Source organism: Brienomyrus brachyistius, chromosome 14 (genome assembly GCF_023856365.1).
Source record: "Brienomyrus brachyistius isolate T26 chromosome 14, BBRACH_0.4, whole genome shotgun sequence".
Classification (NCBI taxonomy): Eukaryota; Metazoa; Chordata; class Actinopteri; order Osteoglossiformes; family Mormyridae; genus Brienomyrus; species Brienomyrus brachyistius.
Genome location: NC_064546.1, coordinates 2,079,844 through 2,214,403, shown reverse-complemented (window position 1 = coordinate 2,214,403; position 134,560 = coordinate 2,079,844). Strand labels below are relative to the sequence as shown.

Sequence of the window (134,560 nt, the reverse complement as noted above, 5' to 3'; positions counted from 1 at the left end):
GGCTCTGCAGCCACTCTCTCCGTTTTCCTGCCGAGCGATTTTTCTACGACCTCATTTCAGGAATCTCATAAACAGCTCAATAAGGGGAGTATAACAAAAGGAGAGGACAGTAGCTTTTAACATAATATAAACTCTGGATGACCCCTTTTCTGGAAAACATCGGCACTGATGCACAGCGCCCCCTCTGGTGTGGAGGACACACTGCATGGAGCCAGGGCTGGCAGCAGAGTCCCACAATGAGGAGTGTCGCTGCTGTGTGTCTACTCTATCCACCACTGGGGTGGAGATCTGGAGGAAAAGGGGGCGCTCCATGCACCCCGGCTGACAGAAAGACGGGGAAACGGGAGGCCCGTTTGTTCTGGGAAACAAAGGGCTGACGCCGCTATCAAGCTGCCATTAGATACGGGGAATTGAGCTTGCAGGCTGCACAGCGCTTCGGAAGGCGAGGTGATAACAGGCCGCAAAGGCAGGCCAGGCCGCTAATTGCATGCCGAATATTTATAGACCAGACAATTAGCAACTGGCTTTTATATGCAAAATAACAACAGTGACAGAGAGGGGGAAAAAAGTAATTAAGATGCTCAAAACAGGACAGGGACATGCTGTCTGTTGTGCTGTGATTTGTTGCTCACAAACACAATAATTAGTCTGTCATTGTGGGATAATGAAGTCGCCTTTTTTTTGTTTTATTTTTTTCCTGTTTTTTTTCCTGCTGAGTGGCATTTTGCCCAAGGGCACGTGGCCGCCCACATGCCGACGTCAGGCCCATGGGGTCACGGACTACCCCATGTGTGGGGCTTCTCTTATGAGCGGCCCACTCCCCTTGGGCACGCCGGGTACCGGTGCCTGTTGTCAGGGCCATTTGGGATGGTGCTGTGCTCTGTGTGAGTCCCCCTCCCACCACTCAGTTGAACCCCGGCACCGTTTACTCTTCTCCCTCGGGGGGAGAACCGGTGTGGCACCAGCAACGTCCCTATGAAAGGGGGCATGTCATAGGCGACATGTCACCGGGGCTGGCCGTTTGTAAACAAGCCTGCTGGTTGGAGGCCTGTTATTGATGCAGTGGCTGACGACTCAATACCAGGCTGTGTGAGATGCCAGGGAGGCGGGAAGGAAGTGGTGTGGGTTTGTCACACGGCTAAAGGACGACCGTGCAAGTTAACGGTCGGCCCAGAAACAGCTCGCTGCCTTCATTCCTTGCGTGTGTCCGTGTACGTGTGTGCGTGTGTTAGCTTGACGGGCTTCGCGGAAACCCCAGGTCCACTGAATCAACAGCACAGTTTAGGGGGATTAGGTGCATGGAGCCGATTTGATATTTGCAGCCGATAGTGCTTGTAAGTGCGCCTTTGTTCCTCGCCATTGTCGACGAGATTAAGGCAAAAGCCCCTTCATTTTACGGCTTCGGCAAAGTAATAACTCAGATAAAGCAGCACTTTGATAGAATCATCTCTGCCCGTGCTCTGCCCCCCCCGATCCCCATCAGCTGTCACTTGTGAATCGGCCGCTTTTATTCACTGGCGTTCCCTCTGATTATTTCACTCTTTTTGCTCACACATTGTATTTTCTTTATGCACTGCGTCCCCTCATATAGTCTTAATACTTGTCAATCAGCTCCCTGAAGCCTAATGAGGCTGTTTGAGATTGTTGTCCTGTTTGTTTTTTCCCGTCAGAGCGGCACTGGGAGCTGCTGTCTCTGTTTGAACGTTCTGTCAGCAGTCAGCCGTCGGCTTTCGGTCATGCGGGGAGCTCCGTCTCGCTCACAGCGTTAACTTTACACACCGTGCTCCGTAACGCATCACATGTCCGCCTTGTTATCCAGATATTGAATAACGAGGCCGTGTTTATATGAGTATTAGTTTTAATGTTGATGCTCTGAGGGGAAGATAACAGCCTCTTGTGGGGGGTGGGGGGGCAAGGAATAACTCCTGGTAAGACCCCCCCAGTGTAACATGAGACACACACAAGAGTCAGCTGAAAACACGCAGCAGCAGAGCTGTGTGCCCGCCTGCAAGTGAGTATGCAGGTCCCCCCACCCCCCACCTGTTAGCAGGTATTGTCTTAGATGAGCCCTGCTCTCCAAAAGCTGTTTTGGTTCAGTTCCAGTCTTCAAACCCCGCAGCTGAGATCACATGGTACGTCTGAGCTGGCGATGCACATTTGGAGCCATCCACTGGGTCTCTCATTTTCTCGAGTGTTTGGACCAGTGGGGTGTTTTTTTTCATTTTTTTTTCTTTTTTAAAGAACAGGGCTGCAGGTGATCTGGCGGTTTAAGAATGTGCCTGTATGAACTGAGAGGTCCGGCTGTCGTGCTGCAGCAGGAGGTATTAAATACGAATGGTTGCAGTGAAGTTTTATTAATGGGCAAAATGGTAAACTGCTATGGGTGAAGGTGTCAGCTAAACAACTAAGTGTCACGCAGAGAGGCTGCCTGTCTGTGAGCGCGCAGTGTGTGACAGATTCACTCAGCGACACACACACATGCACACACACACGCCATCTTCACCGCCATGGGTTGTCACGCGACATCAGACGCCCAAAGTCATTTATTTGATTGTGTATCTTTCCTCCCTCTCTGTCTCTCTCTCCGTTCGCCTCTGTCTTTCTCTCACACTAATCTCTGCAGGTATTTCTCCTCGGCTGTATTATTAGAATGCAGCGACTGCTCTCTATTGATGCATGTCAGAGCCCCATTCTTTCATCTCCAACATTTAATTTACCATCCTGTTGTGCCGCTAATCCCGTGTCGTGCCATTTCCTCCGCTCCTCAGATTGCTCTCTCAAAGCCCCTTCTCTGGCTGATAAAGAGGAAGGTAATCGCCATTGTCCGCCACAGATACACCGCTCCCCTCCCCCCACTTCTCCCGCCCAAAATTAAAGGGCCACCCTGCCCTCGCGCCCCCTTAATCACTGGCCCCACCACTCCGTGCGGGGGGACCCGGGGCCGGCTCACTTTCATCGACAGATGAGCTTCTGCCGGGGGTCCGGTAGCGCCATTCCTTAGGAGTTGCCCAGGGGCCCCCTATGCCAGTGATTTCTATTTCGCGCACGAGAACCGGGCGTTTCAGTCTGTATTGCTCTCCTGAACTTGATTTCAGGCAACTGGACCTTTGTCAAGGAGGGCACAGTTTATTTTTTGACATTCCCAGAAAAGATCTGATCTCATTTTGTATGTATATAGAGTTTTGTTCTTCAAACCACTTATGGTCAGGAATCCAGTTTTGCCATTTCATTTCAAGATTCTTCTAACATACTCTTAGACTGTGCTTCCTTTCTAAGCTGTATTCAGCTAGTCTGCTTTGCTGAGCAAATGGCTTCCATGCTAGCAGGTATCATACTTGTATGTGGGATGCAGCAGCAGGTTGTTAGCTCCAATACCGTGCCCTCTGTCCCTCCATCCCTTTGTGATTAGGGAGGGAGTTGTAACCGTTCTCTGCTCTTACTTGGTGTCCTTTTTCTGTTTCACATGCCTCTGTTAGGTTGTATGAGCTCAGACCCAATGTCCATCAGAGTCAGGATCATGGTTGGGTGATGGTGCTCAGTTATCTTCATATCTTTTTATTTTAGTTGGAGTTTCCATCTGTGGTTGAATCTCTAATTTACAACTCGCCTTAGATTTATAGCAATTGCAGCAGAAACACCAGGGGCCTCAGTATTAAAAGTTGCGTACGCACAAAAAGACACGCGAAATGTGCGCATGCAACTTTTTACGTGAAATCCCAGATTTATCAAGCAATGCTTGACAGGGAAAAACTGAGTATATTTACAGAAACTGAGGAGGGGGTGTACGTAACATTTTGGACAATTTGGGAAAAGGCGACCCCCCTTGTAAAGCAGGGAACTGCAGCTAAATGACCTCGCCCATGCCAACAATTCATATCATGAACCTACACCTTCACCTGAAAAACAGTAGATCTAAAAATGTGAACTGTGATGTGTTTTAATTATTATTATTTATTATTTGCGGAAAGAACTTACGAAAGAAATTATCTATATTATGGCCACGTTTTAATCCACCGTGGGAACGAATTAACAAAACCTGGCCACAATCGAACTAAAATAAGGTAATGAATTAGAGAGATTTACTGAATGAATTTATGGCCACGATTTAATATATCGTGGGAATGAATTAGTAAAACGTGGCCACCATATATATAATTTTTACCATCATGTCATGAGTGGGATTCCAGAATTATTATTTTGTTTTTACTCTATTTGGATTTTGTTTATTTGTGCAAGCCAACTACTATGTACATAATATGGACAAAAGTATTAGGCCACATCCCATTGTAAATCCATAGGCATCAATATGGAGTTTGTCCCCCCTTTGCAGCTATAGCTGTCACTCTTCTGGGAAGCCTTTCCGCAAGATTTTCCAAGTGTGTGGGAATTTTTGCCCAATTCATCCAGAAGAGCATTTGTGAGGTCAGGTACTGATGTTGGGCGTGAAGGTCTGGCTTGCAGTCTTTGTTCTGTTTCATCCCAAAAGTGTTTGATGGGGTCAAGGTCAGGGCTCTGTATGCGCCAGTCAAGTTCTTCCACACCAAACTCACCCAACCATGTCTATATGGACCTTGCTTTGTGCACTGGGGACATGCTGGAACAGAAAAGGACCTTCCCCAAACTGTTCCCTCAAAGTTGGAAGCATAGAATTGCCCATAGGATTAAGTTCCCCTTCACTGTAACTAAAGGGCCTCACCCAACCCCTGAAAAACAACCCTATATCATTATCCCTTCTCAACCAAACTTTACGGTTGGCACAATGCAGTCAGAGAGGCAATGTTCTCCTGACATCTGCCAAACCCAAACTCATCCAGTAAACTGCCTGACAGAGAAGCGTGATTCGTCACTCCACAGAACATTTTTCCACTGCTCCGGAGTCCAGTTGCAGCATGCTTTACTCCACTCCATCTGATGTTTGGCATTGCGTTTGGTGATGGGAGGCTTGCGTGCAACTGCTCAGCCATGGATGCCCATTCCATGAAGCTCCTGGCGCAGTTTTTGTACTGAAGTTAATGCCATGGGAAATTTAGTACAGAGCACTGGTGACTTTTACACACTATATGTCTTAGCACTCAGTGACCCTGCTCTGCTACTTTACATGGTTTGCAACCTCATGGCCACATTTCTGTTGTTCCTAAACACTTCTACGTTGCAATAATAACACTTAAAGTTGACCGTGGAATATCTAGCAGGGATGAAATGTCACACACTGACATTGCAAAGGTGGTGTCCTGTGACAATACCACACTTGAATTCACTGAGCTCCTCAGAGCGACCCATTCTATTGCGAACGTGTAAACCTGAGTGCATGGTTAGGTGCTTGATTTTATACACCTGTGGCAATGGGTCTGAAAGAAAACCCCTGAATTCCATGATTAAGAGGTGTGTCCCAATACCTTTGTGCATATAGTGTATTTGCCTTGAAAATTTTTATTTGCCATTTCAAATACTATGTCTTGTCACCTCTTTCCATGAATTAAAAATATTGAAAATATCTATAATTGTCACTAATTGCACTAAATGTGAATTAGGCATCAGACATTGTTTGAATTAATTTTTTACTTGTTTACTGGCACTATGTGTAATGTCTTTGCACTTTGTTTTGCACTAAATGTATGTTTCTCTACACTGTGGGCAGACTTAAAAGCTACTTTTGCAGCACTTTTCCTAATGTAATGTAATTGTGGCAATTGACCGTACTGGTATTGCAATAAGGGCATCTAAGAAGTGTATGTATGAAATGCACAACTGTACAGCACACAGCAGTAGCATAGGTAGAATTTGATGTTTGCACTGGGGGGACCAAAAAAAAAAAGTACTGGCTTACTCTATGTGTTAACGCATGGATCTGATGGACACATAACGTATTATTCTGTGGACCTATAGGGTACCAGCAAACCGCTTATGCAAAGGTGCAACGTGCTAGAATAGAAGACAATCATAACCTAAGAACAGCATTGATTTACTGAGCAAACAACTGCTAAATATGTGCATGGGGGGCAATGCCCCCCCTCACTATCCCCCCAAAATTCCATCAATGAGCAGTAGGTGCATACAATGAAAGGGGTGCTGATTTAGCTGCCTTTGTGAATCGAAAGCTATTTCATTCTATTAACGCGTTAGTAATCTGCGATGCCGACATGACACCATGCACCACATGTGAATTTCCATGCACCAGAATTTATTACAGACACCATATGCATGTCAAAGTCTGGGGGGTGAAGATGTGGGTTTGCCCCTGGTAACTGCTAAAAATCTTCAGATGCGACCACTTTTTTTGGGACATTTTGTAGCGCTGATGAAATGTACTGCAGCGGCGATGTGTTGCCATTATCTTTATTATCATTGTACAAAGTACAAGTACAAAGACAACAAAATGCAGTTTGGCATCTGATCGGAAAGTGCAAAAATAATGCAAAAGTAACAGAACCAGCTGTGGCACATATACATATGTGATAAATAAACAGCTGGAAATGTATATCGTATAAATTTCCTTGCTTGTGGTAAATGCTGTTTGGCCCCTAGATATAACACTTTTTCTTTCCTCTACCTTGCACTGTTAAAAAATCCTGTTTTATTTTTTATTTGCAGTTGCCATCGTCGGATTTTGCAACCAGGGGCTTGTATCATGATGCAGGATATCTTGCTTGGCTGGATAGTAATCTGGGGTAAATTTGCATATTATATGAGCATGTATTTCATTTGCATTGACCATTTATGGTTATTTGTGGATGACAACTGGGCAGGGTCTCAGGCTTGTGCACGTACACGCATTTACAAGATGGTTCCGATTAAATTGCATTCATATGTGCGTACACCAGGTTTGATGAATTCGATATTTTTTCTGTGTGTGCATTTTTTTCTTTTTGTGCCTGTGCATGATGAAATTAATGGAAAGTTTAATAAATGAGGCCCCAGGTGAGGTTGGTAACTATTCAAGTGATTATATCAAGGAACTAAGAGCTGAGGACGACAGAACCCTGCAGATCAGGGTTGGCATCCTGGCTTTGCTTGGGTGACCTGGAACGCAGCCCTGCATTTAGGGACAGCTGTCCCCAGGTGCAGTCTGCTGAGGCCCCTGGGCTGAATGGTGCCTATGGGCAGCTGAGATGGCCAGTGGTCTCAGGTTGATGGGTTTATATGCTTTTAGACTCCTCTGCGATGATGTCACATTAAATTCTGCCAGCTCGTCTTTGGCAATAACCGCAGCCGTTAGAATTTCCTCTGGATACTCCTCTGCTTGTATTCAGCACCACCTGGCATGTTTTTATATATTGATCTTCCTTCGTCTCCTTTCTGTTGACCCTTGAATTACCTATATCCCTTCGTTGCTGGTGCACGCCTTCGCGGGATGAATAGGAAACACAATCAATCTGATTCCACTCCATCCATTGCCTGGAACATCCAGTGGAGTCACTAACTTCACCTCTCCAGTCTCACCACGTGCAAGCAGTGAACCTCATTTTCCCATCAGTATATTGCCAAAACTTTTATTTTTGCATATCATATGGAATAAATTATACATTAAAATGCTGTGATTCAACTGATGTGATTCTTTGCTGGCTCTGTTTTGAGCCCTGGAATCATGTCTTTGTACCTCTGTCTCTTTAAGGAGATTGTGAAGAAACTGACAGTCTGTTGAGTGAAAAAATGCTGGAACATGTTGTTTTTACCCCCCAAAAAAGCTGCATTGTGAAAATCTCAGGGCACTCAGTGCTTCTTTTCTGCACCGATCAGGGCAGCAGAGCTTCGCCTTCCAGCATGTCCAAGGTTTTACTGAAGCTGAGGTCAGCTAAGAAAGGCCCCATTATGACGACGAGAGCTCGTTCTCTGGCTCAGGATTATTATTCGCTTCCACAAAAATGTTCTGAGGGCACAATAAAAAAAAAAGATTGGTTCAGAGAAATAACCAATTAGGTTGTTGAGGAAGTGGGCCCAAACAACTAGGGGAGGCAGAACCAAGACGTCTGATTTGTAGTTCCTTTCTCTTCTAGTTGCCTGTACAATCTTATTGGTTATCTCTCTGGGCCAATCATTTTTCATTCTACCCTCAGAAACATTTTGTGCAAGTCAAACTCCCATGAGCTTATTATTTAGTCAGGTGGCATGACAGGATGGGGCCACCTGAGTGGAAGCAGCATGTGAACCGCTTTCAGATTCACTGTTGCAATTCTGCCTCGGACCTCGGCTGTTTGATTCCTCCAGGGTTCAGTACTGAAGCGAACCCTCGCGTGCGGCGTGGCATCAGGAAGGCAGCCGCTAAGGCAGTATCTGGCTGCTCGAGAGTCTTGGCTGCTCTGCGGGACTCAACTAATTTGTCCCCTGTAATGGCAGCCTGATAAAAAGGGATGGCGCTAGAGTGCTGATGTCTGTCAGCTATCAGTGGAGGAGAAGAGCCAGAACCATGGTGCAATGATCTTGTCACAAACAAACACATGCACACAAAGCCAAGCGGCTCTCCGTCTGCGAGAAGCAAGCCACCCGCCTTGAGAGTCCCCCCCTGCAGGACCGTGACACTTCGTTTGGATTATGTCTTGAAGCCAGTAAGCGCACCACCAAAATGTGCCCCCTTATTAAGGTGCTGTGATGCCTCCTTCGGCTCGTTGAGAAGACTGCTTGTCATTTGAAGCAAATTAATGGAGAAAATACCTTTGTGGTGGGGGGGGGGGGCAATGATTGCCTGTGATGTGTCTCGGGTCGTAATCCCAGGACAACAGATTAAGGTTTCTCTTTAAGCAGGGGAGGGGCCTAGTCTGGGCCCACTGTGGGTTTAATTAGACTTTTCTGGGAAGAGAGGGGCTTTAGGTGTAGCTAATTAAGATCATAGCCAAGGCTGAAATGGCTTAAACTGTGTGGCAATAGGAGTCAGGTCCCCAGGGAAGGAGAAGAACACAAGTTAGACATCCTTTCTATGTCGTGGAATATTCACACTTGGTGAGATAGGAGTTTATATGGGGGGCCCAGGGATTTTGGCCGCGTGCTTTATCCTTTGTATGTGGTGGGGGGGGGGATGTAGGTGTGGAAGATCAAGGGCAAACACATTGAACATGGTTTCCAGCACAGAAGATCACTCGCCATCGGTTTTGTTTTGATGGACACCTCTGCCTTTAGCCGAAGGCCTTTCTTCACATGCAGCCGGACCTGCAAGTGGACTGGGGTCTAGGGGGGGGGAGTTTGGGAGAGGGGGGGGGTCATGCTATGTTGTAGGAAGCTTCAGTGAATCGATGAAACCCAACAGGGTCCAGGCGCATGTAAAGAGAGGCTTTTAGGAGCTGCGGGGAGCCCAGGAGCCAGCAGCAGGCACGGTGATGCCTGGCCCACACACAACTCTGTTTCGGCAACATGAAAGGCTTGGAGTCAAACCGGAGCCTTTTCTTTCCCCGCAGGAGAGGGTCTGACATGGAGCGACTTTCCCAAAATCCTTGGCGTTAGCGCCGTCTGGTTAATTCTGTCAGTCTATAGGTTTGGGGGGGCCTGTGTGACCGAATGAGTGGGTTGGGTCTAGGGTTGTGGCTGGGGTGGGCTTGAGGTGGCGGCAGGGTTTGTGAAATATGCCAGACTCATACTCAGTTGCGCTTTGATGATCAGTGTCTTTGTTTTCTGGGATTTGTTGTTTAATTGTTTGTTGCTATGAGCTAGATTCAGTTCTCTCTTATTTTCTATTCATTCCTTCAATTAACCGAAACGACAGTGTGCCTGCACAGAAGGCTTCGGTCTTGACTTATTATGGAAAATTGTGTTGTTCTGCTCTTTACCAAATGGTGTAAGATAGATTAGAAATAGGAAACTCCTTGGTTAAACGCACTTTCAGCCGGGTGGAGAGGGATGGCGTCTCTCAGCCTGGCCAGCTTGCTTTATTCAAATGGCAGATGATTCTGGCTGCTTAGAGGAGACGTCTGGCCTGATTACCTGAAATACGAATCGGTTCACGTAACCCTCGGTGTTTGTGCCCTTTGGCTCAGTGGGTGTAGCCCGGCAGATGTTTTTACTACATCAGCCTTGGCCTTGAAATACTAACAGGAATTTCATGGCAAACCGTCCACCTATCATATTATTGCATGTAATGGTATCTTCTTCTACAGCGTGTGGTGGTTGTAGTATTATTTGTCTTGAACTTTTACATTTAGAGATGGGCTTTCTCCTGAAGCTGGGCCTTACTCTCAGCCTCCACCTTCCTGGCTGCTGAGTGAAGCTGTGCTTCTGTTGTACCGTTCCCAGCTCGTCCCCATCTCCATCTTTGTATCTTTCTCCCCCCTCCATCCGCCTGCACCGCAGTGCGGCTCCCTGACCACCTCTCACCTTTAAATCTGCCTTTTCATATTCCTCTCAGAGCCCCTTGTCAATGGGCACGGCAACTCCTGCGAAACGGCCTCTCTGGGCAAACAAGGCCTGAGAGAGAGAGAGAGAGAGAAAGGGCTACAGACACCATTGGAGGCAGATTAGCCAGCCCCCCCAAAGAGCATGTCCTCTTTGCCCCAGAACCCCCGCCTTTTCTGCCGTAACCCTTCCTCTATGGCCCCTGTTTGCTCAGCATGCTCTTCGTCGTCTTGTTCGGTGGCCGAAATTCCGAATCTCGCAGTCTGCGCATCCGAAATTCCTGGTCCAACATGTATTCCATCAGGGTCGGGAGTCCGTCAGAGGTTACCTGGGGGGGGGGGGGGGGGGGGGGAGTGCTGGAGCATATTAGCATTTGTGTAATAAAGGGTATAATGATGGGTGTTCTCTGGAGAAACATAACGGCCTGCGGGGAAGGTGTGTGTGGCAGCGCCGGCCGTGTGTCGTTTATGATGTGCGTGACTCAGAATCCACTGAAACTGTTGAACATTTGAAATAAGATCAGAGAAAAGCATAAAATAGCATATCTACAAAACATGAAGTAAACCTTAAAAGTTATCTGCGAAGTATTAAATACTTACAACCTCCTGTACAGCAGCAATAAGTAAACTTAAAACATGAAACATGAAATAATATCGCCTTTTTGAAATAAAGAAAAAAAAAACCCACTAAGAACATTTGAAAGGCATGAAACGTTGAAAACTATTGCAATTACATTTATTTAAAAATTTAATACAAATTAAGTAAAATGGGATCAAGAAATACAGTGAACTGTGAGCAGAACCGTAAGCAAGTACTACTAATACTACTACTACTAATAGTAATAATAATAACAACAATAACAATAATACTATTGTACTCATATTTTCTAGCAAAGATCCAAATCAGCAGTAGCTGTGCCTTAAAAAGATTTAACATAAAAAGTTATAAAAAAGTTTTACTGTCTATCAGACGCACTTGGGGAGCTATTTCATATATATATTGAAAAAATAAACAATCTGGTTATACACACACAGTATACAGTTTGTAGATATAGTTTACATGTACAGTAGGGTGCAAAAGTCTTAGGCAGTGAAAGAAAATGTTTAAAGCTATTTATCTGGGTAGCGAGTGAATTTTTACAAAAAAACAAGCAATTTAACATTATGACATATGCAAATTTAGAGCTACACAATACAAACTAACACTTTTTTTTCTGTTCTCCAGAAATGTACTGATATCTTGTTTCCGTCCCCAAACCTCTTTCCGGAGGCACTCCAGCCTTTCCATGTATTTGTTCAGTTTCACCACCAGCTCAGTTAATCGAGAAATGAATGAATCAATCAATCAATTACAATTAATTAGTTGATGACATTAATTAATGGATTTGGTTACATAAGTTCACAAATAAATTGGTTAAATGCGGTATTGATTAACCAAACATGGTCTGCTAGTGCTCAAGTCAAAATGTACATACGTGTATTAGATGGTTGCTGCAAATACTAGAGTAACTTTAGGATTTTGAATTGGTGGACATACTTTCACAGACATAATATCATAGCTTTACACCACCATAAAGGTCATTTAAGAGGAGACTATGCCAAAGTGAGTCCCCAAAAGTCACACCCCCTCCTGCCCAGATCCTGACCAGCGGTGTGTGGGTGAGCCTCCTGTGCTGCCTGAGGTCAGGAATGTACTAAGTGCTCCGGGTTCAGGTGGCTGGACGTGTCGCAGTTTGCCGGGGGGGAGAATCGCAAGGGGAAGCACCGGGTTACCATAACAGGTGGTGGCCCATGGCTTTGGTGCGGAACAGAGCAGAGGGCGGAGGGCAGGCGAGAGGGGCACTCAGAGGTGGGGGATCCCTCAAGCTGAAGGAAAGTCCAGTGCAGAGCCTCTACGAGTGCCAGCCAGGTCCAGCAGAGCACCTGGGGGAGCGAGGGAAGCCCTTCTCAGGGGGGCCACCCATGGCACATGGGCATCTCACCGGACCCCCATGCACCATCACTGGCTTCAGCAGCCATGTTAAACGGAATATTCAAATGGTAATCGGTGAACCGTGAATCATAAGCCTAAGGTAAGCTATGTAATACTGGTAAGACGGTAAGTAGTATTTTATTGGTGAGGAGCGAAATCCTGTTTACCATTCAGGGGATGAATTGGCACCAGTAATGCCATTAACTAGCACCCCCAGATCCCCAAATGCCATTTAATTGCCAATGGGAGCTCATTGTTTGGGCCGGGTAAACATGGGCTTGGGAGTGGGGTCCATGGGGGGGTCTGGGTGGTGTCGGGGGGGGGTCCCGGGGAGCGATGGCCCCTTCATCCCCGCTCGCGACGATGTGGAGAGGGATTTACACGCAGTCACACACGCAGCCCGAGCCCCAAAGCTCCGGAGCAACTAGCTTAACTAAAGTCTTTAGGAAAGTAAATGCAGACTAACTCTTCCCTCTTAATACCAGATTTGTTCGACAACGCGATTTGGGGGCACGTCTATTCAGGACCTTTTTGGGAGCGTCGGGGTCTTAAGGCTCAAGGCTTGTACCTCGCGTTTATTGTGGCCCATTTGGGCTGCTCTCAAATCTCCTTCCACGAGAGCCCGGTGGCTGTGCGGCTGCCGAGAGGACATCGTCCTCCGGTGTTCATTGAGGGCCTTGCAGAAAAACCATATAAGCTGTCAGAGAAAATGCCCAAACCAGACCTCTATTATTTTTTTAATGGGTAGTGGCGACCACCCCCATTCCCTCCCTCGTACTCTTTCTACACCCCAGTCCTCACGTCTGTCCTCCTTCCGCGCCCCCACGTGCACACACATTTCCCTAACCAAATGTCCCGGCTTCCTGACACCCCCGTGAAGACCCTCCCTCCCCATTGCTGCCACCACTGCCCCCACTGCCCCGGTGCCCAATGTCCCGGGGAAGAATAAATCGAATGTGAAATGTGTAGCGGGTCACGGCGCCCCCCATTGTGCCGGGCGGCAGTCTGCAGTGCGAGTCGCGTCTCCGCCGCCCGGCACTGATCGAGTTTGACAGCCGATCGGGAGGAGGCAAGGAAAACGTTTTCTTTCTTTTTTTGAGTCCTGAAAGAGGGCCTTTTTCAGCCCTGATCTCACCCCCCCACCCCCCAATCCTGCCCTTCTTCTTTTCACCACAAAATAAAATGGGTCCAAGCTGCCCAGGCCCCTGGGCCAGCTCCCCTGAGATCAGACGGGCTCTCCGCTCTTCCCCCTCCTTTTTGTGTCCGGGTCCATTCTCCCTCTTCCACGTCAGCCCCTCCTCAACCCCCATGCGAGGTATATCAAAAAAAAAAAACAAAACAAAGTGGAGTCCAATTTTCCATCTCCCCCTCCCGAACACAATCGAGTGCCTGTCGGGACCCTCCGCGTCCCGTGTGACCCCCCCCCCCCCACAGGCAGATGGCGAGAGTGAGAGCCTGAGCAGAGTGGTCATTGCCATACCACCGTGTGGCGCTCCCCAACCACAGGCCTTGCCGTCACCATCGCCAGCCCAATAGCGACAATGCGGCGGTTTTAATTACCCCGCGGCGGTGGGTCGGGTGTGCCCCCCCACAGGGGTTGCCGCTGACGGAGCTGTCACTTTCTGGGATAGCCCCCCCCCTCATACCGGCCTCATTATCTCAAACGGCGGACCCCAATTAGCCCGCCTGTGTTCTGAGCCACAGGCTGCTCGTGACGGCGTCTCTGCCAACCGTGGCTCCCCAGCTGCATTCTGGGAAAGCGTATTCCCGATGACTTCTCAACAGCCGTATCTAGAAGCATGTTGGGTTTTAATATCGTCCTCTGATTTTTTTTTCCGTCATGGTTTTCATTTTTGACGGCAGTTTTTTTCTTGTCACCGGGGAAAGTTTCTGTGAGTTGAATGCACTTTCCTTTGATTAAGATTTCAGACACAATCCCTCCTCGACTCAGTGTTTGATTTGTGCTGTTTCTGCTGTGCTTGTCTTTCCGCTCCGACGTCTACTGATGTGCCTGCCAAGCGAGGTGTTTGCCGCCACCTTGCCTGCATCTGAGTGCCGCCCACCTGCCCGCACGTGTGTCTCTGTGTCTGTGTGTCTGTGTGTGTGCGTGAGATTGTGTGTGCACTCCCCGTCAGCGGAAAATGAGGCCGCCTGCCCCGAGCCCAGCGAGGTCGGTTCCGCTTGACGGCTGTCAGGCAGCCCTGCGGTTCCTCCGGATGCACAGTCCTTATTTAATGCAAATGACAGTCATCTAGATTCCGACGCCTTCCCCGTTGCTGCTCATTGCCTAATCAATGTGAAGTGCCGTGTAAAAAAAACATCGCCTGCCTGTAATGGTTGTTTTTGACCGAGTCAAGTGGCGCTCCTAGAATTCTAATCCCAACCTGAGATTCAATTATGGCCGCCTGGTTGAGCAGGCGGCGGTTGCAGTGGGAGACCCAGCATGGGACAGCAGGCACGGGGGCACCTGGACAGTGGGGCCACTTCCCGGACCACGTCGTGGCGTGATGGCCAGCCACTCTTTGACCAGGATCCTGCGTTCCTCGGTGCCCGCCTCCCTCCAGCGAGACACGGAGCTGGCCCACATGGGAGATGCCAGCCGCGCCTCATGTAGCGAGAAAACCTGCCGTGCGTGCCGGGAAGGCACAGAGCTGCGAAACCTCATTGTCACCTTTTTCCTAATGAGCCCCCCTTCCCTGCCCCAACTGCGGAGCGCTTCTCTCTTCCTGCTTCATCTTGGCAGAGCAGCGCTCCTCCACGGATGTTGGTGTGGAGAGATTTTCATCAGGCCATGGACAACGGGGCGACCGCCCAAGACACCAGTGCCCCCCCCGTACCACCGCTGATGCTGTGACTCTGACACCTTTGTTGCACTTCAGACGCACATAAAACAGACAGCACATGCTGTCAGTTCGGTCCCTCTGTTGGCTTGATGTTGGGATGGGAATGATCAGCGCCTTTCTAAACTCTCTGTCACCTGGTCGTAGCTCTGGGTGCAGGTGAATTGAAGGTCCGTCGATAAGGGGATCCCTTGAGCAAGCAGGCCGTGCCAGTATACAAATCAAGTCTAGGTGGAGGCTATTTAGGGAAATAGAAGTGAACCCGGCTATGTGGTTTTTAAAGACCAAGAGATTCTATTTTACCAATGCGCTAATTAAGTTCCAGTAGGTAGGGTGGTTAGGATTTGTGTGTGTTGGAGACCAGTTGGTTAATAAGAGTGTTTATTTTGGAGTGTTTGGAGGCTGAGATGAGGAGATGTGGTATGAGGGATGGATGGGTTCCTGTAGAATAAGGCAAGTTTCATCCAGAACGAGGAGGTGACATTGACCACTAGCCACTATCAGACTGGAGACGCACTTATTTTCTAGGACAGAAGTGATGGGTACACTAGGGGATAAATCTAAATCTATACAGGAAACGTGCTCTAATTAATGGTGGTTTGAACTGCCAATCATTATTAATAACTGTCAGTCAATCAGTTGTGATTTCTATTAGTTTTATATATTGATCTATAAGGCATTTTTGTTTAGTCTTTTTAAACATTTTTTGAATTTGTGCCCACAAAACTAGAGGACGGTCGGAAATGAACTTTTTGCCTTCTTCTGCAGCCCAAGGACACAGAGACTGTGTCTCTCCCCTCTTTGCTGTCCCTCGCTCTCCTTCCCCCCTCTCTGTCTCTCCCTCCATCTCTCATCCTGAAACAAAATGGAGAAGTAATGACGACGTGAACACAAAAAGGCAATTTAGCTTCTCTTTCTTAGAAGGAGAACTTTGAATATAAAGGAATTTTAATTACGGACGCAGTAAAAATGAAGAAGGGAAATAAAAGAGGGGAAAACACTCGGTATGCACGGTAAACAAAGCTGAAACAGTTATCTTCTGGTGACCAGTCTGTGTTTCCAGAACATGCTTTTAATCTTTTATTTACTGCTGAGAGAGAGAGGCAGGGAGAGAGAGAAGGAGAGGCAGAGAGAGAGAGATAGATACGAGTGAAAGGAGGGGTGAAAGAGGGTAGGCAAAAGAGAACAAGATAACATGCATAAATTTAAAATCCCCCCCAATCCCCGCTATCAAAAGATGCATTTTTTTATTAGGCAAGTTATGAAGAGACCGGAGAGGGATTGGGGGGGGGGGGTTGTAATTTGTTGGTGGAGATTGCCAGGAATCAACCCCCCAAAGACAACAATGTATTTTCTGTTAATCAGAGTCCGGGAATGAAATGACATTGTGAGCGGATTGGGGGGTGGGGGGTGGTTTGTAGAATCAGCCATAGTCCCAGCTTATGGAGGGAGGTTTAAAAGCACACTCTGCTTTTTGATAGGCAGTCCAGCACTGCAGATAGGGTTAAGGAGGCAACAACCGGGTGGTAGCAGGTTTGAATCCCAGGTGGGAGACGGCCATCATCTAGCTCCTAGTGTTTACCTGAAGTGTGACATCAGACAGGCTGCCCAGTCCACTTTTATAGAGTGTTCCTCTGAAGGTTTAGCATGGAAGAGCTTAACACCGCGTCTCACATCGTGAGCAGTTAGTCATTTAGGAATTTAATGCATTAATAGCAACATCACAGATGCAGACAGAGATGATGTGATTCATACGGCCATCAGTGTGGAGTAAGCCGAAGCATGGGCACGCGGAGGGACGAGCCTCTCCTCTTTTCACGAAACCCAGTTATTTTAATGTGAGTGTATGATATCTAACATACATCAGGGAAGGACTTTGTTAGGATATGTTATTTCCTTGATGCAAGCTTGTACCTGCATCTTTAATTATCACTTTATTTAGCTGGTTTTTACATATCGCGGTGTTAAAAGCTGAGTGTCTGTAAAATGTAACATGGCACCAGTCTGATCGAAGCCAAGGGCTGCACCCCACCAGCACTGCTAGGGAGCTCATCCCAGGCCCCATCCTGCAAGCAAAAGTCACTGAGCTGCTCCTCGCTCACATTCTCATTTTCTGCTCCCATGTCCTCGATTCAGGCCTAACAGAAGAGCAGCTATCAGGCTCGACCTCGGTGCCCCTCAGGCTTTTTGTTTGCTCGGATCATGCCGCTTTTTGGAAGCAGACTGAAAAGATTAATTGCTTTGAACCTGTCCTGGTAGGCCGACCACTTAAGGGGAACTATCATTCTGGTGGCTCTTCACTGAGCTCAGGAGCAGTTATTTCCTTTCTGATGTGGGGGTGACCCCCGTCATCGCGGCACTGTAGGCGACGTCTATCCACTACATTGCACAGCCTCAGTCCGTTGGATGCTGGACAAACAGGAGGTGTCTGACCTGTGCTGTGGGAATAGAAAGGTGCCATCCAGAGTGTAGCTGTCTGTTTGACCTGTAATTGCCCACCACTGCTGCTGCTTTCATTTTGAATTCTATATCAAAGTTGGCTTGCGATGTCTGCACACAGTGTGGGCGTTTCTGGTCACATTGTAGCCTTCCAGAAAATCCCCCTTTGGGTTGGAACAGCTACAGCCCTGGCTTCCGGTCACTGTGCTGCAGGTGGGAGCTTGATGAGCCATTAGTGCGGCCAGTGTGGAGAGCCTCTTTGTGGCAGTTTGGCCGTTCATGGGCTCCCAAGGTAAGGTGAAAAAGGAATGTGGTAACGCCTCATACAAAAGACGCCATACATTCTACCATGGAGACCTGACAGACTCCGCTCCATAGCGCCCTCATTCTGCAGGGGTTTCTCAGCCGTCCTGAGCCACATGGCAGATGACTCTGGGCTGACTCTGGGCTGAAGGTCGCGTTCCGCAGAGTGATGGGAGAGTCAGCAGTGTCGCTTCGTTACCTTAACTCTTACATCTGCTCCTCGACAGACTCCGTTGACCCCCGGGCTGCTTGGTGGTGCTGCGGGGGCCTCATTGGGCCCCCCATGCTCTGGCCCCTTTCAGGCACATGCAGCCTCAATGATGTGTTCATAGATCCATGCTTTTAAATGACTTGGGCTCCTCTAGGACGATTGGTGAGGATGGCAGTCAGTGCTGTGTGGCTCCATTTGCAATGGGGGAAAATTCCATAGGATTAATTTTCTTGTGACCCCCCCCCCCCTTCACTAGCTCCCCCCCCCCTCCACCCCATCCCTTCAGCTGTGCAGCCCGGTGTTGAAAGACCCAGAGGAATACAGTCTTTGTCATCCTGCCGTTTCGGGGTGAAGAATAAGAGAACTTTAATCCCCATTGTCCCAGAGGCTGGGGGGGTCGGTGGGTGTAAGATGATCCAACCGGCCCGCTAATCCCCCCGTAGCCGCCCGCCTCCCGACCAACACCCCCCCCCCCCCCCACACACACACACACACACACACACTCACAACCCCCCCACAATGCCACAGTCCTGTCAGCTGGACCTCAATGTGCACATTCTGAAAAAGAAAATGGAGGAAAAAAGTTACAACAACAAAACAGGGAGACATAAAGGGAGTTGGACAGAAGATGGGGAGAGCTTAGGGGGCAAAGGCAGGAGCTCTGCTCAGCTCCCCCCCCCTGCACCCCCCTGTGACCAGCCCCGTAGGCCTTGACCCTGCTTCTGTTGCTCTTTTGTGGGTTCCCTTGGCAACCAATGCATTCTGCAGACCACCATACCTTTCATTTTTCGGAGAGCCTCGTTTTTGGGGAAGAAGAAGGTTTGTGCTACTGCTAATATCCCGCAAGGCCGCTGGCTGTTCTCACACCCTCAGCGCCGTGCTTCTGCAGGAGGGGAGCCAGGCATGCCCTCTGAAAGCTTTCACGTGATGCCCGCCCCCTCCGGGGCCCATGGTGGACTACCCATTACTATCCCATTACTTTCAAGACACAGGACTGAACTAGCGGATATTTGCATGAGGCAATTTGTGCTGAAGCAGCACCTTGCTGAGGTGGGCAGCCACTGGAATCATCTGCTGGGGTGGTGCTCAGGGGAAAGTGTCAGGCTCCAGGGCCTAGCCCTAGAGACCCTCTCAGTGTACTGTCCACTGCGGACTTTAGCATTGTGTCCATATTTCGGCAGAGAGGGGATGTACTCCCAGGGTCAAAAAGGAGCATCGTAGGACTTCACAGACAAACCCTGGCAGAGACGCAGGAGGGCAAGGGCAGCAGACAGGAGTCAGCGGCTGAAAAGCAGCTCCTCCGGTGATCAGGCAGGTGAGGCAGAGCCGCTGACTCAGGGCCGGGCCTCTTTCCTCCTCTTGGGACGCTCGTGCTGCCACGTCGCCGATAAACTTCGCTGTGAAAGAACATGGGGGTGGCGGTGGGAGACTGAGAGTGAGAGAGCATGTAAGAGAGAGGGAGAAGACAGAGAGTGGAGGAGCAGGAGAGAGAGGGAGGGAGAGAGAGAAAACAGAGCGGATGAGCGAGTGTGCGAGCGAGAGTGGGAGAGAGAGAGAGAGAGGGAGAAGACAGGGAGCAAGCAAGTGTGTGTGTGTGTGTGTGTGTGTGAAAGAGAGAGAGAGAGGGAGAAGACAGCCGTTTAAAATTCTGTTTCCTGCGAGTGAAGAGGCTAATCCTGCCCCCATAATTCCCTCCAGCCAAAGCAACCCCCCCATCATCACCCCCCGTCTCTCTCTCTCCTTCTCTTGCTCTCCCTCTCTCTCTCTCTCGCTCTCTCTCCCTCCATGCACGCTCCCTGAGTGACAGCACAATGCCCAAGCCCTCGCATGCTTATCTAACTCCAGCAGATGGTCGACTTGGATCAATGCACACACGCCACGATCAATGGCTGCGATAAAGAGCGGCGGGGATGGTACTCGCTCCGTCTCTCGCTCCCCCCCCCAAGTGCCCATCCCGCCGCCCACCCGATTGTCTCCATCCCGTCTGCGTCTGCGCTGGCATCCGGCATCGGGGTGTGTGTGTGTGTGTGTGTGTGTGTGTGTGTGTGTGGGGGTTTACTCTGAAGAGGGGTCCTCACAGCGGCCAGTGCTGCCCGGTGACTTGACGGCCCCCCCCGTCTCCCTGCTGCTCGTCTCCACATGTCTCCATGCCTGCTTCCCAGGGATGTCATCTCCCCTGTTCCCTTATCACAGAGCTGTTTCTCTCCTTCTTGCTGCCCCCCCCACCCCTGTATCTCCCTTGTCCATCTTTCTCAGCTGCTCTTTCTCTTTTACGTCATATGAAAGAACCCTCCCGCCCCCCCCCCCCGCCCAATGACTGGGCTTGTATGTAATCCTCCATCCCTATGTACCATGTGACCAGTGCTGCTGGACTCCTGCAGCTGAACGCCGGCTGTTAGCAGCCCATCCAGCTGCCTCTCTGTAGGCTTGTCATGGCGACCAGCTCCTCTTCATCAGGCGTTTTGCACAGCGTCACCTCGACTCGCTTAATTGCGTGCAATGAATCAGCTCATGCTTGACGCTGATGCTGTTTTATGTGACTTTCTGTTTTCCCTGCCTTTTAGATTACCTGCCTCAAGCTTCCGCGAGGTCTCTTCAACCCAAGCAGCGACTTTGTAGTCAGAGGCTCTAAGAGTAAAAAAAAAAAAAAAACGCTCTTGGGTTGCCAAACGGTCCCAGCTGAGGGGAGGGTAAATGGGATGCATGCATGTCACATCTAGGTTTCAGTACTGACTTGTTCTGCCTGAAATGTGCTTTATCATGCTTGTCTGTTGGTGTTGTTCGAAGGAGTGTAATAAAACCTGGAGCAGAGTTCACTCCATGCGGGCTGAAGGTAAGTATTCAAAAGCCAGTTGTGTATACATGGTGCAAGAAGCGCTGCTTCCTTAAGCCGGGGTAGGAGGATGCGTGTTTGTTGCGGCGTGCCATAGGAGTCACCCAAACTCACATCCCACTGGGGCTTCTGATGGATTTGCCCAGAACATTCGATGAACTGGGTCAACATCAGCGCTGGGGGCAGAAACTGGAGTAGGCCGCTAAGTGGGAGAGGAGTCCCACTGTGGCCTGGGGTAAAACTGGGCCAGGGTGCATGCTGGGATGGAGATTGAAGCTCCGCGCCATAGGCGCCCGGTTCGCTGTCATCTTTCAGCACGTCGCACGAGGTGTTTTGTCTCTGCGCTGGTTTCTTTTCCAGCCAGAGTCCATTAATGAATCGCTTCTTTTTGGTTCATGGGCCCTCGTGAATGTTTCCATAGGTAACGGCAGGTGAACCTTCTGCAAAGACCTGGACTCCTGTGGGGCAAAACCGAACGTTTGATCCAGTTTGCAAAATGGACCACATCTACTTGGGGGTCACCAGCCAGCTATGGAGCGGCCTGGCAGGATGCAGGTCTGACCCATGCAGCTGCTCCCCCCCCCCAGAGGTAAGACATTTGGCATCAGCCTGATGTGAGCAGTCAACTTGTTTTGACAAAGTTTTCCCCAAGATCATACAGAGCCTGTCTTCCCTTTGGAGCTTTTTAATTCGTTGGCGGTGATGTAATGCGGTTCATAATAGGCCTGCTAAGTCTCCTCTGTCTTGATGGAAATGCTGCACTGATACAGACACCTCTGCTATTTATACCTCCCAAATCCTCATGAATATTCACGCTGTGGAGGGATGGGGGGAAGGGAACAGGCAGACACCTCGGCAAATGAATTTTCCTCGGAGACCTGTTTTAGACGGTTGCCCCTGGTGAGTAGCGGGGGTGGCCTTTGCATCCCGTGTGGCTCTGGGGGTGTCATCAGCAGGTGCGCGTCAGCCCAGAACGGGTCTGATGGACACTTCAGATCGGCCGACTGGGAGGATGTTAGTGGGAAGTGAAACCTGATACACTGGCAGACGTAGCGTGCGTCCCTGACTGGAGGTGTCACATTGGGAAGATTGTACTTTTTAAAATAGTTTTAGAATCTCTGTTTCCATCTAGTGTACATAAATACATGTCTGTATAATGATTATTTAGCTTGTTTGTGAGAAGTACTCATGCATGTGTGTTTGACTGATAGTGGGTGTGTGTGTATGTGTGCATGTGACTGATAGTGGGTGTGTGTGTATGTGTGCATACTTTTCTGTGTCTGTCTTTCCATGTGTGTCTGTGCGTGTGTCTCATAGGGGACGTATGTGTATGTGTGTTTGACAGTGAATGTGTGTGTGTCAGTGTATGTCTGACAGTGGATCTGTATGTGTCTGTGTCTGACTGATAGTGGGTGTGTGTGTATGTGTGCATGCCCTTCTGTGTCACACACAGACACACACGCAAAGAGACACACAAACGCGTGCACACAGACACACACAAATTCACTGTCAGACATACACGCACAAACACACACACACATTCACAGTCAGACACACACTGACACTGTGTGTATCGGTGTATGTGTGTCTGATGGTGGATGTGTGTGCGCCTGTGTGTGTCTGTGTGTCTGATGGTGGATGTGTGTGCATCTGTGTGTGTCTGTGTGTCTGATGGTGGATGTGTGTGCGTCTGTGTGTCTGATGGTGGATGTGTGTGTGTCTGTGTGTGTCTGTGTGTCTGATGGTGGATATGTGTGCGTCTGTGTGTGTCTGTGTGTCTGATGGTGGATGTGTGTGCGCCTGTGTGTGTCTGATGGTGGATGTGTGTGCATCTGTGTGTGTCTGTGTGTCTGATGGTGGATGTGTGTGCGTCTGTGTGTGTCTGTGTGTCTGATGGTGGATGTGTGTGCGTCTGTGTGTGTCTGTATGTGTCTGTGTGTCTGATGGTGGATATGTGTGCGTCTGTGTGTGTCTGTGTGTCTGATGGTGGATGTGTGTGCGTCTGTGTGTGTCTGTGTGTCTGACGGTGGATGTGTGTGTGTCTGTGTGTGTCTGTGTCTGTGTGTCTGTGTGTGTGGATGAGTATGTGCATAATCGAGTAGGCAGCTGTATGCATGTGGTGCAGGTGTGTCAGCACTGTGGGGGAGGGCGATCATGGGGTCTGGAACTAGAGTCTAATCCCTGTTTGGGGTGAAGTGAGGCACAGCGGATTAGGCTGCCTGGCCCCCCAGCCACCCACAGCTCGCACCCCCACCACTACCGTCACCCCCCACCTCCTCGGCACCCAGACTACACCTTTGTGCCCGGCCACTGTCACACGTGACCAGAGACAAACCAGCACCTTGTTTACATGCTGAGACCCGCCACCCACGCCAGCCTGCACTCCTGCATTCCTGATCGGTTTCGGGCATGTGACCCAGGCAGATCAGTGGTCATGTGAGATCTCCCCTGTGTGTGTGTGTGTGTGTGTGTGCGCATGCGTGGGGGAGGTCCCTGGATTGCCAAGTATAGATGGCAAATCTATATTATTCCATTATAAACCTAAAATTAGCTATATAATAAGCAGAGGGGCAGTTTGCAAACCGTGGTCTGTGTTTCTACATATGACTGTCCATAGTTACCGAAGCATGTTTTAGCATTAGTACTTTTATTTGTGTGTATATGGGCATGAGTCATCACAGTGCTGCTCGTGGCTCTGTGTGTGTCTTTTGTCTCATTTCTACCAACATGGAACCGGATCTGGTGCTGGTGCCAGTGCTGGGCTGTTTCTTGCTTGGTGCCGTTTGAGGACTTGCCCGCGTTTCCACCAGATTAAAAATAGAAAGAGCGGGAATTTTGCGTAGGCAGAAATGAGAATAAAGTTTCATATCTATTCCTTTTTTTGGATTAATTTTGATCTGTTTCGGATTTTATGTTTATATAATGGGCTGAACCGGAAAACTGTTTTCAGAGTATGACTCGTAGCACTCTGTCTCTATTGCCTGTATCCACTTTTGTCTCGGTAAAGGCTCCCCATCTGTGTTTATGAGCTCACTGTTGTACATCTGTCCTTTTAAGGCTCATGCAATAAAAGAGTCTGCTAATAACTGAATTTTGCAGTCCGCCTCATTATCATTTCGGCACTTGAGTGTTACAGTATTTTATTTATTCCACCTGTGACATGTTTAAAATGTATTATTAAAATTGGCCAACAGATCAATGTTTTAATTTCTACAGACTAAAAAACAATGTAGCAATATTCCACTAATAATCAGACAACATGTTTTATTGCTGACACCAGTGTTAGTAGGCAAAACTATATCGGTTATCGAATTGAATTTTCCCGGTATGTGGAAGGTTTGGACACGATGGTCCATCCCACTTTCGCTGAGGGTATGGTTCTAAATTCTGAGACCAGCTTTTCTGTGATGCTGTGCTGGAGCCAGTTTCTCTGTCCCAGGGCCAGTTTTTTGTAGTTGAAAACAGTGGAACGCGCAGAACCAATTCCAGATTGGGAAAAAGTCTGGCATTTGCTCTGGAGCCGCGTTGGTAGAAACAAGGCATCTACTGTATGTGTTTCCAGGGCCCCACCGTCCTGTGTGTGAGTCTGTGTGTGTTTCTGGGGCCCCGCTGTCCTGTGTGTGAGTCTGTGTGTGTTTCCGGGGCCCCACTGTCCTGTGTGTGAGTCTGTGTGTGTTTCCGGGGCCCCACCGTCCTGTGTGTGAGTCTGTGTGTTTTTCCGGGGCCCCACCGTCCTGTGTGTGAGTCTGTGTGTGTGTCTGGGGCCCCACCGTCCTGTGTGTGAGTCTGTGTGTGTTTCCGGGGCCCCGCTGTCCTGTGTGTGAGTCTGTGTGTGTTTCCGGGGCCCCGCTGTCCTGTGTGTGAGTCTGTGTGTGTTTCTGGGCCCCCACTGTCCTGTGTGTGAATCTCTGTGTGTTTCCGGGGCCCCACTGTCCTGTGTGTGAGTCTGTGTGTGTTTCCGGGGCCCCACTGTCCTGTGTGTGAGTCTGTGTGTGTTTCCGGGCCCCCACTGTCCTGTGTGTGAGTCTGTGTGTGTTTCTGGGGCCCCGCTGTCCTGTGTGTGAGTCTGTGTGTGTTTCCGGGGCCCCACTGTCCTGTGTGTGAGTCTGTGTATGTTTCCGGGGCCCCACTGTCCTGTGTGTGAGTCTGTGTATGTTTCCGGGGCCCCACTGTTTTGTGTGTGAGTCTGTGTGTGTGTCTGGGGCCCCATCATCCTGTGTGTGAGTCTGTGTGTGTTTCCGGGGCCCCACTGTCCTGTGTGTGAGTCTGTGTATGTTTCCGGGGCCCCACTGTCCTGTGTGTGAGTCTGTGTGTGTTTCCGGGGCCCCACCGTCCTGTGTGTGAGTCTGTGTGTGTGTCTGGGGCCCCACCGTCCTGTGTGTGAGTCTGTGTGTGTTTCTGGGGCCCCGCTGTCCTGTGTGTGAGTCTGTGTGTGTTTCCGGGGCCCCACTGTCCTGTGTGTGAGTCTGTGTGTGTTTCCGGGCCCCCACTGTCCTGTGTGTGGGTCTGTGTGTGTTTCCGGGCCCCCGCTGTCCTGTGTGTGAGTCTGTGTGTGTTTCCGGGGGCCCACTGTCCTGTGTGTGAGTCTGTGTGTGTTTCCGGGGCCCCGCTGTCCTGTGCTTGAGTCTGTGTGTGTTTCCGGGGCCCCACTGTCCTGTGTGTGAGTCTGTGTGTGTTTCCGGGCCCCCACTGTCCTGTGTGTGAATCTGTGTGTGTTTCCGGGGCCCCGCTGTCCTGTGTGTGAGTCTGTGTGTGTTTCCGGGGCCCCGCTGTCCTGTGTGTGAGTCTGTGTGTGTTTCCGGGGCCCCGCTGTCCTGTGTGTGAGTCTGTGTGTGTTTCCGGGGCCCCGCTGTCCTGTGTGTGAGTCTGTGTGTGTTTCCGGGACCCCGCTGTCCTGTGTGTGAGTCTGTGTGTGTTTCCGGGGCCCCGCTGTCCTGTGTGTGAGTCTGTGTGTGTTTCCGTGGCCCCGCTGTCCTGTGTGTGAGTCTGTGTGTGTTTCCGGGCCCCCGCCGTCCTGTGTGTGAGTCTGTGTGTGTTTCCGGGGCTCCGCTGTCCTGTGTGTGAGTCTGTGTGTGTTTCCGGGGCCCCACTGTCCTGTGTGTGAGTCTGTGTGTGTTTCCGGGGCCCCACCGTCCTGTGTGTGAGTCTGTGTGTGTGTCTGGGGCCCCACCGTCCTGTGTGTGAGTCTGTGTGTGTTTCCGGGGCCCCACTGTCCTGTGTGTGAGTCTGTGTGTGTTTCCGGGGCCCCGCTGTCCTGTGTGTGAGTCTGTGTGTATTTCTGGGGCCCTGCAGTCCAGTGTGAGTCTGTGTGTGTGTCTGGGGCCCCGCAGTTCTCTGTTTGAGTATGTGTGTGTTTCCGGGGCCCTACAGTCCTGTGTGTGAATCTGTGTGTGTTTCCGGGTGAGATGCATAGTGATGCCATTTGTTTTTCCTGGTGCTTACACCCTGTCACCTGTATCAAACACTAAGCCAACCCCCAGCCTTCTCTTGTGACGCTGAGGTAAAGTGGTTACACCCCCTCTTCCCCATGGCAGCACAGATGCGAAAATTAACATGAGGCAGGTTCATCTCTCCAGGTTCTGAGTCTGTGTGGCTCTCTCACTCCCGACTCCATCCCCATTAATCCAAAGTGAAGTTCCTTGATTCTGCCACATTCTCAGTATTCCAGTAACTACATGTATTTTGCTCCATCTGATCCCCGGATCGGCTTCCTACAGCCACTTAACAAAGACCATTTTTCAGAATGATTTGTTTTGTGAGGATTACATTTGGATTGAGGTTGCAGTAGGTTTAGATTATTTTAATTGCTTTTATTTATACCTCTTTTCTTAAAGAACCATTCAATGACAGAGTTAATGTGTAAGACTAAGACGGAGCAATGGATTTGTTTATTTTGATCTATTGTGCCACAAATCATTATCATATATATGGTTGGTTGCTAGAAAGGAGAATGAACTAAATCACATTTCATTGCAAGTCTATGATTTATACTTGCCCCAGGACTGAGTTTGTGTGCAGTATGTAATAACTGAATTTGTAATGGTAGATGGTGCAAAATATGAATTATGGTGTCTTTAATGCATAATGCTCCTCTAATCTGATCGATTTGATTTATTATTGCAAGAGCTTCTTTATCAGGCATGACACTAAAAGTCCATGTCTAATTCTAGCTTCCCTTATTAAGGGTGATTTGCTGTGATGCTGGGCTCCGGTAGGAGAGGTCAGTAGAACAGTGTGTGTGTGAGTGTGGGAAGAAGCCGGTTCTCAACCGGGTATCTGACTTGGTGTCTGGATTCAGGGACACAGGGTATGGCATTAAAGCCTCTCTGTGGAATGTAATTGTGTGGAAAGTAATTGTATAGAATGTAATTGTATGGAATGTAATTGCCTAAAGCCTTTCAAAGTGTAAGAAAGTATACCATCGTTTGATGTTGTACAACAAAACATGATAAATAGTGGCGTAAGTTCAGGATACTGCCTGTAAATGGTACAGGCCTGTATAAACTATGCATCAGATGTTCAGCTGGACTTCATAGTGGTCAGAGCAGCAGGTATGGAACAGGCCAAGTGGAAGCAGGCGGGCCGGTGGGAGGGAGGCAGGAAGTGCAGCGTGGTGCCGGCCCGGGACACTGAGCCCAGGCCGGTTAGCCTGAGGCCCATTCAGGCTTTGTCACATGAGTTGGGGGGGGGTGCGTGGTTTTTTTTTTGCTGTTGGTTGTTGGGGGGAGGCGAATGGGGGGAGGGGGCAGCTGAATTGAGCAGCCACACAGCCCCCCCCCCTTAATCCTGCTTAATTTGAGTGCAAAGAAATTCACATGTGCCACTAAGAACATTTACCAAGTACACTGCCTCCATTTTCCCCCAAAAATAAAACACAGCTTAAGCACTAAGCTTTATTGATCTCACAACTTGATAGTGTGATTAAGGGGGAGAGGCAGTCCCTGTGAAACAGTGCACACTTATAGATTACAGGCTACGCTACACTGCTTTTAATTGGGAATCCATTAGCGGGGCCGCAGAGTCTTGGCGGGGATCCCCTCACTCCTGAGCATAGATACCTCTTCAAGTTTTCGCTCGGTGTGTGAGGTAAGCCTCTCGGTTTCCATGGGAGCAACTTCTCGTGGTAACCGGATAACCTTGTGTGTGCCTTGGGAGGCTTGAAGGTGCACTTCACGATGGAGGCCAAAACGGGACTGGGGTTTGCATATGTGCCATCCGGACGCTGGGGAGAGGGCGGTGAAAGATGCCTGCAGTTTGGTCTAATATGAATGTTTGCCGTATTGAAGTTATGGATAGTGAAAGGGGTGGAGCTTGTAAGTGTTCCGTCATAATAAAGCATGCCGTTTGTCGGTATGCTAGTTATAGATACCCTCAATGCATTAATATATATCAAAACATAAAATATCAAAATATATCAGTAGGGAAGTAGATGGTGTCAGACATTATATACCTTGGCACAAATTTGAAATGTTAATTGTCCACTGTTGTTTATCCTTTGCAGATAAGGAAAGATTATCTGCAGAAATCATCCAGGTCTGGTAAGTAAGCGGTGTTTAATATTTCCAGTTTCTGCAGTCACCTCTCGGCCTTCTGTCCTTGCACGGTGACACTGAGCGTTCCTCCGCACTTTCCATGAACTCCCGGTGCTGTGGTGGAGACGTCGGGCCCGTGCTCCATTGCTCGCCACGCTGATTGCAGGTTTCTGTGCCGGACGTGCCGTCGGTCACCTGCCTGCCCTGCTGTTTGATGTTTGGGGGAGGGGGGGGGGTGAGGCAGCAGTGGGGAATCGGGTCACAGCGAAAGAAAGAAACAAAAAAAAAAAAACACTGACAAAAAGGGGGGAAAAAAACAAGCAGCAGGACTGAGTGGCTGACGAAGTGCAGATTAAAGCGGGGAGTTGTGGTCCTGAAAGGTTTGGATCAAGCCCAAGAACCAGAATTAAGCTGCAGACCCATTTCAGGCGCTGAGTCACCACCCCCAATGCCACCTCTCTGCACGACACCCCTCCTGTTCTCTGCCAGCACCACCAGCACCCCCTCCCTCACAATCCCTCCCCAGAACATGTGACTCCTGTCCACATGACTCCATTCACACATGGGGAGAGACCTGCCCGGGCCCTAAGGCGGCGGGAGGCATTTGGTCAAAGACATCGCCCCGTGTCCTGAAGCTTCATCTTTGACGCCCCAGCAGGTGCAGGCGTACCCTGAGCAGTGAGGGGCTCCCCTAAAACATCCATGCATATAAAAAGGGTAAACAATAAGCGGCGATAGTGATCATATGCTAATAGCAGTTAGCACACATTATGCATGGACACGTGCCATTGTACCAGTGACCAGCAGGAGGCGTGGTTAAGGCCCACTGTCATGTTCTTTTTCCATCTTTTCGGGGGAGTTTATAATAGTATAAGTGATGTACCCAGTACTTTTTGTAAGCGTGGACTGTCTGTCCCCCTGAATGCTGAGGCGCATTGACAGCGTGACGCCCAGTAACCCAGCCAGACACCCGCATGCTCTTTGGGGGAGAGAGAGGAACACGTTCAGGTGTAATCAGACAGTCGCAGAGTACGACATGAGAAAGTGCTTTTCAAGTTGTTGAACATTGTGTTTCTTGTTTAATAAACTCAAATACTTTGTATTTTAATATTTTAAGATTCACGCATGAATTATCCTGCATTTTTAGGAGCACCCTTAGCAGAGTGAGGATTAAACCATCACAGAATACCATGTGCAATTCTCCAGCGCATTTAAACCTTCAGAGGAGAAGGTGCTTAAGAAGCCGGATGCAGGCCAGTGCTAGACAGACAGGGTTAATGCAGGCTGCCGCTCTGCGTCTGCGTTTATAAACACGGCATGCAGTGAACGTGCTTTAGGTCGGCTGCGTGTTCTGCTGAGTAAAGCGGGGCTTGGGGCTGGCCGGCCGGGCCGCCGACAGTGATGGATGGCTGTGCCGGTGCCAATAAGGCTTCCCCGGGGGGTCGGTGCGGCCTGGGGAGATGGGGCCCCCTAGGGGGCGCTTTAATCTGGACCTGTGGAATCTGGCGCACGGCTCTGGTCGTCTCCCGGCCCGGTGGGCCGACCGCGCTTTTGTTCTGACCGCGTCAGGTTCCTTTCCTTCTTAATTAATTTAACAGAAACTAATTAAGCCCTGGCTCTCCCCAACCTGCTTCCGTGCCCCCGCGCGCCACGAACGAACAAAGGGAAGGTGCGAAGGGGGCGAGAAATTAAGGGGACTCCGTGCCAACTGACTGTTGGGAGCAAAGGAATATTAGCCCCCAGAGCCCCCCCCCAAGCCCGCGCTTATTAAAAAACATAACACGGCCGCAATAAAGCCCAAATTAAAGCCGGCGTCGGCCTCGCAGGTCACACTGTTCTGCAGAGAGGTACAGAGGTGCAGGCTCCTCTAGTACAGAACCCCGACCACAAGACCCGGCACTTAACTCTGCCCGAGTACTGCGGGGGGGTGGAGCGGGTGCATTGTTTCAGCTGGGAGCCAATAATGGACTTGGCATAGGCCCCCCCACCCCCCCTGTGTGGCAGCACTCTCAGCTTTGTTGCGAACTTTTTCCTACTTCACCCCCCAACTCACACTGAGCACACCTTTCACAGATTGTTCATAAAGCCTCCTGTTTGTTGTTTTTAATTATCGCATCGTTTTTTTTTCTCAGCACTCTGCCAAAAGGAATGAAGACGGGACAAGGCTTTTGATTTTGGGTCCGTCAGAGAGGAAAGGAGGCGGGGCTACAATGGGCCTAACAGGGTCCAGACCCTAACGATGTCAGTGACCTCACAGGTCACAGGCTCTTTCTAAATCTTGATGCCATCAGTACCAGCTGGTCTCTCTAAAGAGGCACCAGGTAAAAGCGTAACTACTTTGGAGGTGAAGTGACGGAGATCCTGAATTAGCCTGTTGGATTAGGCAAAGCTAATCACCTCCAATTTGAAAAAATATTAAATAAAAACTACTGATCGATAAATTCCGAAAGAGCTTTAAAGAAGTTCTTTTGTAATCAACAAACATTGCAGTTAAAAGATCATCATCAGTGCTAATGGTATGCAATAATTTTTTCTTTTCTGAGATAATTAGCCTGTACTAACTTGCGCAACCAAGTGAAACATCGCTATTAGTTTGTCTGCTAGGCCAGCACCTGCTGCTGGAGTTCTGAGTTAAATGAGCCAATACAAGGAGCAAAGGAGGTGAAGGAAACTAGCAAGAGTGTGGTCAGCAGGCCAAAGTGGAGTGGCTGGGACGAGTTTGTCGTGAGTTGACCGAAGGTCTCAGACAGAAGTGTTTCACTGGAAATACACTGCAAGTCATTCAGCCACTAGTATCCCTTTCAATGTAGCACCAAGGTGCCCTTAGCAAGCTGCAATGCATACGGTATGTAAAGAAGTTTCTAGAGAGCCTGATGTGCAGCCCCTGCCTCGTCCTGCTTTGGCTCCCAGGCTGGTCGCTCGGAGGCTTGGGGCCCGGTGGCTGTGAGCGGGTCCCCGTCCCCAGGGCCGTAATCCCCCGGTCACATAGATTTCAATCAGAGTCAAAGGCGATCAATTTTCAATTGGCTCCCATAATTCCTTTTCTCATTTCAGCCCTGCATCGGCACCTGACCACGTCCGCCTGGCCTCTGATGAGGTCAGCAAGTCAGCTGGATTACCGGAGTGTTTCCATCGAATGTGTGATTCGCCACGCTCAGCGGGGGGCTTGCTGCTCCCAACAGAACCAAACAGGGCGCTCCTTCCTGGCAATGTCTTTCTTAACCCCCCCAAATAGGGGTATTTTTATACGGCTATGTAACATGTACATTAGTGAATTAGTAAGTTAAACTATAAGGTGATGAGCCATGTTTACATTAGCTAGACTGTGTTTAAAGCTTATTCAGTCCACTTTTTACTGTTAAGTAGAGCTATGGTAGTTATTAGGTTTATTGTCATATATTGGATTTACATAAGTTCAATGAGCTGAGTATGACACTCGATGTTTTAAACCAGTACAGTGAATTACCGGCTATCAGTTTTGTTCACTGAGTAACCTACAGTTCTTCTATGGTTCCTGTACGGCATGGCGCAGGACCAGTAATGTCATGTCAGGGTAAGTATGGGTGCACCTGGGGGTGCTGGGGTTTGGGGGGTGGTGGGGGTTCATCCCTGGGGCCACAGTGAGAGTGATGTGGGGGAGTGTGACTGGTACCTTTTCTCCACTCTATCATGCTCCTCAGCCGAAAACTGAGCTCACGTCAGTTGTCAGTTTCAGCAAGTATCATTTGTGGTTAAGCGATCTCACTCAGGCCTCCGGCATCGTTTGAAGGGTTAACTCCATGAGGGGGGTCCTTGGCCTGGCTAGCCGAAGACCGGCTCCCTGGCCGGCGAGCTGGTGGTCTTGGTGGCTGTTGATGGGCCGAGGCAGTGTCTTTGAACTGTGGTGCGAGGTCAGACAGCCAAGGCTGATATTTGCGCAGCAAATATTTTAATCCCTAACTAATCACTTGGGTGAGCTCAGCGCGGGGAGGGCCATGGCGGTGGCCGAGCGCATTCTTGTCGTCAATGACGCCTTTGTTCCGGGGATTGTGGGAAGAGTCAAGCAGGGCGACCCCCACCCAACCCATCTACCTCCAAGTGGGACCCTTGATAGCTTGGCCCCTTGACCCAGGTCCTGTGGCTGTGCCCAGCTTGGCCACGTGGACGTGGGCAGAAGGCAGAGTGCCACCTCAATCGCGGCTGGACCGCTGCTAATCAGTGACCCCCTCCAGGCTAATGTAGCCAACCCCCCGGGGACGATTGTGAAATCCTGCTTGTTTCATTGGACAGGTGGCTCTGAAAAAATCCTTTCAGGCCTGCTCAGCTACTGACCGTAGATCACATGCTCCAAACTGCAGCTCATTAACATATTTTAGTCACCTGTTCATAGGCACATGTGCTCATCTCACACAGTGCCCAGGAACATTTCTCAGTGAGCAGAGCAGAGCAGACACTAATTAACACTGTGGCCATGCATGCTGGTTTGACCGAAATGGTATATTGATAAATATTACAATAATAAAAAAAGGCACAGTTGTTTTTCTCACATCTCCCATAGCCACTAGCGCTAATGTTATTCTTGAATCTACAGTGGAGAGAATGGAGCTAGAACAATCTAACCAGGACCACAGCCTCCATGGCCACTGAGAACTGAACAGGGAGAAAGCCAAGAAGGGGAAGATAGCAGCAAGAAAACCTGGAGGAGAGATGGAGAGAGAGAGAGGACAGACAGAACAATATAAAGCAGAAGTGAGTGAGCAGACGGAGGAGAAGAAAAGGAGAGAGGGAACGCGGCGCTCGGGCTCCATTCAGAGGCACTCCAGCTTGCCGGAGCCGTCCGCCAGATCACAACCCGCTAACTGATAGAGAAACTAATTAAGGGGAGGCTGTTCAAATAGATATGCTTCTAAAGGAGATTTAAGGAGTGGAACTGATTGTGCATGTCTGATTCCAGTGCTTCAGAGCCCTCACCCGGGGGGCTTGGCTTTCAAAGCTGGGTGACTCTCACACAGAGACACTCCATTAACAAAGTTCAGCTCACTGTAGCGGCCCCCCCCCACCCCCAACCGCGCTCCTCTCCCCATTACCGGCAGCGCCCACCAGAACCCGCCCCCACCCTGTGCCACATGCTTCCTCTGCCAAAAACTCCCCTCACATGTGCCAGGGTCTGAAGCAGGTTTCCGATCCAGAGGCGTCTCTGCCCGACACATGCTACCTACGCCAGGGGTGGGGGGAGTATGGAGATTTTGCCCCACATGGCCTGTTGGTTTGCCCTAATGAGGTGGCTACAGTGACCAACTAAATGCAAGTATATCCCAACAAACAGGGCAGGCATCCAGGTACTGAAACTGAAAACGAGGGCAGAATGAAAAGGTAATGGTTTGGCTCCATCATTTTGGCATTAGTTTGCGTATTTTATGGGATACTTGTACATGCCCTGCAGAGGCTTAAATTATTTGCTCCATATTGCCAAATTAAAAGCGCTTGTAATTAACACTGGTTGCTGCATTTATAAACACTACTTTTAAGACTACCACCGGTTATTTATTTAGGCGCCATTAATTTTCCACTTTACAGAGACACAGTTTGTCTTTGAAACTCTGTTTTTTTTCTATGACTTCTTGGTGGTACAGTCTGTCTGACTGTGCTGAACACCTGCTACTACAGTTCCACACACTACGACCACTCTTCCTCTAAAATTCCTAATTGGTGGCCTCCTGGTGGACTTTTTACATCCTATAGCTGGCTTAAAAAAAGCCAGTACACAAAGGTCAGGTTTAGTGCTTAACATCAGAAGACAAAGTAAGACATATTTAGGTAGAGAAGGAAAATGAAAAGGAACGGTAGCTGGGAGCTGGGATGGTGCCTTGGGTCCTACAGCGCCTCATGTGATGGGGGGAAGTGGATTGAGATCTCCGCTGCAGCTCCCGCTGTTACCCACACGGCCGAGATCACAGCCTCATCACACCAGCTCCGTTTTGTGGAAAAGCCTCCCTTATCACATGGCAAATTCCCAACATGTTTACCTTTATCAGATCTGAGCGGCGGTGAGCGGGAGAGGAGCAGGATGAGGGCAGGGGAGAGAGGGGCCGCCGGTGCTTCTCGCTCTGCCACCTCGTCACCAAGGGGCCAATTATTCGCTCCTCCGACAACAGCTCCGCCGTCTCAGCCTTTCATTCATCTGCCAGCCCCCCCCTCCTTTATCCCTGCTGCAGTCATCGCAACATCTGCCGCTGAATATGCAATGAGCTTGTAAAAGGAGAAACTTCCTGCACAAAGCTAATATTTGCAAACATCAAACCGGTCCCGCGTTCCCCCTCGAGCTGCAAGCGGTTTCGTCTAAACGCTGCCGATGCTGCTGGGCCGCCACTCTCTCTCTCCCCCTCCCAGCACAGGGTGACGCCTTCCCAGCCTTCTTCTGCGGCCTTTTCTCATCCTGTCCAAAAGTGCAGAGGACCAGGGATGGGGCCTTGGTGCACATCTGGGCTGCGATTCACCTGGTCACGGCCTTTTTTATCAGAATGAGAACGATAATTTTTTTTGTTTACTTGAGGTGTGAAATATGCACTTTTTCTGTAAGTTTAGCACCCTGTCAAACTTTTCACACTTTCCCAGCAATGCACACAGAGGTGGAAAGAGATGCCAATAGATTTTCCCTTAGGGTTCTGCAAGTTGCCCCAGTGTGACAGCGGATCTCTTCAGGAAACTTTAGAAAGTTTCTTAGGGAATTTCACACAATACTGATTAGTCAGTCTGGAGCGAGTGAGACAATGTGACTAAATTTCAGGCCTTGGTGTAATAACGTCTTCTGTCTGAACCCAGTCTGTATTAGGAGTCCTACACTTATTCTGAAATTACTGGTTGAACTTGCTCATCTTCCTGAATTTTTGAATAACTATTCTGTACAACCTATGGACCAGCATCCATGGGGCATTGGGAGACTGGCCAGGTCATGTGACCCCTGCTGCTTGCTCAACAAACCTAAAGGATGACGGGAAATAGAGTTAAATAAAGAGAAGACAGAAAAAAACACAAAATACCAAGAGGACCGTGAAGTACTTCAAAAAGAATCCCTTTTCCAACTGCTTAGTTTAATCAATCAATTTGCTTTTTAAGCATCTGTTCCATGAGAATCTGAAGCATTGCACAAGCACTGCATATACCCTATGCGCTCTTTATTTTCAACCTGGAGGGGGAGAGGTCAATATATTTGAGTTGTGGGCTGCAGGGTTGGCTTCCTCCCATTATCCAATCATGCAACAAAATGGGGACGGAGAACCAGACTCTGTTTCAGCGCGTCAGTCGGAGGAAAAGAGAATGAGATAAAGTGATGAGAAGGGATGCAAATTACATAACCTGCACCCAGAACCGTGCCACCTCCGGTGCCCTTGGAGGGGAATCTGTGCAGGTCTGAAATCGGGCACTTGCAGATGGAGCCGGGCCGGGATGACTGGGGACGTCTCTGACAGCTGTCTCTCTGTCGGGCTGCTCGCTGCTCCGTGCTGCCATGGCGTGTCTCTGCGTCCGCTGACTGAGGGAGATTACAGAGAGAGGGAGCGAGGGAGAGAGGGGGCCGAGCGAGAGATTACAGAAGGGAAGAGATTGACTGAGAGGGAAAGAGAGCGAGAGCGAGACAGACAGAACGACAGAGAGAGGGAGGAAGTGAGCAAGAAAGAGAGAACATTTGCATAATGTCCTCCACCACAGTAAGTCCCTGGGGCTACTAGTACAGGATAACAGAGTGCCAATACTCTTAATCCAATCTCTTTATTTTTTTCTAATACTTCAGAAATTAATAATTCTGCTTCCCCCCACACAGGCTTTCTGCAGCGGCCCCCAAGTCCCCCCACCCCCCAAACCACCGTGAGCGCTGAGCCGCCTAACTTTGTAACTTTAACCCAACCAATTGATGAGAGGAGGCCCTTCAGGCAGACCTGCTAATGAATGGATAGAGAGAAAAAGAGAAAAGTTAAAAGATGGTCTTTTATAAAGTAATTTAAGAAAATCCTGTTAGCTGGATCAAGTACAAGAGTATAATTTCTCAAAATGGGAGAAAGAAGAGAACATTTTCCCTTCCTCTCTCTCTTTTAATAACAAAATTAAAGAAGTAAGGAGATAGGGATTCAATTAGACTAGTAAACAGAGGGGATAACAAATTGGGGTATTGCACAAAGAGACAACAAGGGCACCAAGTACATTATCCCCAGGCCACACAGTCTGTCACCTGCAGAACCCGCCACCAATAGGCTCGGCCTGCAGGGACCCCTCTAGGGCTGCCCACTCATATGCCTGCTGGCTGTGTGTTCATCTTTCCGGAAAGTCAATATTGACACATAAGGGCCAAGACAAGCAGTGTATCACGTTATATCATTAAAGTTCAAGATACAAGGTTCAAACACAGCTTCTCTTGCGGAAGTAAATGACACATTTATCTCTATGAAATATTTGTCCGAGTGGCAGTAACAGGAGATCTGCTGAACGAGACCTCGAGTGGGTTCAGAAGCAATGATGAATAAAGATAGTAGGTGACAATCCAAAAGTAGGGAATCTATTTTTTTTTCTTTGATTTACATAAATAAATTTGGCAACAAACACATCTATATAAGAAAACATATAGTGATATTTAATTTCACAAGATTGAAAATTAATACTATCGATAAGTATAAAATGGACGGATAATTTGGATCTCAGCGCCATTATGTGTCCTGAGATGCTGTAATAAAAACATTATGACTTGAGTAAATCCTCTGCTCCTTTTAGGGAGAGCGAGGGCAGCAGGAAGGCTTCCTTGGATGGGCTGTGTCTCTCAGCACGGACCCCAACGCCGTCTCCCCCTCAGCTGGGGATTTGTCCAGCAGTTCCCCTGTCCGCCCTCTGCTCCCCCCTCAAATATAGCGACATGCCCGATGGGAAATGTATCTCATTTGACTTTGTTTATTTCTGGGACCCTGTGTTTGTCTTTTTTTGTCTCCCTGAAGCGCCGCGGATCCTAAACCCTCTTGGGAGACGGAGCAATAATGCGGCCGGCAGCGTCAGCTGGCCGGCCTGCGGAGTGGCGTGTCCCTGCAGGACCAGCAACTGCGGTGCCCCCCCGGCCCCCCCGGCCCCCCCGGCCCTGTGCAGGTGAGCGCACTGGCCCCGTGAGCTGTAATTGCGGATTTGGGTTTCTGGATTCTCCAGGTTGGGTGGCACACAATTACTGTTTAAGTGCTTGTTTTGGGTCTGGGGGGGTGGTACTTCCTCCTGCTAAAATGATATCAGCAGGAAATAATAGCCAGATAGCAATTAGGTTTATCTCCCTGTTGTACTGGGACTGGACAGATGAACACATCAGGGTCAACAGAACCACGCCACGAAAATCCAGGAAGACGGCTGATGCTCTGGGTTGGCAGGTGCGTGTGAGTGGCTGTGAGCGCGTCTCATATCTCCGGATGTGGACGTTCCCGCAGGTATTTTCAGAACCTGTGGTACATTATGTGCCCTGCGTCAGTCCCAGCTGTATGAGCCTCTGTAGCTATGGTTGTCACCCCTCCGCCCAGGTTTATCTCTCAACCACAGGTCTGCGCTGGGCTTGCCCTTTCTATCCCAGTGCATTCTGGGTAAGCCAAGAGATGCAAAGTTTACGCCAGTGATGTCTGTTGTACCACGGTGCACTGTGGGCACATCTCATGCACCAAGGTGCATCCTGGCTATATCTGCTGTCCCCCAGTGCATGCTGGGTGCTGTGTCAGACTGCCTAGCGGTGACAGTGCCATGTGGATTACTGCCGTCATTACAGGCAGCTCAGAGCGGCTTGTTGTTAAACAGACAGCAGATAAGAGCAGTTTTAAGCTAGTGTTACACTCTCAGAAGGTGGTGGTCTGTCACAAGGGTGCAATATTCACAGTTCATTGCCAGGACTTAGTCTATGAGTTGGGCTTTTTTTAAATGCACTATTGCAGAGCAAGTGTCGGTGGTCTCAGATTTTTAGGGCTTCCTGAAAAAAAAAGCATGACTGATTTTCAGGAAGTGTGGCTTCTGTTTGTGAGGAGCAGATGAAGTGGAGTAAAGGGGGTGGATAGTCTGCAGAAAGGCAGCATCACCATGCAATTGAGTAGCTGGTGAGACGTGTCCTAGGACCAGGCGAACTGCGGTTTCTTACAGCATCATGAGAGTGTGGGTGCCAGGCAGCGTGGACGATGTGGACATGACCCTTTAACATGAAGGTCGCTGCCTCCAGTCTCAGGGCGGGTCCTGCTGCTGTACCCTTGAACGAGGTACTTAACCTGTGTTTCTCTAGCAGAAGCTCCAGCTGTGTAGATGGGCGACATCACAAGTGACTTTGGACAAAAGCATCATCCTTCCATCCTCCATGAGTGCTTATCCAGCAATGAGCTGCACTTTGAAAACATTGACTACCTTTCCATTTAGGGGGGGGACCCTAAGCTCCCTCGCTCATCGTTGCTTTAGCTTCTGTACCTGTTGGTCAAAGTTCGCACCCTAAACATTTAGGGGAGTCGTAGCGGCAGGTGAACCGAAGTTTCAGGATAGGGGTTTCAGGGTATTTTAGGAGCCTATTTGTACCCAGCAGCCTGTCCCGACCTCGCCTCACATCAGACCCTTTCCTGCAGGTACAAAGACTGTCTCCCGTGTCTCCTGTAAGTGCAGGTGAGCTTCTCGAACGCACTGGAAGCAAAACGAGATCCATTGAAGTGCTGTACTTGGCACAAAATGAGAAGGATCAGCCTGGGAGTCTCCTGATAGCCTCTGGGAGTGGTGTGGACACCCACCTATAAGCAAGCCTCCGTTAGAAACAAACAAATCCCGTTTCGGCTGAGAGCTGCCTGGTGGCGGCTGTATGCGTGTGTGCATGTGCCTGAGGGATGGGCACAGGGTTGGGGTGGCACATGGAGCCCGGTTGAGCTCAGGAGCCGCCCCCCTCTCCCCCTTCGCACACAAACACACAAACAAACACGCACCCCTCTCTCACCATCGCTCTTTTTTCCTCTCTGCATCGCTTACAAAGGCAGTCGCTTCCTCCCCCAAAATGAGGCCACGGAAGCTATGCAAATGAAATCAGTGCTCGTGGATTAGAATGGGACACCATATACTCTAAATCATGATTGTCAATCATGGCTGGGGATTAAGGGATATGGGCTTACAGACCTAAAAAAGCAACACTTCCCCCTCCGGCAGATTCCCATTGTGAGAAGCTCTGAGCAGGAAGAGGGTAGCATCGGATTGCGGCAATGTTGGAGCACTACTGCCCCCTGCCCGCCGCTGTGAGGTACTGCCGTCTCATGAGACACGTTGTCATTTCACAAACCGTTTTCAGACTGATCCTGATGGGACACCTGTGCCGGTGTGGATTACCAATCAAAGCGAGTTTAAACATGGAACTGGCAGGGGTCTTGAATATTTAGGCTCTATGGTCTTTGCGGAAAGATTTGGTCTATTCCGTACTTGGAGTTAAAGGGAAGCGATGAAATTCACAGTACTTACTTAGCATATAAAGACACCATTAAGATGTCAGCCTCCCCCGATTGGCCTATTCAGGTGTATGTCTATGTTAATGGGGTTAAAAGGTTCCAGCAGTCCCAGGGCAGACCATACTGCTGTGGCTATTACTGCTGCATGAATTGCTATTCAGAGCAGATCTACCCTGCCTGTTTCTTCATCAAGTGATAATCGCACTGTGAGCTAATGTCACAATGAAAGTATATCAACAAAATCTTTATATCTTGAATCTGACATCGTAATTTTTCTTAATACAATGGCAATAAAAGTTTATTGTATGTCTGCAAAATAAACCTTGCTACAGGCAGGTCAAATGACCATCTGCTGTGTCGTATGTACAGTAACACAGCCTGTTAGGTACTGGGTTAGCAGAAAATCAGATTAGATGTCAGTTGTATGTTGATGAATAAAACCACAATTATTTATTATAGGAGATGCATATCCCACAATGCATCACATCTGCAGCATCCAAGTTTTTGGACCGTAGGGCTGCTTGCATGCCGGCCGGCCCGCGGTGACCATCTCCTGTGACGGCATGGGCCCCCGGGCACCCAGGCCCCCAGCGTGGGCTCCAGTCTGTTCCCGCAGAGCAGTCAGACAGTGGTGCCCAGTCAGCTGCACACCGACTGCGGGCGGCGGGCCAGGGCTTCCAGCGGGGGCTCCACCGGGCAAGGAGGGGCCAGAGAGCCGAACGCAGGCCGAGGAAAGTCATGGCAAAGCAGCGTGACTCTCTCTGGCCCTGCACGGCACAAGAAGCTCCTGTTCATATGGTCCGGTTTTGTCCAGGGGCGAGCAGCATTTCCCACAAGCCACTGGGGCATTGGACTGTGAGCTCCCTGGGGTGTCTGTCTAGCTTAAGCGTGAGGAGGGGGAGCGCAAAGTAGCAGAGGGTGGGGGATAGGATTCGAGAGCCCCTGGCTTTTCAGGGAGGATGGTCCCTGCCGCTGGCAAGGCACACCCCGCTCAGCCATGGGCTCTCGGCTGCCCACAGCCTGGCAGCAGCCTGGGCACCGCGCTGGGCTCTGCGCATCCTTGGCAGCGGGGCAGAGGAAGCGCAGGCCAGGGCAACATCTGTAGCACATTAGGGGCTGATCTGGAAGGGGGCTGGGGTGCTGTGCCCCCCCCCTCCGGGCAGCCTTCGGGGGCTCTTTGATTACAGTATGCAGATGAGCTCAGAGGCGCTTCTGCTCCCCATTTAAACTTGAGACTCGCTGGTGTCCGTTCATAAGAGAACAAAAGACGTAAACAGAATGCAAATCCTATACTGAATAAATGGGGGATGTTGCGTGTGTGCAGGAACAATCCTGGGCCGCACTCTGCCAAGCAGCGCCTTGCTGTCTCAGCTCCCCCTCTAAACCGGCAACCGCTCTTTGTACAAACTGGAGAAAATATGACTGGCGCCCTGAAGTTTTGGGCCGACACTAATAAGAATGATCTGTCTAGGCCTGTTTTTGAAGATAGTTTGTTCCTCTCCTCCTTCATGGAATGTCCAAAGGCTGCTCCGTACCTCAGTCAGTCCATGCGGTCCAATCTCTTCCGATGTGAACTTGTTTGCCGGGGGCTCTCTGACCCCGAACTTTCCCAGAATCAATACCTACCTGAGCTCATTCTGGTGCTAAGGAAATAAATCAATTAATACAAGCCAGTGGCAGAATAAAGAGCAAGTACTAATCATTATACATCATTAGGGGGAAGATTTAGCTTAAACGTGTTTAGCAGGAATTAAGCAAAGCTGCTGTTGACATGGATTGACTGCTGTAATGCTTTATTGTCAGTGCTCCGGGAGACGGGGGGGGGGGGGGGGGGGGGCAATGCATTATGGGGCCGGGACACAGGAGTGGGTTGTGGGATATTGGAGGACTTGAAGAAGAATGAGTGGGGCCACAAGGGAGGAAGAAAAGTCACTGCTACAGGAAAGAGAAAACAGGGGTAGTGGTGTAGGGACTGGGGATGGGATCCGACTGAGGGAGGCATCGCTCAGAATATAGGAACAGATGCTTTCTGGGCACAAGGATGTTAAACAACCATGGAAGCAGGATCCAAACCAGAAAGCCCTACTGTTCATAGAAAAGGAGCAAAAGTACTTATGGTCTGATCAAAAATCACTACAGGAGAATCGTAAACCGGTCAGATTTTGGCCACAACGATAAATAAAAACACCTTACACTGAAACACTGCACCAAAACTACACCATGTCCTGAAGGCGCGCAAAGACTGACCCCCAGCCCCGGAACTCCTATCATACAGCACAAAGAGAACTCACCAGCTGACCCCCACGCAGAGGACATAACAGCAAAACGGGCTGAACGCAGTGAAAGCCGTCACGCCAACACACACAAACCAAGACGAGGAGCCTAGCAGACGGAAAAATCTGAGCTTAAAAGCAGACTCTTACAGGCAAACACAACTCGACAGGCGATGTATGCGACTCTCCACTCTTAGCTGACAAATGCCTTGCAAATGTCCATTTTTCCGTCTCAAAATTTCACAGGTTTGACAGAAAACTTCAAACCCTCTTGGGAACAGAAAGGGCCTACACAAACAGCAGTGGAATATAAATGAAGCCTTTTTTTGGTTCATTTGTTCATTTAAGCTGTAGCAAAATGTATATGCAAATATGTCATGTCGAAAAAACAATGGAATGGGAATATAAAGAGATGGGGAATGAGAGAGAGAGAGAGAGAGAGAGAAAGAAAGAAAGAGAGTGATTCCTATCCCTCCAAGGTTTCAATCAAGATGGATATGCTGGGGCCGCCAAGTCCAGTATCAACGTAGTGCAAAGAAAGTTTGGGACAGAGCTCGGTGCAAAGGAGTCAGAGCAGACCTGAGGATTCGAGGGGCCCTCAGCGTGTCTTACATGGAACCTCCCAGCCTGGAGTGGAAGGACTTAATTAAATAACGATTCCTGGGTTTCCATGGCAGTGGGTAAACAGGTCGCTGGATAGGGTGCCGGGGCAACAGTAAAAGAGGAGGTCAGAGGTCAGTAGATCTTCTCCATGACAGAGCACACTTGGCTGCGGGGATTCGTAAAGTGCCTCTTAAGCCCTCCGTCACCACTGAACACGCTGCCAGTTCCCTTTCAACCCAACTGGATGAAGAATATACAAATATTTTAAGTCCAATTCCAACAGTCATGCATGTTTTTTCCCTGTGTGTGTGTGTGTGTCTGTTCACCAGCCAAATTTGCAGCTCCCCTTTCCTTCGGCGGAAAAAAAAAGATCTTTAGCTTTCTTTCTGGCGGCCGTACAGGGATCAGAGACGCTTAAGCTCACCAGTCAGGCTAGTGTCTGAAACACTGACAGCGTTTCATTTGTACACAATGAGCAGAAACAACAATTAATCTGCCTTTTTTTTTTTTAATATCGCTAAACTGCGGCAAGCGGGATAATTCTTTACGGGGCATGCTGATGGATGGGTGGCAGCCACCGTCCCTGTGACATCGCAGGCTGGTGGCTTTATGTCACACCACGGGAGCGAAGCGGGCATAATTGGCGGTGAGGATGTTGTGTACGTGGTCCCCGTGTTTACAGGAAACGTGTGGGAATGGTAGCAAAGACCTCAGAGTAATTCATACGCATTAGCCTATGATTCTGCAGTAGAATGCGAGGCCGTCGCATGCGAATGTGGCATTTGGGATCCTGTAACAGCGCTCGGCTTTAACCGATAGCTCTGTGGCTACCGGTGCTAGCGCTGCTGTTGTAAATAGCGGCCCAGGAGGGACGAGTTTCCAAGATGAGCACGTTAAGCTGCACTAGACGGGGCTCGCTGACCTTTACGTTTTACGCCCCTGCTTGTTTGATGGAGATCAACCTCGCCAACCTTCCCAGAGAATCCGAGTTAACCATCCATCCATTTTGTAGAGCCACTGATCAGTTTCAGCCATGGCAATCCGGAGGGCGGTCCTGGGAAGCACAGACCATAAGGCGGGGAAGCAGTATTGTTCTCTTGAAAGTTTTTTTTTCTGAAGGAGAACAGCAGCAGTTTGACCCTGCGCCAGCACCCCCCCCCCCCCCAGCACCTCCAGACGGATCTGCCGCTTGGGGCGCGCATGTGTGCATGGAAGACGCCCGCACCCGGGGAGCAGAGGGCTGGCGAGACTGCCGGGCCTTATCCTGCAGCCCCAGTATTGACAGTGCTGCTAATCCTCTCCACCTGCTCAAACACCGCCCAAAACAATCCCCACACCCCTCCCGTGGGGCAGGGGGCCTCCGGAAAGGGTGGGGGGGGGGGTGATGGGGGAGCCACCGCCCCCTTTCCTGTCCGCACCGCGCCACCGGCTCCCCAGTGCTGGCTGGGGCCCACCTGCCCCCCCCCAGCTCACATGCAGCCCACTTTAATCGGCGTATAAACAAATAGCTCTCAAATGTTTGGAAAGCTCTGCTGTTTGCACCCAGGCCTAAGAAAATAGTTTTTACAAGCTATCCAGTTGTGATTAGGGCTGAGAGAATGAAATTTTCCAAATGCATTAATAATATTAATATTAGTCTAATTAATTACCGTGTTTGACTTTGCTCTACGCCTTGTGTACCTTCCACAGAACACTACACTCTGTTGTTTCTGTCCAACTCAATATTTTCCTTTCTGCTCCGCTGTTGCGACACACATTTCATACACTCGTAGATATGAGGTAATTACGTTTTTTCATCAGCGGCCCGAGACTGGCAGCTAGGATTGCCAGAACGCCTCGTTAAGCAGATGCCGCAAAGTTAATGCTCAATCAGGTTCTCACTCTATTTTATTTTCCTTTTCAGTTCATCTGTCGACAGCCCCTCACTGGGGGGGGGGGGGGGGGGGGCAGCTGTGTGAAATGTAGCGTAGCTCAGCTACTGCATGGACACCATGTTCAGGCCGGTCGTCAGATCAGTGAAAAGCAGACGCTAACACTCTGTACCACAATATAAGTGTGTCTTTATTAATCACTGCTAAGGGTGAGTAGCTGCACACAGGGAGCAGCTTGGAGGGTGGCTGGGCAATCACAGGCCGCCACCGTACTGTACACAAACATCTACCGGCACCTAGAGAGCCGGCGAGGCTCCACCGTTTACAGGCTCATCTCACGGTGTTGTAGTACAGCGTGTACATAGTGTACTGGTGTATGGTGTGGGCTGTACTTAAGTACGTTTTGTATCATGGGCAGATCATGAGCCACGCCGGTATACATGTGTATATGTGTTCTAAATATTCCCCATCCTGGTCCCACAGAGGAACAGCCTGTTTAGGATTGGCAGTCGTGATACCCAGCATGCACTGCGGTGGCAGCCTGAACTAAGCTGATCTTATGACAGCTCCTCAACTGTTAGAGTAGCCACAGCACTACTATTTGGCACAATAAAATAATTAAAAACGAAACGAAACAAAACAGAAGCAAATTCCTAACATTTCACCTGCTTCGACACTCTGTCCATCTAACGGTGTCCATCTTAAAATGGCGAACGCTGAACCAACACAACCCTCTAGTGTTAGCGGAATTACAATTCAGTGCAGAAGAGACCCACCAGAACAGAAAAGATCAAAGTAGGTACTGCCATCGATGCCAGTCCAAATTTCTCTCGGACTCAAGTCATTTTCCCTGAAACCTGATTGGACGAGTTCTTCGCCATGTCAACGGCAAGCTAGGAGTTGGCGATTTGTGCTCCAATAAGAGAAGTAGCTTGTAGGGAGTGTAAAGGTGCTGGACAGAAGATCCCTCCTGATTGGACATCTTGTTGTCAAGGAGAGGCTCAAGACAATAAGCTGCTTATAGGGTAATGGATGGGGCAATCTGACTGGGGTGTAGTGCTGCTGGCGTCGGGAGCCTTTGGGTGACTCCTGGCTGGCACTAGCTGAAGTGACGACCCAGTCTGGAGGAGCGGTAATCTGCCCTCAGCTGGACGAAGGCGTGCAGCAAGTTGCGGTCCAGGTTAGTCAGCTGCTCCCCAGAGCAGACCTGCTTCAGGTTGTCAGGGGCGACCACCAACAGGTTACACAGAGCATGGAGCGTGTCAAAGAGCTGCAGTACCAGAGGGACCTGCGAGGGGGAGCAAGGGAGCACACAACCCTTTAAGTTAGTCTGATCAGAAGAGCACCTGAAAAGTTTAACAAGTGTCCTCCTTCCTTGGCGCGGCCCGTGACCTGCAAATCCTTACCTGGAAGTCCTTGGCGCAGCGGCGGTACTCGGCCACGTCACAGATGGCCAGCATGCCGCCCATGGAGCTGTATGTATACAGCTGCAGGTGCTCATGTATGAGGCGGTGGAAGCGGATGCCCAGTTCCGTCAGCACCGTGTCCACGTTCTTCCCATCCATGGAGCGCCGCACGCGCTCCACCTGCTTACCCACGTAAGCACACACCTTGGAGCAGGCCTGCGGGGACACGAGGAGTGGGACAGAGAGCGTAAGGCAACGAGGAGGCGAGATCCATGCACTGATGGGTCCTATGATGGGGCATGTCGTCCGTACGTTGGTGTACTGAATCATAACGTTGTTCTCATCCTCTGGCTTGAAGTCTGTCTTCTTCTGTTCTGTTGTCAGGATGTGCTTCATCTGGCCGAACATGCAGTTCAGAGTCCTGCAAGGAAGGGAAGGGCGACACCAATCAGAACCCCAAGACCAACCAATGATGAACGAATAGCGCTATAAGCCTGAGGACGGTATTGCATGCTGGCAAAACTGAAAAGTAGCAAACTGTGAGTCTATATTTGAACCTTTTATGTAATTCTCTTTTAAAATTGCATCGGAGAAACCCAAATTGCATGAATATAAAGCTATGAGGGCCTGTGAAGGTTTCCTATAGGCTATCAGAGTATGACACCCCCCCCCCCCCCAGAAAGCAGAGGGACAGGCATGCTGAGCAGAGATCCGCCAGCTGGACCTGTGACTGACCTGTCGATGCCCGTGTCCAGCTTCACCTCCATCTGCTCGATCACCTCCTTCTTCTTGTGCAGACACTCCGTCAGTTTGGGGGAGGAACTGCGCACATGGACAAGAAGCAGAGAGGTTGAGGGGAAAACTCCTTGGAGGGCCTTGGGGGGGGGGGGGGGGGGTGCAGTTTGAGACTTGGCCTCGCTCTCACCTGATGAGGGGCATGAGGTTGTCATTGAACTGCTTGTCAAAGAGGTGGAAGATGGTGTTAGCCTGCTGGACCACATCCAGGAAGTAGAGATTGGCGTTCTTGGCGTCTGCTGAGGGAATAGCTGTGTGGGAGAGAGACGGACATCGGTCTGTACCTTATTATCCACATTTTCCTGATTTTTACAAGACCGTGAGAAAACCACCTCTAGAGCAACCAAAAATCCTCGGAAAAAAACTAAATATTTTCTTCCTATTACATTAATGGTTCTATTACAACATTAACACCCCCCCACCTACCTTTGATTATTCACAGTAATCTGTATATTGATACCAGCCATGATTAATTATCGCTCAGAGAGTTATGTGAAACAGGCAATGTAAGGAATACTTATTGGCTCCTGAAACTGTCACAACCCAAGTGACGTACGGGCGTACCTGACAGGCCGATCTCTAGGGCATAGTCGATGTGGTCCACACACAGGTGGTCCACCAGCAGCAGAAAGATGGAGAAGGCATTCTTAGGCAGGTCTGAGGGGTCCGAAAGCTGTGGAACCAATGGTATAAGGAAACATGGTCCTAAACTCCTGGCTTGAAGAGATTCCACGTTACACTATTCCAAAGCAAAAATCTACTGCTGGCATCAATGAGAAACATATATATGGAAGCGGCTTCATTTCGTGTTTATTTCCTTCACACGGTGCTACTCGAAGCAGCTGTAACTGAACGTCATGGAGAAGCAGACAGGGGCCTCACCCTGTGACAGCGCTCAAAGGCGTGTCGCGTCTCCTGCAGCAGGCTGACCACCACTTCCTGGGAGAGGAAGGTCTCGCCATGGGTGTCAATGCTCGGTCCCAGAGGAAGGTTGGTGCGCAGCCTGAAACGCTCTTTCAACTCCTGAATACTAAACAGGGAAGAGGAGACTCAGACCAGAGCCCCCTGTTAGAGACCACCAGAATGCACCGCAAGACGAGAACACTGCTGACCAACCATACTCCTTCAGGCCCAAGGGCTTTGCAGATTTGTCTTCTCAAATGGATTAGCATGTCTCCTCAGAGCATTTTAGGTGTCAATCAGGTGCTAATGAAAATTCAGTGTCTGTGGCTCCCTCCCATATTCAAACTAACAATGCCAGGGGGAAGAGAGACAACAGAGTAGGTTGTACAGTTAAATTAGGGCTGATTTACAGCCTGAAATACACACTCCGCCTGGCTACACTATCACACAGGACAACTGAAATGTGTGATGAGCTGACAAGCAAATGTTTGGCGACCAGTGTTTGGCAACTGATGTTTGGGAGGTTATCACAAAACCAACAAATGACCTTTAATCACCGATTACCTACAAAAAAAACCCGAAAAGGAGACCGCCCGCAAATATAGCTGGCTGAGAGGTGACCGATGTCTTTGCCCACTGACTACCAACACCGTGTGGAGAAAATCCAGGTTAACTGTCCAGCCGAGGTAACTGGATGTTTAGATAACAGCTGTCCTTGAATTCACTGGTCTCCAGCAGGAGGTGTTGCCTAAAAACCCAAATTACCATGTAACTGATGAGCATGATGACATTCCAGAAGACATAAATTACAGGAGTTCAACACAAGATTTTCATACCAGATTTTAACTCCTTAAAGTGTTAATGGTTATGGTCATTTTTTTGTATGATAGAGTATGGTGAATTCCAGTTGTGAATCTCAGGTATCTGGCTTGGCTTCAGGGAATGTTCCTCCATAAAGGTGGGGGTCACAGACCAGGTAATGGAATGGGAGGATTATCTTGGGGAGGGGGGCCTACCTGCCTGTGCCCACAGGGCGCTTTTGGTGGTTCTTGGAGTCATAGTAGCGCTGCAAGATCATGGCGCTCCGGGCCCGCAGGTGCTCACGCTCCATGTCGATGTAGCTCTCCAGGTAGGTGGAGAATATGTTCTTGATAAGCTTGGTGAGGAAAGTGTGCTTGTCCGAGCCCAGGTTGAACTCTGTCAGTTTTGTGGCCAGAGCTGTCGTCCTGCAGATGGGGCAGGTGAGGTTACTGTGTCAGGCTACGCCCCGGCACCTCTACCTGGCAGCTGCCTACGCAGAAGCGTTCCTACCGGGTGTAGAGGTCATACAGGTTCTTGAGGTACTGCTCCGAGTCAGACCGCCGGGACTCCTCCAGCTTGTCCTTCACATGTGTCTAGAAAGACAGAGCAATGACTTCATTTTAAGTCCATGGCCAAAAAATGAGCCACAGTGTGTGGCGAGTGAGCTGTTCCCATGAGGTTGCCTTACCTGCAGCTTGTTCTCAAAGATGCTCTGGATGAGCTTGGCCATGACCGTCTCGGGACTGCAGAACACCTCGCCCACCTGCTTGCTGACTCTCTGGCACAGCTGAGCCGTGTCTTCAAACACGTCACTGCGACCGTAGGCCCCCTATGGGAGGGTAACGCTACGTCACGGGCGGGGAAGGCAGACGAGCACGATCGGCCCAGCCCTGGGAGAGGAGCCGCACACTCACCTCCTGACACTGCTTGATGTACACGTCCACGCAGTGCGCATAGCCCTGCAAGGATCGCAAAGCACAAAGACAAATCCGTGTTATTCAGCGAGCCGCGCCGCTGATCATAAATATAAACAGAGCCACCAAACTGGATGGTTTTGCCAAATTAAACAGAATCCTAAATAACCGTTGGTAGTGGCATCTGAATTTGAAATTCTGTTTAATTCTATCAAACAGCTTCTCATATCAGCTTCTCATATCGAAGGAAGTCATTTGATCAGTCATTCCCGTCACTTTTTCTGTGTGTCTGATTAACGGATGCAGAAAGCAGAAGCAGCTGTCATCTTATGCAGCTCCTGCATCTCCTCCCGCCACCGCGAGCCTCCTCCCGCCACCGCGAGCCTCCTCCCGCCACCGCGAGCCTCCTCCCGCCACTCACGCACCTTAAAGTGCAGCAGGACAGCAGCTACTTCGCGCATGCGCCCGATCTCCCCACGGCGCTGAGCGGCGGTGAACTCCTGGATCAGCTGACGTTCCAGGTCGTGGTATTTACCTGGGCAGGCACAAATATACAGGCAGACACTGGTCAACACAGGCCGAAACTGGTACACATGTCGACACAGGCCAACATGGGTACACGAGCCAACATGGATACACAGGCCACCATGGGTACACAGGCCGACACAGGCCACCATGGGTACACAGGCCACCATGGGTACACAGGTCAACATGGGTACACAGGTTGACACAGGCCAACATGGGTACACAGGCCAACATGGGTACACAGGCCAACATGGGCACACAGGTTGACACAGGCCAACATGGGTACACAGGCCAACATGGGTACACAGGCCGACACAGGCCACCATGGGTACACAGGCCAACATGGGTACACAGGCCGACACAGGCCACCATGGGTACACAGGCCAACATGGGTACACAGGTCAACATGGGTACACAGGTTGACACAGGCCACCATGGGTACACAGGCCAACATGGGCACACAGGCCAACATGGGCACACAGGCCGACACAGGCCACCATGGGTACACAGGTCAACATGGGTACACAGGTTGACACAGGCCACCATGGGTACACAGGCCAACATGGGTACACAGGCCAACATGGGCACACAGGCCAACATGGGCACACAGGTTGACACAGGCCAACACGGCTACATAGGCAGAGACACTGCATTACACAAAGTGACCACTGATAATACCACTAACTAAAGCCTGACATTCTTGCTGATCATCCTCAAAGGACACATTTGCTTGCCTTATGCAGTTAAACCAAGGTCATCTGAAGCAAACTCAAAAAAAGAAAGAACTGATTTGCAAAGAAAACCAGATACTCACTTGCTATCTTTGCCTTCACTTCAGAAAACCTGTCAACAGAAGAACGAAGAAGAAGGTCCATCAAAGATCAGGAAACACACATGGTGCAGGTCAGCCACAGGCTGTTCCCATCTTAACGTTTGACATGGCGTGTTCTGTATGATTTTCATGAGTCAGGGGTGAGGCAGGCCACATATTACTTGAGTTCAGGGTTCTGATGATATCTGTCCTGCCCCCCGGCGCTGATCATACCGTATCCAGTGGGCCTCACCTGTCGAAGGGTAGCTCTTGGGCGATGAGGTGCAGTTTCTGAATTATGTCAGCTGCCTCCTTGATCTGCACAGAGGAAGAGAGGGAGTCATCAGGCATAGCTGGGCCAGGTGCCCCCCCCGCCCCCCCCCACAGGGCAGGTGCGCTGCCTGGCTGCATCCAGTGCCGCTCACCTGAACGTCGGAGAGGCCAGTCTGCGAGGCGTCCAGCTCTTTCATCGCCCACCCGCTTTGAATGGGATGTAATCCCACAAGAGGCTAAATCTCCCTCAATAATCTGTCCAGGCAGGGATATCTCTCTCAAACGGCCCCGCCGAGATTCACAGCAGCCCCCCCGAGCACCCCGCGCCACCCAGACGTGTGAGCGGACCCCGCTGTCCGCTGCTCCCGCGTGACCGCGGAGGCCTGCCTTAGCTAACATCATTACCCTGCTCCCGTGAGGTGACTTCTGCCTTTTGCTCTGCAAGGCTTTCTAAGTATCTGTCCTCTAGCTAAGATTAGCTAAATCCCATGTAAGTAATGTAGCCGTCTCCCTGCAGCCAGGCTTTAGCAGCACTTGTCTTGGTGCTGGCGGTCTGGCCCTCCCTTTCTAGGGGATTAGCTCAGCCTCCCCTCCAGCTATTGACTCACAGCTTTCCTCTTCGGCTTGGGGGCGCGCTCGGAAAAAGGGAACAAAAATCCAGGAGATATTCCCACTGCAGCTCACCTCCGGACATCGCTGCCAATTCCAGGCCTCTGTGATGGGACAGGGGCCCAAGTGGCCCTCGCCAGTGGGTTCGAGACTGAAATCCACACAAGCGGTCTCCGGCAGCGGAATGTACTGGCAGACGTGCGAATTCCAGTGCTGCATCCCCTTTATGTATTTAGCCTGAATTATTATTACACTGATCCCTCATCGGTCACGTACTTAGAGAAGACTTGCTTCTTTTAGGAAATGCAGAAGGGAGACACTGCATGTTCTGCAGGCCCCCATGAAAGCGGAGTGTGTAATTTATAGAAGAGCACACTAATGCACAACAGCATGCGGGAGACACACGGGGCACTGCAGCAGGCAGCCGGTGTGGGGGGGTCAGGGCGTGAGCCAGAGCGTGCTGTGCCCCCGAGGATGGGGTAGAATTGCAGAGGGCAGATGCAAGGTCGAGCTCACGCAAGGTCAGTATAAACATTCATACATAGGAGAATATCTGTGTCATCTTAGAGAGGGAAACCGTAGTGTTGATTAGCTAATACTCCGGGTTATGCCTTAGGTGCACAATAAATGTTCCAATATCTAGGGAGTACATGTGAATGTTTCAGGTAGAGTGCTGGTCATTTTAGTCAAATGACTTTCAAAGACAGCCAGTTAATATGCTGGGACTGGTGTAGGTATAACAGCAACCTATAACGGAAAGGAAGTGACATCACAGAGGGCAGGAGGAAGAGCGTGTGCGGACACAGGCGGCAGACGTTGGACGCGACCTTGTCAGGGTTGTTGAAGACGTCGCTGCGCAGTTCCCCGTCCAGGAACTCGTTGAAGTAGGTCATGAGGCGCTGCGCCTCCACTGCCCTCTGTCGCGGCGTGTTGACGCCCTCCAGCTGGTCGCCCAGGTGACACACCTTCGTCGCCACGTAGCTGATGTGTTCATCCAGCTCTTGGAAGTGCTGGAAGGCCACCTGCGAGGATGCAAAAAGGCAGCCAATCAGCAGAGAGCAGGGGAGGCCGGGAGGGAGACACAGAATCACAGAATCACCGGCACACATAAAGAGAAACCGCAAAGCGAATGCACTACTCCGCAAATATCCATACTGGGACTATGCATTTTATGAACACCATTTATGTCACATCTGAGCACTTATCTTCTCTGTATGTATTTATATTGCGGAGATAGAAATTTCACTATGATTCTGTACTGGACGGTCATGAAAGGTGGATGGACAGAGAAATGGACATCCTCTGTAATTCTAGATCTGAGGCTGGTTGGAGTACGCACACTACGCTGCTGCGTGGCCGGAGTAGCGGCCTGAAGTTATACTAGGCGGAATTGGTGCACAGAAAAAAAATGTGATGTTGCGGACAGGAAACAGGAGCCGAAGGAACACGATTGGGACTTACAGTCCTCTTCGTTCGTATGTCTGCAAGTTAGTAAGTTGAAAGTTGGTAAGTAGAGGAGCGTCTGTATGCTCTTCGATAACAGGCGCCTTGGTGTCTGGAGAAGGTGACCTGTCTATGAAGTGCATGTCTGAATTGGGCCCAGGGAATCTGGACTCTCACATGTCTAGCACTGACCTGGTTGCTCCTTTGCAGATCCTGTACTTTGCGGGCGAACTCCTTCGCCTCCCGGTGGCATTGCTGCTCCAGCTTCTCCACTCGCCGCTGAATCCGTTCGTCCAGCTGCTTCAGCTCCTCTATGTGGTTCTTAAACTCCTCCAGCAGCCTGTAGGGGGCAGAATGGAGCGGCACTTGGATCCTCACTTCCTCCGTTACTGAAGCACCAGGCCGTACTGCAGTTCAAGCACAAAAAGGGGGGGAGCTGCACCACATGGGCGGGGGGGTCTGGCTAGGGGACTGTAGCCATAATGAGGTTTTCAGCCTCTTAATCCTGAAGAACCTTAATCTGAGGTCAGAGCCCTACAATGGGGACTGGCAGCTGTACCGCTCTGTTACAGTGTCTGCAGGAATCAGAGAAATAAGCAAACCACTCAGCGAAATATAAGCAATCTGCCAAGGTCCAGTCTAACTGAATAACTACTGCCATCCCAGCGAACCTCCCAGCAACAGTTAAAAGTAAGAATTGCATTGTGAGGTTAATGTCTAGGCATTTGGATTTATGCGACCCGGCACATGCTGAGAGATTGGTCAGCTCCATAATCACAGCAATCACTGCAAAGCGAATGCACTGCATCAGCACTGGTTTCTCTGGACGGAGGGCAGAGCCTGTCCCAAAGTGATGACCATGTAATCCCCCAAATAAGCCCCTCAGCGCTGGCAGCCACGTCTTAGAGCCACTCCCCCTTCTAGTACGCAGTCCCCAGCTAAGTCATCATGAAGGCCAGTGGAGTGTGCTCCCATGATGCATTGCACAGACACACCTACAGCCCAGTGCATGCCGAGCAGACAATGCAGAAGTATCAGTTTGTCAGACATGCTGCGACACACGGAAGACAGCAGAAAATAGGGAATAATTGGGCCTCTACCAAGGACTTCTGTACACATACTGACGGTTATTTAAACGATGTCTGACATTAACATTTAAGTGAGGAAAAAGTTGGAGTCAGAGAGCAGGATCAGCCATCATCCCTGGAGCAGTGGGAGCTAAGCCTTGCTCAAGGACCCAAGGGTGATATGATTATTCTACCGGCCACAGGATTTGAACCCACGACCTTCCGGATAAGGGCACAAATCCCTAACCCGCTGGGCTACACACCGCCTGCCATTGGCTAGAGTCTGACCTTCGATCAGTCAGAAAAAAACAAATTCCATCTGCGCACCACGAATCAGCCAACAACATAGAGGTGAATGGGGTTGGCAGTCACAAACCATTACAGACCATCAAAATCTACCACAGGGCCAGAAACAGTGTTCAGACATGAAGCATTTTTGTGGCAGGACTGTTTACTGTGCACCCAGTCATGGAGTCACACACCGTGTCTTCAGAGAGGGATAACAACGGCGATACCTTTTGGGGTCAAAAGCCTCGGCCCCTCCCTTAGAGCCCCCCCCAGGGATCCTCCAGGCCAGCCTCTCAATGTACTCATCTGCATCAAAGGGCTCCTGCAGGAAAATGATTCAAAGAGCAGGATGTGAAATCCAGCCCACAGTTACACAAAACATTTCTGTAAATGCTTACTGGTCCTGAAATGTCATTCCACTGTATTGCATTGTTTTTTTCTGAACAATTCTGTAAAACATAAGCATCATGCATTTATTCAACCATTCATTATCAAAACAATCGTTAAGCATTTTGTTTTAAGACGTACTAGAACAAGCAGTGAACACGCCAGACAGTTGGAACATGTTAAAAACACAAAGCCTATTGGCCGTTAACCGGAGATCCGTCTTTACCGGAAGGACTTCCATATTCCCAATTATTTCAATCTAACATCAACTAAGCACAAAAATATAGCTATCGCAACGATTTATCTGCTTTATATGTGTGATAGCGACGGAGGTCATTCATATGCGAGGTTTCGGGCTTTTAATCGCGGATTGCAACGCAGCCGAATCCGCATCTGTGCACAGCTGTCTCTGTGCACCGACAAGGCTCTGACAGTCTGTTATTTTATATTAAGGATGATACGGAAACTCAAATCAGATGTCCATAATGAATCGCATTCTGAAAAGAAAATAATTTAGCAATTTTTGTTTTCAAGTAAAAACTTAAACGTGGCGTCTTGAACTGTTAGTGCCTGTTAGCTAACTAGCCGAAAAGGAATATACCTTGTAAGCGCTTAATGGTAGTAACCCTAATCATCAAGTGAGCAAGTTATACATTCAAGAGATCACCGCGTGTGTGGATGTCTAACTTGCGATATGAACAGAAAGACGAGTCAAAATGGAAAAGCTAAAGATAAAAATAAACCAAGACGACTAGTACGTGTTTAACTGGGCGGCTAAATCCTCCTGACAGGGAGCTCGGCTGCATCCTCCCAGATCGCAAGCCCACCTCAAACAACTGAGGCGATGCCGACATGGTTCACGTCCAAGCGAAAACTGAGCCTCGGCGCCTGAGTTAGTATCGCTCGGCTTCGGTCTCTGGGCTGCCCGCTGTCGTTCACTGCTGCAGACGGACCCTCTGCTTCCTGGATCCAGCAGCCATGTCCAGACCGGAAATGGGGACGACGAGCCCGGTTTACAGCGGAGACTGGAAAGGGAGGAGATCCGAGCGCTTCCGAGCTGTCCGCGCACCGCCAGCTCCGAGGGTAGGGGAAGTATTGTGCTAAAATATCGGGCATGAAATCAATACGTTCAAACGTCCACAGTGAATTATTTATTCATGAGTTGAAATAAATTTATGCTTCATGATGCGCATTTAAATTATATGTACAAATAATTATTATTATTTGCAATTCGCATTTGATAGATTTATTATTATTGTTGAACAATAAATATCTTTTATAAGTTAATTGGTGGAAAGACGAACTAAGATGGGAAAACGAATATGCGATGACAGGTCACGCGCTGGGAGAATGAGTTGTATCTACGCATGCGTGGTCACGTGGCTCGATAAACAGGAAAAGCTTGGTCTGGACTGTGGGAGCGTGCTGGTCCTCTTCTGCATTTTAAGAACCTTGTGACTTCATTTGTAAATTAGAAATGTCGGTTTTAGAGCACCTTGGTGTATGTCTGTAGCAGCTTTCATAGTATTCGGTTTCGATGCGACGTATATTGCTTGTCATCGTTTTGCATAACTTGCAGTTTGTTGAGAGCAACAAATTCCGTGTTCCGACTGATTGACAGATGACTTGACTGTAACGAGAAACTAAATCTACCGTTAGGCGGATACTTTTAAACGTGGATATGAGTTTTCGTGCCTTATGGATTATAACACACGAGAAAGGAGAGCAGGCGATGATATGTTTTTCAAGGTAAGTAATTATTACACTTTATGTAATACTATTTGGTTGTATAGATATTAAACATCGTCGCTATGAATTTTAGCATTTTCTTATTTAAGTAGTTTGTATTATGCACTATACGCACTAAACGCTGTTGAATAGCGATAAGTCTGCATGAAACCATTTTCGACCTGTTAAGCTTGTTTTAATCTCAAGATACCGTTGAGTTTTTACTTATTTTTTCATTAAATTTTATTTTACTTGTTGGATGTCCCTTCAGGCGGTACCCCACAGTGGAACTTCGGGCAAAGGCCTATGCAGGGGAGAAGTACGTAGCTGTCCCTGAAGACACTGCTGTCCTACGCCCCCTCATGACTGAGCTTGGGCTGACGGACCCCGACAAAGACTTTGTGCTCGCCCGGGATGACTGTGCTCATCCTCAGCACTCCCCTGCCTTGGAGCTGCGTCTGGAGGGCCGAGATGGTGGCGTCCTGTGGCCTCTGTTGACTATGGCTCAAGGTGGACTGATCCTGGCCTGTCTTCCCCTGGTGGAAGCTCCCCTTGAACCTCGGCCTCCTCTCCCTAGCCTGGCCTCTGTGTCCTTGGGCCTGTCTTTTTTGGAGGGCCTGCAGACTTTCCTGTGTGGCACTACAGGAAAGCTAGAGGGGGAGGCCCTAGCATCAAAGTTGGCTCTCCTGCCCACTGTCCTGCTGCAGGTGTGTCCCCTAGGAACCCCGAGGGACACCCCGCAGGTGGGCGTTACTGCCCCACCGGGCCCCGCAGGGTCTCAGAAACAGCCAGCCTGGAAGCCTGGTCTGCATCGGGGACGGGCCATGGTAAATGTGGCCGTGAGTGAGACAGTGCGGTCCATGCAGTACGGCAGCCCCACCATGCAGGACCAGTGGGATGTCTATGGGACTGTGACCTGCAAGGTGAGCCCATAGAAAATATGGCAGTGATGTTTACTATAACCTTCATGCTCTGAAAAGTATTGCCTGCCCTGTTGTTGTACCACTGCTCATCCTGCCATCACGAAGCAGCACCAGCACCTGCCTGTCATCATGTTCCTGACCTCCGCATTAAGACTCGGATCTTAAAATTTGGACAGTGTAAATTAGAATTTGCTATCTTGTTCATTTGACTTCCTCTGCCGGCTAGTATATAAGAACATAAGAAATTTACAAACGAGAGGAGGCCGTTCGGCCCATCAAGCTCATTTGGGGAGAACTTAACATTTTAACAACTCTGAGCTATTAGTTATCTAGCTCTGATTTAAAGGAACCCAAGGATTTAGCTTGCGCTACACTAACAGGAAGACTATTCCATACTCCAACTACACGCTGTGCTTCCTCAAATTCATTTTAAAATGTTCTCCCGCTAATTTCCACTTATGGCCACGAGTTCCAAGCTTTCCTCCCAAGCTTTCTTCCTTCTAGGGAGTTTTCTCTTGCCACTGTCACCTCTGGCTTGTTCACTAGGGGCTTTGGGCAGGGAAAATGTAAAGCGCTTTTAGAAAATGTAATGTGAAAATGCACTATACAAATAAAATTGAACTGATTTTAAAACGCTTAATTTTCTCTAGGCACCAGAAATGTGTATTAGTGCAAATTAGTACAACACATGGTGGCAACTTCTATGTTGGATTCATATTTATGAGTTCTATCTCTTGGTTACTTGATTGTAATCAGATATAATTAACCGAGGTTAGCATATCTTTTCCTGTATGACTGCCTGTGTCTGTTTGTGTTTGCAGTGTGAGGTAGAGGGGGTCCTGCCCAATGTGATGGTCACCCTCTCGTTACCCCCCAACGGCTCCCCGTTGCAGGACGTGCTGGTCCACCCATGTGTGACATCGCTGGACTCTAGCATCCTGACTGCCAGCAGCGTGGACGACGCTGACGGCTCCTCCTTCTCTGGCCCGTACAAGTTCCCCTTCTCCCCACCCCTGGAGCCCTTCCGTCTCTGCAGTTACACATCCCAGGTCAGCAAGCCCTGGAGAACTGGGCCTCAATGATGGTTCAATGATCCGCCCGGTATCACTTTAATGTCCCCCGTTTGAGAATGAATGTTAGCATGCCTCCTAGCGTTAATGCCTCCCGGGCGTGTGTTTCTGTCCAATCGGAAAACAGGTGCCCGTCCCCCCCATCCTGGGCTCTTACCAGCTGAAAGAGGGCAGCCACCTGGGAGTGACCCTGAGCCTCAAACTGCACGAGAGCGTTCGCAACAGCTTTGAGTACTGCGAGGCCCACCTGCCTTTCTTTAACAGGTCATCATCAAGACAAATGCCCTAGGGGGCGTGCTGGCTTATTTTTTTTAGCATTAACATCATTCATAGTTTTTGAAAGTATCCACCCTCCTGGCCAACAAAAAAAAGTTTGTGTTGGTATGTGCACCAGCTGATACTGTACACTTGAGGTGAGGTTGAGTTCCGGATTGCCTCTACTCTCACTCTGCAGGGGCCCTTTGAGCAATGTGGACGTGAAGGTGAGTTCAGGGCAGCTGGAGGTATCCAAGGAAAAGAGCATGTTGGTCTGGGTGCTGGGTAAGTCAACTGGAACCGTCATCAACCCAATTCTGAGTTATGTGAGATCTGCCTGTGTGGTAATGATTCAGGCATCTTACCCACATTAATTCTTCAGGTCAGAAGTTTCCTAAGAGTCGGGAAGTTTCACTTGGGGGCAACATGAGTTTCTCTGAGCAGCTGTCAGGACCGACTGACCCGCTTTGTACAGGCCTAACAGCCTATGTTAAAGTGAGTACATTTGTATTAAAAAAAAAAACACAAACGACATTAATCTTATTTAATAGCTATTGTAATAATCAGTACCGATTCTGTAGTGGCTACATTACTTCGACTTATTTCATAAGCTTATTTTGTAATTTAGCAAGTGGAAATGCAGTTAGTCCTTTTTACTGTGTTGCAGCTGCATTTCCGGGTGCCGGACTTGACCCTGTCTGGCTGCTCTGTGGACCAGCATTCAGTGCAGGTTTACTCATCTGCGAAGCCTCGTATCACCACCTGTGAGTGTCCCCCTCATTCGCTCACCTGGGAAGGCCCAGTAACAACAAACAGTCTGGAAACTTTAATGCAGGCTGATCTTTAGTGTCCTTAGTGTGACATGAAAGTGAATGTTACAGCATAGAAGTTTTGAGAAGAATTGGATGATTGAGGGCCAGGTTCTGTCTCTGATACTGTTTGAGTGGAGTATGCATGTTCTCTCCATGTTCGTATGGGTTTTATCTGGTAAATTGGTGTCTTATTCTCTGTGTGTGCCATGTTATGGACTGGCATCCTATCCTAATTGTACCCTGCCTTATACCCAGTGTTTCCTGGGATAAGCTCTAGGCTCAACAAAGCCTTGTAGTGGATTAACATTTATGCAAGATGGATTGTTGGATGGGTAAATATAGGGGATTATTGCACTGTTGCAGTTACCTACTGAAACTGACATGTTTATCTCTTCAGCTCGTGAGCTGGTGTCCTCCGAATACTACATCTGGAACTGCACTGGCGACGCCCCCGTTTCCTCAGGGCTTGCTGTACTCTAGGGTTCCCTCTGCTGGCTGGATGACTGAATGCACCGGGAATGATTGGGGAGGAGTATTGCTTGGTGCTGCTGCAAAACAGAATGCAGTTTCTGCGCTCTGATTCAGCGTGAATGAGGGAAATAACCGGATCGAAGAACCTTCCCAGCATGACGGCAGCCAGCGCTCCAGTGCTGCTGTGTCTGAAAAGACCTTGATGTTTTCCAAAATGGAAGAAAATGAACCGACTTTTTATGGGCGGACTGGTAGATCCGCGGCTCATCTACACATTAGCAGCACTAACCTGTTGGTTTCCAATGACCCTCCTGCTTGTCTTCTAATAGCATCGGCTGCAGAGAAAGCCAGTAGTGAGCTCCCCTATCGGACTAATGGACACTTTCAGACTGGCCTAATGGCACATTTTTGGGACAGTGTTGGTCTAGGACATTCGCTGTATTAATGGGAACAAAACATCGCTGCACAGGGCTGGTGAAGGGAGGGTAGATTCAGACATGCTGTTAGATTAGATTGTATAGTACTGGGTTGACCTTTTTTTCTGCAAAATTAAATGTGTATTTATGTCGGGTTGTGACATCATGTCTTGATTAAGGAGAAAGTTTTCCGGTACTGTGGCCCATTCAGCCGATCCGGAACTTTAAATTCTCCCTTGTCCAGTCTGCCTGCCCAGCCGCAGGGGTGTCCCCCTGCTCACACAGACCCACTTCAGTGCCTCTCAATCAGCCTGGTAATTAGCAGCCGGGGGCCCTGTGGCCATTTGGAGTGGGGGGCGACCGGTGGAGGGCTCGCACCCTTGAAGGAAAAACTTGATGGGGAGGGGGCCCTCATGAAAACCACAAAGGGCCTGTCTGGAGCACTGGCAGCCCCCGCCCTGTTCATCTTCAGCTAGTCAGCAGCCCAAGGCCCTTCAGACATACTGCCCTGCTGTGCTGGGGCTCTCGCTGTAGGTTGGAGGGTCCTGTCGCAGAGTGGCTGAATGGCTAATTGAGGCGGCAGATGTGAAGGAGGACCTGAACGGTGGGACATGGTAGAGTGTGTGTGTGTGTGTGTGTGGGTGTGGGTGTGGGTGGGGGTGGGTGGGTGGGTGGATTAGGTTTATATTACATTGTGGGGACCAAATGGTCTAGTAAAAACCCCAGTCTGTGAAGCCACCTCAAACCGTCACTGCAAAAGCCCTACTGAGTTCATACAGATCGCAGACTGAAAGCCGCACTGGACTGCGACTGGGTCTCTTTCTGTTCCCGTGTGTCCAGACACATGATGAAGGTAAATGAGATTGACAGCATAGTGCTGACTGACAGATGACTGGTGTCACTTTGCAGTCGCAGTCCAGTGCGGCTTTCAGTCTGCGATCTGTATGAACTCGGTAGGGCTTTTGCAGTGACGGTTTGAGGTGGCTTCACAGACTGGGGTTTTGTCTCGCGGCCAGACCAGTTAACTCACGTTGACACTGTACGTTTCAATAATCTGGTTGCACTAAGGCCCTTTGTGTGGGTGTATTGTGAGTCATCTACACGCTGCGTGTCCTCTCTTTGACACATGATGCATTCGGTGACACAGAATCTTTGAGGGCACGGGGGACGGAGATGCTCTTCTGTCCGTGCGTCCTGGGAATTCCTCTCGGCTCGGTGTCACCTCTGACCCCCCTCCCCCCTCCCCCCCCCATGAGTCCCTGGCTAATCCCCAAGACGCCCGTCTCAGAAGGCATTGCCATTGTACCCCCTGTGTGTCCCCCTCCCTTCTGACTCCCACCCCAAGTCTGAAGCAGGTCACCCCCCCCCCCATACGGTCCATTGCCTCACCTTTTGGGCGAGGGTGAGGAGTTGCTATTGTAGGCTATATTTGCCCCCCCCCCCCCTCCAAAGCTGCCTCTGTCACATGCTCCTCTGGTTCTCTTCCACTGCCTGCATGGGCTGGCTGGGGATGAACATCTCCTGTCTGACCAGCAATGTGAGGGCTGGTGTGGGTTGGGGTTAAAGGACACCTCGTGTTGCACTGCAGACAGACTCTAATGAGACGCCTATTGTCCAGTGGCCTCCTTCCCCGCCCCCTGGCTGGTAGGGAGACAGATTTCTCACGTGGATTTTCACCCTAAACATTGACCATGACCAATCCCCAGTTAATCGGAGCCAGTTGCTCACAAGGTGCCTGCCACCCCCCGCCCCGTTCGTACTCTGAACTTTCCTGGTACCACAATGCCATCGTCTTTTCCACTGTGTGTTTCTGTGTGTGTGATCTGCTGGACAGGGGACGCCTTATGATGTTCTGAAATCTGCCCTGAAGCTTCAGAGCATAGCAGCACACAGTCAGACTGGCTCCCAGAATCCCTGTGGTCACTGGGCTCTGTCTAGCTGGCAGATGCTTCTTTGTTAAGTAAGTAAACCCCCATTTGGTGGGCTGCGTTTTTTTTTTTGCTTGGGTAGGAATGCAAAGTAATGGCCACCCTCCCATGCGTGTAGATCTGTGCAACATGAAAATAATTCAATATGAAGGAATCATTGGCTTACCTCCTGTTGGGTGTCTTTGACATTCCTGCAGCTGCTTCACAGGTGTCCGCAGGGAGAGGAGTAATCATCCGGGGATGGCACCCCCCGATCAGACGGCCGGCATTCTTTGCCGCATCACTCCCGTCACGGTGAAGAAGGAAATCAAACTAGAAGAAGCTGTATACCCAAAGGCACAATGGGTTTAGGGTAGGTCACTGATTGGAGAAATGAGTAAAACTCGTAGTTGAAAATGGTAACAAAACAAAACATGTTCATTAGGTCACACCTAACAATAAATGGTCAACATTTATTTGACAGAATTGCATGCTTGTCAGTTTGCTAAATGTGATGTATATTTCCACCCTGTTGTCAAATTGAAATTTTAGTTGTATAAAATAAAATTTACATCTAGTCAAACTAGGTCTATATATAGATAACAGTGACCGTCATCATTCCGTTCTTCGGGGAATGTAGACTATAGAAACCGTTCAGTTAGCCTTTGGTTCCCCCTAGCGGCCAGTTTAACTCCCCTGTCTGTACTGCAATATTCTCGGTCGGTTAGAACTTCTTGCGTTCATTGTTTCACATGATATTCACAATGAATCTTGACTGCTTCTCGGTATGGCTGTTAGGTTTCACAAGGCAAATGAATAGTTCAAAGACCAAAATCAAACCATGTACTTCAGATGCAGAATTTACAGCAATTTTGTCGAGAGCTGATGGACCTAATCCCGGCTAGCTGATACTGTAAAATAATCTTTCCTTGTTATGCTTTAGTTTCGGAGATTTCGAGATGTCATAAAATTTAGTCCCTCGGCAAAGAATATGAATGCATTATACTGGTTATAAATCCAATGCCTGACAGCCAGTTCTGACGTTAAACGTCAGCTAGCTTGTAATAACACATTAAAAATGAAATTGTTTAAAACCCGACTGTTTCTGCAGTACGCACTTTCGGTCGGGAAAGCCGCAGTGTTTTTTGAGAAGGCATGAAAACAATTTTTATTGGAATGTATGGCATTCTGAAAGAAATCTTGTGCAACCTCTAGATATTTTGCTTTGATTTTAACACCATATAATGACAATGGCATCCTTCTCTTGTCTGCCGTATCTTATTCCAAGCACGCACACACAAACTTTGATATTTATTTACAAATAAGCAGCCATGATGGGTAAAGAAAAAAGACATCGATTGCACATGGTCTCACTGGTTCAAGTTCATTGCTCAAAAAAAAAAAATCGCCGCTCCCACGAGTGTCGTAAAGCATGCCACCCGACTCCGGCGCTTTACGGCAGTAACGACCAGTGAAGAGGCAAGGAGAAACGGCACCGAGTCGTGTGCTGTGAAATCTCTCGCAGGTGAAAACTGCTACCTGGTGGACTACAGCAACGCTCTAGCGATTCCGCTTTAGAGACATTGTATTTGCTGTACAGTTTTCCCTGAATGACGTGGGATGGCTGAGGTGCCGCCTGGGCCTAGCGCACTGCCTGTATCCCCGGCCGAAATTATCCCCTTCCCCGGGGGTGTGTGCACTGTCCCCGGGGGAGGGGACGGACGAGATTGCGGGCGAGGAGAGTCAGTCAAAACGGAGACAGGACAGCTTCAGCAAGCTTGTGAAGGGAAAGGGACGAACAAATCAAACCAGAAATGCCCGTGCTCCCACCCGTCAGCTCATTTTCACACGCAAGCGCCACAGCAGCTCAACGGCTTGATCAGCACCGCCGAGGACGGCCTCCTGTCTAGCCAGCACCGCAGCCGTGTTCAGAGCCACCTTCACCACCCCGTGCACAGACCGCCTGACAGCCAGAGAGGCCAGTCGGAGCACAGTGACAGCGCCGAGGATGCCCGTGGAGGAGCACAGGAGAACTGCCACGCCGATACTAACCATGGGACGTGTCCGCAGCGGAGCCGGTCGTTTTCTGACAACGGAATCTGTGGCGCGCCGGCTGCCGCCAGGACTGAGCGGAGTCCCGGCCGCCCCGCCGTGGAGGAGCCGGGCAGCGCCCGATGCCCAGAGGATGGGGAACTGTCATCCCCGGTGCGGGAAATGGCTGGGCTTTGTTTGAACAGCACGCCCGAGAGGAACCAGGAAGACCCTGCCATTGAGTACGTGAGATACGAGTCTGAGCTGCAGATGGCGGACATCATGAGGCTGATCACCAAGGACTTGTCAGAGCCCTACTCCATTTACACTTATAGGTACTTCATTCACAATTGGCCTCAACTCTGCTTCCTGGTACGTAGACTGTCGCTGCCTTAAGACTGTAGCTGTGTTGGGATAACCTTTGGGATGGCACCCTCCCCGCCTGGATCAGTAACGTATATCTTATTCTAAAGCTTTGACAGTCGGGTGAGCTTCTGCAGGCCATAATTAGTTCATTACCATGGTTGACCTTCTCCTGAGTCAGACTAGGTATATAATCATAACGCGTAAGATCCCCCATTAATGCTGTTGGTTGAGTGCCTCAGTCGCAAACATGTCTCCTCTGTAAAGGATTAGTGGACTTAGGACGCAGTTCACCTGCTGTCTCCTTGACTGGTAAAGGTTTGCTGACTCCAGCCCGTGTAAGTTCGTAATAAATTCACATTAGACCGTCATTGTACAGTTCATTGAGCTCCTGTCAGTAATAAAATTGCTCTGATGAGTGTACAGTAAGCAGGATCGCACATGAGGTCGGTGGCATGGGACCTAAGGCAGCCCTTTCCCTGTCATTTCGATGGCTGAAACCTCATACTACAGCTTATAGTCCCTTCGTGGTTTTTGGGTGTTTTTTCCCCCTCTAAATGCAATGTTCTGTTTGTGGGTCACCCAGCACTGTAACGAGGTGCACATGGGCCCCGTCTGTCCTCCGCTTTCACCAGGAGATTGTGGGTGGTTTCTTGTGCTATCCAAGGACTCTGGGAACTGGGCGACCTTGCAGGGCGATACCCTGGCATGGATTATCTGTACCATCGTTATGAGTACCAGTAACTGTTAATGGGTTATGTGTTTCTGGGATCCTTGTTTGGGTTTATGCTGCTGGTCATGGATCAGTGAGGTTTTGCCAGATTTCCTGTATTCTGCTCTGAACAGCCATTGAGTCACAGTAAAACAATCCTCTGCATTCTGGGTCTTATGATGCAGGCTGGTATAACCCACTTTTACATTATGATATTGCGGTCCTTCTGTAACCAAATATCTGCATATTTACCCCATTAGGGAGACCGCTGTGATTAATGGCAGCGTGGCTGCAGCCTGGTTAGTGTCTCCACACTCTGGGTAGTTAATATAGTCCCTCAGTTATGGGGCAGAGTGGGGGGAGCGCAGAAAGCTGGAGGTGCTGTTCCCACACCTTCACAGGGCCTTTGGCGTCTGTCCCCGCATGATTTACCTTCTAGTTCTGTGCCACTACTGTGGAGGAGATTAATCTCTCGATCTGGAAAATGTTGGATGAAATGGATGAAACTCTATGGTGGTTTATATGGATTTGAGTCGTCTGTGTAATATTCTGCTAAAGGTGTGTTTGGGAACACGTGGCTGTGCAGGACTCTGTGCAGTTTGACAGGAGGCACGCCTTTGCTGGCTGAGATTGAGCCCTAAGCATCTAAGCCTCATATAGGCAGGTCTCGAGCAGTGTTATTCCAAAGAGCTGAAGGTTTAATGGAACAAACAGAGCCTAAATCTCAGCTTTTCCAGGTTAGTCTTTTTTTTCCCCATGAGTCACTCACCTTTTGAAAGCTCAGGACTGTATCCAAGGGTGTAGCTGCTGTGTAAAGCCTGCCACGGTCACCCCCAACCTCCCAACCCATCCACATTCCTCACTGGCGTTGCTGTCGCGCAGGCAGTGGTGCAGCAGGAGTGCGTGGGGGCCATTGTGTGCAAGCTGGACATGCACAAGAAGGTGTTCCGGCGCGGCTACATCGCCATGCTCGCTGTGGACTCCAAATACCGCAGGAAGGGCATCGGTGAGAGCCTCTCGTGGGAGCCCACGTGGCTGCCGCTCGGAGCAGCACCTCCCAGTGCCTGGGCAGCTTCTCCCCTTCACGTGCTCTGCTCCTTCTCCCCCTTCTCTTCCAGGTACCAATCTGGTGAAGAAGGCCATCTACGCCATGGTAGACGGGGACTGTGACGAGGTAGTGAGGCGGCCCTGGGTTTGGGGGTGGCCCGGGGGTAACTGCTGCTTAGACCCTGTCTGCCCACTTGGCAGAGATTGATCCGGTGCTCTACATCCCTTCCCCAGGTGGTGCTGGAGACGGAGATCACAAACAAGTCGGCCCTGAAGCTCTATGAGAACCTGGGTTTTGTGAGGGACAAGCGGCTCTTCCGCTACTATCTCAACGGGGTCGATGCATTGAGGCTCAAACTGTGGCTCCGCTAGCAACCCCCCCCACCCACTCCCAAACTGACTTGCTTCGACCGCCTCCAGTCGGGGAGCCCTGCCTGGACATGAATTCAAGTAACAAGTTTTCTGTCAGCCAGGGTGGAGGAAGCCTGACTGACTGGATACAATCAACACAGGGCACACGAGGACAGAGTAAAATCTATAAATGATTAATAGTATATATTAAGAGGTTTTTGAATGAACTTACCCTGGCGTGTGAGTTATTTTGCCCCAAATATGGATGTTCTGTGGGATGAGGGTGCCGAGAGGAGGGGGCTGTATCCTTAGACTCAGTTGCAGCTCCCCCCCGAAATCAGCATCCTCTTCTCCCAGCGCCTGACTGCATCATGTGGCTGCCAGTTCAAACTGTCCAATGGCAGATCGTCGTGAATGTGCCCACCCACTTTATTTTTTTATGAACGTAGTGGCACACAAGATAAAATGTGCAGTTTAAAAAAATGGTTGCAAAAAAACTATTTGTGAAACATTTTTATCACATTACCCCTCCATTCTTTTATTTGAATGGAAGCATTTTAGTGCGTGAATTTATAGGGGATGCGGGGGCTTGGGTGTGTGTGTGCTTGCGTGATGTTTTTGCATGAAGGGAACATTCTAGAACGGCATTGTGTTCCTCAGGGGAGTCTTGCTGTTCCCCTGGCATATAAATGCTCATTTCTGTTCATTCTTTCATAAAGGCTTCACAAAAAGAAGTATATATTAGATAATATATTTTTAAAAGCACATTGAGACCTCTGGTTTGGTCAGGATTATAAACTCATACACTCATTATTACTGCCAATGAGGGAACCTTGCAAAGTGTTGCCCTGTGTGAGTTTAAGTGCCAAGAGATTGTCTTTGGAGGTGCTATTAGGGGATGTAAGTCTCCAAATGCAGTGTTTCATGCTCTTCTGGATGTTGGGTGGGGGTTGAATAACATCACTGTGTTCTTTACAGATTGCTTTAAGTCCACTCGTGCCCCCAGTTCCATGTGAGTGGTACCCCCCCATGCCTACAAGGTGTATTTTTTTATTTATTTATTTTTTTAATAGTCTTTCAGTGAAAACACTCCGTTTGTTTGGTGATACAGTAGTAGATGGGCTCATCAGGACGGTGAGTGGTTGCCATTTCCTTCAGTGTGTTACGGCAGTTTTAACCTTTTGGCTTTTGTTTCTACAAGAAGAAATTGGTTTTCTCTTGTCTTTTTCATACCCTTGCTTACTGAAGGTGTTTAAGGTGTTTGATGTTGTTGTTATTTTAAATTTTGGGGGGGGAAGAGTCCAGCATTGTACTCCTAATGCATCTTATTTTGGTGGAGGGGGGGGATAATGCATTCATGGCTTGTTTTGAAGATTTTAAGTTATGTTTTCCCTGTTTGCTTTGATTGAATCTAGGTGATGTGTTGAAGGGCCTCCTTTCCTGCTCCCTTCCCCATGGGTGTTGTGTCAGAGTTTATGACTGGACTGTGACAAAACTACCCTTTTGTTCTGCTCTTGGTTCCCGTAACGGTCACCACTTCAGTTGGTGTCTCCATGCGTAGGTGTCAAGGTTGTTTTGCAGATCCTTTATATACCACAATCCCTTAATTTGTAGTCGTCTTTGGTCAATGGAGCTCGATTATAATCCTCCATAAGGTCCACAGCGCATGGAATGGGTGAGGATTGAGCATCGAGCCCACTGTCCAACAGTCCAGAAGTGTCTGATGCTAGCAGGGGAGAATCGGTCACCGAACTCTGGCTGCAAGTGTCTCCCTGGTGGCTGCTGCTTAAATGAGCAAACAGCACCTCAGCTCAGTGGTGGATTGCTTATTGACCTCAGCAGCTGTTGCCATATCAGTTTTCTCAAAATGCTCAGAAATTACGTGGTGAGTTGCGTTTTGGGATTATTCTGTTCATCCCGGCAGCATTAGCAGAGTGCCTGTTCTGCACTTGTTTTGTTGGTTTGCTGCCACATGCATTGATCTGGCCTTCTGACTAGGTGTCGGTACCGCTGTGGTCTGTGCACAGTGAAATGTTTTTACGGCTTTTGTTTGAAGTTTTAGGTGTGGAAACAGGTTTTATCGTGCCATCAGGATTCTCAATGAATAAATCAAGAATTTGTTGCATGTAACCTCTGTCTAGTATGTTTACCAACGTGTGCACTTGGAGACCGATTGAGATTATACTTGTTTAACTGACAACGGAGCTTCTCTGTGCGTACATTTTTGTCATCTCCATTCTTCACGTCAGTTTGTGATACGTTTTTCTTGGGTGTTTGGGTGGAAGGGCTTTCTTTTTTTTTAAATTTTGAGTTAGTTTTATTTTATATTGGATTATTCTTTCCTGCCTAGAGGTGCACAGGCCCCTGAGTCCGGGGGCTAATTTGGGACAGGTGTTTGATGCCTTGCCAGCTACTCCTCCAGCGTGTAGCTTCACCGCCAGCAGACGAGTCATCAGCCATGGTTCCAGCTGCAAGCAATGATTATTCTGAAGAGCAAGCACATGCCGCCCTGGTGGGGGGGGGGGGGGGGGGGGGGGGGTCTCTTATGGACAGGGCTAAAGGAAAACTTGGTCCTTTTTTGGCAGTTTGACTGGGCTTGACAGTGTCAAAGCAAGAAGGCCTTTCCTTCACCTTGATGTTAGTCACACTGTCCACCCGCCACTCCCCGGAAACGGGACAGGGATTTCCGGTGTCAGTATTGCTGACACTGACGGTTCTGAGATGGTGCGGATGGAGGTGAAGGCGCTCATTCTCGCCTGTTAGTTGTGCCTGACTGGGTCCTGTAGATGTTCCTGGTATATACTTGCGTCTCTGGAGCAGAACCTTCTAGAGGGAAGAGGGGGAATTTTGCATGCGGGTTATTTTTTTGCCTCCCCTTTTGGTTTATTTTCAGAATGTATTGCAAGATAACTTTTTATTTAAAGTGATCAAAAGTTGGTAATAAATTATTTGGTTTTTAAAAAAAAGAAAAATGCTGCGACTGTTTTACCCAGTTTGCTTTTCATGGTGAAACGCTTTTGGTTACACAGTGACCAGTATTCTTTGTACTTGTCCTGCATCTCCTCTGCTACTTTCATCCATCGGTTCATCCTGAGCAGTCATGTGATGCTGTTTGACATATACTGCACCACAGATGAAGGACCGGTGAGGATACGTGTATTTTTCTTCATATGCAGAGCCATGTCCAGCTGAGAGAAGGCCACATTTAAGATTCCCATGGATAGTTATGGTATTGTAATCATTTCTTCAGATATGATGGGAGCACAATTTTGTTTTTAATTGAATTGCTCTTAATGAGGAATCTAGTTACCAAACTAGCTGTGAATCCTTAGTAAATATCAACACTGTGGGGAGTAAAATTCCAATAAGTCCAATATTAATTTGCTATCTGTATAAAATTATATGTGTAGTTTTACCTTTCAGTCTTTTAAAATCATATCTAAACTTGGATAATCGTTGTCAGTAGGTGGCGCTATAATCTTCCAGTGTCTGCAGCTGAATCCATTAAGGGGTAGCTCATATTTATACAGTCGTTTCTTGTTCAGGGCACATTTGCCTCCGTAATGAGTGTCCTTTTAAAAGGGTCTGAAAGAATTACGAATGGTCGGGGGTGGTTTTGTCATGCTAATCATAAAGATATCAGCTGTGCTTATTTCAGGCACTATTGGGAACAGGCCCGCTGTCTTTTATAGTGGTTTATGAATTCACAGGAAACGAGCCAATACCTTGTCTGTTTTGTTTTGAAGCCGTAGACCTAATGTGCAGGATTTATATAAATAACATGGACATCTGAAATGGAAATATCGAGTACTGTGTAGAGAACCTATATAGAGCTGCTGAGAGATGAAACAGATGCACTACATCATTATAATGATTTTACTTCATCAGTACAATGCAACATCTCATGCAATTAACCCAGGTCTAACCAAGATAACAGTCTTTTGTGCCAGATGCATGTTTTAAGCAGTGTCCTGTTAGTGCTGGACTGCTGCAAGCTCTTTACAGTAAGTGAAGCACTTCAGTGATTGAGAAGCTGGATTGGAGATCACAGGCTCATTATATGCTTAAGTGATCTCTCAGGTACAGTATGTACCTTTGCAGTTCTTCATTCATGTTATATATCAAAGTCCAAGGGATCCTTGAATGACGGAATGACTTCTGCTCTGGTCCTGTTGAGTCGGCCTTGCTGTCTCAGAGTTACTCCCACACCAGTCTCAAGTTCCCGGTTTTCCCTAGCAGGCAAGCAGCTGTTTCTGGCCCAGATACTTTCGTCCACTTGTTGTGTAGAAGCCTCTAGCCTTGGCCTCGTCCCTATCCCAGTGCTGTGCCTGTTCCCAGACACGTCCTTAGAGTTCAGTCCCCAGCCTTCGCTCACCTTCCACTCTAGCATCCAGGGCACAGATTTCTCTCTGGCTTCCTTTGGGGGGTGCTGGTTCTCCTGCTGGTTCGCCTCTGGGCTCCATGTTCCTCCAGCATCACGCGGATCCACCACCTCACCTAGAGAACAGGCAGCACTACCTTTCCCAGGCTCTCTGGAACCTTCGCCCTCATCTCCAAAGAAGGTCCACAGATCAGCAGAATGTGTCTTTGCCTCTCTCTGTGCAGGGGGCTCCAGACTTGACTCTGAAAGGTATTGGAAGTCCAGGCTCTCCCCGTCCCAGAAGATGTCCCTCTCAGCATGCCTCTTGACCAGCTGAGCTGGACGGTTTAAGCTCCCATCCAGGCCTGTGTTAGCTGATAGGATCCAAAGGACGAGTATATTACTGTCTTTGTTTTTCAGGTCGTGTTCTGTAGATAGCTGTGGATTACCGTCCCTCCAGTCTTACCATCGCCTGTAACCACGACCCTGGCAGCCTTCCGCTGCTCTCGCAGCTCCTGTGCCCGTCGTCGGTGAGCCCGTCGCTGGCTGCAGACCTGTCGACCAAATACCACTTGTGCCTCCAGAACTTCTCCCTGCCCCAAACGCACACCCAGATCTCTCTTACCAGGAAGCCACTGGTGTATCCAGTGTTGGCCCCTCTATTCACTTATCCACCAAAAGGTCACAATGAACATGAAGTACGGCTCCCCCACCACCCCCCACTCCAGTTTGCAGCCCCCACACCACCCCATGCCCCCGAGAAGAATTAGGACTCGATCCTGCAAGTCAGGTAACTGAATCCAGTAGCACTACCAAACAACCAAGCTGCCTGAACAAATTCTAGAAACATTTATTCAAAAATGTGTTGCGGACGTATAAAAGCAAGGGAGAAATTACACTTCTGTATGTGCTAAATCTACACACAAAGCACCCAGGCAGGATCCGAACCCATGAACCTATAAAGTCTATCCTAGTAAATGCCAACCTTGTGTGTTTGTGTGTTTTTGTCTTCTGCTTTACCTGTTAACTGCCACCACATCACCTGGCAACGCAAAAGCGGGCAGGAACCGTGTGCTGCTGCAGGTTAACCTTCTGGCAGAAACTGGAAGGGCGCTTGCTCAAATCCCATGAGCACTGATGTGATTTCACTGGTGGGTTCTTAGCCATAATTGTTCCAGGAACTGGCTGACTGATCCGAACATGGATCTTGCTTATTTCAGCTTGGGTTTTTTTTTTTCTTTCTTAACTTATACCTACTGCTGCTTCTGAAACAGCACTTCAGATTCTCTGAGGCCAACTGTACATATTAACTTGTGCTGTAAGCCACAAAAGTTGGTGGCTCAAGGGTCCTTAGCAACTGAATCCCTAACTGGCACTTAAGTGTTTTGAAGGTGAACTTTGTGAACAGTCAGAACGTTCCCTGCAAACGAACCTGCAGGTAAAAACCTGTTCTGTTGTTACATGTGATCTCATGGATTTTGGCCAGTTTACAAATGGTGTGACGTGCTTTTCTCTCTTCTGTTTAGTATCAAGCTCCTTACTCACCCAGAGACCGTGACAGCTTGCAGCTGTGGATGTGTAGGATCCTGACAAAATGGGTTGGGGTGACCAGTGCACAACTCAATATTTTGACTGGTCAACCACTACAAACCCTTCAGATACTACTGGGGAATGGTGTAGGCCAGCCTCAAACTGCAATCAGACACAAAAACCACTCCGTACTCACCAAATCACTCCCAACCCTCCAAAACCCATAATGCACAAATGAATGGCGAGTCTACCATTTTGACAGAAGGTTCAGGCCCGCTCTGTACACATGAATGGGATTCTCGACATGAGACACCCACGGCATTGGCTAATCAGCCACTTTCCACTCTGCTGGCACAGTAATCAGCTCCACTGGGCAGTCAGGGCCCTGGGTTCAGCACTCGCCAGCTGTCTCGCCCACACAAAGGCAGCCACGCTTCGCCAGAAGCGGCGAATACCGTCCTGCTCACAGGAAACCAGAACCCCAGCAAACAAACAACGCTCTGTCATATAGTTCAGCACAGATCAGAGAACGTCGCTTAGGTCTGGAGGGAAGGGAAGGGGAAAAAAAGACTTCAGCATCCATTAGATTCAGAACTATTTCAGAATTGGATGATCCATCAATATGGTATTGAAGCAGAAACTCAGAGCTTGGTTACACTTGATTGGCACTTAAATTTCATCTGTCTTTTCCATACGTTCTACCCTTCTGCTTCTGCGTTCTGGGAAAGCAGCTATCTAGCACCCACACTGTGTCATAACTGGCTAAAGAGCATTAGAAAAACTGCTGAATAATGGATGTACTTGGACTGCAAGCAATAAAAATGCGGCCTTGCATTGCAAACCCATCAACCGGCCCGGTTTACCTGTGAATGGCTTCCTGTGCCATAGCGCCCTCTGTGGGCAGCCCCACCTCTCCATTCTTTGTCCTAGAAGCAATGCAAAGTGGGTTTGTTTTTAAAGAGACAGGACCACTACACTGTAATGGCAAACATATTAACGGGGATGCTTTGCTTAATAATGATGATAATGGACTTCTAATCAGGACCTTTTCATTGGTTCCCTCGGGTGGAATTCTAGCTGCGGACGACATCATTGGCTGTAGGGCCTGGAAGTGACGGGAGTGATGTCACTAGAGTATGCATCATGGACGCCGCCCAGCTCATTAACATCATCTGATCATCTACTGCCTTTTTCATTTTAGCTAAACAGTAAGGCCTTGGATGCACCTTCAGAAGAGGAACATTCAGATACCCAGGGTGGTAGAAGATGTCACCATATCATCCTTCCCAGCATTTTTATGCCATATTGCTGACCTGTGTTCTCCGGGGTGGGTGGGACTGAATGATGCTGTGGCCCACTTTACTACTGTGACAGCCAGGTACGGAACCTGCCGACAGCAGCATAGACACAGACTGACGGGGACAGATAAGGAAAGACCTGAATCTCCTTAGAGCAGTGTTTCTCAATCTGGTTTTCCGCGAGCCCCAAATGGTCAACATTTTTGTTCCCTCCTAGCTTGTTGGGGAGGGAGCAAAAACACGGACTGTCTGTGCATCCCCGAGGACCACAGTGGGAAACACTGCCCTAGACTAAACCTGCTCTCGAGTTCTGGGTCATTTTCACCAGGTTTTTAATCAATGTTCTCCTCAGGTTAACCTTCAAGACTTTTACTTAACAGAGGTCAAATTAATATGTCTAATTAAGAAGGTGAACACTGTGTGGTTTAGATGTGCTAGACTAATTCAGAACTGATTGGATGCAGTGGGTTATCATATTACTTGAATGTAGGCTTATGTTACGCAAACTTTAAGCAAATGTTTACGCTGATTATCTCTTTCCTGTACCTGGATATTAAATGTTGATGCCAATGCAAAAGTGAAACCACTTTGCGTCAGATTTCTGAGCAGGTGTGCAGACCTACCTGTAGGAAGCGGTGAGAGTGTCAGAGGGACTTCCTGTCTCAAGGGTGGAAGCTGCGTGATCCTCCTCCTTCCCACGCTGCCCTGCAGCTCCTCTGGGGGCTCTATGATCCAGTGTGAGGAGGTGTTGCTTTCTTGTTCCTCTTCTTGGCTCCCCCTCCTTTCCACTGCACTGGATGGAACCACCTGTGTCAGTTTTGACCTGGAAGTATGGGATCCCATGGCCCATGTGAGCTTTCCTACAGAGAGCTGACCTTACATCAACATTTGATACTACAGTGTCTCCAAGGACACGTTTGTTACAAAATACCACAATCTTGAGCTTTGAAAATGCCGTGTTTCTGCCTCTCTGTCCTTGATTCTGGTCTCCAGTGCGATCAGGTCTATCCAGCAGAGCACCTGTGTGTCACAATGCTGCCGGTTCTCTCTACCAGTCTGTTCAAGTGCCTCTGTTTATGTGCCCTGGGTTAGTCAGTAACTGGGAACGAGGGACATAAGCCAGGTGGGATAGACTCTGTCACATCTGTCTGTCCACTTGTTTGTCCCTCCTACACGTTCATCAATTACTCACCTACATCACTTTTTACTGGACTTCATCGTACTGTTAACTTGCACCTGGTCATTGGTTAATAAGACATCAACATAAATCCAACTTTCTTTTGGATACCGAAACACATCCAACCACTGAATCATTTCTATACTTTTCCTCACCTCAATGACCAAGGTTTCTATGGAAACTTTCCCTCCTACTACTTGGTGAGGTTATAACCAAGTTAATGATTCATTTGCTTTCAGGTTTACTTCCTTCTTTCTGCATGGGTAGTTCAACTATTTTCTGGCAGTTTCTGGTCACCTGACTTTGAGTGGTGCTTGATGCAGAATGCCCACTGTGTGCCAGCCGCTGCAGCCGACACTGCAAAAGGTTGGCATAGTGTGAACAAGCCATCGGAAAGCCGAAACGGGCCTGTGTGATACTGAGCGGTGAAGGCGAGTGTCCTAGTATCGTAGTAGAGTGCATAGACCTAACAGCTCATGATGAGGCAGAAACAATAGCTGTTCTTTCCTGAAGTGGCCAGTCACTTTCTCTCTAACGATATTACCTGCCTGGTTTAACGGATGAGCAGCAGGGGTAGAAAACGTCTCTTTGACAAACACTTTAGGAACGATGTCTCTCGGCACATCAGTCATAACTTTGCACGATAAATGTGCTCATCCTGGATGGGCTGACTCCAAAGAGGGGGCGTGCATGTATTTCTATATGCAAGAGATTCAGGGAATTTCTGTTAAAGCTCAGTCATCCGGGGGATTCAGATTAGACACTCTTGACTAGTTGGATGCTTAGATTTCTGCTAAGATTTATGAAATAAGCCTGGCACTAGCAGAGTATTTAACCATTGCAATGATCAGTTTGATGTCTGTCAGTTTGAATTCTTCAGCTTCTAGACAGATGATTCTACGAAAAGAAGAGTTTGTTGACAGGTTTTCAGTAGCTCCTGTCCCTGCTGAGATACCTCCACAGTTTTGCAGCTGTGCTGCTAGGTATTAAAAGTAGCTGGTGACACTAGATGATATATAGCTGTGGATCTGCCTGGGAACAAGCTGCTGACTGGCTAAATGCTTCCAGTGCCATGCAATCACACCGGGTCAGCAATATACTTGGAGAGTTGACAGACTTCCATTGGCCATCACCCAAAAGGCAGCACTTAACCAAACTCATCAACCCAAACTACTGCAATTCCTGATTTTTGTTATGTATCATCCTTCCAAAAATCTCCTTTGATTACTTTCTGGGGGTATTCACACAGTCCTTCATCTGTGCTGGCCATCTCTCAGACTCACAAGGGGAAGAGAGAGCATTGGAGCGTGCCAGATTGGGCTAATTGTACATTATACTTCGGTCTTTTCAAGGCTAATTCCAGCAATGGGAACTGTCAGGTCTCATAGCCATTAAAGTCCAGACTCACCTCATACATTAATACCTGAGTCTGCTGCCTGTTTCTCATCACCTCATTCACCCCACGGACAGGAAGATCTGAGAGAGCTGAGAAAGTGGAATCTTCAGAAGGTCTGCCAGGACCTTCTCCGGGAAGACCCAACCGTCCTGCCCAACAACAGCTGTTTCCTCCTATCATCAGCACCCCACCACTGCCCTTCGGGGAGGGAGGAGAGTAGCTACGGGACAAACAGATTCTTAGGAAGGACAGCTGACTCTCCTGCAGAGCTGGGATGGTGTAACACAATGTGTAACAGAGCCAATGGCAGCCTCATTGCTCATTGTACAATTCAAAATGTTTGTGACATCATCAACCTAAAAACACATTTAAATCAAAAGGCAAGTAAGTAACAAACAGTGTTGATCCACATTCTTCATAATGACACTGAGTGGGCAAAGCCATGACCATCTGCTTTAAAGCATGGGTGAAATATTCTTATCCAGAAAGCAAAAACTCCCTAATTAGATTACTAATTGCCCACTCAGTGTCATTATGAAGAATGTGGATCAGCACTGTTTGTTACTTACTTGCCTTTTGATTTGTCTGAAGAGTCCTCACACCTTGGTTTGAACAGCTGACCTAAAGGTTATCCGAAAAGCCTGCATACACACTGGCCTTTTATGGATATGCTCTGCTACTCCTGCTTTAAAGACTCTAAAACAAACGCTGCCATCTGCTCTGAAGTCTTCTCTTACAGCCATAAATGATGCAGCTGCTGCTCCATACCTCCTGAGGGAGGCACCAATGAGACACTTAACCTGAAGTCTTACATTTCTTGTCGTCACGATCAGTTCCTATTGATACTTAGCCTGCCTTCCCATGCAACAGGGTATTAGTACGTGTAACGAAAACATTGGTGCTTTGAAGAGTTAGAAATCTGTAGCTATAAGGATTGATCAGTTAGCATTTTTGTGTACAGAGACACATTTTGATAAAACAAGAAAAAGTAGAAAATCATGTCAATTAATGCCTAATTTTCCTTTTATTACAAATGTTTATCAAGCATGATTTATTTTACACCCATTCCTTTATATAATACTTTATTAGTCTCTGTTCCCTGTTGATATACTTTTCCAAGCGTTTAATTAAATACAGATAAGATTGGGCCATACTGGCCCTGTCAACGTTTATATTCACAGAATACAGTCCATGGTGGGAAGGTTGTAGTCTGGGGGAGGGGGATGTGGCCAGGAAGGCAAAGAGAGTAAAATTTCACCTTCCCGTTAACACAGTCAATCATTCAAATCTGAACTCCTCTTAAAGGCATGACAGCAGAGAGTTGCCTTTTCCCGTCATAATTCTGCTTCTGGCTCCTTCCCGGAGTCGCACTCTTCATTCAGGATCGCAGAGTCACTCTCCCCCAGCAGTTATGGGATGGGGGGCAGGGGTTTGTGCAAGGCGGGTGATTGGCCGGTGGGCGGCGAGGGCGAGGTCATGCCAGCGGGATGGAGACGGCGCCGTTGGCGCGGCTGCGACTGCGCGTGTGCACGCTGGACTCGGTGAGCTCCTCGCCGTGCTCCTCGGCCTTCTTGTCGGCGAAGGCAGCCAGGAAGCGCAGCGTGACCGAGTCCCACTCCTCAGGAAGCAGCAGCAGTAGGAATCCCAGGCAGATGATGCAGGTGGCGGCCAGACGCACCACGCTGAATATCACCTCATGCTTCAGCACGTCCACGGCTGCGGGAACACATTGGGGCACCTTGAACCATGCAGTTAATCGGACCGCTAATTTTATTTAAAAGATGTCTTTAAATTTATCCATTTGCATTTATCTATTTTTTTTATCTATTTTAATATATATACACTAGTGGACAAAATTGTGTAAACACTTCCGATTTTTAGAGACTGTAGAACTTTATTGTGGTTACTGCTTTCACTTATTTAATCGTCCAGTGTAAGATATTTCTAACATTCCTTGATTGTTATTAACATTACTGGCAATATTCGTATAGTAATTTTTTAAGTGCAATGCTCAACAGTTTTGGCAACTAGTATATATTGTATATTTGCAAATATTCATAGCAAAATATCTATTTCAATAGAAATATAGTATTGTATATTTATTGTATAATATAAATACGAATAGAATAAGTGTTGTATGTTTTCATATCAGGTCTTAACTTTTTCCACCACATTATCAAATAGTATCAATAAGAGTATCAATAACAGTATCGATAAGAGTATCAATAACAGTATTGATAAGTATAGGTACCAGTAAGCAGTATCACTATGGATATCAGTATCAATAAAATCCCATCAATACCCGTCCCTAAACAGTACTGTTGCACTCAAAATCTGGTACCTAAATAGATGGTTCTACCTGATTAGTCAGCACATAAACGCCCCCTACTGGTGGACAGCATTAAGAGTTAACTACAGTTGTACAGTGAGCCCCATGAGACCTGAACTGCCTGGTGGCTGGGGAAAGGTCACACTCTGATTTGTGGCACCCAGGTGTATATGAAGCGAGAATTATACATTACAGCCCTTAAATGACCAAACTGGAGTAGTCATGCAAAAAAAGCGCAAGGCGTCAGCGAGGGACGCTTTTAAATCACAAAATCAGTCAATGGGCCGTAACCTGGTAAGTAATAAAGGTGCTGATGGGTGCTGAAGCTCAAATAAACACAATATGCAACTTCTGCACTTTGCCTGTCACTGATCCTGCAGAGCAGCATTGATTTAATCATGGCCACTCTGGGAGAGCCAGCTGAACAGAAGGGCACGGAGATAACTGACGCAATGATGTCTCATAAAACAGAATGAAGTACATGCCACACTTCCTGATTTTAGAATTTTTTAATGCAAACTGTTTAGTGGCAAAACCTTTATTTTATTACCATTATAAGGACCTGAAGAGGGCAAAACATATTTTTCCAGTCTTACCAAGCCATCCCAAAACTGACTACTAACAGAACACATAAGGATAGGCCCATGATTTAAAGGAGTATTTTAAGGCAGCGATCCCAGAATGCATTGCAACTCTTAAGGAGCCACGCTGATCATCACCTCGGCAACGCATGGAAATAATTAGCTGAAGTGCTCCCTCCCCCGAGTCTTGATGAACTGATATAGTCTGCTATAGCTGGACAGTTTGATAATTGCGGGGGGGGGGGGGAGACATTCAGCAGACACTTAAGGTTGCCGTAGAAACTCAACTGTCCATTATTGAGTGATACCCACCGCATTTGGTGAGGCTGCGGAGCTGATTCTGTCCCAGGAGAGAAGACACTATTTTTGGGTAGAGTGAGATTTGCTTTGTAATCGTAGGGACAAAACACTGACCCCTGGGTACCCAGTGTCTGCCTCTGCTAAGTGTGCAAGGTTAAGTATAGAGCGACACATAATTTAACATAATGAAGCAGTGTTTTCCAATCCGGTCTTCAGGGTCCCCCAGACAGTCCATGTTTTTGCGGAGGGTCCCCAAGGATCAGATTGGGAAACGATGTAATGAAGGATGTAAGAAGTCAGAGATGGAAGAAAAGGCACAGAAGCTCTCACCCCGCCTCCCACTGGCCTGAATCTGGAAGTGACTGAGTGTGCGTGGAAAATTCCAGCCGACGGTTAAATCTACGTGGTGACACGCACCTGCATTGCCTGGCACGCTGAGCAGGGTCCCGATGGAGATGAGGATGGGGTAGGTGAGCACCACTCCCACGTTGACCAGGATGTTGAATGCTGGGAGATGGGGAAGGGGATTAACGGACTGAGGTTCGGTACCTTCCTGTTGGGACATGCTGCTCTGAATCCGCACATTTCCCAGAATCCAAAGAGACACTCCGGCTCAAACTTCTGATAAACTTGGAAACACACATCTGCTATGCTAAAAGCACAGAGTGTCCGGAGCCTCGGCCTGGACAGCCATAAATGGCAAGGACAGCCGGGCATTGATTTGGGGAGAGGATTGGCAAGGATGCTTACATCCATTACATGCCATTATCCAGGAAACACCAACCATAACTGCAGTGAACAGTGTTAGATGCCATCACCAGACCTTGTCAGCATCTCATAATGCTAAGTGATATTTTGAGTCCCAATCAAAGAGACTGCACTATTGTTGCTGAAATGTCAGGCTCCGTTCCACTGCCAGAAATGAACTGAGTGCTGTGGTGAAGCGGGAGTGCCGTGTGACTCACCCAGCCAGAGTCCCGCCACCCCGCAGAGGTACCCCCAGGGCAACGTGGACAGGGAGCCCCAGTGCTCCACCTTAGTGAAGTACAGCACCAGCGGCACGCAGGATATGAAGACCAGGTTAAAGAAGCCGAGCGTGGAGAAGAAGTGTGCTGCCTCGCCCAGGTTACTGCTGCCCAGAAACATCTTGAACAGCACCTGGGCAGTAGAATAGTGGTGTGAGGCGGCCATGTTAGCCATTTATCCCTGAAACGTACCAATATGCAAATACGGCAGCCTGAATCAGAAATGTTCAGAAAGCAACAGAAAGGTTCAGGAAGAAGGCATACCTTGTAGAGGGCAGATGTGGAAGCGGAGCCCACAGCCAAAGCCACGCCTATGATGGAGTCACCATGGAAACCGTCGGCATAGGCCATCATGACGATGCCAGTGATGGCCATGATGGCTGCCACGATCTTCGGGAGGAGGCAGTGAAGAGGATTGTGGGTTGAGGTCCATTAAAAATGAGCCTCCTTTAATTCAGGGGCAGGGAATTCAAGTTCCCTTGGCCTTTTAGGTAAGATGCGCAACTTCTTGTCCTACCTTGTCTGTTAATTTGTATTGTTTGGAGAGGATCCACCCTCACATGCTGCTCCAGTTCAAAATATTTGCTAATTTAGGGATAATATATCATGCCCCATATGCTTTGGCTGGCGAGGACCACAGTTCCCAACCCCTTCGTTAGATTTGTAGCCTTTGCCACGTTACCCCGAGGCCCAAACACTATATTAACAGCCAGTCTATGTTTCCTCCAAGCCCTGCCGTTGGCTTCGGCTGGCCCTCACTCACCCGCACACCCATGAAGCGGTCCTTCAGTACGATCCAGGACAGCAGGAACACGAAGGCCTTGTGGCAGCAGTAGAGCGCGGAGACGTCAGTGGCGGTCAGCTTACGCAGGGCCAGCAGGTACAGGTAGTTAGTGAGGGTCCACAGGATCGAGAAGGGTGCCGTGCGCTTCACGAACAGCTTTAACGTCAGCCCTTCCTCCCCGAAGATGCGGCTACACTCCCTGCAAAAGGCGGAAGAGCTGTTTCACCTTCCCTACATATGCAGACTGTGTTTCTCTACGTTAAATATGACCCTGGCGATCTGACACGAGTCTTACAGATCATCTTGGTCAGCATGTCACTGTCATGCCTGCATGCATGACTAGGGCCTGTAATTAAACAAGGACATGTGGCTTCAAATGAAATGCTCTCCATCTGCATGCATCTTGACTGCATCTCTTTGATGTACAGTCAAACATCTACAGACGGCTGGCAGGTTGAGGGGGGGGCATACCTGAATTTCTGAATGGGCGACTGCTTCTCCCGTGTGGTGACCAGGTGGCCAGAATAGTAAAGGGGGAAGAAGAGAATGTTCCAGTTGGTGCTGAACCACGTGATAAAAAATGGGCAGGAGAAGGACTGGAAGGTGAGCTGGACCACCTGCGTGGTGCCCACCCAAGAGGAGGAGATGAACACAACCACCAGCAGGCCACTGAGCACCTTCAGGATAGTAGCCGCACACGACTGGCACTGCCCCTGCTCCCCACTAGCCTCGCTGGCCAGCGTCTCTGCGTGAGACTCGGAGCCATCCTCTCCTGCAGGGGGCGACAAAGATTCCTCTATTACTTTCATTTACCATGTTATAAATTCCAGTTTTCTTCAACAAAGACATATCCAGAATGAAACAATGGGACAAGAGACAAGGAAAATATGCAGAATTAAAACTCATGACAGAATGTTAGCTCTTGAATGTGTAACGTTGCTTTATTAATAAACACATGGATATTAATAGGTTGCCAAAATCCTGTGCAGGAACACCTCAGTTCCTGTGGTAGGAATACGGACCGATGGATATTAAGGGCATATAAGATACAATCTGTCATATTTCTATGTTATGAAATATTCCTTTCAGTGCAGCAAGTGAAGAAGACCTTTCATGAGGGAAATGCGCTGTGCGTGGCGGGCATTTCGATGACCTATGAGGACACAGATGCACCACTTTGTCAAGTGCCACAAAGAGCTCTGGCCAGGGGGCTCTGCACATGCCGCCCTCCGTCCCGGGGGATCTGTGGCACTGCAACTAGCTGCCTTTGCCGCTTCAGCCAGCATGAAGGGCACAAGTGGGCAGCTCTCGCCGCCACCTGGGATATCCGCAGGCTGTTTCTGTCCACAACCAAGGCTGCGGTTCTGCTAACCGATGCCGGACCGAGAAGTTCCGTCCCCGCAAGCTCCGTGCCTCCCTGTCCTGAGCTGACACCCAAAACACCCTGAGGAGCAATGAAAGTGCCTCACACGCCAAAGTACTTTGGCTTTCTAATGGGAACATCCAGTCGTTCGGACTGGGAGACTAACTGGCCTTCCCTGCTCCTTTTTAAAGAGTCAGCAATTCAAATGATGCGATGCTCTGCAGGTCAGTGGCTTTGAGAGCAGCGTGTTCCCACTCAGTGTCGTCCTTGCTGGCGAGGTGGGGGTCCTGACAAGGCAGCACTACAGGCAGGAGGGAGAACGATGAACGAAAATCCATGCAGGGAACGAAGAAGGAATGCTGAAGCACTAATAATAGCTCACCAATCTCCGCGTGCGATTTCTCTCTCGGGCGCGTGTGTGAATTGTGTAACCTGTTTTGCGGCTTCTGCGCATTTTGCTAAGCAGGGTTCCGCAAGAATATGAGAGACCTAAGCTGCGATGTGGGATCGGCGTGTCTGGGAGATGATTGGCTGATTGGGGTTCAGTTCGGTCAGGTTGTTTTTGCTTTTTATTTCCACATGTGAGGCGGTGGGCGGCACAGATTTCCGGTGATGGGGCGTGGGGCTTTCAAGCACTTGGATAGGAGGGTGGGAGTCAGTTTCCGGAAGACTCAAATCCATTACACTGCTCTTGCTGGTGATCGTTTTACACCTGAGTAGGAATAAAGAATGACCTGGGCAGGCCAGCGCTGAGGGTCAGCACATTGAGGCTCTCATGCCAGCCCCCTAATTCCCATGGACACCCCGTCCCCCACCCGGCTCAGCATTTTACAGACACCCCTTGACTCCAGTCAATCACAGCTTTCCTGTCTCATTCTCTCTCTCTCTCTCCCCCCCCCCCCGATTTCCCAAACTGAGGCGCTGACTCTATGCTGGGGTGTCCAAACATATGCAGCTGAAATCTCAACCCCCACTTCCCTCGATTACCATCAAGTACCCAAGTCTAATCTGAGCTCTCATTTTTGAAAAGCACCTCAGAGATTTTCTGTACAAATTTAGTGCCTTGAGCTCGGCTCTTAAATTTGTCATATGTATGAGAACTTTTATGTGTAGAATCATAGGCGTGAATTACTGGGGAATTACCCCCCAATAAATCAAAACCAGCTAATACAACCCTCTCCAATAATCATGTTTCTCCCGTAATGGGTGGAGACCTCAACCCCCCCCCCCCCCCCCCAATATTCCAGCCAAAGTCAATAAAGTGAGTTGTTATTTATGTATGTAGTGGGGGAGATTCAAGGTATAGACACCAATGACCTCATACCCTAGCATCTCCACCAAATGTACCTTATGATGCTGACCTTAGGAACCTGCTCATCTGTAACTGGCTACTAAGCACAAGGCAGAGTGGGTTCATAGCCCAGGAGCCTGATTTATTTCCTGCAAGAGCTCCCAAATCCCTAGTTCACTCCCATAAACTCAGGCAGGAAAGCAGACACAGCAGGCAGAGGCTGTCGCTTCTGGGGCCATCAGAGAAAGCAAAGCTGCAGCTGGTCACTGGCAGGGGCTGGGGGGGGGGGTGAGAGCTGGCATGTGACATGCAAGGCCAATAGGCCTGTCTGGGAGGAGGGTCTACAGCAGACATGCCCCTGGGCTCCACCCACAGATCCCCATTGGTTCCACCCACAGACACACCCCTGGGCTCCACCCTCAAACAGCACTGTTTCCCCATCTAAACTACCAGCACAAATCTGTCCATATCCCACAGAAACTGTCAGTTTCTTAGTAAACAAGTCGGTTAGTAAACAAGAGTACCGGCCCTTCAAAAGCCACCCCTATTGTTCATGGTTACAGCTATAATGTCTGCTTGGGCTTGAAGAAAAGCATGAAAATCTGGTCTGATCTAATGTATTTACCACTTCCACCCAGGGAACTCAAAGGGGAAACATTACACCAATATTACACCTTTCACGACAGGAGTAATGCCGTAAGAGGCACGACAGGGAGCCAGGCCGCCCGAAAGAGAAACCCTTCGTTCCTCAGAATCCCATGTGCAAACAAATGTATGTTGGTAGTCATTGACATGTTTCTTCACTGGAGAATAATCAGAGTAGTTTCCCCTCAGGGTAGAATGAGGGTTGGGCTGGCCAGTGTGGAGGCAAGCGAATCAGCCTGTCATGTCAGCACCGGTGCCGGATTACCGACGAAGACGCTGCTCTTGCAGATGCGAGTCTGCAAACACAAACACACCAGCGCCTGGATATTTAATCCAATACACAGCCCACTTGGATATGAGTGAGGGTAGGATGTGCTTTGCCCGCAAGCAGGGAGCGAGAATGGGTGTGGATCAGGCTGCCTGCACCACGCGGGCCCTCTCTGGATAAACGGCGTGACACGTCCACACACACACTCTCTGTCACTGGGCGAAGGTGCTCCCATTGCCATCCTGTACGCCCCCGGCTCCGGATGGCAGCGGTGCACATTATTCACAGCCAGTACAGCTTGTTATATGGCACTTCTGAATATTCCCAAAGTCCAGGTATAAACCAGGGTTCCCCAATTCCAGTCCTGGACGGCTAGAATGCAGCACAGACTCCCTGAGCAAACACACCTTAATGAGCTAATTGCCATGTTTACGAGGTGTGTTTGAGCAAGAAAATCTGCAAACCTTGATGTATACATATAAAATGCACAGGACCCACATCACAACCCCCCCCTTCCCTAAGTCCACACTGGACCGAAGGTTCTGGGTTCATGTCCTGAGGGGGTGGTACTTAACCTGCTAATTCACTTTGAACAGCATTGCAAGCTAAGGAAGTACCAGTAAATAAATGTGAATCCGTCAACGATTAACTTCACAGTTGAGTTCCTGCCATCCCGCACGCCTCTGAAGACTCAGTCACTCCTCCCTTTAACGAATAAGAGCCCAGCTAATGATTTTGCCTTCTCATTAAGTTCAATGATCCCAAATTGGCGCCAACCCCTAGCCTCATATGTGATCTTCGGAGACACTGTGTCAGTTACGGCAAGCGGTGATGCGCCACTGGGACCAATCCGATACAACTCACACTTCAAATTCATATGAAATGGATTCCAGTACCAGCTATAACCAGTGTGGAACTGGAAATTCAACATTTAGTACATACAAAACCGATAAGGGGACAGTGAAAAGTATCTACAGACGTATGTCTGCTACAGTCGCCCCACTGTTAATCCAGCCTTTATTTGATTTCAGTTAATATATTTTCTAATATACTTAACTGATGTGTCACACTTACGCTGAAGTCCAGAGGCATTAGCGGGGAATGAGCAGACCTCCAAATGCCTCTAATTCCTCCCAGGAGACGGAAGGGAGCTGGCTGACAGCTCACCGTGTGCCGAGCGCATACAGCGTTTGACGTTAGCTTAACCTTATAAGACCACATTTGTCAGTAAGTGCAGATTGGATCCGGAGTACGCTCGACTGTCTTACAGGGACTCTGCTAAATAATCTCTTGCCATGATCCTTTTCTCAGTTACACTCCCATCTGAAATGAACAGAAGCATGAGAACCAAAAAGGCCTTTCCTGTCCCGTCCTGTAGAGCGGAGACTCTCAGGCAAACCCATAAACCTACTCAGTTTTGTGTGGGAGTTTTCGGCATTTTTAGCTTTTTTTGATGCCAGTCTTTTTATAAAATTGAGTTTCCCCTTGTGGAGACCGAAAAAATGTCCCCTGAAGGTTAAAATGACAGTCCCCACAATGTAACATACAAGACTGCATTCACGCACACATAGTCTCCTATGTTAAAACATTGTATCCCATTGTATCCCAAGGTCTCGCGGATCCCATCTCATCTGGCATTAGAGACGCTGCGGGTCATAGTGACTCTCATTAAGCCGTTAGTCTGACAGCCTCGTTAACAGCCGGGACCTCAGTGCTCTGTAAGTATGTTGCCCTCAGCCGAGCAGAACCACAGCCCGCTCAGGCCTGACACCAGCTGGGGTCCATGCTGTCCCATGCCTGTGACACACACATACGCGTGAGAAACCCCTCCCCCCAACGCAGGGCACAGTACCTTCGGAGACGGGGCAGGTGAGGACCTGCGTGCTGTATGAGCTCAGCGGGGCCACCCTGGCAGAGTGCTTCTTCATCTCCACTTGGGGCAGAAAGCTGGTCTCCCTTCCCACTGCGTTCAGTGGCCCCCGGCCCCCCACTGCATGGCGGGCTGCTCCCCGGCTCTCCCAACCCGGCTCGCTTCGGGACACTGGATGGGGCTTCACTGCCGCGCCGTCATGCTGAGCCTGACGCTGAACCGTCTCCAATGGAGACTGGAGCTCAAGTACCGCCGTGCATCGCACTCACATCCTCATCCTCCCTCTCTCTCTCCCTCTCTCTCTCTCTCTCTCTCTCTAGCTTCATGTCCCCTCTTCTCTCTGCATATCTGCTGTTTTGTTTGGAGAGTAACCAAGCAGCCCCTGCTAATTATGCTGTGTTAGCTGCTCCTTTACCCCTCCCCACATCCCACTCTTCTCCTCCTCCTCCCCCAGTCCCACACAGTCACCCTCCCTCCCTTCCTTCCTCCCTCCCTCCTTCGCTCCCCAACCCACTTGACAGCTGCTTCAGCGCTGGCTTACCTGAAGTGGCCCCCGTCCTCCGGAGACCGTGGTGACGTGGCGCCCCTTGCCCCCCCCCACCCCACATTCAGCAGCACAGAAGCTGAGGTCCTCGCCCTACTCTTCTAACTCCTTCTACTTTTTCCGGGGGTACACACTCACACTTTCAGCACCAGGTAACTCCCCCACAGGCCAGGATAGGTCGCCCCCTCCTTAGCTCTGCTTTACAGCCCTTGTTGTCACACATGCCCCCCCCCCCAACCCCGGCCTATCCAGGGTCGGCTCACAGCAGGTGCCTTTCTCATTCTAACCTGTCCCGCTCGCTTGCATGGACACCAACCATAACCCCAAGTTCATGCTTTGGCAGAGAGGTCAGACCATGTCCCCTGGCTAGAGAAATCAGATTTACTCCTGTCACTGAAAAAAACAGCATGGGACAGCTCAGCTATCAATGCAAAGGTCACTAGAGGAGCAGAGTAAACAATAAATGGTGGAAAAGAGTAAACGGTAAAACGGGAAAACTCGTCACCCCGCATGGGGTAGGGATTCAGATTTGGGAGCTGTTAAGGAAACGCAGGCAAGCCCGCCTTGCGTAATTCCCAGGACAAAACGACTCCAACTAGTTCCCCATGATGCACAGCCCCTCCCACTAGGGCCCTCTCCTGGCCGCCCCCAGAACAACAGCAGGCCTGAACGTAGGGGTTGCCTTGACTTCAAGAAACATCTTTGACACAGAGGATCACTGCGGCTGATGTGGGAATCCACTACGTGTGCCAACACAGCCGCTCAATCCTCCGAAACCTGTCAGGAGCTGAAGGAACAGAGGGCTTCAGATGTTTGAGTGAAGGGACAGATCCTCTCGGCTCATCTTGCAGATGCCATCTCATCATGGAACTTTCTAGATCACTGTAAACCCCATTCTGTTGTATGTAAATGAATTAATGAGGGCTGAGGCTGCTTTTCAAAGTCTCTGAGGTACATTAAAGTACAAAATATACTTTCAGTTTGTTATGGGAATTTAAGAACAGGTCAGGGCTAAATATAAGTTAAAGCACACAAGATCAAGTATAGTATTCACCTCTTTTAAAAAAAACTGCCTTTTTTGTCTCCTATCCTTTTTAAACTACTTTACGTTCAGTCCTTCTGGCATGTCGGAAGCAGTTTGAGTCAAACCAGTTACTTCTGAATCCAGGAATGGCTCAGAACATTGAGTCTCATACTGGGCTCCACGCACAATTCAGCTACAACCTCCCAGGTACAGCACCAAACACAGCATCCACAAAGACTTCTTGCAAACACCATGTACTGAACAGCAATATTCCACATCAGGGTGGTGAAATGCCAATGGCCGCTCCCCTAGGTGGAATAGGGGGCGAGAGGGGAGTTAATTAGTCATTCTCAGGAAAGGTAGAGACCTACAGTATAACATAAATCAGTCATGTCCACCCTGCAACTGTCATGACAAACACATAACCTTTAGAAAACATTTAAAGGGTTTACTAGAATAACAAAACAAAAACGGGAACAAAAGTACCAGCAAGGATCAAAACAGGAAGCCAGGGTAACAATAAATAGGGTCACAGGCTACTTGAATGCTGAGTTGAGGATCGGGGAAATAAGCCAAAAAACACACTAACTAATTATGTGGGGACCAGAGCAACACCAGCACTACACACTCCCATGACTAATACAGACACCAAGAAAGACCGAAGTAGGAACCATCACACAGGCAGATGCTTATGTACAAAGATAACATGGATCAGACGAGGGACAGGTGCGAGTAACAGAGACAAATGGATGGAAACGGGATGGTCAGCAGGAACACGACAGGGACAGATTGCGTTAGGTACATTATCCATCCATCCATCCATTTTTCAAACCGCTTATCCTACTGCGTCGCGGGATAGTTGCATTATCAGTACCAGAATATTATGAGAGCTTATTAAAAGAATTTTTTCATGTTACACCTATTTAATGTCTTGACAGCAATACAGACAATAACATGCTAGTGATGGCCAAATGAATCTTCGTGAACCATTTGCTGTATTTTCTGACCCCACTAGATGGTGCTCTTGGCCTGCTTTAGGGTTTGCTTTGAGTTCTTCTGTGAACAGAGAGCACTATCTAGTGGTGTCAGCAAATACAGCAAATGTTTTTTGAGGCTTCATTTGGCCATCACTAGTTATTGCCCCAGCTACACCATTCCTGGCAGTAGCCCCACCCTCACAGCAGGGGGTGCTCTTTTAGCCTGTTGGGTTCCAGCACCAGCACTCACGTTGGGCTCCACTTGGTACAGACACATCACACCAGCAGTGTGTGTTCTATCTTATAAGCAACACATAGCAAATAGCCCCATCCCTGTGGGAAATAAAGACACCCCCCCCAAGGGCAAAACACTAGTTGGGCCAATTTATTTACTGGTATTTACAGTGTTGGACTTAATCTATCATGGGCTTGAATTTAAAGCCTGTGATAGATGAATTAGCCTGGCTTACGTGACAATGCCAGGGTATCAGGTTTCCACTCATATTTCACACCACATTTATATGAGGAATTCAATAATGTGAGAAAATTACAGGGACTAACGCCGTCAACTGGCTCCAATTAGGTCCAATTTGAAGCGGCATGTTGCCACCCGAGTTGGGGAGTGATTGATGTAACGATGTTAAGCCTTCAGAGCTTACAGGAACGCTGTACCTCCAGCCCCCATGGGATCTGCGATGCGCTTTTAGTATTATTTCAGGAGGCATACCTGAGCCCATATTCTACCTGCAAATGAGCTGCTGAGTTTCTTATTAAGCCCCCCCACCAGTTTATTAACTCTTCATGGCTCTCTGAAGGAACCCCAGGCAAAGAATTTAAGGAGAAATTACACATCGCCTGTATGTGTTTCCAGCTAAACTCTTTACACTGTAGATCTGTCAGATGACATTAACTGACCTGCTGACAGGTAACCCATGTTAACAGGAGGGGGGGGGGCTTTAAATAATAGGTGAGGCAATGAAAACAAGACAGCTGTGTTTGCCTGAGCGTAAGGGGAAACAAAGCAAAACTGCACTGGGCAGCGAGCTCACGAACGAGGGCATGTTTCCAGGTGGGGGGAGGGCAGGGAGTGGGCTGGGTCACGGCAAAGCGTTCTCTACACCCTCCTCCCACCAACCCTGCAGCTGGGGTACAATATTTTCATCAAGGAAACTGTAACATTGTCCCAATGTCCTACATCAAGCCAGCAGGTATCTGAAAATAACTGACCCCCCAACACACCACAGTAACAACTGGGCTGTAGCGGCCATCTCACTGACGCAGGCGATGCTCAGGCCCTTTGTCATTCAGATTGCCATTGTGTTACCTCAGGCAGCTCTATGCCTTGCTGTCGTCACCATGGTGTGGGTGGGCGGGGCTAATGCACCATGAGGTTGAGCCCCCATCCTCATTCCACCAATCAGCTCGCGTAATCCTCTGATCCGAGATGGTGCAAAAGAACGGACACGATTCTCAGGTTATGCATATATTCCACACAAAAGTCCACAGCAATATTTCATTTTCCCTGATATTTTAAATCCACAGAAACAGGAGTCAGGCACTTGCTATGTAGCCTGGAGTTGTAATAAAGCTAGGTTCTAGTTTGAGTAAATCAGGCTTTTCAATGTGTACACAAACTGTTGTAAATACAATACTACAATAAAACTACTTTTATGTTTGACAAGTCATAACTCTAGGACAAATAGAATGTGCAATCTGTAAATATTGAGTTATAAGGATAAAAATTTATACCTCATAGGAATTTCTGTCATGATTTTACACAGCATTTGTCTTGCTAATTGCGCCCGCAATCCTGTACATGAAATCTGTTATGGTAATGCCTACACCTAGTGGAAACATAGCGAACTACACAGTTTAAACGACTGCTTTCCTTTCTGCAGTTTTCGTTACAAAGTACCGCATCTCCAGTTATCCCTGTTACTTAGCGCATTCATTCTAGAAGACACTAGAGGGCAGCACAAATCTATTTACGTTAACTAAGTTTCAGACTTCCGTAATGGAGAAGACCTTGCCATACATCAGTAAATTCAAAAAGTGAAAAAAATCACAAAGATGAATAACTCACAGGCCAGCTAAATATACTGTACTGGTTTGTTATGTGTGCTGACACTACTGAAATACAAAACTTGGCTTAGGAATTAGCAAAATGCGCACAAGGAAAACAATGCTTATTGATTTCCTCTGCGTATACCTTTGTACGAGGGCACTTCAGCATTTACATCTGCAGCTATTCTTGCATAAAGTGGGACATTTGCAGAGCAAGAGTCTTTTTTTCAATGAACCACTAGGTGGAGACAAATCGCGAATATTAATGCCACAGCATATTCATCAGACTCCTGCTGCGAGGAAGCTCAGCCTCCTGCAGTAAAAAATAACCCAAAGCCTGGGGAAGAGGTCCATTACAGGAGAACTTAATGCAGTCAGTGTGGAGGTAGAGAGGTTCAGCTATGTTCTAAGGATAGGGTTTGCTGTTACTCCAAGTTAAGGACTGATTATTTCCAAGTTTAAAATGAGCTTTACAAAAAGTTAAAACAAACAATGCTGGTATGTTGAGTATGGAAGTATTTTTGTTTAGACTCAACAGAATTAAAGAAATCAAATTCCAAGCTGTAGGTATTAGTTTTCAGGTGACTTGATCCCTGTCATCCATTTTTTTCTAATTATCTCAGGCACATTTGTGGCTCAAAACAGAGATTAGTGTTTAACCTGATTGTAAGAAAACAAACACAGTTCACCTCCAATAGCCCAATTTTTGCGAGAAATTTATCACGAGTATTACGAGACTGAAACCTGTACCAGTCCCTAGTGATGGCCAAATGAAGCTTCATGAACCACTTGCTGTATTTTTTGACCCCACTAGATGGTGCTCTCTGTAAAAAAAATAAGTACTGTGGCCCAGTCGCGTCAATGCCATGCAAAAGACACAACACAAATACAAAAGCCACAATGAAAGTTGACCACAATGGAAATGCAGCAGCTGGACTGTGTTTTTGGTCCAGGTTATTGCTAGCTGTAATTGCTAGCAGATGGACAGGCTCTATGGGAAGTTTTTGATGAGGTTTGAGAAATAAGTGAAATGTTATCATCACTTGATATCCTTCTTTTTCATATTTGATTTGAGCACAATATTGGAAATGGAAAAACGAGTCATCATCCATTTTGTGCTGAAATCAAAAATGGAAAAAAGAGACAATGAGCTCTCACATTCTACTGCGGTTTTTCCATCTGACACAAGTGGCGTTACCCTTGTACGTGACAAGAAGATGTGCGGAAAACGTTTTAGTTAATTCACGGTCATGTATTATTAATTCTCTAGCACTATATATCGAAACTTCAGCACGTTTTACTAAAGGCGGTTTCACACACCTTTTCTGGAACCATGGACTTTTATCATGTTTACATTGGAGGAACTCGTCCCTATTGTAGTTCCTCGGAGGCAGGCCCACAATCATTTTTTCAGTACTTACTCCAGATTAGGTACTTGTCCTTTGACCACAAACTATCTCACTAGTTGTCCACAAGCACTGGCGCTAACTTGGAAATTACACAGAAGTGCAGGAGAAGAGATAGTAGAAGCAAGAACAAATGTAATTATTTTTGTAGCCGTTACATTTAATGCATCAATTAGTATATTTTTTTGCTTGTGTCTCCATATTTCTGTATCAGAAAATTCGATCAATAACCAAAATACTTTTGTGAAATATCGCGGGTGCCGGCGATAGTTTAACCTACGAGCTTTTTGCGTGTGGGGTTACGTCTGTAGCTACTCTAAGCGCAACATTTTTATGCCATTCCCTTTTGTAGCCTAATACATTTGTACTGGTGCATACACAGACCGAGAAAAGGACAGACTCTAAGTATAAGGACTGTGCTAGGAAAATGGTTCAAGATGTATTGTCATATATATTAAGTACAGCACGCACTAAAATGCAAGAAGGACAGGTCAAGTCAGGTCAGGTCAGGTCGGCCATCCATTTACTGCGGCCAGGTGTTACGTGGGCGTCCCCAGTTGCTTGGGTCCTCAGCAGTGAGGATCCTGTGAGCCGGATCACCCTCAGGGAAAAGCGCCACATGGCCGTAATGCCGTAACTGATGCCCCATCACAATGCAGGCAATGTGCCTCAATCGGGGCTCCTCTAGCAACCACTCGTTCGACACAAAATCAAACCAGCGGTACCCAAGGATTCTCCAAAGAGACACAGTACCGAAGGAGTCTCAGCTCACTGGATGTCTTACAGTCATAGAGAAAGACAGAGAGCACCAGGACTTTAAAGACTTGGACCTTTGTCCTCCTGCAATGATATTGGGAACGCCACACACCTGGGTGATATGAATTCAAATTATTATCACGGTATTTTTCACTTTTTGGATGGTGACAATATTATATCGCGGTTACTTTTTTGCAAGTTTTGGGAAGAGTAGCATGTCCCTTTATATACATTTAAAAATATTTTATATATTAAGTACACTTTAAGATGGTTATGGGCGGTTTAAAATGTGTCATGACATGTGACATAGGTAACGTTTTGTCATATTTTTTCAAATAAGCTGCTTCAGCAGAAAACAGTGCATTTTACAGTTCATTTAAAATAAAATGCAGGGTTGCCAACTTCGGTCAGCTGGCTGGAGTGCGATTTTCAATTCGAGATAAGTTTGCACACACATGCAAATCTGTTTATTTTGAATTTGTTAATTTGCTATTGCAACACTTCGTTGGAGTGCGTTTAATAGAAAATTAACATAACGCAGATAACCTGGTTACATGTACTATTTAACTGCAAGTATTTAAATTGCAAATGAAGCTTGAAAAAATGAAGAAAAAATGCTTTATTTTTAGAATTCTCGCGGTGTTAACGGTGTAGTGTAAATCCATATCGTGGCGGACAATCACACCGGTAATGACTATGACGCCGGTGTAGCGCCCACCCCTACACACACCCCTTTCCAGCGACCGCATCACCCCCATGCTCTCCCAGTCCGTCTGCTGACTTCATAGGAAGAGTCACCAGAGAAATGAATGTCGCTGCCGAGGTAAGTGATCCTCTCGACAATGTCGACATTCTCCCCGCAGACAGACACACTACTGATGGCTGTGCCCAAGAAGTCATTAAATGCATGGATCTTGGTCTTAATCCAGGAAACCCGCAATCCCAGACGCTCAGTCTCTCAAGAGCCCCGATCAGAGCCTCCATTGACTCCGTTAAGATCACAGCATCGTCGGCAAAGTCAAGATCAGTAAATCTTTCTTCATCAACGGAATGGCAACCACACATAAATAAAGGTGGCAGCAGTATGATAAGTAGCAGCAATATGATATACCGATAGGCATGATATGGGTATGATATGCAAAATGTCAACAGTATAAACAGAGTCTAACGACAGACTCTACGCAGCGGCACGTGATTTCCATTAAGTCTTTGAGGCTTGTCTGATTTGTTTCACATTTTACTAAACAAATTCTATGCGATCAAACCTTATTTTAGTACAGAGGCCCTCTCATGACATATTGACAAGAAATTATAGTGACATTCTAAAAAAATAAAGAAAATGGGATCGAATTAATAAAACGTGGGCACGATTTATCTAAAACGACGGAACGAATTAGTTTTCCATTTGCACATCTGTTCTAAAGAGCACAATGGCACTTTGAATCTTGAAATATCTGAGTACGTATTGTTTACTTGTGAACATACTACTCGTCATTTATGTATCCGTTTATGTATACTACGTAGAACACCTCTATTGACTTAACATGACTGAGAAGGAACAATAATGAAACGTATGTACCATATCACCATGTTTAGTTATCTTTTTTATTTAAATCAATGCACGTGTCTCAGGAATGACTCAGGGTTACATTTCAATGCATGTTGTACATGTGTAACTATGCATGTCACAAATAATTCCCCTTGAATCTTGAGTCTACTTCGGTATAGCGCCCTGGCTCTCAGTATTATTCAACAGAAGTGCCGCTGCTTAATAATAATTCCTTGCAATGCAAGCCTTTTAGTGTTTGTAGGTCATTCCATCCTGTTTGTCAACCAAAATGAGAAAACAGAAAACAACTCGTTTTTCTATTTCCAGTTTTGTGTTTAAATAAAACATGGAAGAAAAGGATAACAAGCGATAACATTTCACTTATCTCTCAAACCTCTTCGAAAATTTCCCCTGCAGCTCGCCCGTCCACCAGCAATAATAGTCCCCGGCAACCTGGACCAATAATATAGTCGGGCCGCTGCATTTCCGTTGTGGTCTACTTCCGTTGTGGCTTTTGTATTTGTGTTGTGGTTTCTGCGTTGCAATATCCTGCCTGGGCCACCCTAAAAACGGGCTCAAAGCACGCCCCAAAGCGAGCCAAGAGCACCATCTAGTGGAGCCAAAAAATACAACAAATGGTTCATGAAGTTTCATTTGGTCATCACTACTGATCATTGAAATTCTGGTGGAGAGGGACCCCATTCATTTCTAAAACACTAGGGCTGCCTGAATTTATCTTAATTGGCTGGTTGTTTGGAACCGTTTTGCCCACTGTCTGGCAAAATTGTCACGTTACATATTTTCAAAGGACTTAGCTCACATATACAAATTGCTAACAGACAGTCCCACTCTTAATGGGCAATTATGATTTGTTCCCAGTTTCACAACCTTGTGTACTTTTCAACAGCAGAATGAATTAATTCCTCCATCGCACTACATAAAATGCGAGTAGAATCCGAAAGGCTTCCGTTTGTCTATTCCTGCTGCTGTTTCTACTGTTTGGCAAACAAGGGGATGTCTTAAGGGATATTGCCACCCACCCCCCATGCAGGAAATCCCCATCCAGCCTATTGGAGCCAGACCAGCCTCAGTCAAAGTCTGCTCCATCACTCACACTCCCAGCCTTGGCATGCTGGGTAATTTTGTCCCTTTCCTTCTGCACCCAGGACAGGAGCAGAGGCACTTTTTAGGTGCTGTCTGCGAAGCTGGGGTGATCTTTCCTCGCTGTCCTGCAGAGGATGCCTTCTGCGATGCACTAACAGGCTCCATGGGCTTTGCAGTGGCAGCAGGTAAACCCTCCACTCTAAAGTCAGCACTTTCCGCCTTGCCTCAGTGCTCCAGGAGCTCATTTTACACGTGACAGATTGAAAGCGAGGTTGAGGGACCTCATCCACTCGACGCCGCTGTGCGGTTGCCTTGGAACACTTGGTGCTGAACGCGTTAGCCGTCTAAGTCCTGCTGTGCTTTTTACCCACTTCCACAATCTTTAATCAATGCCTCCAGTGTAACAGAACAGATTTACGACCTTCATATGTGACCTTTTCTTAGTGGCCACAGACAGAACCATGTGGCACATGGAGCAAGGTGAGGAAACACATTTTTTGCAGCCCTGTTTACTGCAGCCAGAAATGAAACTCAGCAACTTTTACAGTACATGCAAGTAATTATCACCCTTCAACAGATGAGTCACAGACCCCAGACAGATACCAGTCACTGTTACCGATTAGTGCAATAACATCCCGTGCTCTAAATAGCCGCAACCAACATGCAAATCATAAACACAAGCACAAATATGACTGCTAAAAGTTATAGCTCTGTGACAGTTCAGCAGCTTCTGTCTGTCAGGGAAAAGCAGTTTCTTTAAGTCACTTTTTAGAATAATGGAGTCTAAAGAAAACGTCAGGGCAGAAGTTTATAAATCGCCCCTAGATGCATCTAAGAGGAAAATAGCGATATAGGTGAGCTGAACTTTCCTCGCTCATTTCCAATGTTACAACAGTCTTCTGAGAGGAAAATAACCCACATTCAGCTTTACACGGTGTGATAAAAGCAAAGTGCAGCATTTTAAAACCGGAACAAATCACCAGAATGCGGAAGACGACACCAGCTCTGGGCATTTATCTTTCTTCAGAAATGAGCTGGAAAACAGTACATTTCAGTCACATGTCAGGGAGTTGGCCCTGGAAAACGGCATTTGCAAATGAGCTGTTTGATCTTGCAAATAAAGACGCTTGTGTGGAAAACGAACCCGTCTCGGAGGACACAAACTGACTTTGATGTGCAACGCTGGTTCTATAAACACGCACGTGACATTTAACCAGAGTCAGCTCAAGGGGCAGGATCTGCAGAGTAACAGGAGGTCTGGTGTTTGAATAAGCTACTGTCTCCATGCCCCCAACCCTCCTTTCTCAACTTTCATATGAGAGATATAGGGGATATAATTTTCGGAGGCCTGTATAACTATCGGTATTGATGGGCACAGGCCCATCAGAAATGCTGACATACACTATATGGACAAAAGTATTGGGACACCTGGCCATTACACCTACAGGAAACTCTCTTGACATTCCATTCCAAATCCATAGGCATCAATATGGAGATGGTCCCCCCCATTGCAGCAATAATAGCTGCCACTCTTCTGGGAAGGCTTTTCACAAGATTTTGGAATGTGTCTGTGGGATTTTTTGCTCATTCATCCAGAAGAGTATTTGTGAGTCTGGGCACTGATGTTGAATGTGAAGGCTTGCAATGTGGGTTCTAGTTCATCTCAAAGGTGTTCATTGGGGTTGAGGTCAGGGCTCTGTATGGGCCAGTCAAGTTCTTCCACACCAAACTCACCCAACCATGTTTTTATGGATCTTGCTTTGTGCACTGGGGCACAGCCATGCTGGAACAGAAAAGAGTCTTCCCCAAACTGTTCCCACAAAGTTGGAAGCATAGAATTGTCCAAAATGTCCAAAATGTCTTGGTCTACTGAAGCATTAAGAGTTCCCTTCAATGGAACTAAGAGGCCTAGCCCAACCCCTGAAAAACAACCCCATACCATTATCCCTCCTCCACCAAACTTTACAGCTGGCACGATGCAGTCAGGCAAGTAATGTTCTCCTGGCATCTGTCTGCCTCACACTCGCTGACCTCGCCCTGTTACTTTACATGGTCTGCCGCTTTGTGGCTGAGTTGCTGTTGTTCCTAAACGCTTCCACTTTGCAATAATACCACTTACAGTTCACTGTGGAATATCTAGCAGGGAAGAAATTTCACAAACTGATTTTTTGCAAAGGTGGCATCCTATGACAGTACCACACTTGAATTCATTGAGCTTTTCAGAACGACCCATTCTTTCACAAATGTTTGTAAACCTGACTGCATGGCTAGGTGCTTAGTTTTATACACATGTGACACTGAGTCTGAAAGAATCACTTGAATTCAATGATTAAGAGGTGTGTCCCAATACTTTTGTCAATATAATGTATTAACAAAACAACTGACATCTACCATCTGCTGTAAGACAAATGTCACATCTCTCCTGGAGTTATTACTACATCACTGCCATGAACCACACCACAATAAAACCACAATAAAATTGTTTGCCTTTATCAGCCAATCCCATAACACTAACACCATGCCTCATGGCCCCGCCCCACCAGAGGTCTACTTCACTTGAGACCAGCATTCAGCCTCACCTGCCACTACAAACCAGTGAAATAGTGTTGAAAATCAATCGCCACTGCCTAGCAAGTTAATCTCTGAAATAAACATATGAGGTCCTTAATGGCCCCGGTGGTTGGACAGGTAGCTGTCAATAGCTGATTAATTAGAAAGTAGCACTTAATTTTTCACTGACAGGTCCATAGTTCTTCACTGCTGGTGTAATTAGCAGTGCTCAATCCAGAAACTTTTTCCCAATTCAGTGCGAGACCAGTTCTTAAAGCCATCCACCCTCTCAAGCCAAGCTGATCTATAGGAAAATGACAACATTCACACAGCCAGCAGTGTGGAGCAAGTTATATTCTAATTACTCCTTTGTGGAATTAATGTACTTCATAGTAATTAACTAAAACGGCTCTTAGAAATAATTAAAAACAGCTGCTTTTAGTTATTGTTAAAAAAATCTACATAATCAAGCACGTAAACCAGAAGAGAGTCTTTTAAGTGCTCATCAGTCCTATTTTCTGCATTCTCTGCCTGTCAGGAAGGGCTGGGGGGGTGTGGCTTAGGGGCATAGTAACCAATCAGAGTTCACCTCTATTCTCAGGTTGCCTCTTGGTAATTGCCAATAGCTGGTAGTGCTGAGTGAATCTCTTGAAATACAGTGGCGTTTATCAAAATTTGTTCTGTGGCTTCAGAAAGAGCATCATCACACACACCTACATATCTATCCGTCTTTTTTCCATGGCCACATGTCCAATACAAGGTGGCACTGAGCCCAGAGTCTGCCCAAGGAAGCACTAGGCACACCCTGGATGGGCACACACACTTGCACAAACACACACACAAAATCACACACGATGGGCACCTTTGAGACACCAATTAGCCTACCTGTATGTCTTTAGATTGCTGAATGAACCCAGAGTTTCCTGAGGAGACCAGCATAGAACATGCTAACCAGCACAGAACATGCTAACTCCAAGCACACAAAACCTGGAACCACCCCTCCAGAAGTGTGGGACTACAGCGTTTCCCACGGAGCTAAGTCTCTACGACTAAGACCTAAATATACTGCAATTTCCTCTGGGCCATTTTATGATTGGTTGTGCATAGAAACCACAGACAAACAGCCAAGAACACGCTAAACGCTGGCTAATGACTCGTAGCTCAAACTGAAGATCCCTCCTAGCGCGGACTCTGAGATAGCCGCGTAATTGGCCACAGCCTCCGGTTGGAGAAACGGGGCTGCGTCCCTTCTTCCCGGGCGCAGGCAGTAAACGAAGACTCTAATTAAAAGACTCGGCCTCCCTCCTTGTTGGTATTCAAGCGCCAAAACTCATACCACATGGATTAACAGTAAGGCAATTACAGCGATATATCAGAGCGTAGCTTACATTTAAATGTCGCCGGGAAGCTGCTAACCTGCATAGAAAAAAAACAGAGGTACGTCACTGTTCACTTTCAAACATGGCCTATGGAAATATCTGGAAGCGCTAAGCTTGGGGCGGACTGTCCGTAATCCTAATGTCTGCCTATGGTGTGGCAAACGCTTGGGGAAAAAAAGGGAAAATGGGAGGGAAAGAGAGAGAGAAGCTCACCTAAAGGATTAGAATGGCAAAAAGGCATGGGATGTATTTAAATAGACATTCCCCACCCCACCCCACCCCCACATAATTCTGTGCAGCAGGGAGGGCTAAGGCACCCCCCCCCCCTTTCATGTGAGGATCTCTGCTTCTCTCCCACCTCCCGCAGATCCACATGCAAAATGAGATTGGGCTGTAGGGAGCAGCGAGCCAAGGCAGGCGACCATTTTGAATTTGTGGCTGGCTTCATCACCGGGGGGGGCTATTGTTGCATTTACATGTATAGCTGTGGATTGTGGATGCATGACTGTTGGGAGGTTTGGTGTCCCACAGCCCATATCAGTAAAGTCCCACCCCTCAGTTTCAGACACTGACAAAGGCAGCACCATTTACCCCCCCCCCATCCCAGCACACTAATGGCAAAGCGGCTGGCGGCCACAAGGCTGACATCCACAGGTGTTAAAACAATGTGAAGGGAAATTATTTAGCGCACGGGCTCTTTTGAAGGCATATGCGACGCGGCCCAGCCTGCCTGTGGGCGGGGGGGGGCTTTTCTGCAGGAACGCGAGGAGAACGCCGATTAAGGGATGCGGGGAGCCGGGGAGCAGTGAGCCAGAGATCAAGGCGGGATAACAAGCAAGGAAACACTAAGATGTACTGCATATGGGAATATAATTCCCTATTAAGGCAAAATGATTATTCCAAAAGATGTATGCTACTCTAATTACCAGAAACAACTTGTTATAGGGCAGACGGATGTCTATATTTAGTTGTTTACTTCTTGGTTAATCTCATTACGTTTTTTTTTATTATTACAAGGAAAAGGGCAATTTCTATGGATACACAAAGGAGTGATACGTCTCTGTGTGTAAAGCGTGTGTTCCGTGACTGCAGATGCTGTGTGATCTGTTCCCATGGGCTTTGAAGGGTCCACCTTCTAGCTGACAGACCTGTTTGCCATATGAGCTTTTGCTTGCAGGTGGGGCTCTGGGGGCGGGGCTATTCATAAAGAGGCGTGGCTGTCTAACAGAACCGGGTATAAAAGAAGAACTGACGCTCAGTTTCCGGAGCCGCAGCCGTCGGCTTTATGTGATCGCAGTCGGGAACGTACAGAGGCATCACTAGGGAAATAACTACCGTATAGAAATTGCTTTTATTGTTACTATCATTAAGGGAAAAAAAAAAACAATTTTGGAATTAGCGGCATTCAGGGGCCCTGGGCAATATCAGAGCATCCCGACACCCCTATACCACATACACCAATATGTGGAACTCCTTTCTGCTGGTGATAAACATGTAAACTAGGAAATTTACCTAAAAGGGTTGCGGGATACACAAAAGGATGGAAATAAAGGAGATGTAATTTTTCATTCCAATGCCGTAATATTTCTCTTTTTTTCTGACTCATTTCAAAACCGTTACGCAAGTTATTAAAAACAAAGGAATAGCAGCCACTGATGACTCTGAGTGTACGAAACAATAAGCGCACTATTTGGATAAGGTCTTCTTACTCATTTTTGTCAACATGTAGAGGGGGGAGGCTGGAGCTGTTTAGCTTACAATGCCCACACAGAGACGGCAGGCGCCCGATACGCGGCCAGATCTATTTAAGTAAAGCTTTGTCACTTTACGCCACGTTTATTAAAAGCACTGCATTGTCCATCTCTGAATTTAGACTGTTTTCCTCAAAACTTATGGGGTCACGCAAATCGAAATCTGCTGATATTTTGAGTTATATTTTTATAGATTTTATACATTTTTTTCTAAAAAAAATACATAGGCCTAAAGTTAATTTTCATCAAAAATTTAAGCAGACTAAAGCATACTTCCGATTGCGTTCCCCAAAAAGCAGATACGTATAATTAGTTGTTATTAATAACTTTAAACGGCACCACTTTTATGTAAAAGCACTTGGAAATCCAAGTTAAACGATATAATTCATGAAAACAGCCTTAGGTTTAAGTGCGCATTTCTTAAGATACGAAAGGAATGAATAATTCAACAAGGTAGTTTTCCCGGCAGGATCATCTGTGATACACTGATTTAATTAAAAATCAATTTCGGTGAAAATTCTCTTCTTCTAAGTGTTGTTCGTACTGTATTGTTGTTCGTGTTGTCCGGGAAATGTATTGACATACCAGCAGTTAATTAGTTTTGACAATAAAAGCAATTTTCACAATTGTATAAATAATATAATAATGATTACTAAATACCTTCCTGTATTAAAGACATCTCACTTGTAGCTGCACGATTACAATATATGCAACTATAGGCACCCGTTCTGAAAATGGTATTTTAACAAACGCCGATATTACCGAAATCCACACACAGCAACTGAAACGGAATGGATTTGAATGCAAATATGATCTATACATATGCTAATAATTTCGCCCGCAGTCATTCAATTGTTGCTGTCTGATCAGCATGCTGAGCTGGTATTTGAAACGCTTGTCAAAGGTTTCGCCCTGGTAAGCACTTACTCCAACACATTGTTGATTCAGTAAAACGTATTTTTTTTTCTTAACAACACTGAGTACTTACTTCTGTGGCTGGAGTAACCTGGATAATAGCCATAGTAGCCAGTTATCCGCAGGATTCTATCCTCTATGTCGTGCACCCCATTGGCCGTCACTTTGACGGCATCGCGGTAAGAAGGGCGACTGTCCGAGCCTCCGGCTGAACGGGATGGCGATGTTTTCCCAGGCAGGTGCGTCGTCTTCAGCGGCTGCAGCCGAAAGCTGGGCCGATCTCCAGCGGTTTCCTCAGGTGCATCCACGCTGTTCATCCTAGGTCTGGCTGGGCAAAGAGCAGATCTCTGTCACTCTGCACTCACCACGCAACACAGCCTCACAGGAAACCGTGTGACAGCACGAAACGAGGCACACATTCCAGCAGGCTGGTTTTGTGAAATGTCAAGACAGAGCGTGCAACTTGCGAAGCAGTTAGTGCATCTCTTACGATACGCGCAAGGGGGCGCTTTTTGTCACCTGGTTTGGGTTCCCGTCCAGCGTGTGTCAAAGCAATACAGCGCAACATTTTTCGACATGTACGTGTGCAGGGTGATTTATTGTCTCATTATAGAAAATATATGGAATACCAAGTTAGATACGCCTTTACGTAAAAAGCATAAGGAATAAAGCATTACGCGCACCCCGCTCTTTCTCCCAGGCACCACCACGACGACCTAATTGAACACACCTGAGTCTCCTTTGGGCTCACGCTCAGCTGCCTCCGTCTGCAGACGGAAAGGAGACGTGACTCTCATGGCTGTCTGACAAATTCACTGTAACGACACGACTAGGTTCTTCGCGGATATTACCGAGTGAATATTGCCGTGTTCTAATTAATATAACTGTGTAATCTTAAAAGATTAATTGATTGTTTCGTTTAATTAATTAGTTGGGCGGATTGTGTATTGCAGCTTCAGTTGCATAACAAAATAATTGTTACAACGAAAGGCTTGTTTACATTACTAAATATATGTCGCCTGAATGTGTTTTAACTTCAGGCATGAAAAGGTATTTAATTGTTTCAGACGCTCTGATTACCGTGGTTTTTGCGGAGAAGGGCCAGCCCGTAACATAGGCGATCGACAAGGGCATCATTTGATTGGGGGGGGCAAGGGTACAAAAAACGAGTGAATAAATCAGAAGAAATATCTCTGATTATTTATGTTAGTTTTAATATTTCACTGCTTTTCTTGCGAAACAGATGTGAGCTCATTAGTTAGAAGCCAGATACCCCGCGCCACTGAAAGCTTGAGGTGGAAGGTTCAGGTCCAGCAAGCACAAATCCAGACCAAGGTTTTGTTCCAACCAGCCAGTTCAGTATAAGGATTCACAATCATGCAGTATAGAACAGGTTGGTTGAAACAAAACTTTGATCCAGATTTGCACTTTCTGGACCTGAACTTCCCACCTCCACTGAAAGCAGAATCCCACCTTGGGCACCAAAGCACCTAGCCCTGTTGTGACATATTAACAAAGCTGATGTTATATAGGTTTCCTCCGGGTACTCCGGTTTCCCCCCACAGTCCAAAAACATGCTGAGGCTATTTGGACTTGCTAAATATCCCATAGGAATGCGTGTGTGAGTGACTGGTGTGTGAGCGTGCCCTGCGATGGGCTGCCCCCCATCCTGGGTTGTTCCCTGCCTCGTGCCCATTGCTTCCAGGATAGGCTCCGGATCCCCCGCAACCCAGTAGGATAAGCGGTTTAGAAAATGGATGGATGTTATATAGTTTGTTAAGAATGGAGGCGTAAGTCCTACCCAAGGGTAGGAAAACACTTTCATCCTTCACCCCACTTTATTGGGTCAAAGAGATAACCAATTAGATTGTGGAGGAGGTGGGAGGTGGAGGAGGCAAGACATCTGATTGGTTGGTCCCACCTCCTCTAGTTGCTTGGACCCAATCTGATGAGTTATCTCTCTAGTTTAATCTAGTTTAGATTAGTTAAGCTTGGGCTCCAGGAACAGGGTCATTTAACACATTTTTTGGGGAATTACAGGATTTGCTCAAGGGCCCAATGGAAATGTGATGACTACACAGGGCACCGTCCAATCCCAGACACAGAGGCCTAACCCTAATAGGCAATGCTGGGATTTGAACACAAGCTTCTGTTTACAATACAGGTGCTTTAACCAACTAAGGCACAGTGCACGTATGCTAGAAATTGGAAAAATAATTGTCTGAGATCACAGTAATTGGGTGTGTGGACATGTGCGTAAAATGGGAAGAGGAATGGAAGGCAGGCTACCATTGGTAGCTGAATGGGCCCTTGAAGCATCCATATTGAAATTAAACTGATGCATTAGGTAATATCAAGCGAGGGAATCAAATATCTTATTTTCTGAGACAATACCAGAGTCATCATATAGTATTGGTTCACACCATTGCTGGGATCAGTCTCATTTAGAAATGAACAGCTGGGTACTCAGTTTGATGTGCGATCGTATTTATAACAGGGAGTGTGCGCCGCTGTCTCGAAATAGCTACACCACAATAGCTACGCTGGATATACAAAACGCGTCACGAATGGCTTGTGGCTAATCTCTCTCGAGAGGGCATTACATATGTGTGTAGATAATGACTGAGCCAAGTTTCCACAAGTGTCCTTCACCCGCTCGATTTCCTGCGGCATTAATGTCTGTCATTGTGGAAATTAAAGGTTGGGGGAGTAGGGGGGGCTTGGATGAGCAGAGGTGGAACACAAAGGCGAAAGGGTGGCGGTCAATACCCCTCTTCGTGGGTTTAGACAGTTATGTACTTGAAATTACTCGATGAATTACAGTGTGTGATGTGGCAGCTGCACAGAATGAAGTGGGCTTTTTATAGACAAGAGAAAGGTTCTCTCTGTCCAGACTGGTGCCCCTTAACTTGGTTTTCTCCTACTGAGGGGGCGTTTTTAGGTTCTGTTACACTAGGATTGGTTCCCCCAGTTGTACATGCTGCCCAGAAAGACTGCTGACTGTCATTTTTCAAATCCAATAAAACTAAATGTGGAATTCCAGTGTCTGTCCAGGTCCTCAGTACATTGTGTGAAATGGAATTCAGGAGTGTGAAATATATGTACATGTCTTGGCCTTCTTGTGCCGACACATGCTGAGTGCCTTATTCCTCACGCTGCCATTTTTTAGCTCTCTATCTCTCATTCCCCTGCTTTCTGCCTTTCTTTCACCATTTCTAAATGCGTGACAGTGACAGTGTCACTGGTGCTTATCTCTCTCCTTCCTTCACGCGCGGTTTCTCCGGTTTCGTCCCCGTCTATCCATAGAGTGACGGTACCGTTGCTGTTTATTTTCGTCTCCTTAAAATTATTTTGATCGATTGCCAAATAAATTAACTGGAATTCAAGCATCTGCCTGCGTCCTCTGACCACGTTTCTTAGTTTGCCGGCGAATTGAGCCGTAAGCTCTTGGCTCTGTAGGGTCCCTTTGTGGATCGCGTTCTACAGGGTGCCGTAGTAATGGATCTGAAGACCGGGCGTGCTTTGATCACTGGAGAGGCTGAGTAAAATGCTGGCGAGGTGACCGGCACGAGGCAGAATTTATCGGCTCAGTCTGCTGAAATGCAGCTCCTTCCAACAAGAGTCATAATGAGCCCCAGGTGTGTGTAGATAAACAAATGAAACTTTTATGGAAAAATGTATGAATCAGAACATGTTACAGTGGCTTACATTTAAAAAAATATCTCATACCATTTAGTACCTTTATTGTCCACATGTAAAAATGGGAAAAAAGTACTTTAATTCTTGGTCCACTGCTTATACTTCAGGTGTGCTTCTAATTTATTAAGCTCCCTAAAGCATTTGTATTGTGATCCTCAGGGAGTGACATTTTAATGGGGTGATGTAGTATCTCTTGGGAAATGCCCTCCTGATGTAGCAATCGGTTTCACTGAGGCAGCAGAAAGGTTTCATTTATTACCGCTTCACCCCGATGCAGCACAGGGCCGGGGTGTACAGTACATATCCCACAAGCACAGTTTTACAGAGGGAGCAGCTCGATACCATGTCTGATGAGAACAAGGGTGGAATGCTTTTAGTGCTTTGCTGTATGGTTAAAATAATGCCAGGCTCTTAACTTTAACTTAAATAGCAGTAAGTGCAGTATTTGTGTCTGATAGGGGCAGGACCACCATAAATGGGGGAGCGGGGGGTTACGACGATTCCAGGAGCCTCGGACTGACTGCGGCTCTAAAAGGCAGCATCCCTGGATGGTGGGGGATCAGGGATGGGGTAGCACCTTTGGACTGTTTGAATGTTTTGCTCAACTTTGGAAAACTTAGCCATTAGGATACATTTCACATCCTGCCTATAGTAACCTACTAAACACCATAATTGTTCTAGTGAGTATAGTCAGTCTTCTTCCCCCACTCTGTTCTATACACCGTTGTGTATTTCCATCCCAGAACCTCATGCAATTTGTGTCTCTTGTGGTATCTATAAAACATCTGAATGCCTTAGCCTACAGACCACTAGCTGCTCCAGTTTCATCCCAGTCCTCTTCCTCCTGTCATAATTGCATACATGGCCCATGACTCCTGGCATTATTTTTGCATACCTTCTGCAGCAGAATAAAATCGTATCTGTTCTGTTTGATAGGGAGTCTTTCTGGCCTTCTGCATCGAGCAACGCTCAAGGTAATCAGGCAGAAAAAAAACTACTGATCAAATTATTTGCCGATACTGTGATTTATGTCTATCGATAAAATGCATTCATGCTGAGCAGGAATCACTTACTATGCAAATAATCTATACTGTGCTTCTTCAGTTTATCTAGCTGGGTGCTGGACAAAGGTGGGGGGGGGGGAAATCCAATGCAAGTTTATATCCGTACTCACTGGAAACCTGTGATAAATTGTTGGAGATCTGCATAGGATGTCCAAACAGGATGGAGTAGTGCTTAGCCTATTTTTAATAAACTGTTCTGTTCACATCTTACCTAGTATCCAATCTGACATTCAGCCTATATATTTTTTGTTAGGTTTACAAAAGGAAATTATCCAGTTTCCTAAGACAGTCTTTGTGATGATCCAGATTCCTGATGGATTAGAACATCCGGCTGTTTTGTCGTGTGAATGGGTCTTGCTCATTCTCTCTAGCTTCGCAGACCTGCCCCGCATCAGCAAATGGAGGCTGCATGCCTTACATTCCCATTTACCTAGAGCCTAGTCAAAGTGAACATTCCGGAATACCGGCGATGAATGTCCCTCAGAGACCGTTTGTGTTTTTGTTTCCCTCATCTACCCGCGTGGCTAACAGACCGAGGCGATTCAATACGGCATGAGCTGGCTGATTGTCTTCTAATTGCTTTTCGAGATTCAATCAATTTTAATCTAGGATGAGTGCAACATGCAATCTAGGATTAGGAAGACGTCGCTGAAGGCTTGGGGACGACCAGGCGGGTGGATGCGCAGCTTTCTGCATGTCGCTCTTTTTACATTTCATTGGCAAACGGAGGAGCTCTGTGATAGGGTTGTGCCCCTGGACGTTCAGCATCTACCTATCAGACAGCTTGGTCAGGGGAACGTCCGTAACATCACTGGCTGCTTATTTCGCCATTCTTTCTGGGTTCAGTCCATTTTTCGATGATTCTCTGTGCGCACTGATGGACAGTCACATCATCCATGCAAGAAAGGATTAGCAAGTTCTTGCTTGCGCTATGCAGAGTCGCAGGAGTCCAGAGCCAATTCTGTAAGCAAAAGGCCTGGAACCAGGTTCGGGCACCAACCCATCACAGGGTACACACACCATTCACAGCTACACACAACTTGGTAACTCAGATTCATTTTAGCATATTTTTGGACTGTAGGGGGAGACATCACTATGCTGCCCCTTATTTAGTAATGTTGGTTGCTCATTTTGATTTCTTCTGCGAATCTAACACTCACTTGCAATTATGTGAGCAGTGACGATTCTGTTCATGACTGGTAAGCTGCCGTGTCTCTGAGGCCACCACAGGTTCTGTTCTCCACATGGACCTGCCTGGTTGGGTGACTCTGCCCCTGACACTGTCCTCCCACCATGTTCTCTGGAACACGCGAGGATTTCTCGGTATTTCATCACATGCTTCTTACCATGTGACTGTGGTGTGGTAATTGCATTTACCGCTGCTGATTGGTCTTCTGTTTGTGCCGGTACAAGACTTCCAAAGCCTTATTAGACAAAGTAAGTGGATTTGATTGGGTCGCCTGACTTGTCCTCGAGATAAATGGAGCTGTCGGCTGGAGGCAATCGGACTGAGCCAGGCATGGCGTAACCTTGACGGAGCTTCCTGTCTGGGAGCGGAAAAGCAGACGATGTCAGACCACTAAGAGTTTGTGCGCTAAAAATGTGAGCCCTGTGTTTTTCTGCTGAGAAGGACGACCCGACCAGACCAACGAGATTTAGGCACCACCTCAATCACCGTCACTAGGTCACCTTAGAGATCGCTGACTACACTGCCAAATGCCATCCCAGTATCAATATTCCATGTGCACTAAAGATTACTTTCCACAGGCCATGGAAAAAAAAAAGCTGTATAAAAGAGGCTTTGTGGGTTATATATAGAAGGGCAGACTGTGGAAGCTGCCTGCCCTGGGAAGGTCGTACCTGAAAGGCTGATAAATATTTAATGTTTAATTATAACGGAGATTTAATTAGAAGGACGGTAGCTCTAGATGGAGGGGGCTGGCACACACTTGGGCCCCAGCTAGGCTGAAAGACAGATAACCACCACAGGAAACCAATCCAAAGTCAGCTGGTGTGTGAAAAGGGGTCGATGTCGTCCCCATCACTAAGAAGCAGACAGCCGTCGCTGGGGCTTCTAACAAAAGCCAGATTTTTATAATCTGTGACTATGTCCCACTAATGGATTCATACTTTTGCTAAGACAGATGGGGCACATTGTCACATGTGGATAAAGCCACCATTTTACTGTTTAAGAGGAACTTTTTTTCAGAATGGTTTGCCTGGTTTTTACATTGACTTATTTTTGCAGCCTAGGAGATGTATTAAAGTAATTATAGCTAAGTATATCATTCTGGGATTCAGCACCAAAGCTTTTCATGGGATTTAAACCTTTAACCTTTTAGTTATCGATCAAAGTTCTTAACCACCAAGTGAGCTGCTTATCTCTCCTTTTTCTCACCTCCCTTTCCTCTACCATACTTCCTTTTGCTCTGTTCTTGCCCTCCTCTGCTCAGTGTCCTCCTCTCCTGTCCCCCTTCTATCATTTACGTTAATAATAGTTAGCTTGTCTCATTACTTGCCAAGGCAGGGACAACAGACCGTTACAAATGCATTTGTTACAGCAGGGAACATACATTAGCTTTAGCTAATCTCTCTGATCATTAATCACATGCACACACACACACACACACACACACACACACACACACACAATCCCACCAGAATATAAAATTAGGTATCAACAGGAAGGTGACCTGTCTGACATTGTGGCTGCCCTGCCTTTGCAAACATGGGCACTGATCTGCCAGAGCGAGTGAGGCTTCTGTGATACGAGAAGGTCTCCGGCAGGACAGTCAGGACAGTGAGGCCGGGAGGCTGGTGGCATTTCTGGGAACGACCCACTTAGAGCTCCGGCATTGCGCCACTAACACAAACCTAAAACGTCCTTAATCACCATATGTGCGTGACGGATTGTGACATGACACCATTCCAAATACGATGGGCCAAATCGAGACGCCCAACAACTTGGAAAAATGACATTGGGCCTCACATTTCGCAGTCATACAGAACAAATATGTGGAGTCACTTCTGCGGCCTGTTGAAAGATCCATTTTTCATCTGTACGTGCATCTCCTGAGACATTTCCTACGCCTGTCCCACATTTTAATGTCACTTTAAATGCTCATAAACCTCAGTTACATCAGCTTCTGCTGCTGACTGCACCGCGCTCGTGCCGGCTAGTGGAGATCTTCGGGGACCAGCGTGCAGTAATGCGTGTAAAGATGACTGTAGCTTTTTCTGCCTTATAACCACGGCACGGTGGGAGGAGCTCGAGCAGCAGAGCCACTAAGCATAAGAAAAAAAAAACCATCAAAAACCCCCATAAAAATCGAAGCCGTGTCTTCAGGTGCCCTTGTTGGAGTGCCAAAGGAAGGCTAATCGATTATGCCCTTCTAAGTAAAGGGCCTGGGGTTTTGTCGTTCATGGTGGGAACGACGACGTTGCTGAAAGCCTATTGGCTCTGTGCCGTTTATTTACAGACAATGCGACCATTCCGGACGACGGTAGCGACTTCGCACGCAGGTGACCTTTTACAGCATGACAAGCGGCCGCGCAGCCTGCGGCAGCAAATAAATGCATGTTCAGGGCCTGTGACGGTCCCGGGAGACCCGTGCTAATCCAGCCTGAAATAAGGAGACACGGACGGGGCGGGTGTATGATCACATGGAAAATATCACAGAACACCAGTGTCAGGACAGTATTGTGAAAATGTTAGATTGGGGCCAGAAAGGACAACTGGGATAAGACAGGGACATTCGTGCTGGGAGTCATGTGCACGTTTGCATGAGCACATGCAAAAAAACATTTTTTTTGAGTCTGCGGCTTTGGCACAAAGTGTAGTGTGAGCCTCATGGGCCACCGTCCAGCAGGCATTAAATGACACCAGTGACCGACATCAGTGACCATCTTCCTGGACAGCAAGTGTCACGCAACTCAGCTCCTGCACCTTGCTATGTTATGAGGCAGAAGCAAAGCGCTGGGGCATTTAAGGGCCTGATGACCAAAGGTACTTTAAGACGTAGCTTCGGCGATACCTTTAGAGGCTTAGCTATGCTCTACCATCCCTGTATGTCTTTGTATATGTATGAGCTCAGACGCTCAGCCATAAAAAGCAAACAACACTGGATAATGAATTCATACACAGGAATTATTCCAGTGCTCCTGTCTACACACACATTTCAGTGCAAAGAGAAGCTGTTTTCTACAGGGGAAAATGAAAGCCAGGAGAAAATAGATGGGTGTATTAAAACTGTCAAGTGCACCAATGTGCTGGTGGAGTATGTGGTTAAAGTGGTAAATGGTGTAATGGTATAGATGCTACAATTTTAATAAAATTTGCCGTTAAAGGATATTAAAAGAATTTTATGCTCTTTCAGATCTTGCTGTTGGATGGTAACAGTTCCTGTCATTCAAGACAGTTATTACAGCAAATATGTACAACTGTCCAAGAAACCAGTGAAATACTTTTAGCTTTTAGCCTCCGGCGATAAACACTGATATATAAATCGCACATATACAGATTAGCTGTTTAAGAAACATACAGCATCTCACATTAAGGCGAGATGAACTCACGATGCAGATCAAGGCAGATTGTCACTGAAAAATCCATGTGAATGATTGTATAATAAATACCGTTGCTTTACAAAAAGCAGAACCTGTACTAAGTCAGTATATTCACAAGATAATACGCCTGTACACATCACAAAAGAGTTTGCGCCTTTCGGCATTCAAGAAGTTAAATCACAGCACATGTGTGCAAATATAGCCATGTGAGGATGCCAATTAAGTCTGTCATAGTTATATGTGTTATGGAAAACAGTATATATACCAGACAGTCCCGCCTGTTTAAATGAATTACGACAACAAGCAAACCCGGCAGAGCATCTGAGAATTAAAGATAAACACCGGGAACGAACTGCCGTCGGAGGGACGTATCAGCCGTGAACATCAAGGCTCATGCAGCAGCTGTGGATTTGATGGTGACACCACAGCCAACCAACAATACTTGTCCAAAAAAGAAGAGGTTGTTGGACCTCGTTAGTTAGCCAAAGACAGCATCCATTGGTTAGTCCGCTAATAGTGTGAATTACTTGTGAAGAGGCGTTCAATGCCTAAAAGATCACTAAGGAAATTTTGAAATCAAATTCAGTCCCGGCAATCCAACATGACCGTTCACGCGGTGAGAAACCGCGTTTCAAAAATGAGTGTTACGCACACCACTCGGATCTACAAAGTTCTTTTTTGGAAGGGATTGCTGTCTTGGCTCTGCCCACAATCACAATTGCTCACAATGATGGAGAAGGACGGATGTAGAACCTCTTCAGAATCAGTTTTGTTTAACATGCAGGTACACGATCCACGGTGGGAGCATGTTCGAAGGATTCTTCTGCGGTTGCCATAGCGGTCCAGGGATGGCTGCTGTCATCCTCTTGCTGGTACTAAAATTCATCCTCTGAGCTGTCAGCCAGCAGCATGGCTCGGTCTTGCCTGCTGTTTGTCTCTGGGCTCTGAAGATGCGAGTCATGCGACAAGTGTTACGTGGGGCATGGCGAGAATGCCGCCACACAGCACAGACATTTCACAAAAAACTGAAAATAAGATTTTATACCACCTCCACCTGGCCCCCCGCTGCAGTAAAGCTATCTGCCTGCCCGGCCTTTCGCTGATTCCCTCCCTCCCTCAAATTCCCATTAACTTCAAAACAGCCTCTCTGCGGATCAGCAAGCCTTTCAGCTTCCGTCTCTTCTCTCCTTCTCACCTTCCTCCGCTGGTTCTTGAGACTGTTATCCCTCCTCTTGCGATGCATCATCTTGATGCTGTAAAGAGCCCCCAGGATGAAGAGAGCCCCAGTGATCCCGATGCCCACCGGTGCCAACATCCCAGAAACGTAGCCCACCTGCAGAAGCGAGGAGGTGGGGGGGTGGTGGTGGTGGGGGGGAGGGTGAGCTTTAAACTGCACTGCGCCACTTCCAGGCTGCAACTTTTAAGAGTGTAAGATCTGGTGCCAGTGCACAAATGCACCACACCTGCTTGAATTATTGATGTAGAGGGCACTTAAACAGTGGATAGTACAAGTTTATTTCACCCTCCGCTGAAACTTATATGACAAAAATGACTGTCTGTTAAAAGGCCATTGAGGGGCACAAGCAGTCCGATCTACTTCCTCTGTGGAAAATGGCAGATGAACACTAACCATATCATGAATCTGGCAGATGGGCACTAACCTTATCACAAATCTGGTGGATGTGTACTAACCTTATTATGAATCTAGCAGATGTATACTAACCTTAGCATGAATGTAGCGGATGTGTATTAACCTTATCACAAATTTGGCGGATGAATACTAACCTTATCATGAATCTAGTGGATGTGTACTAACCTAATCACAAATTTGGCAGCTGAATACTACCCTTATCACGAATGTAGCGGATGTGTACTAACCTAATCACAAATTTGGCGGATGAATACTAACCTTATCACGAATCTTCTCTACCCAGCTGCGCACTGAAAGAGAGGATAGAGAAGTGCTCATTGGGTTGTTTACCCAGAAGTACAAGGATGCACTGAGCAGCCAATCCGAAAGAGACTTCCTGAGGCGCTGTGCAAGACCTGTGGTTACCGCGAATAGGGGCGACTTGATTAGTCTTTGGGTGCCGTCTTGTTTTCCATTGACATTACTATCCTTCCATTGACGACAATTGCTAGTGTTATACTCAGTGGCATTTTGATATGCCGCAGCAAGTGCACAAGTCTTTCGGTGTGGCCCTGTAGGCAGTGACGGGGGGGTGGTTCACTTTGCTTGCTTCTCAGACACCTGGGACAGTTGCAGGTGAAATTGCTGCTCTGCTGTGCAGAAAGTAGGCTCTCGGGGTTTGGTGGGAGCAGGAGCAGGGCTGCAGAGGCGGGGGAATTTATGAGTGTCCCAGAGGCCAAACAAGCATGCGGCAAATTTTAGCCAATTTCTTTGCATTTGCTGTTCCTGCAGCCAAGGTGATGGATGGCGGAGGGTGAACGTGAAACTCGGAAGAGAAACAGAGCACGGGCCTCTTTTTAGAATGGGTGAAGGATAGCTGTTTTTATTTACACTCTCCGCGATTCAGAAATGCCAACATCACACAGGAAGCAGCCCTGGAAAATGAAAATTTACATGATGAAGAAAGAAATGCCGCAAAATCACATGTAAGTGACGTAATTACATCTGATGTCTCCACCGTTGTTTTCTGCCATTTGGGCCTCCGAGGCTTCAACACTGGTAATGGAGATGAGTGCCTAAGCCACTCCCCCGGAGAAAAGTGCAAAGAGGAAGACAGAAAAATGCCCCAATCTCATGTCCTTGCATAAGAAGTCACCCACCCTCAGGCAAACCCATGCAGGTCCGTTCCTCACTATTGTCAAATTACTTAACTGTAAAAGGCACAGAGACCATTGCAAGGGCAAGGTTAACGGTCCACCCAGGATTTAGAATAACCCTATGGTCATTATTCCATTAACTACTTCTCTAATCTCACCCCTCCCAAAAAAAATAAATGGCCATCTTAAGTAACACATATCTTCAAGTTAAGTGGTTAAGATTCTGTCATCTTTATAAAACTGGGGTCAGAATCCCCAAAAAAAAAACAATCCCCAGTACAGGATCACAGACCTTTAAAAAGCTTGTTCAGGGATATGTTGCCGCATCTACACAACTGGCTCCCTGCAGCCCGGCCTGGAAACAGATCTTAGAAGGTGTGCAGCAATAACTGGGACTGCCGAAGTCACACTCTTAATGCTTATTATGCCTGACAGACCACCCTCATTGGTCAGCTTTGGATCGGATTGGGTTCTGCTGCAAAAAGTAAAGCCTTCAGTTAAACTGACGTTCACCATTTATCACTATTTATTTTCTGAGATGGTGCCTTAGAAAGTCCTCAGTGGTTCCATTCGGAGAGGCAGCTGCAGCCTAGACGCACTGCTCACTGGGCCCAGCCTGGAAGCAGATCCCACATGGTGTGCAGCACCAACTGGGACTGGCGAAGGCACACACTTAATGCTCAGGCCTGCCAGACCACCCTAGCTGCTGGTCGTTTTCTGCCATGGTGCTTGGAACAGCATTTTGTGCTCTCACTCTGAGGGGCCGATGCAGTGCAGACCCACTACAAACTGGGCCCAGACTGGAACTTGTTCAGCAGAGCCAAGTTTCACAGTGGGACGCTACTTTCACTAAAGCCTCTGAGCCCACACATTTTACCACCCCTCCCCCCAAATCTGGCAAAGGGGAGGCATGAAATCTTGCATTACGAATAAAAATGTGTGATATGATTTACTAACCTGCAAAGTGACCTCGGCAATGGAAAATACTGGTCAGGAGGCTTTTGGATGACAGAACAGAGACAGACAGCTCATACTCCTCTGGTTGGCACTGCACAGTGAGGCAGGGCCTGATTACTGTTAAGACTAAATCTGCTGAAGACGAACCTGTCAGCTGCTCCCCCGGGATAGGATAACACGTCATCGCCCACATTTGCATATCTGTCATGCTCGGTGGGACCCAGCAAACGCCCAACCAGCGAAGTCCCAGAAGCGAAACTGTCCCTCGGAAATGGGACACAAGCCCATAGGTAACATCTCAATTGCTCTGCATCCCTCTAAGCAGAGGCACTGTGACAGCTGTCCCATGTCAGGAAGGATGGCCATATTCTGCCACGAGTTGCGTTCCTTGCGATCCAGCAAGTCTAGCTGAGTCGGCCAAATCCTGCAGTCTGGTGCCGAACCCGCAAGAAAAACGCAGCCTGTAAATAGAACCCAATCAGCTGGGGCTGCTCTTCGTTCTCAAGCCCGCGGCTGGCGAACAACGGCTCTGCAGAGCACAAGGCAACCGGCTCTTCTGTCGGCTTTGATTTACCCTCCCTTTGGGGATACTGAGCATTGACGGTGAGTCAATCATTATTACAGACTTACTCCCACAATCCCCTGAAGTCAACCAAGCAGTCAGATTAAGCATGGCACTGTTAAGGAAACAGACGGTTCATCGATTTTGATAAGTCAGGGATTGAGGAGACTGTCACATTACCGAAAGGCTGTCCCACCTACGGTATGGCACAAGCCCTTTATGTTCTATCGATGACACTCCATGGAGGTCATGGCAGCAGGCCGATGTGTAGAAGATGTCAGCACTGGTCTCAGACACAAAGCACTACGTTAGACTGATGTTCAAGCACCCTAGAGGTGTTGCCCCATGCAAATTCACATGTCACCTAACAGGGTTCCTCTCTATTTCAGTCCAATACATAAATTATAGTTAAACACATAAATTAATTAACATTAATATCCATTCTCCACTAGTGCCCTCTATAGTTGATATTGGGCTAGTAAAGCAATGACCCCATTAACATGTCGTGATGACTTTGTTATATTCTTCTTAGAGTCACGTGGAGGACTGTGCCTAATCAGCCTAACTTGGACTATGCCTTACAGCACTGAGGTTCAAAATGTTTTGTCTCTTGTGTTCCCGGAATATATGAGACTCTGCAGCCCTCTAGTGGACAGAGTTCAAACTGCAGTTATGGTATTGGTTAAAATATGTGCCTCAATTACCTGCAGAAGATTGAACTCTCAAGACCAATAGTACATGGAGTAAGTAGATCTGACGTGTGGCTATATTAAAAGATTAAAGCCCAAGACAGGAATAGACTCTCCTGAAATACAAATACTCCTTGACTCCTTATCATGAATAGTCATGCATACGTACCTAACCCTTGATGGCGCTGTACCCATATGGAGTTTGAGTAGAGGTGATAAGGGACATGGCTGTAGGTGTGAGGCACCGGGGTTGGTGTGGGAGTCTCCACCAAATCCTCCTGGCTCTCCTCTTCATCAGAATCCTCCGTGTCCTCATCTTCCTCATCCTCATCGTCGTGTTCCTCTGTGAGGAGAGTTGGAGGGTTGTTTTAGAAGCAGACAAGTTCTGGGTTTTTTTTTCCTTGGCGTGAGTAAATACCTTCAGATTCTGACTCTTCCAGATCAGACTTGTTTCTAGGTGATGACAGACTGGTAGTCTTAGCCATAGTTGTAAGGAAAGAACCTTCTGTACTCTTGGGGGGCTCACTGTCATCTGAGAAGGCTTCTGTAGCATCTTTAGTTGGACTTGCAGTCATGCCCAGTTCTATAGAAGTAAAGAGGAAATATGAATCATATGTATCATAAGATATAACAGTACATATGAATGTGCTAGAATTAAATGCATCTCCTCACCCACAGAGTCATACTCCAGTGGGGGTCCTGGAGGGGGTGCTGTGAGGGGCGACAGCACAGAGGGACTGACTATGTCAGAGATCTCAGTTCCCGACATCTGCCAAGGTACAAAGGGCCCCTCTGGCATGGTGGGAGACTCAGTCTTTGAGGAGGAAGAGTAGGATGGGTCTAAATCTGGAGTTATCACTTCAGAGGAGCTTGCTAGCAGTGCAGGGGGAGACTGCAGAATGGAGGGGGTGCCAGTGGTGATCATCTCGTCCAAGGGGCCATCCAGTGGCTCAAATATGAGAGGGAGGTCCATGTCCTGATTCAGAGACGCCCCATCTGAAACTGGGGGTTCCTCCCCCACTGTGGCTTCTGGTCCAGATCGCACGGGTGTGGAGGATGGGTGTGCAGTGTCCGACATGCCTCCCACTGTGGATGACAAAGATTATCTAAAAATCACATGGCATCATGCCTATCAAACCTGGAAGCCACCTTGCTCAAAATCTTCACAGACCCCCCCAGGGTGTGCAAAACATGCCACGGCCTGGCCTCCGTTTAGACCTGAGCTGTCACAGGTTCCCAGCCCTGTTTCCAGCACTGAGCCAAAAACAGCAACCAATCAGGATGCCACTTGGCTGGGTGGGATTTCGAGTAAGACGTACAAAATGAAGTGGTGGTAAGTGAGAATCCTAAAAAGCTAACTCTCATCTCCATGGACCCCGGCTGTTTTATCAATTTACCCCAAACAATATCCTGCACAAACAATATCAGAACACCATGTGTATAATCTACCTTGGCTACCCATTATGATACTGGCTATGAACTGTGGAACACAGTATCCTGTCTCCACTTGTCTGGAAAGACCTCACTCCATTAAAACCATTACCTCCATTTTGGGGCAAAAAAACGTCCATCTGGGAAGATGTAGGAACTTGGCCAGTTTGTTGTTTTTGGGAACCTGTCCAAGCCAAGGTCTCTCCTGAGTCACTTTGTTTAGGTGCAGAGTTGGCTGAAAGGTAAGTGGATGGATGGGGTGGAGATGGAGCAACGCCCCTCTCCCGCAGAGATGCTGCTAGTTGAGTTGAAAGCTGGATTCCATCCAGGAGTGCACCATGTCTTGCCCCAGATTCTCCTTCAGGCCCTGACTGCATAATATTCTTCTTTGTTGGGTCGTTGACCATTGTTACCTCCCAAGAGAGGGCATCTAGGTGCTTTGTAGCAAGTTCCTTAGCTCTCTCTGCTACAGTGTAATTTTCCTCAATCCCAGTTTCCTCTGTCTTAGAGAGCTGGCTTTCAGTGTCTTGTCCCAGCTCTAAGGTTCTCGCTCCATGCCCAGCCTGGCCCGCAGCTTGGCCCGCCATATCCAAGTCTGTTTCTGGGCCCTCATTCTTTGAAAAGACCATCTGCGCCTCTTGTGGGCCACTTGGCACTAGTCCTGGTGGCAATGCAGAGGCAGGAACTGGGCCATGTGATTCACTGCTGGTAATTCGCTCTGATTCTCTCAAAAGGGCCATTTCCCTTTCTGCTCGTAGGGTCTGTAGCACTGGAGTGACTGCAGAGATGTGCCGCACCGCTTTGTCCTTAGCCACCACCTGCACAAGAGAACCTTGCAAACCCTGGTCAGTGGAATCCAAAATATCTGGTGTCTCAGTATTTATTGCCAAGGACCCAATACTCAACTTTGCTCCTTGGGACAGACGTTCTTGATTAATCCCTTTAGCCGAGCCCATTTTTGGCTCTGTACTCAGGCTCTTTCCTGGAACTGGGATGTACGTGGCAGTTCCAATGTGCTTCAACATTTGACCATCCTGGTCATCGCCCTCTTCCTGTGTTTGCGGTGGTGAGCTCTTGAGGTCACTCAAGAGTATCTCTTTAACAAAGTCCAACGCCACTGTAGCTCTTACAGGATCCTCGGTGTAACTGACAGATACACCCTCCATCGCCGACCTTGAACTCTGGAAGCTGGTCTCGCTCACTCCCATTTGGGGAGACCAGCTGCCAGCTGGAAATTTCCCCATCTCACTGGCTGGCTTGATGCTCTGTGACAGCCCACCCGGAGCTGCTGTTGGGCTCACGGACGTGACAGGTGCAGCGGCAGGCTTGCTGAGAGTGTCCTCTCCCTCAAACTTGCCCTCTGTGAGGTCTTGTGCCACCACAGTTTCCTCTGCCGGCCTTTGAGTGGTTTTCACTGCTGAAGTGTCACTACTCAGGGTCTTAGAGCCTTCAGCTGGGAATGGTGCGCAGTGGGCCAGAAGACCAACTCCAAAGAGAATGCACAGCTGGAGGGGCAGAGCACCAGCCATCTCTCACGGTTATGTGGACATGAAGCTAAGGCGTACAAGGGCAAGTCTCAATTAAAATGCCTAAAAAAACAAATAAGGAGAGACTTTAAGTTAATCAAGTCATTAAAATATAGCCATCTCTGTCATGCAAGGCCTTGTGTAAACATATATATGTAAATGTCATTTCACTGGAAGCAGCTCCCTTCAGAGACTGCTGTGGCTCTAGTCTAGTGGATAAACTGCAGTTCTGTTGATGCAGCCGCTTTATTTCACTGGGCAAGCCCGACGCAGCATTCCAGAAGCACTGCAAAAATGAAATGCTAAAACTTTGAAAGTTCCCCATTTCAGCACTCAGCATTTACTCATTGAAGCAAAATAAACCACTGTATGACAATGCATGTGGTGTATCAGCAATAATAATGATAATAATGATCAACATAATTATTAAAGTGCATAATGAAAAATATTATATTAAAATATACCTAATGAAAACAAATCTATTTGAACATTCAATTTATATGTGTATATATATATTTGCAACATAACTAGGATACTTACATATAAATGAATTAAAAAGACACTGTATTTCTGGAATGGAATCTAGAACAAATGCAAATTAAGACATTAGTCAGACTATTACACAGACAGAAGGATCATAAAAGCTGCCCCTGGGCCACCACATGCGGGTACCCTGCTGCCCATGGGCCACCACACGCGGGTACCCTGCTGCCCATGGGCCACCACACGCGGGTACCCTGCTGCCCATGGGCCACCACACGCGGGTACCCTGCTGCCCATGGGCCACCACACGCGGGTACTCTGCTGCCCATGGGCCACCACACGCGGGTACCCTGCTGCCCATGGGCCACCACACGCGGGTACTCTGCTGCCCATGGGCCACCACACGCGGGTACCCTGCTGCCCATGGGCCACCACACGCGGGTACCCTGCTGCCCATGGGCCACCACACGCAGGTACCCTGCTCAGAGGACAGCTAAGAGCTTAGCTTAACCCTCCAGTTTTGATCTGTCACACTTCTGTCATCTTCAGTAACAATAATGGTAGCAACAGCAGGACCTACATGAATGATTATGAGCTGAAATACATTACATGAGATCATTTTGGAATACGGAATACCGACGCTTAAATAATCTTTTCAAAGCACAAGTTTTGGGAATAATTATTACTCCAGTGCCCAGGATTGTTTCCTCATTATTCTACGGTGGGATTACTATTATTGATTAATTATTAATGATTATTATTATTATTATTATTGCTTTTATTTCTGCTGTTAAATTCCAACCCATGTTCACAATAATCTTCGAGTGCAAGGCTGAATTTGCTTTGGTAAAATGAATACAATTCTATCCATCCATCCATCCATCCATCTTACAACCAGTTATTCTGGACCGGTTAACAAGTCAAATCTATGACAGAATTACACAAAAATAAAAATCATGCAGTTCCGCAGATCTAGATGCCAGGGTGTCGTGTTAAGCCCTTCGCTAACTTGAGCGGCATTAGCATTGTGCACCGCTTATATCAGCTATTTAATAAATTACATTCAATGGTGGAAAATATGACGCCTCATAACTAACTGTCCTGGGTTTGCCTGCAAAACGGACCAGAAATTTCAACGACACATATGTGCCGCATCTTACGCAAACACCGTCGTCCTTACCTGTCATAGCCTGATTCTTCGTATATTTTATCTAACTTCGTTGCTTTTCGACGTTTCGGGCACGCGATGCCTTTCAGACGAATCTATGTGCAGATAGACTGTCATCAGGCGTCGCAGACCTGCAGGCTGGACGGCGCTTGGTCCGCTGCTGTCCTGCGATGGTGTGCATGTGTGGGTGCGTCAGTGTGACGGCTGGGGACCGGCGCGATGTTACCCATTCGCTTATATATGTGCTTGTCTCTGTGTGTATGTGTGTGTGTGTGTAATATATATCTCCAGTAACAACAGTTGACAAAATGTCTTACATGCTTGACATGGATCCCATGTTATCCCGAAGTGTATTGCCCTGATTAAGACGTCGGCAAATGTTTTACTTGGTTGGAGAACTGACATATAAGTGTTTCTAGCGCATTTATTGCATACCGAGAAGTAGCTAGAGTGCCTTTAATTGTAATAAATTTGTCTCGGACACACTGCCTTAAAACGTGGATACATTAGAATTACCATGCCAGCACGGTCTGTTCTGGTCTCAAAAAATTTTTATCACTAAAGGAAATCAAGCAAAATTTGACACATTACTTCTTTTGATTATTATGAGACAAATTTCTCCCTATTGTTTAATTGTGGTTTTGTTTAAAACAAAAGTTTTAAATATACAGTACACGATTAATGAAAAAAATCAGTAAATCACGGAACAAATAGCAATGGGTTTTCAACTAGGGGTTATAATGCAATTAAAACTTATAGTAAATTGACAGAATATCTGAATTAATGTTCGGTTTATGCAACGCACTCTGAGCTAAAAATTAAGAAACATAAGAGCCTCCTCAGCGGTCCAGATCTTAAGCGATGACTGATGGTAGAGTGTCCGTAACTGTGGTTTGTTTTGATTTGGGAGTCCCTGGTTTAAGAGAGTTTGAACACCGTATTCCTGCAGGACATTAGGACTATGCCTCTGAAACGATATAATAATTTAACGGGTAAGAATTTATTTGACCACATGGTAATACTACATACAAAACCCTTTCAAACAGTCTTCCATCGCTTGTACAAGGGTTACCGTTGCCTTGCGTTCACTTTTGTAGCCTAAAAAGATGCCTGAGATTGTTATGGAAAATTGAGCCTGACATTAGCAATAAAAAAACATATACTCAAAACATTGAAATCTCCAATAGTTGTATATATTCCATTTAAAATTTTGGTGAGAATAAAACGCGAACAATTTAAATTGTATTTTAATTTTACTCAGGCAGATTTTTGACGCCATGGACGACTATGGAACTATGGGAGAGCTGTCAGATCAAGAAGGACCCCTCCCTGCTCGGTTAGAGAGCTAGGAAGCGGTGTGAGGGAGCGCTCATATCTTTCATTGATTTATTTATTAAGGTTTGCGTAGGAATTTAAAGATTTAATCTAACATGCCGTTGTTTGAGGGATTAGGAACAGGCGGGGAGAAAACCGCTGTCGTCATTGATCTGGGGTCAGCATACACAAAGTAAGTAAACATCGCGCACACAATTTAACGTCCCTATTCTGCATATCCATTTTGCTAGGAGCTTTATGTTTTCCTTAGTGATAGTTAATTGTACACGAGTCGTTTTTATTTCGTTCATTTCTAAAGAAGATTGGTATTCTAAATGTTTTGTCGCAACGGGTTTTAATTAAATACTAAAACTAGAATGGATGGTTGATAAAAGAAAATGAAGGTTTTGGCCTAAACTGGAGTATTTAACTATATGTATCTTATGATATCCAACTGTTGACTTCCACGCGAGGTCGCAGTGTATTTATATAGATATTGAAGTTCATTACTCCCTGTCACTCTTATTTTTCATTTTTCCCTTTATGTTATCATTTTGCACAAGTACTTCCATACATACTATTTCACTGTGTTGTGTTATTTTTGTTTGTCCATATGTAAATCTATATTTCATATGTCATTTTCTATACTTACAATCTTAGAGCTGCTAAACGGTGTTTTAGTTGTTTTTCTTAAAAACATGACTATAAAGATCTATTCAAAATCGGTATAATCGAAGGTATCCGCGTATTTAAAGAAATCTTTAAATGCAATAAAATATCTATTAATGTGGATGCACAGTCTATCCATAAATGAAACAGCAGATCGTGTTTTCTACACTGAAAACACCATTTAATCTGGCAAATCCGTTCCTTTGCTGTGTTTGCAGTTTTAATAATAAACAGTTCCCTGCTATACCAAATCTGTACCATCTTGGTGGTGTTTGGCTCAGCAGACTAAAACTGTCTGCCTGTGATTGAAAGGTTGCTGGTTCGTGCCCCAGCTTTAACAGAATAGTCAGATGCCCCTGTGCTCTTGAGCAAGGCCAATAATCCCCAGTTTCTGGAGCCTGTGTGCTGTTTCTGACCCTACGCTCTGACCCCCAAGCTTGATCTCACCTGTCTGTGTAGCTCATGGAGAGCAACACAGGGTAGGCGAAAAGCGAATTTCTCCACGGGGATTAATGATCATTATTCTGTTTTTTTTTCTTTTCTTTTAGTACTAGGAGCATCTTTGGATCTGGTGCTGCTAAATTTAAATATTAAAGTTTTAATTCTGTACAGCAAATATGACCTATGGTGATATCTTGATTTTTAATGAATATTAGCTGATACTGATATGCTAGCCAGTACTTTTTACTTCATTAGCTAGTTAGCTACCTCAGAGTCTTGACCATTGCTACTGGGGCTGTAATGGTACCCAACGGTACACCTGATCTGTACTGTTCACATTAGCAGCTTTCAGCTTCATCTTAGACCTGTGCAACACAAATATTGTCTCCAAAAAATACAAAGCATATAAAATAAATATCCATTATGGTGCAGCATTAAAAAATTTTGAATTCAGTGATCACTGGTCATTGTTCACACACCACAGCACACAGTGCACAACTACGGAATGTGTCCTCTGCATTTAGCCCATATGTGACAATGTGACATAGCAGGGGGCAGCTAATTCAGCAACCAGGGAGCAGTGCTTGGGGGCTGTACCTTGCTCAGGGTACTTCAGTGGTTGGGGATTCGAACCTGCAGTCTTTCAATTACAAGTGCACTTCCCTAACCATTAAGCCACCTTTGCCCACAAAAAGTACCTGTACTTGTATTCATATTAACACCTTCCAGCTTCACATTAGGACGTACGCACACATGCGTAGCGGCTCCGCTTCATTCGCCCGTTTCCGAATGTTGCTCGGGGGAAACACTCAAGGATTCTGTATTTGCTGTGGCGTTCAGTATATCTGTGTACCAAACCAAAAGATTCATGCAAAAACTTTTTGGTACAAACACGTGTACCGTTACACTCCTAATTGCTAATGTAAAAAGTAGGAATATCAACAGTTTTTTGCGTTACAAAAGAGAGGAATTTCCCAAAAGCGTTCACTGCACAAAGGTTGTCTTGGAGAGAGCGTTCTGCGCCACAAAACAGGGGAGTGTTTCCCAAAAGTGTCTTAGCGTAATAATCATTAGGTAGCACTTCTTCTGTGAATTTTATGCTGGGGAGTGTTTAGTGCCATAGTGGGCTCTGTACCCTTGATCAGAAGACCACTGGTTGAAGCCTCGGTCTCGGCAGAACAGTCACATGTCCGTGGGCCTTTGAGCAAGGCCCTTAATCCCCCCCCGTTCCAGGGGCCCTGCACATTGACTAACCCTGCGCTGTGACCCCCACGCTATAGAGAGCAAAATGGGGAAGGCAAAGAAAAGCACTCCAATGTAGTTGTACTAATGGCTAATAAAACATGTTTGTTTGTTTGTTTGTAATGCCATCCTCCATTTTGGAAATCCGTGTGGCAAAGCTTCTATTTTGTGTGTCTACTTGCAGCTTATGGACACTAGAGCACGAATCCCAGAAGCAGCAGTATCTTTAAGGAGGATTTTACCCCGAAAAATCGAATTTGACATTACAGATCGATGCTGCTGAATCACTCCTTACATTGACGCATCTTGATGAATCATTTATCTTTACATGCCTAGTTATTGGTGTCTGTTATTCAGGATAATACACTTTGTTGTGGACAGTAATCAGTTCTCAAGTGTCAGGTGCAGTGGTGGAAAAAGCCACACCGAAATATTACTCAAGTAAAAGAAAATGTCATCCAGTAAAATACTACCTGGTAAATACTACCTGGTAAATAATACCTGGTAAATAATACCTGGTTTTAAAGGTACTTAAGTAAAAAGTACTAGTCCTATACATTCAGATTTATTGATTTTTACAGAAAGCAACTTATCCATTGAATTTCAGTTAAGAGAGATTTGAATATAGCATTGCAAGTCACAATAAGGAAAACTGAATGGCATATTTTCGCTTGGAAGATTTTCAAATTGAACTGCAAATACCTCATAAACGCTTAAAACAAGATGTACAAACCAGGTGGAACAGTACGTTTTGCATGTTTCTAGTAGCCTAATTAAAGGTTTTTTTGCATACAATTTTCATTTGTATTTACTAATTTAAAAAAATAATATATAAAGTATAAGTAAAAAATGCTCTTGTATCGGAATCTGTATCGTATTGGCAGTTGTCTATCTGATCACAACTGAAAAAATGTAGATCAGCCCATCCCTAATTATAAATAGTACTTTTTGACCTCTTATAAGTGGTGAATGAAGCGATTTAAACCCTCGTCCATCCTACAGAAAATGACTGATTGTCCACCTCAGTCATCTTCATTAGTTCAGTAGTAGCTCTGGCACAGCTAACTTTGAATGTTAATAAAGTTGAAGAATTTTGGTATGTATATATATTGTGCATTTCTATATAAATATATATATAGTTTGTTCCATCTTCATAAAAACAATATAGATAAGGCGCACACATTCCCAGGATGAAGCAGTGGGAGGCTAAGGGTCTTGCTCAAGGGCTCAATAGAGTAGGATCACTCCTGGCATTCACGGGATTCAAACCAGCAACCTTCTGATGGCTGGCATAGATCTCTAGTCTCAGAGCTACCACACCAACCATAAAGATAATATGTAGTACAAAATAATATATAAAGAAAGAAAAATATTGCTCAAGAATAGTGGGGGGGGGAGGCGGGAAATCGCAACTCATATCTCACCCAGAATCCTGCAGCTGCACGTCAAACACACTGCATGCAACAATAGGCTTTTTATTTTTTATAAATTGGTTATGATGGTCCTGCAAAATATATCAGAATGAAAAGTCATTATTCGGCTCAGACTTTTAGTGAAGTGGAAGTAAATGTTGCTAAAATATTCAAGCAAAGTACAAATCCAGAACAAACCTACTTAAGTACAGTAACAGAGCATTTATACGTTGTCACTTTACACCTCTGATCAGATATCACTTTTATTTAATCCGCGCAGGTGTGGCTTTGCAGGTGAGACGGGGCCCAGATGTATAATTCCAAGTGAGATCCAGAAGCCAGGTCTCCAGCAGGTCAGTCTGCTTGCTGTACCATTTGTTTTTTTCTTCTCTAATCCATACATTGTTCTGAAAGTCACGTGACTGTGTTTCCTTGCTATACAGCCTATTAAAGTTGTGCAGTACCACATAAATACCGATGAGCTCTATTCCAACCTCAAGGAGTTCATTCATATGCTGTACTTCAGGTAAATAATATCTTTTAATTGTATCCTTTATTATCCTCTTACTTGCTAGCAATACTAAATAGCTGAGCTCTTCAGCGATTTGCTTGGCCTAGATTTCACATCCGGATTTAGTGATCTATGATTGACCCGCATGCTGTCCTCAGTCTAGCCATCAGCAACAGCCTATTCTTTCCAGAACTGACTATAGCCCAGTGCCACCATGATACTGGAGTTAGAATCACTGACAAATTGTCTTCACTGTGTCTCTCAATGTTTAGACATCTGCTGGTGAACCCACGGGACCGACGGATTGTTATTATTGAGTCAGTGCTCTGCCCCTCGCACTTCAGGGAGACCCTCACCAAAGTTTTATTCAAGCACTTTGAGGTACTGGAAACCATGTCTTACCCAGTACTATTATATGTTCTGTATTGATGCAGATCGGGCATGTTGGACAGGGAATTATATTTTTTGAATGCTTGCATTTGTTCTCTTCCTAGTCATTCCCATATAAATACCTATTTGCACAATTAGGCAGTTTTTATATGTTGCGCCGGAAGTTAATTTCTTTGTGTGTTAATGTTTTTTTTTGTTCCCAGGTCCCATCGGTGCTCTTTGCCCCCAGTCACCTGATGTCAGTCCTGACGCTGGGCATCAACTCTGCCCTGGTGATGGACTGTGGCTACACAGAGACCCTTGTGCTGCCTGTATCCTTGTACTGCTATGCAGGCTTTACCTGCCCCATAGATCTGATGGACACAGAGTCCAGTCATTGTTTTACAGGGTTAACATACAGGCTTAGATCTCCACCTTAGAAGAAGAGGGCGAGTTTAATTTTGAGTTCCCCATATTACAAATACAAATTTCTACACATTGCACCAGCTGTTGTGTGAGAATGTGCTGCATTGTATAAACCTAACTGAAGCGGAAGTTTAGATCGGCTCGTAGGCCTGTGAGCTTCAGTTCAGTGCCAAGTGGAATTACAGCTCCCAGTGCGAACTGCTCTCTGCAGTGTCAACTTTATATATGGCGAAGTATAATCTACCCTGAACGCTACCACAGATATATGAAGGTATCCCCATTCTGTCTGCCTGGGAGGCATTGCCGATGGGAGGGAAGGCCATTCACAAGTAAGCCTGCATGCGTAGCTGTCTGCCCTTCCAGCTCAAGGTGACCTCAGTGGGGGCCAGCTTACTGCCGACGTTCAGCGTCTGAGCTTGGTTTGAGCTGACTGTGTGTGTGTGTGTGTGTGTGTGTGTGTGTGTGTGTGTGTGTGTGATCTGCAGGGAGCTCGAGACCCTGCTTGTTGAGCAGTGCACCGTGGACACAGCCTCAAGCACAGGACAAAGTCTGCCAGCGGTCATTGGTAAGTGCGCAATCCCCTTCTGTCCACTAAGGTTTATGTTGGGTGTGCATCAGAAGTCAGACGAGTAAACAAGCAACTATGGGAGAATTCTTTTTTTTAATAGCAGTGGGTGGAATAACGCTTTAAACCCCTCAGTGGGTGGGAACCTGCTGCATCACTCATAGGGTATAACCCAATGGGAAACATTGAATTATCCAATGGGACGTGGGTTAATCTCGTCCAGCACCACCGGTGTGTGATAATTCTTAGTCAGTGCTGGCTTTATAGCCTGTCAGCTATTATAACCTCTGGCCTGAATTTAAGCATTTGTTGTACCGTTGTACCGGGACAAAATGTTTCTGTACAGCAAGCTGGATGTTTCTCAGCTGTGGAATGTCCACCTCTATCAGTAAATGCACAATCTAACAATCCTTCCTGTACGTTTAGTACCGGAACATTTTGAATTAGTACAGCGAGTAATTAGATTTGTCTAAACTAATCACCTGTATGAGGCCCTAGAGGCTGCACTGCTACAAAGTAACAATTTGGCTGTATATAGACACATTAATAGTGGCGTAATAGGATACAGATTAACACTAAGAAATGGTCCAAAAAAAAGCTGAAGGGTTTTTTTCTTCAATGAGCCATTTCATGGTTTAAATATAGTGGTAAAAAAATTCTGGACATTCCTTTCCGAAGATTACATTTTGCCTCCACAACATAAGTGATAATTCTATCTGCGAATTTCCAAAATATGTTTCATAATTGTTCTGTCAGTGTCCTTTTTGCTGGTGCTTGGCACTCAGTCTGTTTAATACTGCCAACCCAAATACGTTTATTAGTAATGATTTGGTTTGGTTCCTAGCAGCTCATTGTGTATCACAGATCTGCTTGGGTTTCAGAACTGCCCCCCCCCGCATCTTCTGAGTGGAGTCCATTTCAGCAAGATCAATTTTTATGGATCCTTCTGTGTTTTATATTCTGCTTCTCTGCAGCCTCCCATGTGACGGTCGCTGTCTGGCAGTTGACAACCATTGTCCCGTAGGCTCTCTTACTCCGCACAGATGAGGCGGGCACTGATGGTGGCCACTCTAGCCATACCTAAAAGGACCCCTTGTGGCTGTACTAATTAAATAGGCTTCCATTTCCTCTCACAACCAGGCACAATTAGCCATCAAATGCAGTCTGTAGGTGCCCCTCAAGTGTCTTCAGCCACATTCATTTAGCCAAATAAATGATTGTACATTCTTGTTAATGAGTGGATCAGTGAAGGTGTACCAATCAGAAAATGGAGACTGAAGCTTGTGTAATCGGATCTGCTCCCTTGTCTCTCACCGATTCCTTTTGTCTGCTGTTCTCAGGCTCTATTCCAGAAGAGGTTGTGGAAGACATCAAAGGTGGGGAAACGAGAGCAGGAAGGCCTTTGGAGCCTAATGCAGAGAGAATGCCTAAACAGGCTAAACGGATTGTCTGAGTGCTTATCTAACATTCAAAACATTGCATTGACGTTATGTGCCATTTCAAGCTTGTCTAAGTGTTGCTGAAGATTTGGTCTAGTATAATAATGAGAACACAATACGCATACGAATTAGAGGGGGAATTTAGATTGAAGATTTTCTGTGGACCTCATATGTCATACCTGTTCTGTCTTTCAGTCAGGACCTGTTTCGTGAGCGATCTGCAGAGGGGCCTAAAGATCCAGGAGGCTAAATTCAACCTGGAGGGCACAGCAGAGGTGGGGGGGGGAAGCAGGGAACAAAGCTGGGCCCTCAAATGACTTCTTGTTTAAGGAGTTTGTTTGACTGGCGTAAGTTGTGATGATGCTTTTAAGTGGCTGGTGTCTTTCTGCTCCCATAGCGGCCAGCCCCACCACCCGAAGTGGATTATCCTTTAGATGGCGAGAAGATTATACACATCAAAGGATCGATCAGGTAACTTCTCTTTATCTGTGCTGACCAATGGGAGCGCTTTAAGACCTCACGCTTCTGGTTTTCTGCGAATTCGGTGTATTCTAAAAATGAAAAGCTTTTGCAAGTTTACATGCAAATATTAGAGTTGCGTTTTTGCACCTGGAATTGTAAAACAAATTTATGCTTATTACTGTATTTAAGTACTATACAACACAGTATGGGCATCTGCGTGTTTGTTTTTATTTATTGAGGTCTCCTGGTTTATGGGGACACTCTCCTGGTGTTTATGGGGACACTCTCCTGGTGTTTATGGGGACACTCTCCTGTGATTCAGCTTCCTCCCGCAGTCCAAAAGCATGCAGTTCAGCTGAAGCAGAAACTTTAAATTGCCCACAGTGTGCGACTGAGTATGAATAATATGCAGCAGGACAGTGTCCCTCCAAGGGACTGTGGCACTCTGTGGGCGAATCCTACTCTTACGGACTGTGGTCAGTGTTCATATGAGCATTGTGTTTAGGCTACATTTATCGTGTTTGTTCCTTATTGGGGTCTTGCTTACTCTTGAAGGGACTCTGTCATCGAGATGCTGTTCGAACAGGACAATGAGGAGAAGTCCGTAGCCACCCTAATGCTCGACGCTCTGGTCAAGGTAGGACATCAAGGTGTTCTGTTCAGCATTTGGTTCATTCTACAATACTGAAAATGTGGCTGACTTTGATACATACAGAGATCTTCGCTAATGGTGTTCCTGGGAGTATTCTGTACTTTTCTGAGAGATTGCACAGGAAAAGCAGCTCATGGGGCGCCCAGCTCAAAGGTACCTTTGTCAATAGATAGGAGGCCCCAGGCTGTGTGCAGCGTCCCAAGTCAGGTCTGGGGTAATCTTTCTGGTTCTACCTGGAGAGCTGGAAGCGATGCCAAGCAGACTTGATTACGGATCTTAAACAATCGCATCCTTTTGGGAGCGGCGTCCAGCGGGGTGCCTTCAGGTCATTCGTGGCAGGACTCCAGAAGTTCGTTAAATCATTAATGGAACGGCGGGCAAGTTTATTTTCCGGTTCTCAGCCTCCCAGTAATGTAGCCGGCCCTCCCCGCAGTGCCCCATGGACACCCGCAAGGCCCTGGCGGAGAACTTGGTGGTCATCGGGGGCACAGCCATGCTGCCCGGCTTTCTGCACCGACTCCTGGCCGAGATCCGCCACCTGGCAGACAGGCCGCGCTACCGCCAGGTGCTGTCCAGCAGGACCTTCCGTGTGCACAGCCCCCCGGCCAAGCCCAACTGCACAGCCTGGCTCGGAGGTGCGTACCCCCTGCCCTACCCCATATGCCAGTCTCCAGGTCTTCTACTGTTTGCCCTTGCTACAAGAACCCCCCCTTCCCCCTCCAAGTTTGCCTCCCTGTCTTGAAGGCTTAATTGAACTTCACCTGCTTGGAATGGATCCACTTTGGGGTCATTTCCAGTCTGTTTTTTACTCCTCAAAAAAAACCTCCCGTATTTTCACTTTTTATAATATTATTTACAAATCAAACCATGCATAGTTTTAATAACAAAATAGGCTGTGCTGTTGTATATATAATAGAATATTAACCACTTGTACTTTATTTGTATACTTATCTTCTTTGTACTGGGTGTTGCTGAACAGCTAAGCTTTCCAGTGCACTTGTTACATAAGGCCAAGTCTCTCAGAGGTGGGTAGTTCAAGTCCAGACAGTAAAAAACCAGACCAAAATTTTGTTTCAACCAACCAATTGAATATAAAGAGTCACAGAGTACTCAGCTGGTTGGTTGGAACAAAATCTTGGTCTGGATTTTTACTTTCTGGACCTGAACTTTCCACTTCTGAAGTCTCTTGAATGTTGAATCTGTACTTGAATGAGAATATGGAACTTTTGGTATATAGCATGTCCATTTAGATATTCACTGATGGTTTGCCTGGAAGCAGCAGTGAAATGCCAAGTGGATATCAGATACGCTCACAGTGTCTAGGTGTGTCACTATGTTTGGTCTTCAGTAACAGAACACTGCTCTCATTCATTGTGTTTCACCCATCAGCAATTTAGTGCATGACTGGGTAGAATATGATACTGCAGGGTCGAATTTTGCATGAACAGCTGACGCTCCTGCATCCTTCCTCATCCTCCTCCTCCTCAGGTGCGATATTCGGGGCTCTGCAGGACATCCTGGGCAGCCGCTCCATCTCCCGGGACCAGTACAACCAGACGGGCCGCACGCCGGACTGGTGCTGCCTCAGCAGCCCTCCCCCAGAGTCCCTGTACGACACCGGAAAGACAGCGCCCCCGCTCATGAAGAGAGCCTTCTCCACGGAGAAGTGAACCTGCCCCCCCTCTACCCCCAGCTGTGAGCTTCCTGTTACTGAGCACCATTGCTAGATTACCCTTACATTCCACCAGTCTTGCTGACCTGTAAACCCATGTCTGATCGGTAATATTGCTGACTGAGCGGTCACTGTAGCACTGTGCTGAAAAACCATCAGCTCCTTCTAATTTAGTAAACATTACAAATAAATTTTACAGATTTGCCATACTTCATATTCGCTTGACGTTTATGGGGTGACCTAAGTCAGTCAAGCATCGTAAGCGTATCTGCACAGTGGACAAACTTTTCGTTGCGTCATAATCTTAAAAACATTTTGACGTTTTTCTTTCTCAATTTTTAACACTACTATGTGTATAACTAACTAATTTGAAATGTGTGACTTATTTAAGTGTCTGATAGTGATAATGATGGACAGCCCAGTGTTTGGCAATTGAAATAATCGTAAACAAAAAAATCTCGACAAATACAACTTGCTGAGTGTTTTTTTTCCTTATACTTTTGTATTTGAGAACATGTCATTGGTTGTTTCTGGTTTTGACCACTGGTTATGCAGTGATACCTACACACCAAGAGAATAAAAAGTAAATCATTAAATAAAAAGAGATCAAAAGTAACAGAAGCAATCATGTCAGGTAGCAACCAGCTGGTTGTGCTGGTCTTCCCAGTGCTGTGTGATTATACTGGGCTTGCTGTGGATTAAATTGTAATAAGACAAGGTAAGAAACTTTATTGATCCCAGGGGGGAATTCTGGAATGAAACCCAGTATTGGTTTGTATTGAAGTAAACTTTTGTTTTGCCTAAATAGCTACTTGGAAAGATTGCTGTAGACTGTCTGACTGACAAAACTGAGTGCTTCACACAGCAGTCTTGCTGTTTGTTACAGGAAAAAAACAGAAAACTCTCATTTAATTTTTTGATTTGCTTGCCGCACATTAAACATTGTTTGTGCCACCAGAATCTAAAAGTAAGTGAAATAAACCATCGGGCACCACTGATCCATTTGAAAAGCAAGCTTAGGATTGTGTAAATGGTCAGAAAAGAGGGTGCGTTTCTCAGAAAGGGAAAGACAAGGATCCAACATGCAGTTGTGAAAAAGAATATCCTCTAATGAAACTGCACCGAAGGCCATTTGGCCTGAAATCCTGTACTGGGTCCGCCGGGGCAGAGCTCCAGTGAAATGAACGTGGAGTGTGTGGGTGTGTCTCCCATCAGGCCAGCCAGGACACTTGGCTGGTCCCATGTGACACGGACACGTCACACTCATTATTCT

The 134,560-nt window shown here is 47.4% G+C and overlaps 7 protein-coding genes across 14 annotated transcripts; 3 read left to right on the top strand and 4 right to left on the bottom strand.

The window, feature by feature from the left end:
• Nucleotides 1–44,809: 44,809 nt before the first annotated feature.
• On the bottom strand, nucleotides 44,810–55,859 carry exoc5 (exocyst complex component 5). Its single transcript, XM_048974598.1, has 18 exons — nucleotides 55,690–55,859; nucleotides 54,703–54,797; nucleotides 53,313–53,460; nucleotides 52,505–52,699; nucleotides 51,049–51,113; nucleotides 50,799–50,827; nucleotides 49,885–49,994; nucleotides 49,460–49,504; nucleotides 49,234–49,374; nucleotides 49,056–49,138; nucleotides 48,761–48,970; nucleotides 47,724–47,871; nucleotides 47,406–47,514; nucleotides 46,972–47,092; nucleotides 46,782–46,868; nucleotides 46,359–46,467; nucleotides 46,047–46,262; nucleotides 44,810–45,928 (listed from the first exon to the last, which is right to left on the bottom strand). Exons 1-18 carry the CDS (start codon nucleotides 55,714–55,716, stop codon nucleotides 45,740–45,742), a joined length of 2,127 nt encoding a protein of 708 aa, XP_048830555.1. The 5' UTR covers nucleotides 55,717–55,859; the 3' UTR covers nucleotides 44,810–45,739.
• A 143-nt stretch (nucleotides 55,860–56,002) lies between these two features.
• ap5m1 (adaptor related protein complex 5 subunit mu 1) lies at nucleotides 56,003–60,691 on the top strand. The gene is made up of 8 exons (XM_048974599.1): nucleotides 56,003–56,611; nucleotides 56,862–57,513; nucleotides 58,335–58,562; nucleotides 58,711–58,847; nucleotides 59,038–59,123; nucleotides 59,221–59,333; nucleotides 59,506–59,602; nucleotides 60,048–60,691. Exons 1-8 carry the CDS (start codon nucleotides 56,544–56,546, stop codon nucleotides 60,128–60,130), a joined length of 1,464 nt encoding a protein of 487 aa, XP_048830556.1. The 5' UTR covers nucleotides 56,003–56,543; the 3' UTR covers nucleotides 60,131–60,691.
• Nucleotides 60,692–63,879: 3,188 nt separating this feature from the next.
• naa30 (N-alpha-acetyltransferase 30, NatC catalytic subunit) lies at nucleotides 63,880–67,175 on the top strand. The gene is made up of 4 exons (XM_048974998.1): nucleotides 63,880–64,847; nucleotides 66,433–66,556; nucleotides 66,669–66,724; nucleotides 66,832–67,175. The coding sequence occupies exons 1-4, from the start codon at nucleotides 64,065–64,067 to the stop codon at nucleotides 66,967–66,969; spliced, it is 1,101 nt and encodes a 366-aa protein (XP_048830955.1). The 5' UTR covers nucleotides 63,880–64,064; the 3' UTR covers nucleotides 66,970–67,175.
• Nucleotides 67,176–70,806: 3,631 nt separating this feature from the next.
• Nucleotides 70,807–76,856, bottom strand: LOC125707712 (uncharacterized). Of its 3 annotated transcripts, none has more exons than XM_048974997.1 (7): nucleotides 76,722–76,856; nucleotides 74,760–74,929; nucleotides 74,152–74,225; nucleotides 73,884–73,943; nucleotides 73,702–73,764; nucleotides 71,775–71,901; nucleotides 70,807–71,682 (listed from the first exon to the last, which is right to left on the bottom strand). In XM_048974997.1, exons 1-7 carry the CDS (start codon nucleotides 76,724–76,726, stop codon nucleotides 71,063–71,065), a joined length of 1,119 nt encoding a protein of 372 aa, XP_048830954.1. In that variant the 5' UTR covers nucleotides 76,727–76,856; the 3' UTR covers nucleotides 70,807–71,062. The 3 variants fall into 3 exon arrangements, with proteins under 3 accessions (XP_048830954.1, XP_048830953.1, XP_048830952.1); XM_048974996.1 differs by lacking the exon at nucleotides 76,722–76,856 and adding an exon at nucleotides 75,017–75,195; XM_048974995.1 differs by lacking the exon at nucleotides 76,722–76,856 and having other exon boundaries at nucleotides 74,760–75,195.
• An 860-nt stretch (nucleotides 76,857–77,716) lies between these two features.
• On the bottom strand, nucleotides 77,717–104,025 carry slc35f4 (solute carrier family 35 member F4). 5 transcript variants are annotated; one of them, XM_048975727.1, is made up of 8 exons: nucleotides 103,915–104,025; nucleotides 103,258–103,508; nucleotides 82,200–82,500; nucleotides 81,708–81,927; nucleotides 81,209–81,334; nucleotides 80,885–81,077; nucleotides 80,337–80,426; nucleotides 77,717–78,425 (listed from the first exon to the last, which is right to left on the bottom strand). In XM_048975727.1, exons 2-8 carry the CDS (start codon nucleotides 103,499–103,501, stop codon nucleotides 78,184–78,186), a joined length of 1,416 nt encoding a protein of 471 aa, XP_048831684.1. In that variant the 5' UTR covers nucleotides 103,502–103,508; nucleotides 103,915–104,025; the 3' UTR covers nucleotides 77,717–78,183. The 5 variants fall into 5 exon arrangements, with proteins under 5 accessions (XP_048831684.1, XP_048831683.1, XP_048831685.1 ...); XM_048975726.1 differs by lacking the exon at nucleotides 103,915–104,025 and having other exon boundaries at nucleotides 103,258–103,641; XM_048975728.1 differs by lacking the exons at nucleotides 103,258–103,508; nucleotides 103,915–104,025 and adding an exon at nucleotides 87,148–87,493.
• Nucleotides 104,026–111,588: 7,563 nt separating this feature from the next.
• Nucleotides 111,589–122,546, bottom strand: LOC125707715 (uncharacterized). Of its 2 annotated transcripts, XM_048974999.1 has the most exons (9): nucleotides 122,126–122,546; nucleotides 121,003–121,044; nucleotides 119,049–120,525; nucleotides 118,178–118,591; nucleotides 117,924–118,088; nucleotides 117,675–117,848; nucleotides 114,420–114,451; nucleotides 113,706–113,843; nucleotides 111,589–113,454 (listed from the first exon to the last, which is right to left on the bottom strand). In XM_048974999.1, exons 3-9 carry the CDS (start codon nucleotides 120,463–120,465, stop codon nucleotides 113,386–113,388), a joined length of 2,409 nt encoding a protein of 802 aa, XP_048830956.1. In that variant the 5' UTR covers nucleotides 120,466–120,525; nucleotides 121,003–121,044; nucleotides 122,126–122,546; the 3' UTR covers nucleotides 111,589–113,385. The 2 variants fall into 2 exon arrangements, with proteins under 2 accessions (XP_048830956.1, XP_048830957.1); XM_048975000.1 differs by lacking the exon at nucleotides 121,003–121,044.
• An 872-nt stretch (nucleotides 122,547–123,418) lies between these two features.
• On the top strand, nucleotides 123,419–134,004 carry actr10 (actin related protein 10). The gene is made up of 13 exons (XM_048975001.1): nucleotides 123,419–123,620; nucleotides 127,472–127,544; nucleotides 127,635–127,717; nucleotides 127,975–128,083; nucleotides 128,296–128,403; nucleotides 128,759–128,826; nucleotides 128,983–129,062; nucleotides 130,403–130,438; nucleotides 130,697–130,776; nucleotides 130,899–130,972; nucleotides 131,519–131,600; nucleotides 132,049–132,250; nucleotides 133,104–134,004. The coding sequence occupies exons 1-13, from the start codon at nucleotides 123,544–123,546 to the stop codon at nucleotides 133,283–133,285; spliced, it is 1,254 nt and encodes a 417-aa protein (XP_048830958.1). The 5' UTR covers nucleotides 123,419–123,543; the 3' UTR covers nucleotides 133,286–134,004.
• Nucleotides 134,005–134,560: the final 556 nt, after the last annotated feature.

Excerpts from the sequence above, each read along its gene's own strand:
- exoc5 (XM_048974598.1), bottom strand. The coding sequence starts at position 55,716 with ATGTCGGCATCGCCTCAGTTGTTTGAG. Across the intron at positions 54,798-55,689 it reads CATCGCCTCAGTTGTTTGAG|GAGCCCTTTGATGCAGATGA; the intron begins GTGGGCTTGCGA and ends ATTTTCCTGCAG. Across the intron at positions 46,263-46,358 it reads TTATGATTCAGTACACCAAC|GCCTGCTCCAAGGTGTGTGC; the intron begins GTACGGACGACA and ends GTGTCCCCGCAG.
- ap5m1 (XM_048974599.1), top strand. The coding sequence starts at position 56,544 with ATGAGTTTTCGTGCCTTATGGATTATAACACACGAGAAAGGAGAGCAG. Across the intron at positions 58,848-59,037 it reads CACCTGCCTTTCTTTAACAG|GGGCCCTTTGAGCAATGTGG; the intron begins GTCATCATCAAG and ends CTCACTCTGCAG. Across the intron at positions 59,124-59,220 it reads CATGTTGGTCTGGGTGCTGG|GTCAGAAGTTTCCTAAGAGT; the intron begins GTAAGTCAACTG and ends TTAATTCTTCAG.
- naa30 (XM_048974998.1), top strand. The coding sequence starts at position 64,065 with ATGGCTGAGGTGCCGCCTGGGCCTAGCGCACTGCCTGTATCCCCGGCC. Across the intron at positions 66,557-66,668 it reads ATACCGCAGGAAGGGCATCG|GTACCAATCTGGTGAAGAAG; the intron begins GTGAGAGCCTCT and ends CTTCTCTTCCAG. Across the intron at positions 66,725-66,831 it reads TAGACGGGGACTGTGACGAG|GTGGTGCTGGAGACGGAGAT; the intron begins GTAGTGAGGCGG and ends TCCCTTCCCCAG.
- LOC125707712 (XM_048974995.1), bottom strand. The coding sequence starts at position 74,979 with ATGGGATCCCATACTTCCAGGTCAAAACTGACACAGGTGGTTCCATCC. Across the intron at positions 74,226-74,759 it reads ACTCTCACCGCTTCCTACAG|GTTCCGTACCTGGCTGTCAC; the intron begins GTAGGTCTGCAC and ends TGCTGTCGGCAG. Across the intron at positions 73,944-74,151 it reads ACCCACCCCGGAGAACACAG|GCCCTACAGCCAATGATGTC; the intron begins GTCAGCAATATG and ends CGTCACTTCCAG.
- slc35f4 (XM_048975727.1), bottom strand. The coding sequence starts at position 103,501 with ATGAACAGCGTGGATGCACCTGAGGAAACCGCTGGAGATCGGCCCAGC. Across the intron at positions 80,427-80,884 it reads GGTGGCGGGACTCTGGCTGG|CATTCAACATCCTGGTCAAC; the intron begins GTGAGTCACACG and ends CCCATCTCCCAG. Across the intron at positions 78,426-80,336 it reads CAGCGTGCCAGGCAATGCAG|CCGTGGACGTGCTGAAGCAT; the intron begins GTGCGTGTCACC and ends GTGTTCCCGCAG.
- LOC125707715 (XM_048974999.1), bottom strand. The coding sequence starts at position 120,465 with ATGGCTGGTGCTCTGCCCCTCCAGCTGTGCATTCTCTTTGGAGTTGGT. Across the intron at positions 113,844-114,419 it reads TAGAGAAGATTCGTGATAAG|GTGGGCTACGTTTCTGGGAT; the intron begins GTTAGTATTCAT and ends TCGCTTCTGCAG. Across the intron at positions 113,455-113,705 it reads TCAAGAACCAGCGGAGGAAG|AGCCCAGAGACAAACAGCAG; the intron begins GTGAGAAGGAGA and ends TCGCATCTTCAG.
- actr10 (XM_048975001.1), top strand. The coding sequence starts at position 123,544 with ATGCCGTTGTTTGAGGGATTAGGAACAGGCGGGGAGAAAACCGCTGTC. Across the intron at positions 128,404-128,758 it reads CAGAGACCCTTGTGCTGCCT|ATATATGAAGGTATCCCCAT; the intron begins GTATCCTTGTAC and ends ACGCTACCACAG. Across the intron at positions 128,827-128,982 it reads GGAGGGAAGGCCATTCACAA|GGAGCTCGAGACCCTGCTTG; the intron begins GTAAGCCTGCAT and ends TGTGATCTGCAG.